Raw genomic sequence first — 144,179 nt, 5'->3', positions numbered from 1 at the left:
TTCTTTGCCGAGTACCGCTACAGGCAAGACCGTTTAACGCCATGCATTCAGCAATAATGAGGATTCCACGGACGTTCTACTTTAATCGTTATAATAGCCTAAATGGACATAACTGGTAGGAGGTTTCTTTGAACAACCAAAAATTAAGAAAAATATAAAAAAATGGAGATAATGGCGAACCGTGTAACGCTCTGCATTTCCGCAGAAATGCAGAGTTTGATAAACTACCCGTGTTATTATTTTCAATGGCCTAAATGGAGATAACTGTTAGGACCAAATTTTGAAAAACCAAACAATAACAAAACCATAAAAAACGGCGAGAATTGCCAGCCGTGTAGCGCGCTGCAATTCCACAATATTGCAGAAGCCGCGGTGGTTCCGCCTTTACTCTTTTATGAAAGCGTAAAAGGAGCTAGTTGGTTGAACAGAATTGTGAAAAACCAAAATAAAGGCAAATATTAAAAAAATATATCGAAGCTGCTAAAACGGGTAACGCCGTGCATTTCCCCAATAATTCAGAATTCGCGGTAATTCCGCCTTTCATCGTCAAGTACGAGTAAATGTAGATAATTGGTTGAACACAAATGTGAAAAACCAAAAGACAAGAAAATGATAAAAAAGACACTCACAGTGGCAAACCGTGTAACGCCCTGCATTTCCACTATAATGCAGAATTCCCAGAAATTCCACCTGTAGTCGTTATAATAGCGCAAATAAAGATAATTGATAGAACATATTTGTGAAAAACGAAAACATAAGAAAAATACACAGAGACAGCGAAAATGGCGAACCATGTAACGCCCTGCATTTCCACAATAAAGCAGTTTCGAGGAAGTCCCACGTTTAGACATTACAATATTGTAAATAGAGGCCATTGGTCGAACAGAATTATGAAAAAGCAAAAAAAAAAATAAGAAAAATACCAAAAGCGAAAGTGGGGGACCATGTACCGCCCTTCATGTAGACAAAAATGCAGATTTCGAGGAACCCGCCGCAGTGGCTCAGTGGCTAAGGCGTTGCGCTACTGAGCATGAGGTCGCGGGTTCGATTCCCGGCCACGGCGGCCGCTTTTCTGATGGAGGCGAAAAGCAAAAACGCCCGTGTGTACGAGATTTCGGCACACGATAAAGATCCCCAGGTGGTCAAAATTAATCCGGAGCCCTCCACTACGGCGCGCCTCATCGCCTGCGTTGCGTCGGCGCGTTAAACGCACACAATCAATCAATCAGATTTCGAGGAAGTAATACTCTAATAGTATTATTAGCGTTACTGGGGATAATTGGTCGTACAAAATTTAGAAAAACTAAATATTTGGCTACAAACAACCACACTATAGCCAAGCGACATAAGTATGCTACGCATTAGCAAACAATTCTCAGAATTCCTGCCGATTTAATTCTTCTCCACGAGATTTGAAACAGGGCGAGAAATACAATATGGCACAGCACATCAGGGCGGAATTTAAATTTTATTAGTTGCTTTTGACCGTGGATTTGTCTTGAAAAAATAAATTTAGTCTCGTGGACAAGCTTGGAAATTTTCGTTGTTAGGATTTACAGTAAAAACCGCCTCCCTAATGAAAACCCACTTTCCGCATAAAAGGCAGCTTTAAGCTGCAGGGTCTACAGATATAAATAAAAGACATTCCTGGAGAACTGTCTGTGGACTTTTCTTTCCACAGTTCCACACACCAAGTTGAACACGCGTAACTTTTTTCGCCTTTCAAAGTGAAGACAAAGCCGACTACTGGAAAAGGGAGAACACCCGAATTGTCATGTTTCGTGAAAGATAACGCCTGATTTTCACTCTTAGCTTTCACTGTACTGTCATCATGATTTTTTTTAGTTAGGTCTCACAGTCGACAAACTCAACACGCACAGTGTTGAGTTTAATTCATTTTGCTCACTACACAAATTTTTCACATATTGAAAGTCGTTGGATATGTTAAATCCGAATACTAGCGCTTGTCATAGGAGGGGAAAGGCAGCTTGGTTTTTTGCTGTGTTGCTTTTTAAACAGCAGAGCCGTTTAAGCTTGAGCTTTCTCCGTCGGCTCTAGCAAGAAAAATACAAAGAAAAAACTCCTCCGGCCCCAGGAGCCCAGCAGGACCTTCGCACTGTGGCTTCAGCAAAAACAGAGTACCGAGTGCACGTGAGCATGCGCCTCCTGAGAAGCGCCCGGCGTCGCCCAGGCTTGCATGTGGGCTTGTGCCACGTAAGAAGCGTCCGCTTTCGTCATCGAAAGCGGCCGCTTTCGTTGCTACAAGGCTCCTCCCAGAGAGCCGGAGGACTGTGTGTTGCCCACGTGATTTTTTGGTCGGTTGAGCTTAGGAACACAGGGCGGGGTCGTTGAGACGGGCGAGCCCTTGGTGGGTGGCTGGAGGGAGGCGATGTAAGCGGGCTTGACTGGGACAGAGGGACGACGTCTCGGCGAACGCGAAGGTCGAGGGTGACAGTCTTGGACTGCCGCTCGCCGTGCGAGGAACGTGCATATGCTTGCTCTTTCTCCTCCCTCTCTCCTGGGATCCGCTGTCAGTGAGGGGAGAAGCTAGGTCGACCCCAGCCTTGCCGTTTCTCCAGCCTTGCCCCACTAGTGCAAGCTGCGGGAATTTTTCTCTAAATAACTTAGCCACTACTGGGTCTAAAGCAGCACACGCTGAGCTTGGAGTCGTTTACGCTGTTAAGCTCCTCTGGTACGACGATTAATCGTTCCAAGTACCCGGCTGGTCCATTCTGTAGAAGTGCTGCAAGATGCTAGAGGGGGTAGAATTAAGAAAGAGCCGGTCATGAGGGACCGTAAATCAGAGCCCTGCTATACGTACGCTATCCTCATATTCATACAGTCGTCCTATGTGCACCTTGTTCAGTTACCGCGTTCTTTGGCTACATGCCATAGCCGCTGTGCTTAGCATTCCAAATGCAACTGGGAGCTGCGTGGCAACGTTCTTTGTGGTTCCCGAGGCATTTTTTTCCTCATGACCTTGAGCAATACGCTTCACGCACCGGGAGAAGAAAAGACGGGATTTTATGATGGGTATAAAGATCCCCAGGTTGTCAAAATTAATCCGGAGCCCTCCACTACGGTGTAACGTAGTATTTTGGCTACATACTGCCGCTACTGTAGCATGAAGATCGGAAGGGAAAAGTCGAGACGTCGAAGAGGTTTTAAAGGATAACTTGTTTACTTTACAGATGACATTGGTGACATTTAGCACATATGAATTAGAATGAATACACTTGTTACATAGATTAGAAAGACAGTCAAAGATTCAGAGTACTTAGCGGGACATAGTTGGCGGGCGAATGGCTCCCGGCGGGAGGGCACGACGACGAGCGGCAGAGTGCGGCTCTCCTGGTGTTGCTCGCTCTCCCCCCCAGAGGGGCCGCATTATATTTGCTTTGGGGGGACGCATTGGGGGAAAAAGCGCATCCTAGCGTGTGCGGACGCGCGGGAACAAGTCTAAGGCACACCCGCAGCCAATCAGGAAGACGCTTCTTAGCTCCAATCAGACATGTCCCCGCCAAAGTGAAAAGGACCAAAAACACAGACACAAGGTTTCGACTCGAAAACGCGCGCTTGGAGAATTACGGGAGTAGAGCAAGTAGTTAGACAAAACACACTAAAGTAAACAGGGGAAAAGGGAAGGTCGTCTGAAGAACACGGAGCCCGAAGGCGAGCAGCGCACACGCCACAGGGGGAATGGAACGCCGCGGCCGCGGTAATACAAGCCGAGGCGAGGGTTCGCTTCCCCCAACAGCCGTCGTCTCCCGGTCGGCCGACGGGCAGACACACGCGCCGAAGCCGTTTCTCAGAAAAAAGGGCCAGGGCCCAGCCGCGTCCGAAGCGCTTTTACACACACACTTGGGAGGAAGAGCCCCGGCGGGCGCACAGAACTAAAAAACAACCAGAAAACATCAAGGGATCTCCTCTTCGCGACAACGGCGTGCCTCATCGCCTGCGTTGCGTTGGCGCGTTAGACTGTACAGTCAATCAATCAATGCGGTTTTATGAGGTGGAACACCAGCGCTCTAACGCTAGATTTTTGCAGTAATACCTCCTAGAAGAGATGGGGAGAAGCATACTTAATGTGAGCTGACGATCTCAGCAAAACAATGCCGCCTAGGTTGGTACACCAAATATATGCGACGATAATGCAATTACGATGATGATGATGTGCGTTTAAGCTTTCATTTATTTACCACTTGTGGTCAAGACCTGTTGTGTACATCCTCCAAAAAGCTTTTCTCACAGTAGAAGCACGCTTAAGACATGACTATATACCTAATACGGCCGTCTGATGTAGTTTCACGAAAAGTGGCCGGTACATAGATGCTGTGAGGGCCCGTTTGCGCGCTGTGAAACGAGCGCAATCATGAAGGAGGGTCTGCAGCTCTTCGCATACATAGCAATCTTGGGCCAGAGGCAAAGTGTACTGGTGTAGCTTGAAGCAGAAGGGAAGTATTTAGGCAACATTCAGTCGCTCACGATGTTGTTGTGCTGTGTGTTTACGCCGAGACGCAAGGGAAACCCGAGCCGACGGCGCGCAGCCAGCGGCTCGGCCCGCCCGACGAAGGAATTACGAGGGCGCGACCCGGGGAGGGGAACCGAAAAATAAAGGCACTCTCAGACTGAACGCCAGACGTGTCAGTTGTACGTTTCTCGCGCTCCGCGAACACTACATGGTGGCACCGTACGTTCGAACCTGCTACGAAGGCACCGATGGAGGGGTCGCAAGCCCAGGAAGGAAAAATGGTTAGCCCCAGTCCCTGAAGTTGAGGTTCCAGACTCATCGAATGAATCAACGCCTGGGAGAAACCCGCCAGCTTCGCAAGATGCAAGAAGACGTGAGGTGGGAGAAGCGCCGGTTTACGACGACCAAAAGCCGCCAGAAACAAATGAACCCCAGGAGTGCTCATCCGCCCCACAAGGCTACAAGACACGGAGTGGACGCGTAGTCAAGCCTGTCCAACGCTTGTAAAAGGGAAGGCTGAGAGGGGAAGATGTGCTGTGTGTTTACGCCGAGACGCAAGGGAAACCCGAGCCGACGGCGCGCAGCCGGCGGCTCGGCCCGCCCGACGAACGAATTACGAGGGCGCGACCCGGGAAGGGGAACCGAAAAATAAAGGCACTCTCAGACTGAACGCCAGACGTGTCGGTTGTACGTTTCTCGCGCTCCGCGAACACTACAGTTGTGATGCTTCGTCGCACTTGGAGAGTACCGGTGACCCCTCGAGGCTGCAACGTGGTGTACATAATGAAAGGGTGTCTTTTTTGTTTATTTGTAATCTTTCTTATGAGCGCCGTGCGGTTATGGAACCGCACTAACCTGCCTATCGGTAGGCAGTGCATCTGTCTCTAAGTAGCCGAAAACATGCGTGCCAACGACGTGCGTCAATCACTTGTAAAAACCCATTTACAATACCTACGCCAAGAATGAATCTAGTAATAAGTCGATGTATTTGGTTTGACTTCTGCTGTCAGAATTTAAAACAGCAGAATGTATTGCCCCATTTCCACGAATGGAACTCTTTGCAGAAATTTATTTAGTATTTGTCAGCACCCTTACGGAACTATTTGCACATTACGTATATCTTTCTTCGCGTTGGGAGCTCGCCCATGGTTGAAAACTCATCGAAATAATGCGCGGCCAAATATTGGACAATTTTATTTGGCACGTTGCACTTCCTCTCTTTATAGCGACGCCATAGGTATGTTTCCACAGATAAGCATTTTGTTACGTGCACATAATGGCTCAGTACACGTTTACACACTCTTTAAAAACCTGGTCATGCGTCAAAAAATACCTCCAATTTATTGCACGATGCACCCACACAGTTTTGAGCACGGAGAAGGGCAGTGCAAGTGCCAACGCCTTCTCTACCTTTTTCCCTCCCGCAGATGCAAAATCACATTGTGGTAAACAATGAATCTGACAAGCGTGGTTATTTTCGCGTGCATTGGTTCTCTTTCAGGGACCGGAAAGCCGAAGTTTGGAGAGGCGATGGATTTTAATTCAGTTCAATGCTTTTCGCCGTCGCGTCGTGACTAGTCAAGGCTGTGTTTAAACAGATCCGTGACAGCGGTTGTTGGGAATACCACAATGCGGTTGTTCTGTCGATGAAACCGAAGCAGTTTGTGGCAGGCGCATCTCAAAATTAAGTATAAAATGGGGCCGGGAAAGAGGGAGGGGATTTCATCGGTTCGCACAGTGAAGGAGCCGAACGAAGCGAGGATTATGCGTATTTGTGTTGCCGTATGGCATCCGGATATTATGAACTGGCTGTGTCCGCGGATGAGGTCGGTGCGTTATAACGGAGGTTTTTCTACCTACATATCTCACGCGGACACATGTTATTCCGGGAAACCGAATTGTAAATATATGGCGCGAAACCAGTGCGACCTATTCTGCGCGACCTACCAAGCTGCAACCATAAAAATCCACTTTGCACGTAACACGCGTAGCGTAGGTGACGCGGGCACCGAGCACCGGAGTACAGCGCTAACGCCAAGGCCCCCCTTGACGCTGGCGCTGTACTATAATTTGTACCGTCCGGTACTTTGTACATGGTACTGCCCTTTGTACTGGTGCTGTACTGTACTAACAAAAACCAGAGTACAACAAAAGCAGGACGACTATGTTAGCAGTTGGCTTGCGCGTGAGTTGTGCGTGTATGCGTGTTTGTGTGTACGCGTATGTGTGTGTGCATGCGTACAAGGTTTGCACAAAAATTTGTGCTTTGCACCTGTATCCCCCACTGCCCAACTCCCATTGAGCCATCCAGCCGTTCGCGCGGCGCCACGTATCGCGATACCCGAATAATTTGTGTGTTCGTATGCGCACGGCCCTCATGATGAGCAAAGTGCCGTGATGGACCTTATCGCGAAGATTGTGGCCAAAGGATGCTTAGAGGCCGGGTGGAAAAACAAGAAACAAGAACTTGAAGGTCGGTTTGTCCAGCATGCTGATGGCATGAGTTATCCTAAAAAAACGTCTTTATTTCACTTGTTATAGCACTCGACGTGTGCGTTCACGGTTACATAAGTGGTACGGGTGCTCTTTGCTTCGTCACATGTGGCGCGTGCAGTGCGTACGGAATACTATCATTAAGCAGCCCCCTGAGTAAGAAGGGTGAGGGCAAGTATAGGGGCCAGCCAATAAAGCGCATCCCGCAGGTTGCAAAACTGGCTCAGTAGTTTTGTATTTCTTAGCACCGTGTGTCTATCTTTAATGACACATTTCTCTGTTTGGCTAGAAGAATCTTTTCCTACTGTTATTTCCGTTTATGCACTCGAATTACCCGCTAGTGTCTGTACCATCGACTCTTCAGGTTACGCAAGTACGCGGAATGAAACACAACTTCAAAATTCCCTTTAAAAGTACGTTGTGTGCGGTAGTTGATTTCTCCGATTAATAATGCATTGTTAAGTTATAGTTTTTTGGAAGGAAAATATACCGAACAATACCATAAGGGCAATTGTTCTGTCTGCCTCAGTAAGAAAATATTCCCCAACAAAATATATTTCGAAGTCCAATTTCTTCAGTTTCGCTGGATATGTGACAACCGCTGTTCTCCCAGGAAGCCGCCATTCACTTGCCTCGGTCATGAAAAAAAACTGTCACGAGTAAAAAAATGAATCGGCATGTTTGAGGAATGGCAGCCAAGATTTGTGTCTTTTGATGGGAAGCACAAGTGGGGCGGCGCCCTTCTTACGAACGCGACCCTGTCCTTGAGCTTCTTTTGCGGGCGCGATGGACTAGATAAAGAAAGGAAAGGAGGGTCAATGCGGTTGTTGGACATATATCTTTTTACTATACAAAAAAAGTCCGCCAGCAACATTGCGCCTCCAGACATGAGTTATGTCCGGGTTAAGCATGGGGTACCTACATAGCCATAGCGCCAGTACATCATAAATTGTTATCAAAGCAGTGAATTGATGCCGGATTCAGTTAATAAGAACACAAGCCAGCCCTGTATTAGCAGTGCTGCGTTTTTGCTCATAGCAAGTGTGTTTTGTAAGTCATGTACTTTGCTTACAGCTCCTCATTCGGGTCAGACGAGTGGTATTGATGCCCAGCAAACATGATAATTTGTAATTTTTTGTCTTGACGCAAATATCTGCTTAAATATGCTAGCATACTCATGCCGCTTTCTCTTTCCTTTGAAGTTATTTTATTTGAGTTTTTTTGGCGAAATAATTTTTTGTGAAAGCAAAAAATTAGCAAATGCTGCGGAAGCATCCGAAACGTGCATTTTTTGGCACAAATATATGAACCCAGCCACCGTGTTTTCAGAGGAAAAACAACAACAACTTCATGACCGTGAATCAGCCTGTACAGCAACCCACTGAGAAGTCTAGATATGAATAAATGGGCATAGCGCGTGTATGCATCTTTCTCCATTTGTATTCAGGTTTCCTGAGCAGTACGCACAACAATAGGATAAAAACGAATAAACTCCCCCCCGTTTGACGAAGGACGACTTGGATCTGAAAGATGCTGACGTCCCGAACGTAGAGCACAACTGGAAAGCACGGTTTATTGAGCGTGAGGTTTCGAAGAACAAGTGCAGATTCACCCCAACCACCAGGGAAAAATTCGAGAAAACGTGGAGGAATTCCTCGGTGCAGAGAAAACTAACACAAGAAAAGGTTTCTCTGCAGATTTAAGTTTATACTTGGTCCTCAGAAGGTGCATAATGTATACACGCCACCTTCTGTCATGCGTAAAGAACAGAAAAAGGGCTTTGTTGATCGAAGAGCGCCAAGTGTAAACAGTCCGCCTGTGTTGTAGGCGCATTCGAGCGAATCGGAGAAAAAACCCAGCTAAGTACATTTACCAGGGTTCACTGGGAAGCGAGGGAAATTTACCGGCTGAGCGAATAAACTTCACCAACAGAATATATTTAAAGTTTAGTTCATGAGGTTGGAAGAAGTAAATAAGGCGGAAGAAGTTTTTGCGTAGAAAATCTTCAAAGTTGCACAATAGAAAGACTACCCAACATGCTGAATACACTGCAGGGTGATGTCAAATTTTCTTTCGCAGAAACTTACCCCACCTTGGATGGTCTCCTAATCTGGTCGACTAGATTTTGTTCTTCAATTCGAGATCTCAATAAATGCATCTAATACGGCAACCACGTTACACTTTGGTGAGCTTAGTAATTAGAGCGACTTATCACACGTGGTGGTGGCGTCAGTTCAAATCGTAGACCAGGACATATTTTTTTTCAGGACGTTACCGAGAAACATGTGAGTTATAGTTTGTAGTCGCATTCCTGGCTTTAAAGTTGGTGTAAAATTTGACATTGCAAATATTTATATAATAGTGTGCTCCGTATTTCTTTATGTTCTTGGATACTAGCAGCACACTTTAGATTTGGCTGTTGAGCACCCAATGTACGCTACACTGAAATGCATCCTTTAAAACAATTGACCACGTAAAGCAAGAACAAAACCAATTAGGTGGACGCTTTCCCTTATGTGGACGCTGGAAAGGCCAACATATCAATGAATTTGCACGGATGCCCGCCTCTACCATAAGAGGGCGATTGCTTCGGATGATTGTGGCATTAACATAACAGGGCGAAACACGAAAGACGATTGGAAATGATCCAAGGCAGGAACTGTTATCTGAGAAAGCGAATAATAATTAACACACGTTATATGCTCGGTACGAGCTGGCACTGTGGAAAGCATTTATTTTTCTTAACCTACAAAACGGCAAACTTAAACCAAGACTTAGGCTGGCACGTATTTTTTGCACGACATCAGAACGTCTTCGGTATTTTGTGAAGTTATAATGCTCGACAACGTACGCCAACTACAGCAACTATCTGTATTTATGAAGTATCTAATAAAGCAAAAAAACCGTCTGTGCTCGCGTGTTCTGATCAGTGAATGGCCTCACATTAATACTCGCCTTCACCTGCAAAAGAAACCGCAGCACTAGAGTGAACAGAATCCAGAAAAACGCGGTTTCAAGTAAGGGAACTAATTACTAACCTTTGACTGAAAGGCAGGTGGCTGACAATGTTGTACGTCCTGCCGACTACACTGTTTCTGTCGGTAGCCATATGACCGGACCTCGAAGCTTTTTATATGGGGGCACCAAATACTTAAGAGCGGGGCCCACGCTGCTGATGCCGAGTGAAATTTTTGGAGCGGTTAAGAGGCGATCACACTTTGCCGCGGGATGTTCTTTAGGGAATTTGGCACATTTTGCGTAACATCAACATTTGCGCAAAGCTGCGGTCCCGAAAAGTGGGACCATCGTCTTTCAACTCTCAGCATTTTGATCCCATGCTTTGGCAACTCGAGACGTTGTAGCCGCAAGTCTTTTTTCCTTTGTAGAAGAAAAACTGATCAGCCCTGGCTGCTTGCACCAGCAGGCTGGGCTGACATCTGATTTCCTCCTGTGTTCTCCTTTGAACCACCTTTTTTTTCGGTTCTTCGACCATGCAGCTGGTGCCTTGCGTAGACATTTTCTTCTGTGCCCATATGTCCACGACCCAGCAGTCGTATTCGAAGAACAGCAGGCAGACGTGACAGCGATGGCACCGCAACTGTCACTAGTGGCACTCGTCTTTGTTTTCGCGCGCTTCTTGCTTCTTTCGAACAGCAACATTCCCCCATCCGTGAGCCCGCCTGCACCAAAGTTTCTGAGGCGTGCTGTTTTGCAGTTGCTTTGCTGAAGTCCTGTTATATTTACACTTGCAGTGAGCCCCGGACCAGGGGGGAAAGCAGGCCAACGTGCCCTGCTTTGGGGTAAAATGCTGCCAACTTTAGAGATTGGACAGAAGGCTATGTATAACCAGCAAGGGTTCTTCAAAACTACCACGCTTCACGCCAGACCAAGTTAAACCCTCTCAGACCTGTAATTTTGCTGCTAGCAAAAATTTTTTCTTTGCGTGTTTTCGAACACATTTGGACCTCAGAATGTTTGGTGGCTTGCGGCTATGTGTTCTTGTTGGTAACATAATTTGCAGTGTTTTAGCATCGACTTTTCTTGTGAGAATTCTAGCTTGAAGAGGCTTCTTGAAAAGTTCAATAGACTCGGTGTGCTTTGCAATTGAGGAGCTACAGAAATAAAGGCTATTGGCTTTTTATTTTGCTTTACTTTACTCCTATCACCACTCTTCGGCAGGCTGCGCTTGATTTGTTAGTTTTTGATCTGCTTTAAACTAAAAAGTGCTTTGTCAAGAAACCTTTTTTTTAGATGGGCTTCAAAGATAAGTTTCGTCGTGACATCTATAATCACTGCTTTACAATAACAAAACGTACATAGAAATGAAAGAAGCACCCACATCGCATCAATTTCGCAGTTCTTTCTGCGTGGACAGACACCAAAAACACCCTTTCAAAAGAGAAGCTCTGCTCTGTGGTTGTGTGCGTAGCGAACTGCACCGAACGTTTCGTCTTCCTTTAAGTCAAGTTACTCGACAATCTTCTACGGAGAAACCATTGAGCGAATTCCTATACAATATCTACACTTCGTAAGCTTGAAAGGAACGCGCAGAACGCCGCAGGCGTGAATATTACCCGACATGCAATGATGCAAACCTACGTTCACAGCCACAAGGAGGCAAAAGAGACAGTAAACAGGAACTCTGTGGGCACGAGAATCTACAACATAGCTTTATCAACAAGCCACAGATTAAAGTATACTGTTTGTGCAATCTGTGATGGCACGGTTGACACTCCAGCGGGCAGTCGCCTGCCAATAGACCATGCATGTCACCGTTGCACGAATGGTTGTCGGGGCTATGCACGTCTCTGATATTTGAGACGGACGTACCCCTAACAAAGGGGCCTTGGATAGGCACTGGCTGCCTACTTTACGCTTAAGGTCAGTCGTACCACGTGCCAGAAAATGGGAAAGGGTGGAACCGCCTGTAGGTTCAAAAGTAGAGTATCAAGCACATTTTCACAAGGCAGCCTGTTCAGATTCAAGCTTGCGTATACTGTGCTTAATTATTCCTGCATGCCGAGCATCGTGTGCTACATAGTCTGACAATTGAAACTTCACCAGCATATGGGATACTCCCGAATTTAAAATTTGAGCGCTGCTGTTAGGTGTTCTGATTTTGCACTATTGTGAGGGGAAGAATTAGGCAGACAAGCACATCTACACATTTAGGTACCAAGTAAACCTTATTTTTTAGGTGCCGCACACAGGCCTTCGCTCATCCATGCAGTGTGCCCCCGATTATGGTATCGGTGCGAGTGTTCAGCGCCCACCTAACAATTTGAAGCCGAAGCCATTTAACGCACAAACATGCGTCTAAAAGCTGCCTTGTGAACTTTTTCGCGGTATCACGCACTTTTTTAAGGCCGCCTAAAATGACGTGTTTGTGCCATTGTCTGTCCTTTCACAAGCATTTGTTCATTAATAAAGTTAGTCAACTCAGTACAGTCTACCCAACAAAGTAATACTGTATATATATTTTTTAGTTTTGCAGCTTCAGGTTGCATAAGCATAGACTCGGGGTGAACACGTGTGGTAGGCTATTACCTTCAATCACAAACATCGTTTGACCACACTTTCATAACAAAGAGAAACATTTCAGTGTAATGAAAGCTGATAGAATGCCTTCCGCCTATACGAAGGCCTAATATTTCATTTCGTAGATGAGTTTCTTGTCTTTTTTTTAAAAGATGAGGTGGTAAGAATTTCCCGCATGCGTTATTTTACACTTTCATGCCTCTAACTCAGTTTGTGTGCCAGGTCACTCGGGGATCGCCGGAAACGAGACAGCACATCGAATGGCCGCTGCTGTTGCACTTACAACTACAGATGACATAACAATACCTTACACTGAGCTTAAGTCACACATCAGACAAAACCTTCGCAAAACATGGCAAGCACACTGGAATGAACAGACAACAAACTACACGTTATAAAGCCACTCTTGGGAGCATACACCATTGACACACACACACACCAGTCACAATGAAGTTACACTGGCTCGATTACGGATAGGCCACACGCATGCAACGCACTTACCCTGGCTCGAATACGGATAGGCCACACGCATGCAACACACTCCTACCTGCTCACGTGATCTCCAAGACCCCTGTGTAGCAGGTGTGAGACGGCCCATCCGTGATCCATGTGCCACTTCAATGCAAAGAACTCCACACAACACGACACAAACACTCGCCGACCTCTACAGACAACACATTCCACTACATCCAGCATTGTTTTTAGTGGATGATACCATGACTCCTGCACAACGCACTTATAAGTTTCTTAGCGACATGAAGTGTTTACACCTCATTTCCTATCACGCGTAGTTTTCAAACCTTATTTTATGCCACGAACCATCATAACCTGACCTTTTAAACTAGACATCCTCATTGTCTTTTCCTGATATTACTTCTCTTTTTGTTGAACGATTTCAGAGTTTACATTTACATCCTTCATACCTAACCACCATTTTGGCGCCTTTTGCCCTAGTCGGCCTTGCGCCATAAAAATCCAACAATCATCATCATCACCTAACTCTTCTTGTTCTTATGGACAACATTGACACAAGCTTCAAATTATCCGTTTCACCATCGTAATGTGCGATTTCCTAAATCGCAGTGTTGCGAAATTCAGGAGGCGGTGGTACGAGTCTTTATGCCTTTGCCATTTTCTGCACTAGAAAGCTACTGCTACTCCTGCTGCTGTTGCCGGAGGTGGTATATTTGTCCTCACGAAAATGTAAGCCTCTGATTTACACCAACTTGCTTGTACATTCTTGTGTCTCTTTAAAAATGCAGGATGAAACTGAAAGCCCAACACCGACAAGGAACATTTGTTCAAGGCGTATGATCAAATGTGTTAACTGAAAGTGATATGCGTCAGCAACTCCTGTTTCTGTAAGTCGTAGTTCTTGCTTTTTTCAGTCAGGTTTGAACCTCGAGGAACCTGAATAAATGAGCAGCCATGCTGAAAATTGCGGGATCCGCGCCACGTTCGTGAGATGTATAAAAATGGGGCAACTTCCAAGTATTATTTGGGTTATATAGGGCGCGTTTTGTATATGGCATGCATGTTTTTTTAAGGCCATCGATGGCCGGGTATTTCTCAAGAACTTTTTTCCCGGCGTTTTTGACCGACTGCTTGTGGCTGAAGGCAAAAGAGCGTAATCTTACGGGATCCAGCAGAACCTTCAAAAGAGTCTAGCTTTGGAAGCCAAAGCAACTGGTGAAAAGCTAAAATGCGAGACTGAGCATGGCATTGTAACGTGCGAACTGAGATGATGTATCCTCAAAATAAGCGAAATGAAAAACATCGATTTTAAATTATAGAATCAAATACCACTTTGATACTGACCCAAAAGACAAATCGTTTGAATTCTGTATGATCCTTCTTTCTCAGTGACTAAGTTCTTTCTACCCTCTGTTGTCCCGATAGAACAGTGCTATCTTTGGTGTAGTAGTCTCCAAAAATATTAGCCCTGTTTATGCGGTTGCTGCTTCACGGTTGCCGAGCGATTGTTTTAGCCTCCCTTTTATTTCGTTATATTTTTGTATTTGTTTCTACATAAATCTATTTCTTGACATTCTCTGTTGAGCAACAGGTGCAGTCCTCAAGTAAGAGAATTAGTGAGAACTTGGTCTGTTGCGTAGGCAAGCAATAGGTAGTATTGCCTATGATGTGTACATTTTGTGCAAGTTTTACATATTTGTTTAGACTGGTCACCAAAGGCATTTTGCTAAGACGACATAGAAATAGTTACGTATACAGAACATCAATTTTGGGCGATCAGTTTTGACATAATTGTGCCACGAAGTTTTCGTCATTCTACTAAGACGAGAACAAACTTACGCTTCCAAGCATTCGGCAATGAGAATGCGCCATGAAACATTTACTCTTCGCCGTAATCTCCGTGGTGTTCCGGTTGTAAGCGCCTTGTCAGACCCTTTGCATACAACAATATGCACGAAGGAGATTTTGTTAATTTGAATGAGGAGTGCAAGACATTGTTGCAGAGGTCTACTTATATATCCTTTATAGAAAAGCGTTCCCAAAAACTCATCTCTGTATAGTAGTGTAGCCGAATTCAAAGCACCCCGGGTACAACCCCCTGCGAAATACACGTGGTCTTATGCAGTTATATAATGATAGCCCGTGGGGCTTTTTAGTTGATATTAGACTGCCTTTATTTATACCTATAAAGCGAAGTGCCCGAATGACTGACTGACTCATCAACGCCCATCCAAATTTATTTAGAGACTAGAGACTTGAAATTTCGCCAGTAAATTTGCTTAGCGTAGGGGCTCACTAAGGCGGGGTTTAAGGAAATTGCACTCGTAAACGAGAAAAAGGGCGAAATTTGTTTTTGTAAATTTGTGATTATCTCGGTGACCCGTTCACACATCGAAGTGCTTTTTTCTGATATGTCTAGCCTTTGAGAACATCTAAAAAGCGGTTTTAGGATTCCGCCCTAAACATCACTATCGAGGTGATTTCGCATTTCGGGATAAAATGGGTGCTCCTAAAGATTTTGCAATAACTATCTCTCTGATTCATTTATCCGATTGATTTTTGCTAACCCGTGCAACTCAGAGAAATGCAAGAAACAAATTTTAAAGATTTCGCCCTGCGATGCCGCTAAAAGGGCCAATTTTTTTACAAATGAAACGCCCGACGAGCGGAAAAGGCCTAACTTGGGATGTCCACGCCAAGCGATACTGTTGGATCAAACGGCTTCACATGTCATGAGCACATCGTGCTTACGGTGTAAAGCTCAAGATTGCTGAGAATTTTAAAAATTACACCACGGAGAGAGTGAAAAGCGGTGAACTACTTTTTCAGATACTGATTTTTTATCGCTCGCCTTTTTCCATATTCAACTGGTTTTTGTTGATATAGTTAACTTGGTCAGGTATCTAAACATTTTTGTACAAATTTTTCAATGACACCCACCTAATCGAGGCATTCAGAATTTCGGGAAAAGAGTGTGTTTTTACACATTCCTCAGTAACCACACAGCGCGTTGATATGTCCAATTCGTTTTTGCTTGCAAATGGTGCTAATTCAGTCGCCCGAAAATCGATTTGAGGATTTTGTCCTAACATGCGGATAAAAAGGCGAGCGATATTTTTTAATTTACATCTCTTTGGACATGGAATTCAGTTGAATTTTTCCGCGTTCGCATAGCGCTCGCTATCTGTTGACATTTTCTGCAACCACGCTCCACCCGCAGTAGCCCGTGTTATCTGTATACCTATAGAGAGAAGTGCCCGACTGACTGACTGACTGACTGACTGACTCATTAACGCCCAGCGTTAACTAGTAGGTCTAAAGACTTAAAAGTTCGCGAGTATACTTTCGTAATAGCGTAGGAGCTCACTGAGGCGGGGTTTTCGGAAATTGCACTCGTAACCGAGGAAAAAAGGAAATTGGGTTTTTGTAAATTCGTGATTATCTCGGTGACGCGTTCACATATCTAAGTGCTTTTCGCTGATATGTCTAGCCTTTAATAATATCTGAAAATTTGGATTTCGCCCTAAACAACACTATCGAGGTGATTCCGAATTTCGGGATAAAATGGGTGCTCCTGAAAATTCTCCAATAAATCTTGCACTGATTCATTTATCCAATTGATTTGTAGCAACATATGTTACTCATACAAATGCAGAAAACCAATTTTAGGGGTTTCACCCTGCGACACCTGTAAAAAGACATTGTTTTTAGAAATGTCTCACATTTTACAAACGGCTGACGAACGGAAAAGGCCTAACGGGTGATGTCCACGCCAAGACAACTGCTGGTTCAAACGGCTGCAAATTTCGTGAGCACATTGTGCTTACGGCATTAGAGCTCGACATTGCTGTAAATTTAAAAAAATTACACCGCGGGGAGAGTAAAAAGAGTGAAATAATTTTTCGGATAATTTTTTTATCGCTCGCCATTTGAGATATTGAACTGGTTTTTGTTGAAATAGGTAACTCACTCAGGTATCTTAACACTGTCATACAACATTTTTTTATGACACCCACCTAACAGAGGCATTCAGAATTTCGGGAAGACTGTGTGTTCTTACATATTCTCAGTAGCCGTACACAGCCCGTTGTTATATCCGATTTTTTTTTTTGCTTGCAAATGGTGCCAATCCAGTTGCCCAAAAATTGATTTGAGGATTTTGTCCCAACATGAGGATAAAAAGGCCAACGAGAGTTTTTACCTTTGGACGTAAAATTCAGTTGAATTTTCCCACGTTCGCATAGCGCTCGCCATCTGTTGGTACTTTCCGCAATCACGCTCCCCCCGTACGAGACCGTGTCATTTATCATCAAACGGTGACCGATGAGCACCGTTTATACCTGCATAAATAACACTTCCCATGGGTAAGGATACCATACCTCACCCAGACCGCCTCCATCGTATGTTCCTAACGCTGCCTCCTGCCGAATGCAAGTTCCATTTACAACCTGGCACTCTTACTCATATCGTATTAGAGTGCAAGCAAAACCCCAATCTCGCCCCTCTTCCATCCCCCCTTTCCAAACCCGAGTTGTGGAAGAACATTGTGACTAACAGTGATCTGGTTCTCTGGACAATTTTGGCCTTCAACGCGAGGGCTGCCCGTTCGTCACATGCCTGTCTGGAATTGGGAACCACTCCCACTTCACCGACTCAATAAAACATTTTTCACTCATTCACTCACTCCCTTGAGCGGTGCAATTTGTTTAGTGAGAGTTGTAGGGAAACACGAGCTCCAGACGTTACCATTAGCACGACACGCCTCCAGTTGGAGCACATGTATTTACAGCAGTCAGGCATTCCTAACTGTGTGCAACTTCACGAAGAACTAGCCAGTCATGACAACTAACAAATAATTGAACAGGTGTGATCCCATTAGTGTCATTAGTATAATGGCCCGCCCGGGAGTCACCTGGTACTACCACTATTTTATCATAAAATAGTGACCGATGAGCATCGTTAACACCTGCATCGATAACACTTCCCATAGGTAAGGATACCATACCTCACCCAGACCGCCTCCATCGGATGTTCCTAACGCAGCCTCCTGCCGAATGCTAGTTCTGTTTACAACATGGCACTCTTCCTCATATCATATTAGAGTGCAAACAAAAGCCCAATCTCCCCGCTCTTCCATCCCCCTTCCCAAACCTGAGTTGTGGAAGAACATTGTGACTAGCAGCGATGTGGATGTCCAGACAATTTCGGCCTTCAAAGCAAATACTGCCTTTTCATCACACGGCTGCCTCGAATAGGGAACCACTCCCACTTCAACGGCTCAATAAGACGTTTTTCACTCATTCACTCACTCACTTGAGCGCACCATCTTGGTGCAATTTGTTTAGTTAAAGTTTTAGTAAAACACGAGATCAAGACGTTCACATTAGCATGACACGCCTCCGGTTGGAGCCCATGTATTCACAGCCGGCAGGAGTTTTTGATTGTGTACCACTTCACGATGAACTATCCAATTATGACAAATACCTGAACACGGTTGTCATTCTTAGTGTCATTAGTAGTGTCATTAGTAACTCTTAGTGTCATTAGTATAATGGCCCGTCCGGGAATTGCCTGGTACTACCGAAAATTACTCATAAAAATGTATTCCTTTAATAAATTTAGACATAACTGTGAATCCGAATTTAAAAGTAATAAGGAATTAGCCGTCCTGCTCACGCAGTTATTATGATAGTTGTACTACTGAGCCCCAGGACGCGGGTTCGATTCCCAGCCGCGGCGGCCGCTTTTCTAATGGAGGCGAAAACCAAGAACACCCGGGTGTTCGAGATTTCGGCGCAAGTGAAAGGTCCCCAGGTGGTCAAATTAATCTGGAACCCTCTACTACAGAGCGACTGATTGCCTGAGTAACGCCGACGTGTTATACGCCACAATCAATCAATCAATCAATCAATCAATCAATCAATCAATCAATCAATCAATCAATCAATCAATCAATCAATCAATCAATCAATCAATCAATCAATCAATATATCAATCAATCAACCAATCAATCAATCGATCAACCAATCAATCAATCAAATCATCTATAATTCTCCAGGTATAACCAGTAGGGAGGAGGGTAACAGCACGATCTTTTGCCCGAGGCAGAAGAAAACCTCGACACAGGCAGCTCGGTTCGACTTTGCCCGCTACTCTTCGCCTCCCGTTTGCTTCTTGTGTAGTTCAGCTGTCTCCTCAACTCTCCTACACGTGATTGTTTGCTAGCGCAATCGTTTACTAAGGTGAAGGACTAATATCTCATGCTAGAATAGGGATTTGAGTCATTTCAGCATCGACACGAACGGTGCAAAAACACTCTTGCTATGCAACTGATCACAGTATTTAACATTGAAGACACCCAAATAAACTTTTAGCCGCTACTTTAGGAGGGCACGGGATTTCACTTCGTTTTGTAATTTACTATCTACCATTTTTAGACTACTGATAATGTTTTCATGCCTTACTCTTTTTCCTGTTGCTACAACGTTATCCTTAAAGAAAAACTAGAATTAACAGTGGCAAAAGTAGGCCATTCTTTCGTGATAGCTAAATGTAGCTACAAAAATTGAAGTTCAAACAGACTCTATCAAACAGCGTCATTCAAAGAGAAATCTACCTAATATTGTGAGCGCAGTGACGCGAGTAACAGAACCTAACAGAAGTGTAAACCAAATTTGATTGTGGTAAAATGGGCGAAAAGCATGAATTATTAACGCATTAGTAGACATTTACCCGTATCTCTGTGTAATATTTGTAAATAATATTTTTTCTTTGGTTAAAAAACACGGTAAGTTGATGCTGTCCTTGAAACGTTAAAATGTCTCCGTACACAAAAAAAAACTTGTTTTTGTAACGCTGTAAACCCCTGCTCTAACATGTTTTGTAGCGAAATTTTTTTATTGACGTAAATAATAAAATATTAATCCGGTAAAAAGCACTCGAAATAGAAAAATTTTATTTAAACCAATGTTTCAACCAAAGGGGTTCAAGCAGTTTCTCCTGGAGATCATTGCTCTTGTTTGTGCGAGGTTCTTCCCACTGGGGCAAAAACTCAAGATGAGTATTTATTTTTCCACCCTCATTCTTTCCAGGTCAAACCGCGTAAGCTTAATTCTTTCTTATGTTTTCTGAACGCCCATTCAAAGCACAGTGCTGATCTTGATTTATGTCTGTTGGGTATTTTATTCTATTGTGTCTTGAACTGAACGGCTTTCTTTCGGGGACAGTTGCTATTGTTTATTTTTCGTCTGTATTGTGCCCTAATACAAGTGCTACCTAAGAGCTACCCAACCGTGCCAACTTCTGTTTCCGGGAAAAACTTTTAAGTCGATAATCCAGGGGCGATCATTTGGACAAGCCCTTTCTGCCGAGGACACAGAAAAATACAATGTATTTTTAGTACTGGGGTCCCAAAAAGGAGGCGAACGCTTCTCCTGCCTTTTGTAACCGACTTACAGAAACGTGCTGTCCCCGGCGAAAACAATGGTAAAGCAGCGTGTCCTCACAACCGGAATCAGCCCAAAGACGGCAAGGTGAGTCTGTCTGTTCTCTGTTTGGTGTTCGATGGTCTCAGATGACCAAAATATAGGATCGAAGATGTAGAGGTCAATGCAATTCGGTCCCCATTTGGCCTCAAATAAACCACATGACAAAATGATGAGGACATGATCCATCAAGCAGGTACCGGCGCGAGACTTATGCGGACTAAGCATATATATTCATATATACACAATATTAAAGATTCAACGTCGGAGCCACGGAAATAATTCAGTGACATTCAATATGGAATGGGACAAAAAAGAAGTGGTGAGCGAATTCTGCCTCTTTTTGTCCAAGGCAGTGAAGGGCAAGGCAGTATCGAATCGTGCCACTGTTCACAGTGGTGACTTGTCAGCGAAGCCATTACGGTTGCTGCAGGGCTTCGCCTAAGGCAACCGCACCCCATCAGCGAAGGCAACTGACGTCTTGAGAATGGTCTGTGAGATCTCAGGAAAAACAAACCGACCCCGCAGCTGTTCGTTCATGAGTTGCCAATGAGCTTATTGTTGCACGGAATGTTTATGAGCAAAGCTCTTAATCAGTGAAGCAGTCGCTGTAGAGTTTAGTGCAGCAACTTCAGCCAGTTATGCATGTCAGTATAGACCTATAGGAAAAACCAGATTCATTCTGGCTCTAACATGAGCTGTTTGTAACCGACAGTATTTGGTCGTTTGTATGCCACCGCATAAGCAAGGCTTTGTTTATGGTGCCTTTTTTTCTGATATTGAAATTTTGTTTTGTCGGCACAGATGTTTATTATTACCTTTTTCCTATAGTCACTACCACTGCCGGCGACCAAATTTTCTGTTGCCAGTGCTTTGTGAACTTTGCCCCTAGCCCCTTCCGCAGCATTCGATTTTATTGCTTTTGGGATGGCAAGGGGTACATTTTTAAACAGCGGAGCTCTGGTACGTGCCGCAAGTTCGGTGTTACAGGGGAAAATACCAAGAAAATGTGGAGCGCTCGTGAGCGCGTGCATCTTGTCGACCGCCGATCCTGCCCGGCATGGTGCAGTGGTTTTAGCAAAAAAAAAACTGGAAAAAACCACGAGGAGCAAAAAAATGCCGAGCGCTCGTGAGCGCGTGACTCGTGGCTCGTTCAGAGTCCCTACCCGGCTCGCGCAGTAGGTTTAGAAAAAAAAACTTTAGCTCTGTCATCAACCGCCACGTCGAATGTAATGCTTGGCATGAGGAACACGGCGATATCGATGCTTATGGAGATGACTACTAATACCACAGTGGAAAGCAACGGCGTAACATCTAAATAAACAATTTCAAACTTGTAGAAATTCGGGGTGATGTGTCTTTCAGTGCTCACGTATAAAGAAATCCTGCAGCTTCGCTATGGTTCAAGCCTTGCCCGACCTAATAGACGTTTCACCAGTTGAGCTGGTGGTAGTCTGCAATGCTAAGGATGAGTTATCTACCACTCGCCGCGAAGAAGACGATGACCTCTTTGATGCAAATGACCATGATTACTAGCACCATAACTATGAAAATAAACAATGATACTAAAACTTAACTATGTGTCCAGCAATGCTCACCTGCAACAGCTTCGCCATTCAAGTCTTGCACGTGAATGAAAGCTTCCCTGAATTTTTAATGCACGGAAAATGATGTCTCCCAAGGGATAGAGTTTGACCGAAACCCCCATTTCATCGAAGGGGTGATGTCTTTTTTATAAAATACACCAGTAATGCCACAACATACATCAACGAACATTTATACATAAGATTGAACTTCTCTGTTGAGATACTAAATTGGCGGTCCAGCCTAAACGACCGCTCCACCCATGCAGATCGCCTGAAGCGTAACTAAATTATATTTTGGAATATCGTTTTAGTAGCATCTACAGTTTTTCATTGGCACAGCAGCATACCTGCCCTTGGATGAAGATGGAAAAGCTTCGTCGAATGTTATTCTGCGAACACGTTTTCGTGTATCCGACTCCTCTTTCAACGAACATGATGTGTTTCGTATTGAAATTCACAGTTCAAGTAATTATAATTACACAGCGATAGCCCCCAAAATTGCCGCAATAACAGTTATTTATGTCACTTAAATATTAGAGTCACGGCTCCAACATCCGTAAAAAATACATTGCTTCTATTCTTTTGATGGAATGAACCGTTTTACTCGGTTGATTTCAGTAAATATTAGCTGAAACTTATTTTATATAGTGTTATTGAAGTGGTTTGTATAGTATTTACTGACATGGTCACTCATACAATTTTTTCTTAATTGTATAAGTGAGAATAAAACGAAAGACTGTGACATTGTACACTGCAAAGCGGCAGTGCTCACGGCACAACAAACCAGAGGTAATATAGAATGTTTTTGAAAATGTGGCCGAAAAGGGCCCTTGCTGCTCCAATAACGACGGAGAATACGTCGCTGACCCAATCCCCTCGGCTGTGAGCAATCAAATTTATTCTGTCTGTCTAAGTAATGTCGAAAAGACAATGTAAGACTTGCTGCACCCTTAAACGTTATCAAGGTTAGTTTCATAAATGTCTGTTCTCTTTCAAGGAATGTAATGGGCAGTGGCAGCAGCTGTAATTCAGGGCGTAGCTGTTTTAACTTGTTACAGAGTTACAGGTCGGACATTTTGTAAAACATGACTCAAGCTCGAAATTTTGGTGACCGCTTTTAAACACCGGCTTCTGGGCGGCACTGAGAAGCCATTACATGGACGGGAAGAAGAATGCCACTGAATGAATCCTGAAAGTGTCACGATGTTATCTGGAAGTCTGACGTTACACACAATGCTCAAGAAGTATGCTATAAGTAAGAAGATAATCGACGTAACTATAGACGAGCTCTAACATTGATGCCAAGACGTCCTTGTTGAAGCAATTTGGCTGACGATTACTATAACGCCTAATGCGAAGTTGGAGTGCAGTGCGAACTGCAGAGTCGTCTCGGTTACTGCGCATAGCTGCTGCTTTGGTGGCGCGCACCTCCGGATCCTTGCCTCGGTGGCCATGAGCATCTGCTCGGTCAGCCATTGCTTCGTGTGAGGAAGTAATGCCGCCATATCCGACCCCATGGGGGTGCTCGCTACTCTGGCGTTATCTCGTATCGCGTGACAGTCGCGGAGCATGTCTTCCAAGGCACCCTTGGCATACCGCACTCCCCTCTAGAATTCGTCATACTGTCATCTTCCGCTTTGTTGCTCGCTCTATATTCGTTGTCCTCTTCGTTCTCTCGATTGCGAGGCCGACGGTGACGGAGGACGCAAAATCACAGGACGGGGCACTTCAGAGCTTCGCTAAAAAAATTGCGTGTGCTTAGGGCTTAAATCAGACCCAGAAATCTAAGCACATCACTCGGTACCTTTCCCAAAAGTAAGTACATCACCTTCGGTACGTGACGAAAAGTGAATGAATGAATGAATGAATTGCGCCTCATCTAAGCGCTGCAGTCTGCGAGAGGGGAGACTTCTAGGGCGAGGAGCCTCTGAACCCCCTGGTAAGTCAAACCGTCGCGCCTGAAAGTTCAAGGGGCGTGGTGGAACGTTCCTTCGGCGGCTGTTTTTCGTAGATTTGGCATACTTATAGATCCATTCGGCGCCTTAAAACGAGAATTTAGCCTTGACAACATTTATATTCGTGCGTGACCCTAATACTTGCAATTTTCATTTCTGGCTTCGCAATTTTATTGAATAATGATTGTTTTTCCTGAATGGTGGAGCTCCGAAAGTATTGTACCCATCTTCTTTTTCCATGACTGCAGCAAAACGTATTCCGTTAGATGCGAATAAAGCCAAGATGTCTAAATTTTAAACACTTTTTGACCGTTCAGCATAAATCGATCCACCTTGCCTTCAGAGAAGAAAGTAAACTTCCAACTATTTTGACGTTCCACTATTTTGCGATAATTTTTTTCTTACCTTACTTATTTGCGATAATTTATTTCCTATTTTCCGTGTCATACCGTCCTCACCCCTGGTTCAGCGTTCATTCTGCTACGTCTTTGGCGTCGTCTTACGCGAAATGAGGAGACGTCCGTTAAAAATCCTTTGTAACTATAACTTGACACTTACCGTACGAGTTCCTGCTTTAAGATGGCTATACAAAACACAATTATTTTGCAGGGAGCTTTATATTTCCAATTTTTGAAGATGTGTCATCAAAGCATGCAGCTGCTGCCTCTGTTTCTCATTTAGAAAATTAATATTAAGTACCATCTTGCACGCTTTGTTTTCGCAGCCGAGACGCGTGTTTTCTGTGTTTTAACAGCCAGTGGTTTCGCTTTTTTTTTTAACTTTTATAACGAAGGTCTCATGCTTTGTTCCTTCCTAATCAGACAGCAAGCCTCTTTAACTTCGCAGTATAAGGTATTATGTGTTGCAGAACAAACAGACGAACGCATGCGGGCAGATTTAGTTTTCTTCCATCCAATCTTTGCTTTTTCTTTTGAACTTTCGTCAAATTTATAGCTGTTCATACCATACTTCTTCACATCCCACAAAAGTTGAATTTGGAATGGGAAAATGGCACCTATTATTACAAGCACGCCCTGGCGTGAAGAGTATATCTTCAATGTTTTAATACCGCGAGCGGCTGAGCATTCTCGTTTATTTGATAGCCTTCTTCGGTGTTGCCCGTCCTGAGGTAATGATATGCAATATTCGAAATATATATGCATTTGATATGCATACGTGCTTACACAGGATCGCGGGTATAGTTTTTATGACGTTAAGAATTCCTAATAATTTTATTTTTTAGGTTTTAACGTATTACCTTTACTACCAGCTGGCATTGGACATCCTTTGCGCCACTCTTGCTGTGTAATTAGAAAGGGTCCTCTTCGGCTTTAATGGGGGTCTGATTCCAAACAGTTGCGCCATTGGCAGCTTTAAAAAAAAGTCATGTGAACGTTGTGAGGGCATGGGTAGTGATTAGCATATTTTTGCCCCTTGTTTATCGTCTTTGCTGGAACGCATCTTTTAGCGGGAAATATTTGAGCGCTAAATCAGCTGGAAACTTGCTTTGCTTGGGAAAGCACGCGGGGAAATTTTTATGATATCAGCCTTTCCACTTCGGCCAGTATTCAAGAGACTTCGCGTTAGCATAGTTGAGTTAAGCTATGTCCTTGCCATTGTATCAATATCATAGCTTCTGGGGAAGCTGTCCACGAACAAAGTTGGGGGGATCGAGTTATGTTTAACCCTGTAATGCCCAGAAAGTATTGAGCCGTAGTAAAAATTTTTTCTTCAATTTCAGCTTAAAGCACTCACAAATCATCATCCCAGTCATTGTTATTTTTTTGCAACTTTAGTTCAAAAGAATAAATCATGTAGCATATATGCTACATTGGGCATTAGTGCTTAGGCGAGACACAGCTGTCTGCAAACAGTCACTGGTGGTACGCGGCAAAGCAGTTTCGGTCTTTGTTGAAGCAAAGATGCACTTTGCACTTTACGCAGTAGGCGAACGAAAAATTGCACTTCTGCCAGGGACAGGACTTGCAGCGAAGCCGGCTGCTGCTCCACATTGGCAATGTGACCTACACCGTCAAGACGCACTTCTTCGTCTGCTGGCTTCACAGATGCTTTGCGCTTTTTCGTGGCTGGCTGTGTTGAAAGTGATGGCCTGCCAACTGGTCATTTCCCCACTGCCATCAGTCCCTCTGCTACGCTAGCTAGGAAGCGGCGAAGGTTGACGGGCTTTTCGTTCAAGCGGAAGCAGTGCCTTCTGTAGAGAAGCCAGGCATTGATCGTTGCAATCATGATGCTATGGTAAAATATGTACAAATACCACCTGCGGGATTTGATTGCAAATTTGTACAATCCGGTCAGGTAGTTGAAAAGGTCTACGCCCCCCATGAAGGAGTTGTACGTTGCTACGGTGGCTGGCTGTTCAACTTGGACAAATTTTTTTTCTTTGTTATTCCATCTGCGGACTGTACGAACAGGTTCAGTTGAGGCATAGTTGGAAAGAAATGTCACTGACCGGTTGTCGTACCATCTCACCACCACAAGATTTTTCACAACGTCTACCGCATAATCAAAGGCACCGCGCCCTTCTTGTTTCAGATCCCTCTCCGTCTTGAGGCGACAGTCCCGGAGTCTATTATTCCTGAGGGTTCCAATAAATCCCACGCCGTTCTTTGACAGTTCTTCTGCGAGGTCCAACGAACTGAAAAAGTTATTTGCAGCTACCTTGTAGCCTTTGTGCTGGGGTAAAAATTCACACATTCTGATGACAACGTCGCCACCCAATCTGAACTTGTACTGCTTGTTTTCTTTGCCTTGGTAGACATCAAACTGGTAAAGGAAACCGGAGGCCCCCGCACGACCCCACAGCTTGATGCCCCACGGGTGAGGTTTAGCAGGCATATACTGTTTCACGGGGCATCTTCCCGTGAATGATATCATGATCTCATCCACGCTATTAAGCTCCTGAGGGGCAACTGAACGGAGATTCTCCTCGAGAGCATTCAACCACTTTCGTAGTTTCTAAATTTTGTCACGCTTTACATCTTCTGAGACCGAGGAATTGTCCTCGAAATGGAGAAACCTAATGAGTTTCTTAAATCAGTTCCGTGGCATTACGTCAGCCACGACGGGAAACCAAGTCCCATCATCAAATGCATACCAATGTAACTTTCCATTTCGTGTTTAGTCACATTGATCGAACATCCAGTTTCCTGTGCGCTGTACAAGTTTGTCTGTTCAACCACGGACGCTATCATCGAAGAAGTCAGAAATTTACAAAAAATAGCTCAGTGGAGTCTCTACTATATTTGGCATTGTAGTCGTTTCCGAGAACACTAGAAGCGAGCAGTCCAGGAGGCGCTTCCTCCAATGTCCTCTATCGACAGATCCTGTGCCGCCGTGGGAGTTGAAACCTTCTTCTGCTTCGTCTTCTGAGCTCTCACTGGTCTCGTGCGGAACAGTTACGTCGGTCATGGCTTGCGTCCCGGCACGAGGCAGGTATTCGTCATCGCTGTCACTTAGGTCTCCATAATCACTATCGTCCCCAGTGGGCATCTCGTCCAGCAGGTTCCGGATGTTTTGAGCTGCGATATGTACAATTCTTGTACAGGGTTTAGCGGCAGCACCATCAATAATGGCAACACTTCATAGAGGCGGAAAAACACATGAGCCAGACACCATGGTGATGGCTCATGGAATAAAAAGTACAAAAAGTTGCTCACAGAAAAGAACCAAACGAACCCATACCATCGCATCTGAGAAATAAACAAACGACTTCGACGTCTGCCGTGCATGCACTATACATAATACACTGCCCAAAACATTTTTCGTATTGACGGGTGGGCTAGAGGAAGAAAACAATGCTCAAAAACGACGCACGCTCTCAAGCGCGCGGGCACCACGCACTAATGCCCACTAGAGCATATATGGTACACTGAAAACATGCGCCTGTAAAACACATAATATGTGGTGTCCAAGAGCGCTAAGCACTTCTTAAGTTATCACGAAGTCTTTCTCTGACCAAACCGAACAAGATAATATAATTCTCACCGTTGTTTTTTGATGAACGGCCGTAATATGTTCGCGCCCCGATGGCAACACCGCTGGTGCACCTGACGTTCAGGAACGGTGGACGAGCACTACTGCGCATGCGCCAACTAGACATCAAAAAACAAAGAAAGCGACTTTTTTTTTGCCGGATGTGACGTCATGGTTAAAAAAAAATGGCAGCTGTTGCGCGGTCATTTCGCTGCGCTCTTCTCGTCGTGATTTTTGCCTGCCGTTGCAGCGGTGCATAGGTGTTCGGCTTACGATTGTGACGAAGGTGCTCTCGAAGAACTTCTGGAGAGCACTTACGGTGGTGTGCAGCGTGTGATCGGGACGCTGAGTGTGTGCGACTGCCTAATTTTCGCGTAGTACGTTGCGACGGTGACGACGGGCGCTCTGCATCAGTTCTGTCGCCTCGATTTACGACAGTGATGAGTGCGTTCCCGTCGAACTTCTGCACTGTGTTTTATTAGAGCGCCGTGTTGAGGCCGCTGGGCGTTTCGCCGCCTACGTACCGTGGCGAGAGGCAGCAACGCCGGTCAGACGAGGGCACTGGGATGGCGCATGACCACTCCCATCGTAACCAAGCTAGCCACTGCAAACGTAGACCACTTCTACGTAGACCACAGGGCTGTGTTTTTGTCCCAGTACAACGGAGTTAACCTGTGCGAAGGTATAATTGTGTGTTCGGAGTCGTGAGGCAGGCAGGTAATGTTCACCATTGCGAAGGTGTAGTAACTCCCATAATCTGTCTGCTAATCACTTTGTTGGTCTGAAACCTTAAGCCAGCTGATAATAGGACATGCAGCCCGGTGGGAGGTAGGGCTGCGCACAGGACAAAATTTTTTTTTTATTGTTGTTACCGGCTGTAGGAACCAAGCCTTAATCCACATCCAGGCCTCAAGTAGTGAATGAGAAAATATTAACTAGTTGCACTTAGCCCTGGTGCTAAGCATTTTTTTTTTCGTGGGCCCTCTCAAGTTACCGCTTTTAAAATTATCCCTTCTAAGGCACGTTCAAGCTGGTATAATGCAATGCATTCAACAGATGCTGGACAGTTCACCCAATATGCCCTTGATGTGTGCTGTCACATGCCGAAGAACAATATTGTACTTCAGTTGGTACTTTTAGGAACAGATCTTATGATGTGCAATGCTTTCAAGTTCATTTCTTCTGTGTTTAGCGTGACTGAGGACTTGCCTGCAGCAATCTTACCGCAAATAAGTGATTGCTTGTCGAACAGCACAAAAGTACCACTACAACTTAAAACTGAAATTAGTCAGGGATGAGGTTTTGCTTGTCAGTTTTCTCTCTCCAGCAGTGATGGCAATGGCAGCTGAGCAGTGGCGTTGCTGGGTAAACTTGCACCCGAGGCCCAGAAAATTTGTCTCCCCCTCACATATACAAAACAATGATTAATAATAAAACTAGTGTTATTGTTATTATTGATAATATTAATGTCTTCTCTTGTTAGCATATGAACGCTGGTTCACACTTGCGACTAAAGCTACCAAAAGCGATTTCTGTCACTATTGTCACTTGGCATTGCTCTCATCGCGCGACAAGAGCGATTGGTCTCGACAAATTTTGTCTTTCATTTGGATACCAATGTAAAAAAAAAAATTTACAGCTACTGAATGCATGGGCTTCGAAACGTCAATGCAAGCATGCATAATATGCGACATGCGATGCGAAATGAAGCCACAGGATACTTGATGTGTAGTTATTTATAAGAACTGGCAATATATTAGAAAAGTAAGCAGCAAGATAAGAAGCCGTGTGTTATTTAGGCAATAATAGCTACACGAGCTTGGTTTAGAGAACCCCAGACGACGACTCTGGTGCAGATCTTGATACACAACACTGACCTTTTCAGTGAATTAGGCATCGATAAAAATCCTACCAGTAAGGAGCATTATGGTGTGTCACTCGTGAGCACGAAAACACCATTAGCAGCCGAGAAAGGAGTGGCCAAGAGCTACTTGCGGCAGCAAAGGGTGTAATGTGCCAAACCAAAGTAGGTTAGGGGAAAAGTGAAGGCTGATATGCGGCAGTGTGAGAGTACCACATCTTACAGCCGATACCAAGCGAATGGATGCCTGCAAGAGCAATGGAGGTGTGAGAGAGTCTCGGGCCTCGTCAGACAACGACACTTATTATAAGGTGGTCGCCAGAGGCGTTTGGAAAGCTTTGCAGCCCGCTGTGTTGACTAAATCATGCAGACGTCCCGCGGGCCTGGAGGAGGGTGGCCAGCAATGATAGGGCTGTTTAAAGGCAACACATGCAAGACAAATAGTCGCTTCATTCGCATCAATTTTCCTGTGTCTAGGAACACACCTTGAACAAATTATGCTTGAAGGACCACAGGCGGAGCCTGGTGAAAGAAGGCTGGGGGAGAAATAGAAGTTGTCCCAGCAAATAAACAACAGCCGGACTTAAAAAAAAGCTATTTCCAAGTATTGTGCAGGACAAGTGGTATAAAATGTGAAGGAAACGGCCGCCCCATAAATTAGGAAAAACCGCCTGCGCCTGCCCGTTTGTCACTAAAGGCAGCCTCTGTGGCAGCATGCGACTGCTGGAAATTTCTCTAAGTGAGAATTTCAGTACGTTTGAAATAGATACATTGTCGGGTCTCTATTTCTATGGTTATGTGATTACTGAGAATGGAAGCAGATAGAAAGGGAGCATTTAGCGGGGAAAGAGATGACTGGCCGTACATGAGTCGTCTAAGCGGCCAGTGCACGGCTAGTCGTGTGGATGTTTGTCTGCGACAATGTTGTCGTTTCCTTTCGTACGTTGTAAAAAGATTCCACCACACATTTGCAAATAAGTTAATTGACATTGGCGTCTTGGGAAAACGAACACAGTATAAAGTATAAAATGTGAGGTTCGGGCTTACCAGTGAAGCAGCCACTAGACAATGAAGGAAATCTGAATCGAAGGAGGTTACGAAGCGATAAAGAAAGAACTCTTGAGTAAAATATCAGATTCGTACGGGCCCGAGTGTATCAGCGCCACACGCTGGGTCACAACCGTTCGGTCGCGCCCATCCCGATTTGTTGGTGACAATTTCATTGACGTCGTTGTACAGTCGACTAGCTCAAGACAGATCCTAGATGAAACAACCTTTTCCCAGTAGCTGAGGAAATAATATCGCCCTCTCCAACCAAAAGTAATAACCAAGAACAAGACGTTTGGGACCCATCTCGATTCCCTCTTCCTTCAGGGGTGACTGGGGTCGCGTTGTAGCGCCAGTCACTCACAAAGTGCTTCGCTGTGGAGCGCGGTGCCTGCATGTACACAAGTGGAGGGTTCGTAGGGAAGGATTTATGTTCTTTGCAACTTTTCCTCCAGTTGGTCACGCTTCTGGAGTGTTTCACCGAAGTCTCTTTTGCGGTCTGATGTTTTGGAGCCAGACGTCGTCGTTGTGCTGCCTGAGTTGTTCCAGTAGATTTTTCCTCCCCACTGCATGCGGAGGGGCACTCAGCTCAAAAATCTTGTATACGACACCGGGCGTCCTGTCCTTTGTCGCACAGTCTTCAAACTTTTTTTTCTAGTAATGTTCACAAAGCACTCAGCAGAACGCTTTCACTAACACAGAAACTGCCCCTCACTCCCACCTCAATTATCGTGTGGTCTCCCGACCATGTTCCGGGATGGGAGCACTCAGCGGATCGAATGCCTAATGATAGAAAGTGGGTGACGTACCTGGTGTTTAACTTTATGTTATGCACTTAATTTCGTTGTCCTGTCCTTTTTTTTCTCACCCTCCACCTAGATGATGAACCTACCAGAGCAAAATATTTAGGTCATCAGCTTCAACTATTTCTTCACTTAGAACTCCTTGGGACGGTCACTCGGAAACCATGGTAAAATGGAAAGAACATGAACACACGGCTATCCGCTTTATTTATGTGCGCAACGCAGATACTCATTTATATTGCTCTTAACTTACAGGGGAATGAAATAAAAAAACGTAGATTTACCTGATTAAAAGTTTGGTAAATAAAATTAATGCCTACATAACTGTTCTATTTCTTGCATAATTTGTTCAACAAGCTACTCGTCCGTTCTTTTAGTTTACATACACGGGGCCGCATGGGATACGCCCCTTCCATATAATGCCATCTTCGTACAATTGCCATGTGCTGGCTGCGTCACTGGGCACGATGAAGGAAAGTCAACGACATAAAAAATGAGCTATCAACACCCGATATCAGATCCTTTGCAATTGCTTAAATTGCGAATTGGTTGGTTAGTGCAAGCACTGAAGGAATCGGGTGCAACCAAGGGGAAATCGCGACAACCCATTTGTCTCACCTAATGTTGGACACCTGAGCTCCCACCCCTCCTCCCAACACAGGCTTAATTTGTACAGTTAGCTCCCCCGCACCAACCTTCATTGCATGTTTCACACTTACTTTCATTTCGTTTTAATTATCAGTCCCCGCTTCCTCAAGATTCAATCTTCCCCATATTTTTTTTTCAGGTCATTTTCACCTTTGTTTCCTTCTGAAAATATGACAACCGTACCGGGGTACATGGTCTCCAACGCGTCACTGCGAAGACTCCAGAAAATGCTAAACATTCACCATGACCCGTACACAACATCTGATGTGCGTAAAAAAAGTCACATAAATAACCGCCGAGGACACATGACCAAAGTCTCGTAGGCTTGGATGCCTCCCCCTTCACTCCTCCCCCCTACTGATCTCGTCCGCCGCCCCAACAGTGGTCCTGGACGTGATGAAGGGGCTTTGTTAGGCCCCTGTTGTCCCATTGGAAAGCAAGCTCGCTCGCTACACCCCTCCGAGCGTCGCAGTCGTATACTGACGCACCCCCTCTCCAGGAATCGTTCCTTGTTTGCCTCCGCTCACCCTGCAGCCAATTAACTCCTAAGCCGCACCCATCCTCGACTACCGCGACATTCCTGGATGCCAAAATTCTCCTCGCTTTCTTCCATTGTACCAGGAAACAAATTTGAATAGACTGGTGGGGACGTAAATTGAACAGGCCAAAGCTTTGGTCTCGTTACAGTTGTCTTCCAGTTTTCGACGTCAGCATTGCACATTGTAGGGGCACAAGTGGCACCTCCCCCCCTTCACCGAGGGGCTGGTACCCGGGGCCCAGGGACCCCCGGCCCCCCCTTAGCGACGCCACTGCAGCTGAGTGTTTCTTGTCACTACAAACGACAACTTACCTTTTGTATATATATTTAGAGGTGTGTGATTATCAACTTTGCGTCTGTGAATTGAACACAAGTTAAACTTGGCTGTGAATTCAATAAAATATTTTTGAATACGAATAGTAAAAGCTGGCTGCGAATTGAATATTTTCAAACCACACTATCTTTGTTTTGGTGTTTCTAGAGTGTATAAAACATAACTACACCAAAAAAGACAGCTTAGGCAGTCAGAACTAGACACATCTCTGTTCAGGTACTTGCGCTTGACATACAAAAAATTTAATGTAACAGAGAAAATAAAACATAGACATGCAAACCAGTGCAACAAGAATTTTGCATATATTGAGATAAAGAAATATGGGCTCCTCAAAATGCTGTGAACACAGTAAGCATATTAGGCATATTTAATATGATAGGCAGCAGTCCCCCCCCTCTCCTCAATGATTGAAAGGAAGCTGCGCATGCTAGTTGCCGGTGGGACCTCACCAACAAGCCAGCAATAACGTTTTATTTCTCACTTCTGCTATTATATTTATAGGAAAGCTATTTTAGATTATAAATTGTGCTTTTGTAGTGTGGCACTTGACCTAACATACAGCACAGTTAGTGAACACTTGCTTGGTGCAAGGCTTCTGCATTAGGCTTTTGGCACGGCTTCGGTGTCATGCAGAAAAACCAACCCGCAAGGTCTTACCATGTAGTGAAGCTTGAAAGTTTGCACATCTTCAGATAGAGCAAACATTCGTTCATCTACTATTTGTAAATTTCAAATATTTGAAACAGAGCTGCAAATCGAATATCAAAAAGTACTCGCACAGTATTCTAAGTTGCGAATGTTCACACACCTTCAAATATACTGCCTGGTCACTTGAGTATAAGTGTATAATTTACACAAATATTTTCATGAACGATAGTTAAAAATGCTGTAAGGTGTTTCATGCAAGTTTGCCGCATTTCTTTGAAATCACTGATAAGCATTGGGTGCAGTTGATTGGATGCTTAACCGCTCTGTCTTCCCTTTACTATCTCCTACATACCCTCAAACTCAATGGGCATGGCTTCATTTCTCTTACTCCCTTCTTTAAACACTGCTATGCTTTCCTTTCTTCCTCCACCGGATTCGACCTCCCTCGAAGAATACGCCATTGCCCTTGCAATAGAGCATGCTACTCTTAATGTTCCTACCACCACGCCAGTATATATCTTCTCCGACTGTCAGTCAGCACTTCGTAATTTCGCTAACCATGAGACCCACCCACACACCACTGATTTCGTCACTTCGATACTTGCATCGAATCCTTGGCCACGCTTCACACTGGTTTGGGTTCCTGGCCACGCTGGCATGTGCGGAAACGCCTTAGCAGACGCGCTCACCCGAGTACCTTTCCCAGGTCCGCCCATGTCCTGGCCAACCTTGTACCACCCGCCGACGATTCGTACTCAACACCGCGCTTCCCACCATTACCAATTAAACGCCCAATGCCTATCACGCACCCTGTACCCACCCCCCAGTTCCTGTCTAACTCGTGAGGCTGCGTGCCTCATTCGACAGGCTTAAACCTCTTCACTCCCCTCCCATCACATTCTTCACCGCATCTATCGGCGCCCTGGCCATCCTTCCTGCCCCAGGTGTTCTTTCTACCCATCCGTCCCTCATTCTAATTGGGACTTCACCCCACCATCTCTTACCCAATCCCTCACTTTCATCACTTCCTGGGAGCTCTGGCTGTCTCCCCCGCCGACAGTGAACATTTAGGCTGCCCAGGAAGCTCTCTACAAACACGTGCACCGGATCCGCACGGACATTCTGGAGTACTACGTGGATCCGGTGAATTGAACTTTCAAATTAGGACCAGGCATTCAGGAGTACTACGGGGATCCGGTAAATTGAACTTTCAAATTAGGACCTGGACTTAGAAATAAGTGTTTGTTCTCTCTCTCTCTCCTTCCTTCCTTTGCAGGGTGGGCATTCATAGGGGCACGTGTTGGGTAATATGTTGTGTTGTAGTATGTGTGGGTTTGTAGGCATCTGTAAAACGGCTTTGCACTTAGAGGTTCGCGAGGGAATCTGGCAGGTCTTTTCTGCTTTCTATGAATCCCTGGCTAGTAAATTTTGTGTGCCGCCTCATTCCCTTGTAGAAAGGCGTGATGTCCAGATGAGGTAGATGATCACTAGCTTTTGTATGCGTCGTAGTGTACTTGAGGTGTGATGCATCCTTCTTGATAAAGGGACATGCTTACTGGGAAGCACGGTGGAATCTGTCATGGCTGTGCTTGCATCTGTTTTTTGCAAAGTTGTGGAAGTGGTAGTGGTGAGTGTGGCGGGCATCAAGGGTTTTTTATGAGTGATTAATGGCAGACGTCCCAGGGTTTTGTGCTTAAATATGCATCAAAACAGTGAACTGAATGAAGGTGGCTATGCAGGTTAGTTGAGACTTCATCTTGGAAATTTTGGTCAAATGTCAGGCATGACTCAAGGAAAGGATAGAGGAAAGCTTCATCAACGAAGCTTCATTTCCCTCTGAGAGTGATTACAAAGTAAACAAAACCCTCATGTGACACTGCTTTAACACCACATGTATAAAAAGCAATTACAGCTGCTGCACACTTCACACTAATTATTCAGTATTCTATAGTGCATCTGTCTCCCACCTTTATCACATAGGCCTCAAAGATTTCTCGTTCCTGTTTTGTGCCATACAACTTCAGCACTCTCGTCGTATCAAATTCTGGCATGCAGCCACCTGGCGTGCATTGAGTCTTGGAGTGGAGCACCAAATCGGTTTCTGTTCAAGTCGTCACCAATGCGGCATGCTCCCACCACCGCCTGTTAGGGCCTTGTCTGCCGTATGTACCATCAAGATACATTGAAATAGGAACAACAAACTACGTGACTTTCAGTATATGCTGTGCGTCATGGTGACGGGCTGTGTAGCCACAGGAGGAACAAAGTTACAAGAATTCGTGTCCAACAGTGTTATGGAAATAGCATTTGAGAATGTTAATTTGGCCCACTGCCGCATGTCGTGCGGGGTCCCGCTACGGTTATCAAACTTTGTCACTGTGTACGCTCAAGCAGAACACGACGAAGGCTGATCGCAGAAGCACAAACGGGCACCAAATATGGTGGTGGGCGAAATAAATATTTTCACGGACCGAACAGTGCCCTCTCGACACCCACGTGCAAGTTGGTCGAACTGGAAGTACATAATACCTTAGATAAACTGCACGAAGCTTACCATCACTCCCAAACCTCCCGCCTCAACCATGTGCACCTACCAGACGAGACACCCTTGAACTCCTCGTATATCCAGCGCCCCAAGAACAGCTACAAAGTGTGCCCGTCCACATCCGTCAACACATTTGTACAGCTCCCATACCGCGATATACGCATCAATACGCTCGTCAGGAAAGCAACCCTCTGGAGACCAACGAAACTAACGTGGATAATTACAAACTTTTCATTTCTGCGCGCCAAGAGTCCTCTGCAATGATTTAAGAATATGCAGCAGGACCATGACCTCCTGAATATAATGTCAAGAGCTTATGACAGCACGCAGCGATTACAAGACACGGGGTTCGACGAACCAAAGCGACGCGCAGGAATCACCTTTGTAGCCTGTAGGTCGGAATAGTCTTGTTATTTCTTAGTCAACGACCGTGTGGTGAGCGACAATAGTTTCGTGCGAACGATCGCTCGTGGCTGGCCGGTCGCAATAGTCTTGTCTAGTCAATGACCGTGTGGTGAGCGACAAGAGTTTCGTGCGAACGATCGTTCGCGGCTGGCCATGATAGCACCGCCGTTTGATGTTGAAGGCATACGCGCACTCGCACATCGGAGACGAAACGCCCAGCGGCCTCAACACGGTGCTCTAATAAAATGCAGCGCAGAAGCTTGTCGCGAGCGCACTCATCACTCTCGCAAATCGAGGCGGCACAACTTATGCAGAACGCCCGTCTTCACCGTCGTAACGCACTACGCGCAAATAAGGCGGCCGCACACACTCAGCGTCTCAATCACACGCTGCACACCACCGTGAGCGCTCTCCAGAAGTTCTTTGAGAGCGCCCTTATCACAATCGCAAGCCGAACACCCATGCACCGCTGCAACGGCAGACAAAAATCACGCCGAGAAGATCGCAGCAAAGTTAACGTACAACAGCTGCCATTTTTTTTAATTATGACGTCTCATCCGGCAAAAAAAAAAAAGTCGCTTTCTTTGTTTTTTGATGTCTAGTTGGCGCATGCGCAGTAGGGCTCGTCCACCGTTCCTGAACGTCAGGTCGCTGGTGCCGGGCGCATCCATCTTTGAAAACACTGTAGTGTAGTGCCCCCTGCTGTGCGATAGCCGCACTACTCAGACGCAGAAATGTTCGCGAAATCTGGCGGGAACGTTTCAGTACGTTTTTGAGGGTTCATTGCAGAAAAAAACACTGTTTTTGATATTCGAATTCCGTGTATCATATATGATACACCGGGATTACAAGGTTAATGTTAAACGCTCTTGACACGCTAACAACTCCGGCTCGTCTTTTTTCTTTTTTCGTTTACAGTGAGCTGATGTCACATTTTGAACATCCAGCCGGTCGCTTTTGAAAGCTTGCGTCTTTTTTTTTTTTGCTGCTTGTGGTGATGGTTATGATTCCGCAAGTGTAAATGTGCGTGAATGTCGTTTTACAATGTGTAATAACAGGCAAACACAAGATGTGTTTTATTGCTGCACACGAATATACAAGAAGCATCAGTGCTGAAAACTTAATAAAAACTATGTTACATGCGAACATATGATGTGTCATCAGAAGCATTATGACGTCGAGATAACACGAGTTGAACACTGTACACTCCATAGGTTGCGACGCAGGCGGGGCGCATTTCTTATATTGGCTAACGCGTTTTTATTTATCAATTTTTTCCGGTCAGTTTAGTAAAATCAGTCACGACGTCTTCTCCTATTTGACGATTACATTGTTAACCATAAAGTCATCAATTTTCAAGCTACCGATTCATTATAAGGATTCTGTGTGTTAGCATGACGAATTATGTAACGCTTTCTCGGATATGTGCTGGCGCAGTAAGGAGAAAAGTTTCGCTTTGGTACTCGTTGAAGGATGCTTTCTCATAAGTAAAAAAAATGACGTTGGAAAATATGAAGCAGTAAGTGAGCAAAGAAGCAGAAGAGCACGTTTAACTTGTCACGCAGCATGCCCGGAGCTCCCGCTATGTTTTCGATGGCTTCCTTATCTTTCATGAGATTGCGAGAAAACCATTGCTCGAGTATAACGCTATTCGGGTGAAACAGCAGCGGTGGGGCCCGAATGATACTGACTTTGCAATTCGCGTGCAGCCTGTATATGTCCACACGTTTCCGCCCAGTCCTACCCTCCTGAACGGGTAGTACTCAATTTAGGACCGAAATCTGGTCGCAATAAACTTTAAAAAATTCATTACCCTAATGTATAGTTTCCCCGCCAAACCAGGGGGAGGAATAACTGTTTATTTGACCAGTGTTAAGGCTGCTGGGGTATCCACCCGTTGGGGGGCGTCCCTAGTCTCGGGAAAGAAAACAAAACTTTCGTGGCATGTTATCGACGAGATTTTGGTGTATACAATTTTTTCTTGCAGCGCGACGCTGATAAATTGCTAAAAAACTACAACTTTTAGTGTGTCGTTTCTGAGTGTTCAGTACCATAGTATAAATTATTCAAAGGAAATGTAGAAAGTGAATGTAACGCAAAATTTGTTCTACTAAACCGGCCCTTGAGGTTACATATGATAACGTAACCAGTGGGAAGCTAGCAAAAACCATCGGGATAAATTATAAACCTAAATAGTTCTGATTAAAAATCCAATCGATGTGGTTTTACGTCTTTTTGCTAAGGTTCGTAGTACCCGCTGTTAACTACACATGGTTATGTGAGACAAAACATGAGTCATCCATCGCAAACGTGTAATCAAAATCATGCGCCCCTTCGTATAGCGACGACGATGACTGAACGCGAAGCTTTCTCGTGAGGAATTCTTTTGTTAGTCAATCCCACACTGCATTGGCCAATCCCACACTCTGGAGGTACGCACCACTTTTCTAGAATACCCACTGCAACTGTGGGGCTTGCACTCCGTAGTCCTAAGGTACGGGATTGGGGTGTGCGGCGCGGATCGGTACCTGCTGCTTGGCGTTCGCTTCGACTACATCGAAACGGAGCAATCGGATAGACGCCGGTTCATAACGCAATAAACCTAGGTTCCATTACGGCCACGGGAAACGTTTTACAGCGAAGCTGTTAGCCTCTCGATGGTCAGAAAGTTTCGTGTCGTAAACAAAAAACCCAGGCACGACCCAGAAGTTCTCACCCAGGACGCCGAGCGCATGCGTCCGGCTAATCAGGCGTGCAGCGTAGAATTCAGTATTCGTGTAAAGAAAGAAACCACAAAACAAGCATCGAATCCGCATATTGCATGATAAGGCGCTGGTAAACAATAGAACCACCTTTCCCACTCCACAATGTGTTCTGGTAAAGATTAGTTTTGCAGCTGCTTTCGAAACGGTTGCGGGTTGACATCATTCGAGGGTAGCTCGAGGCGTGAATCAGCAGCTGTTGCCCAAAATGCTGAGCGCATGCGTCAGAACCCAGCATTTGCCGCCAGAGAAGTCGAGTGCAAGCGACAAGCCCGCCAGCACAACGAGGAACATTTCATACTCTCCCCCATCAGCATGTGTAGTGGTTCACAACAGCTTCGCTGGACATACTCTTCCGCAGGGCGGGAGGGCGTCCATTTTTTTTCTTTAGCCTCACCAACGATGAATAATCATCATCGTCACAGAAATTTGGCTTTCGTGCAGGGCTTATTGGCATACAATGACATCTTTGCGGACAATAAAGCTTCGCTTTGAAAGCATATCGGAAACCCAATGGGAACTGGTGGGGCTGTGAGGAAGTTGTAGGGGGGGGGGGGATAGTTGCAATCGTGAAAAATGTGTATATTACAAAATGATGCCCCCTTTCCCCCGTAGGAGTGTAGATTTGAATCATTCCTTCTTTCCGTAACATTGTTCTGCTTGTCGCACCAACCTACAGTCCGCCATGTTCCTCTCCTTTTTAAAGTAAAGGAAGCGGGGTATCTGTCGAAACATGTTGACACCCTCGTATAGCCCCCGCATTAAATAAATTGTTGGTTTATAATTAGCTCAACAAACTCGTTGACTTAATGAAGTGGTTATGTTCATTAGCCGTGGAATAAACCTGTGGGGTAGCATATCTCTTAATTTGTGGGAATGTAGCACTTTTCTGGACTATAGAAAACACTTCCAAATTGCCTGCGGTCCACGCGTTTAGTCTTGCGCTATCGTTATTTACTCATCGGGCGATTGATTGATTGATTGATTGATTGATTGATTGATTGATTGATTGATTGATTGATTGATTGATTGATTGATTGATTGATTGATTGATTGATTGATCGATCGATCGATCGATTGATCTGAAAGATTAAGTTCTTTTGCGTTTATAAAGCCTAAAATACATTTTTTACAGATATGTGTTTTGTCGGAAAGTCGTCGCTGAGAGGCTTAGTTGTTACTCTGCTTAACTGATAAACGTTTGTGACACAAGGCGTTAACAGATAAGAATCATTACAGTTCCGCTTCAAAGACTCGCATTAACGGCATAACTCGGAATTTCACGTGGTGGCAATTTACTTGAGGCCTCACTGAATATAAGCAGGCATTTCAGCAGACAAACCAAAGAATGCTACACATCGAAAAGAGCAATCGGTCCTACTCCTTCACTTTTTGCGGAAATGCCACTTTGCCTTCTACACATGGGTGCATGGATAATAAGTTATTATTCATGCCTCTTTGCTGCTTCGCCTTTCATCAATATTCAAGTTGTCGGACGGGCGCACAAGCCTTTTTGTCCGACGTTCTTTTTGCCTAGAGCCGCCAGGACAGCTTAGTAATTGCCAATCGCTAATAGAAGTCCAAGGAACACATACTATGTGTCTGCAGTACAGCATTACATTTTGCTCTGGCCCTGCCATTCTTGTACGCATACATTACTGCCCTGCAAACTGGTCGTTCCTACGTGCCCTGCCTCGGGTGTCGGTCACGCTTCGTAAGCACGTTTCGGTATTCTTGGGTGCAGCTAGGTGGTAATTATGGCATGAACGCGACGACAATCAGAATAATGCAAACAGAAAGGACACACTGGCTGCTAATGAGCACGAAGCGGTCACCAGAAGTTACCCATGCAGAACGCGGGCCACGGGGCGTGGTTTTGTGGGGTCTTTTTTGTCTGCGCTGTTATTTGGTGTTTATTTATGTAGGCACAAGGTTAAAAAAGAGATATGCTACTACGGTTTGTGTTTACAGCTACGGTGAAGAAAGATCGTTCCACATTTCAGGCAACAATGATCACCCAAAAGAAGACATTTAAAAGGCCAGTAAAGATGTGTCGTGATAGGCCTGTTTCAGATGTTCTCTATATAGGTTTACACGACACGAAATATTAAATTATATCAACCCAAACGCACTAATGTTACAACTAATGGCGCAAGAGTTTTGTTTTTGACTCCACATTGATGGTCATACTAGGGTGGGCATAAGCACATTCAAGCTGTAAAATAAGCAGGAACACGACTATTGAGCATTTGCCTCAATTATTTGTACTTCTTTGGAAGCAATAAATAGAGCAAAATGGTTGATGTTTGGATCAGAAATTTTTATATGAGAAATATCGAAGTCAAGTGATACGACGAAGGAAGTAATCCTGCGTGTACAAATCATGCAAGAGATTTGCGCTTTTTCATTTTAAGTTTTGTAACTTCCTGAGGATACCAAGTGTAAAAAGCAAGTTGAGTGCCCACCCTACTTAGGTAGAGCAAGGAATGTAGAATAAATGCACCAGATGTTCTGTTGAAATAACAGTTGGTGTGATGATGGTTTTCGCCGCAAAATACGAACCATATGTGTAGAACAGAAATCCTCCCCCCGCAACGGGGTGCTGGACTTTTGCAATGGCAGCAAAGCAGACTTAAAATACCTCGCAAAGTTTTCTGTCATTTCTTTAAAGTCACGTTGCACTGTAAATATAAAATATTTGGAGATGTTGGAGATTTAATCCCCCTATTCAATTCCCACCAACTATGCGGGGAACATACATGTTATTAAAAGGTATCTTATTAACCAACTTCAGTTTCACTTTAAAAGGTGGCGACTTGCGTTTTTTTGCAAAGAACAGCGTAACCCCTACAAAAAATTTGTAAAGTTTTAACGTACTAGCTACCATAGCTAGAGTAGTTACGCGATAGCGAAATGGTATGTGTTCAATATTGACTCAACAAAACATGAGTATTGAGGCAGGATTTTGCCTCGACCTGAATATCGTGAGACAAAATCAAAGTTCTACCATTCCGCTACGCGCACAGCACAACGCAGTGCGATGTCGGCGCCTCAACGCCGAAGTTTCTTAACAGAGGAGCTGTTGTATATGCCGTAAGTTTGCCGTTGCAGAAAAAAGAATACCACCAAAAGGCCGAGCGCTTCTGAGCGCTTGCGTCGCAACGCCGACCGTCAGTGGCACGTGCAGTGACTTTATCCAAAAAAATCACGCGAAAGCACCGACCTGTGGGAAAATGCCCAGCGCGCGTGATCGCTTGCTTCGTGGTGGCCGCCGAGTCCCTTTCTGGCACATGGGCTTAGCAAAAAACAAAAAAAAACCCTACCGCTGTCGTGAAGTGCTACCGCGAATTCAAAAAAAAAACTCCAGCGCTAATCCTAAGGATGAAAAGACACCATGCTTGGAGAGGTAACTACGGCCGTCGCATACCCTTGAAACTATCATGAATAGTTGCAGACATGCCTACAGTGTGCCACTCCTTCCCAAGGCGACATGCCGATCACGCCACCAGCGGAGACGGGATAGTGCATGTCCCGTCTCTTTCCTTCTGTACTGTGTTTTTTTTTTGCGCTAAACATATTTTTAGAATCGATAACGAAGCGCTGGGGTTAGCCTACAATGCCGAGGATGACTTCGCATCTACAACTCGCCGCGAAGAAGACGACGGCCTCTTCGATGCATATGGGGACGATTACTGGCACCGCAGGTATCCAAATAAACAATGGCACTGAAACTTAACTACGTGTCACGCAATACTCAACTACAACAGCTGCGCCATTCGAGTCTTGCGCGTGAGTGCGAGCTACCCTGAATTTGTTTATTTGTTTAGGCTGTGATGTTCAAGCAGTGCAGAAAGCTATTAAAGAATTAGTCCTTGTTTGTGTGTTTGTTGCGTGTACATCATATTTACGCCAGTTGGCGGTGCTCTTACTTATTGTCCATTCTCGTCGCCTGTCATGGGCAGGCTACATGGTGCACGCTTTTTATTTCGTGTCATTTCCGACAATAAACGTTTCTAGGAACCGTTGCTAGAGACAATGCATTAAACTAAAACTGGATGTAAAATGCCAATGGCAATAATGCAGTGCAGGAAACAGCCGGACGTTATTATGATCTACCCTTTTAGGTGTTATCGTTTCATTGGGCTCCTATTCCTATCCGCTGAAACAACAATAACCCAAAAAGCCAACAAAATTTTGTTGGTACTTAGCATTGCCTGCGTGGTTCGAAGGCGGAAGCATTATGGCTTCTGCTGGCATTGTATGCTTCCTCAGCTTCGGCGTTCTTAGAGTACTTCCGGGATAGATTACAGTTAGCCGTGGGATGAACTGGCAGTGCACCCGACGTTGAAGCATCTACTCATTCCGAGAAAGGGCGCGAGTCAGTCCCACAGCTCCGAGGAACCCCGAGTTCATTGACGGCGGGCTACGCCACGCGCTATAACCCCACAAGTGGCGCGATCTTGCAACCACAACGTGTTCGCGCTTGTTTAAGTTGGGAGCACTTTAGGGGCCCGGCTTGTCGTTGAAGCTTGTCAGCGGTCACCGTATCTAGCCACCGCAGTCACGAGGTGTCAAGCACCCAAACAGAGGCTTCAAAAAGATGCCCGCTAGCTCGTCCCTCCATTCAGCCTTCCGGCCAATTAAGATGTTTATATAGACACAACCGTTCGAAAGTCCTGGAACCACTGGCACTGGTCATATATGTGACCATTATTTAGCGCAAAGAAACCGCAGATACATTTGACGCAAATTATAGGTAAATAACCGAGAGTCCCCGCGTCAGTAAGCAATGCTCATTCGGTTGGTTTTTTCCGATAGTGAGCGTTATAAACTGGACCGCAGAAGAAAAAAACAACACGTTCAAAATGGCGCAGAAATGCTCTTGCACATGTTAGATGAAAGCAAGCGCCATTAGAACGGAAGTGCTATTCCAGAAGGCCAGAGGCTGAGCGGAACTCGGGAGACACGAGCTCTAGCGACGCCCACGTAACATGATGATAATATTTCGAGGCGGAGTTCAAGCACTCTAAAAACGCGATTCCTTCTAGTTGCTGATTATTGAGATGATGTAACCGGTCCAGGGTCGGCACTCCAAGGAGGCGCTGCTGAGGCGCGGCTAATTTTTCACTGCGTTCTCTTGCTCTAATTTTGCACTGGTGGCTACTTGGGGCAAGTGAATCCAACTACTTTACTTTATTGCGCTTTTATTTGAAGAACTGGTATTTAACTACACAGTCCATTTATTGTTTATTTGAGGCAGTAGTAGTAGTAGAAAACTTTATTATAAAGTCAGGCTATCTAGCTCTCAGAGGGTGGTACCCTTAGTCCAGGGCCCCATTTGCTGCTGCGATCCGTCTTGCCCGGTCGATCAGTCCGCGCTGGTCGTCCAAGGCTGAGCTGGAAAGAACGGCTTCCCATCCGGAAGGTGAGGGGCTGGGTATAGTCAATTGGGTTGGGGGTTTGGGGCATTCCCATGTGGAATGGTACAGGTGTCCTCCACAGGCTGGGCATCTGTCTGGGTACATGGTAGGGTAGAATTTGTGCCGGAGCGAGAGGATAGAAAACGTGTTAGTTTGTAGCTGGCGCCATACAGCGGCTTCCTCACGGGTGAGTTGCGCGTGTGGCGGAGGAAGTGTCTTACGGGAGAGTCTGAGTGTTGTAGTCTATGTGTGTATGTGAGTGGGATACTTTCTGTCTTGTCTGGTTTGGGTTGGTCTTCCACTGGCGCCCGTAGAGTGAGGCACGAGCTCTAGCGACGCCCACGTAACATGATGCTAATATTTCGAGGCGGAGTTCAAGCAATTTAAAAACGCGATTCCTTCTAGTTGCTGATTATTTAGATGATGTAACCGGTCCAGGGTCGGCACTCCAAGGAGGCGCTGCTGAGGCGCAGCTAATTTTTCACTGCGTTCTCTCGCTCTAATTTTGCACTGGTGGCTACTTGGGGCAAGAGAATCCAACTACTTTACTTTATTTCGCTTTTATTTGAAGAACTGGTATTTACCTACACAGTCCATTTATTGTTTATTTGAGGCAGGAATAAGAGTTTCTTGTTTGAAATTTGTTGCCCTAAGAAGCCGTTCCTGTAATTTCTGTCGGCAGTGGCAGACAACGCAATCACGTGACTAACCGCAACTGGGAAAAAAGAAAGCGGGTGATGGAAACGCGCCACATTCAAATTATTGCTGCTCGGTGTTACGTTATCGAAACCTTCCGTCGCTCATCGATAAAAAAATTTCCTCAGGGCACTTAAGTCTGCTTACGGGCTTCTAAGGTGAAAACCTGGCTATACTTATTACCTTCTTTAGGGATATATTGTACTTGCATCTTTTTCTTAGCTTTTACTTCTCTGTCTTTTCGCACGAAAACTTCAACCAGCTCCTTTTTTTCTCTACCGTGTTTGCGACAGTTTCTTGTTTTTTATTTCGTAGCGATCTACGTCAGCAAGAAGACTGACACGCACCACACTATCCCTAAAATCGAGGTTGTGCGCGGTTGATGGGCACCAGTCCCTCTAACGTGCAATCGCGCTTACGTGTCACGCACAATTCTACAACTTTTCTTGAAAACCACCCCAATGAGCTGTTCAAAGCTCCCACTCGCGAGCAAATCATCCAAGGGGGCATGCGGTATGAAGAAAGGAATAGCAACCACCACAAGTTTTGAAATTTGTTTCTTTATTTCGCTTTGCTCTTCACAGCTCTTGTTCGACGAAGCTCTCTACAGTGGTTGGTTTTCCTTTTTTTATTGAGCCCAATACCCTCACACCCTTCCCTTCCTTCGCCCTCGTTTTGTTCTCGCTCAACCTCGTTCTGCCATCAATTACTTTCAGTATCAACTCTCCCCTTTACAAGCTTTGCATGCCTGCTTCCTGCAAGGTGACGAAGACGCTGGATAAAACACGTTCAATTAAGATATCGCCTTTGATAATACATACATGCCGTTTATTTGTAATATTCTGCCAATAACGTTTTCCCAAGAATGGTGTCATACGCAGCGCCTCAAGCGAAATAGTCTGCCCCGCTGACGATAAATGAAACTCTCGGTCATACAACGCCTTGTTTGCATAGGTCGGCGTACTCACTCGTGAGTACACTCCTTTGTACTCATTTGTACTCAAACTCACGAGTCAGTACGATGATGAGTGATCACACATCCAGAAAAAAACAGCGAGTACGATGACGAGTGAGTGCAAGGGTACGTCCACTACTCGTGAGTACAGTACCCATGAGTACACTACTCATTAGTATGAGTACTCATGAGTACAGTATTCATGAGTATGAGTACTCACGAGTTTCAGTAATCATGAGTATGAGTACTCATGAGTACACAGTACTCATGAGTACACAGTACTCATGAGTACATAGCACTCATGAGTACAATACTCATGAATACTGTTTTTGCGAGCGCTTGCACTATTGAGTATATGCACTCCTGAGTACAGTAGTGCAAACAGTAGTGCAAACAAGAAAACGGACGACAAAAGCTGCCACGCGAAGACAGGCAGAAAAACGCAGTTTACGGCCACGGCTGCACAGTTAAGCCCCGAGCTCCCCTGAGCCCGACCCGGCCTGAGAACAAGAGGAGACGCGAGACGCAACGCGAGTGCTTACGTTCCGTTTCGCTTTCTCACATGTACTTGCCTTCGCGCAGTAAGTCGCCCAACGACAGTGCTCCGCGTCAGACGTTATCTACCTCTGTCCTGATTTATATGTAATCTGTGTTTTTCTAATCAATTAAACAATTTATTTTTTTCTTCTTAGTTTTTCATTCGAGCTACGACCTAGCTAACAGTGCAGATGAGTTGATTATTCGTGAGTAATACAAATTGAGTACTCATGAGTACAGATTGAGTACTCATGAGTGCAGAATGAGTAGTACTCTTGAGTGCAGAATGAGCAGTACTCATGAGTAGTACTCATGAGCAGCAGTACTTATTTAGTACTCATGAGTACAGATTGAGTACTCATGAGTACAGAGTGAGTACTCATGAGTACAGATTCTGTACTCATGACTACAGATTGATTACGAATACTCGTGAGGACAAATGAGTTTGAATACAAGTGAGTACGATTACAAATGAGTATTTGATGAGTGAGTACGAGTGATTTTGTGAGCAGACGAACTTTTTGAGTCTGAGTTTGATTGAGTACAGCGTGAATGAAAAAAATTGTGATTGAGTTTGAGTGAGTTCTTTCTGCTTTGCCGACCTATGCGTGTTTGAAACAGTTTTGCGAACAGACGATAACGGATGCGCACGCTTCGGTTGCAGGTGCATATCCGCATGGTGGGACCTGCAAAATCCACGTCAGGCGAACCACCTAAAAAAGGGTGACCAGCAGGCCTGGTGGCGGTCGCTGGTGAGGTTGCTGCCAACGCTTCCGTTGAAGGTGCCTGTGGCATAAAACTTCAGCGCACACGAAACTTGCGCCTCGGCGGTCATGGAGCGAAAGCCGACTCGAAGTCAACAAAATTGGGGTCGGTCGCCAGATAACTGCACATTTCATTAACAGTACTTTTCAAGAGGCGAAAGCTAGGTCGAAATTCCTCCTTCGATAAGGAAAAAGATTTGTCGGTTTAGATATATGCCTACTACGGCGATGAATGCACAATGAACCACGCCGCAGCAACGGACATCACGAGGCTCACTAGTTCAACACGGCCGTGACATATCAATCCCAAGTTTCCTCCTAGTTCTCGGGTCGATCAAACACATGCAGTCCTTTTATGGGGTCGGCGTGGCAACCGCAGCCCAACCAAACCATGGCGTCGACATCGCCGGTGTGTAGCGCTGCAGCTATGAAGTCACTTGCGGCTGATGCTGCAGTAGCAAACTTTAGCAACAAACAATGAACTAAGGAAGTCCCCAGGACACCGTCGGTCCGTGCTGCCACAGTCGCGGGGATGTTGGGTCCGAACGAAGCGTTCCCTCCAGACGGAACGGTAGGAGTGGCCAAGAGGACAAGATTTTCCCACAACAGCCATCCTCATACACAGTGCAAACACAACCGACGACAGATGACACGACTTGAACGTGTAAAACCCACTCGTGATGTTTCAAACACGCTCATGACATGCTGAATTGGGGGCAAATTTTGTTACAACGCCCGCCGTCCACCCGTAAACAGTCGACCAAAGTCGAGAAGGCTGCGTTCCCTTCGCTACAGTAAACTCTAGCTCGTTTGGGCTAGGGCTGAGCTGCACTCGAGCCGCCCTCAAAACGCGTAGCGAACACAAATTAGTAGAACAACGGAACACCGAGAAAATTGGAGCCGCCCCGCGCCGCTTTTTGGGGGCGGATATTTGAAAGAAGGCTAGTGTCAGGCTGGAGTTTTAAACGAAATAGTGGGGTTATCTACTTAACGCAGTGGAGTACATATTGAACTCGGTTCTAGACGGCGCTACACGCGGATGTTTGCACAAGTAGTGCTTTTTCAACATGAATGGCCTCAAATGGAAGCACTGATATTGTCAAGCGGGCTTCGCGCAATTGCGCCGGTTTCGCTCAGTGTTTATCGGATGCTCCACCTTCACTACTTTGTTAACTCGAGTAGCAGGAAACTCCGAAACAACCTAGTTCGGGCCTTCTGGAATAGGGCCCCGGAACTCCCGACGGTACTCTTTCAGGCAGAACAAGAAAAAAAAAAAAATACGCAGAACAGGATGCCAGCTCTCCCAAGAAAAGGCACGGGAGCCCTGCGACGGTGGGAAAATTCAATTGAATTGAAAAAGTTCTGTTTAATTCGTCAAGAGTGGAGAGACAGGGAGAGGAGGAGGGTGAGGGGTAGCAGCAAAGACAGGAGAATGGCGCCACAGCCCCTCCGGAAAATTGCAGCTCCACACTTTAGAGCTATTACGTTATGTGGAACTGCTTTGACGTTTTTATTCCTCCGAGTAGCGACGCCAAACACAAGGTAGAACGGCGGGTTTTCATGCAGTTGTGCAGGGTATGTTGTATGCGTGTGCGGGAAATTGTGGAAGAGCGTGATGCTTAGAACGCGTGGTTCTTTAGTGCATGGGGTTCATTAAGCTTCCGTCTGGACAGGAAAACAATCAACTGATGAGGATCATTTTTGGTTAGAATTCCTGACGGTGCTTTAGATTATGCTCTTACTTGTGCCAAAATTGAAGTTTTGCAATTTTTTAGACACATTTCGTAACTTCCACAGCAAATGCAATAGAAGCTGTACGCAACGACAACGTTTATGCAGGTGAGGTTCATTTTTATTTGACCACCTTGCAAAATGTCGTTTATGTAAATACCTACGGCTTTGTAACACCCCAAGTCAGCCAGGCAAAATGTTTCGCGCTGGTGATTGCTGTGACGTTTTAGTTGCTGAACCTTTATTTATTTATTTCGTGAGCACAGCGGGAAATTTCGTACACTACCATAATCTACTAAGGAAGCCAGTAAATACTACAGTGCAGAAAACAACAGTGTTGAGGGAATAAATAAAAACAAGTCATTTTTAGGTTGTTAAAATATTGGGTTCAAGTTGTCAGAAAAATTTATTTTTATTTACTCCTCAATTTGAAAAATTGACCGGTGGTATTTTTGCTTCGCTGTAATATATTTTAGACACGTTAGTCTTCTGCCTTACAGGCCATAACTCTCCCTTTCCAACCTCACCCTCTAAACTCTCACGTTGTTATACTTCCCTTTTTCCTCCCAGAATGTTTGAAATAAAATTTTGTTTATTTCAATTTATTTCCTCGCCTTCACACTGATCGTGCCCCTTAGGTTGGTGCAGCACGCGTCTTGCTTTCCTTTTTGTTCTGTTTGGAGCAGCGCTATCCGACATGTTTTGTTTTAGTGTTTCCTTGTACCTCGCCCCTTCATCACTGTCCTTACGCGTTGTTTGTGGATCAACAACTGTCTTAAAAATCAGTCCAATGCGTCACAATACATAAACGCCAGTACTCACGTTGTACACAAATTTTGCATGAAATCGGCCAGGGGTTTTCTTTGCGATTAATAATGCGGACGTGAGAGACATAAAAGCTTAAAGTATCAGCAAATCAAGTAGATGTGCTGTAAATTTTTGGTCTGACCGCAAGCGGTTAAATCGAGTGACAGACCGACAGACACACAGTCAGACCAAATGTGTACGTTTGCTCTACTGAGAAAGTTTACTGATAATAAATTTCGTCACCGACTCTACTCGTCGTGGTTTACATGATGTGTCGTTCGTTTGGCTTTTCATAGTCAGACATTTAACGCTAGCCATGGGTTTCCACGAAAGGAGCTGTAAATATCCTATCGCCTTATTAGGTGCGTTGCGACACTGAACTTTCTAGTTTCTTCGGAGGACTGATCGTGGACGCTCCGTCGACTTTTTGTTTTGCCCACGTTCTTGGCCTCTACCCTCTTCCCCAGAGAATGTCATGCTCCAGCCTCGGCTCTGCATTACCTGCCGATAGCGTTCGCCAATTTCCCAATGCGGGCACATATCCTTGTCATCGGTAACTTTCTTAAAACGCTGGCGATGTGAACGCCCCTTCTGGCTTTCTCCTGTATATCTCAGTCATGCCTTTCTTCTGGTCTCCAATAGAGAACGGTGCCAAATGTTTTTATTTTCTGCACCAAGCACAAGAACTATTTATCGGAGCCTACTTTACCGCTTCGTTTCATTCGATTACCTTATTGTGCTTGTAGGCCAACTAGTTTTTGTCCTCTACTGCGCACACATCGATAACAAAATTCACCAAGCACGTATCTGTATTATAGAAGACAAATCCAGGTTTATACGTCCTTACTTTTTCCACACCTTTTTTTGGTACGCTGTTCGTTATTCCGACAGCGATTAGGAAAGTATTGGTCGCGGACCATTTCGTCCTGCACAAGTTAAAGGCGTTCTCTTTAGCTCGGTAGTAACCACCAGTGCTGCCGGTTGTTTTTTTTTTAATCCGTACTTTTTGCATTGCGGTGATACTTTTCCACATAATCTTTGCATATGCAACCAAAAGGATGAGATGAGCTGTCTCTGCATAGAGAGTGTGGTGCCACAAAGCTTGGCTACCTTTTCCTCTGCGCAATTTTATGCCCGTATTCAGTCGCCACTGAGAAGGTTTGGTTAAAGAGCCAATCGACCAGCTCAAAGTCTGAAATATTCGAGGGACAACCTCCACGAAAATATACATCCAGTGACTGAACCATGCGTTCCAAAAACTCATCAAACATTTTTGCAGCCGATTGCAAGTGTATTCTTGGTAGCGACATTTTAATTCAGAGTGTCCCCTCAAACGACTTATTCCTATAATGAAATCTGTAGCATCCTGAATTAGCTGCACATAATTCCAGCTGACCAAGACGAAGCTAACAACGTTTCAATTTCCAGTGAATTTGCAGGCGCGTACAATGACTGAAGAGGCAAAAAACAGCCACATTAGTCGCGGCTTGACGGTTCTGCCTCTTGTGGCGTCATATACACGGGGATGAGCGAGCCAAAAAAAGCAAAACTGACAAACAAAATCTAATAAAGTCAAGCATATGCACACTAGAGCATTTAGTTAGAGCAGCTATATGAAATGGGGCCCACATGTAGAGTTGTAGATGCAATTCAGCAGTATGCAAGTAAGACATACTGCACATTGATACGTTTTTCAAGTTGTATATGTTAGGTGCTAAGGGACAAATTAATGCACGCCAGTTTTGTATCCTGTGTTCATAGTTTCGCGTCTCATGACAAACTAACTTCTTCTGTAACTTAACAGAGTTTGGGTTTGGGCTAGTTGATAGCGGTAATCTATGACTTTGTGTAGAGCAAAAAAACAATAGAAGACACAGGGAGGCCGCGGGCACATGTGCCCTTCGCCTCCGTGTGTCCTTTGTCGTTTCTATTTGCGCAACACGAAGTCATGGATTTTTAGGTAAGGTTGTGGAAACAAAAACGCAACTTCGTGAAGTATTCGACATTTCTGTATCGGAAAAAGGTTAAAGTATAAAGCGAATTGAGTTTAAAGCGAGCGATGTGAAAAACAAGGCACTAGAAGAGGATGAGCGTACATGGCGTACTGAGAATTGCCCGAGAAGCTTGTTTCTCCAATCTTGAAAGTTTACGCATATTGTAATTGTAATGGCCCCAAACCTGAGTGCAAGCAGTTGAGAGGGGCTTAAATGGTGTGCCATTAAACAGCGACCTCCATGACCTTTGCCCTGGAACCTTGGTTTCTCTGCCGGGGAAGGCGAACAGGCATCATCTACTCCAGCATTTAGCTATCCCTATACTTGACAATTTTCCTTTGGGTTACACCACCTGCCTCACTGACCACGTGAACCTGTCGTTTCTGAGAGTAGCGAATACGAACAGGCGATGTTCGTCGTTACCACACGAACACATCTTCGCGAGGCGAGCACCAGGTACAGCAAAGTCAGTCACGCTTCCCGTTCAATTTTTGCTAACGTATCAGTATGCTGAGAACGGCTATGCGGGGAAAGGCTACCCCTTTTCTGTGAAAAAATTGTTTTTATGTGAAATAAACCCTGCTTTGCTTTTTTATGAGTTCAACGACAAACTTTGTTATCCCAGGAAAACTAACCTTTGTTTGAGAAAACATTTACCCGTTCTTGTAAGGTGATACGTAAAAAACAGCCTGATTTCGCGCCACGTCCCCTTATAATTTGGCACAAGCTTTTAGTTTTATTTTCAACTTTCTCGCTCTCATTCATTTAAAACAATGAAATGTCGACGCGCTTGCGCAAACAACTCCAGATAGCGGAGCCCAATCAGACTGCCCCAAAAAATTAGACATAATCTGACGACATCTTCTTCAGGGTCTTGCGTCACCTTCCACACTACATCCAACATTGAACATTGATAACAGTTTTGCAACTGCGGCTGTCCGTTTATTCTAAAAAAATTATATGCGGGCAGCGGCAACGCATTGTCCAGCTTGGGATAGCTTGGGAAAATAGAAGCAACGAAACAAGTTTCAAATTTGCAAAAAGCAGAACGCCCACTTACTACGGTGGACGTTCAATGCCGAGTGTAGCAGTTGTCACGAGGAGTGGAGGAACTATGGTTCAAGCAGCCGCAAGACTAACTGTAACGACAGCTGTTTGTCTAGTCTATTGTGGCAGTGCCCGTTCTGAGCACATTCAACGAATTTTTAATGGCATCCATCCTGTCTTCTCTACTGTCTTTCTTGGGCCTTCACCCTTTCTACCACGGCGGTTCGCACTGTCGAGATGGTTCAAGGAATCCCAAGCGGCTGCAAGCGTTCACTACGGCAACTATCATTCTCCTTTTTTCTGTTCTTATCTCATGACACGCTTGAACCAAAGAACACCCCAAAAGATACCGGGAAGGAACCCGACACACAATTTGACGTTTTTTCCTGGTCTGGAGCGTACTTCGTTCTGTAGCACGCCGGGCGCACACGCGCATATTTTTCCTTCGGCTGGAGAAAAACGCAGACGGGCGACTTCTTTGAATTGGTTGTTCAGGCTGGGTTCATTAGGATTAATTTCTTTTACAAATGGCGTCCTCCATTTTTCGTCAGCTCTTTTTTGTTTATTTATTTCCGTCTTTTGTTTGGCTTCTCATTGCTCTACAGCTTAATTAGAGCTTAAAACTTAAAACCGTTCCACCTAATAGGAAAGCTGTCGGAAGTGCAGAGCAGCGATTTGCCATAATTGGCTGTAGCGCCGTTATCCGCTCACTGCTACCACCCAATGCAAATCAAACTTCCCGCCTTCGCAGTGCTAACGCGCGCCCCCTGCCTGAAACTGCGCCAGCGAAAGTGCTGTTCTTTTCGTACTTGCTTTTAGTCCCGCACAAATGAGCGTTGCAGTGCCACTTTTTTTTTTTGTTAAAACCAACCCAACGAGCGCTCCTAACTGAATGAACGCGGGCGCTGCCAGTTAATTACGCATATATTGCCTCAAATGTACCTACATGTTTTTGCGTAAAACAATGGGGAGATGTATGGCAAGCGCCAGGGGTCACGTCTTTCGAAAATTTATGGCTATATAAACCGCTTGGCCTTCGAAGCCTCAGGGTTACTCCGCGATGACAGCGGCCACGACGGAACGCCATGCACGTGGCGGTCCATCGAGCGAGCGATGATGACAAGGTGCGGCCCTAAAGTGACCTGCACTTAAAAGCGCTTAGCATACAGATAGGGCCCTTTGTCAATGCTGAACTGTTGAATCCGGTTCTTACAGAACTTCCGTTTGCTAACCAAGCCGTGTCTGTAGATCAGTGGTTGTTCCCTCAATGAAGACCAGTGCTGTTAGGTGGGCGCTGAATTTATGATGCCTCCAATTTAGCTTTATATCGGGAGATTTTGTTGTGAATTTTTATTGCGCTAGAATGATGCGAAATAAAGGTTCACCGTTGCTCAAAATGAATTAGGAATATACCCTTAACACCACTCTATGGTAGGACGTAAAGTGAATAGTTTCTAAGTTGTCTTTTATTGTCGCTACCTTGCACATACCAAAAAATTATCAGACGTCCTAAAAGACATTGAAATCCCTTATTGATATCACCTAATAACCTTCCAACATTGGAGAATACATTGCGGAAGATGTTTTGCATTTTTAGGCATATTTACTCTGTATTTGTTTTAACATTACATGTTCGCTTGAAACCCGTGCTTTCTTCGGACCCTCCTTAGCTCTATTTATAGAATATATGAACCAAACTCGGGGTGGGGGATTTTTAAATCTCCACAGGACGTTTTCGTACCATTTGATGACGTTTTTTGAGCTTTGCATTTTGCCTACATAAGTGTGTTTTAAGGATGGCCTCTTTATACCCCGTCCATGCATAGGGATCAGCCGGTGTGTAACCCCATTTTCACTATCATAATTTTCCCGGCATTGATCGAGGTATTCTTGAAACTATGACACAGAACTAAAAGCTTTATGCAGCAATAAATATTTTCTTGTATTTAAAAATCCCAATTGCAAGCGATGTTTTGAAAATTGAGAATCAAACTTTTCGGCAAGGAAGGCTTATTCGTTATTTATGATTTACCTAAACACGATCACTTAGAGTTTTCAGACATAACATCATCTATTGCCCTACCATGTCTGCTAGTCGCATGAGCCAAGAGAAGGAGGTATCCAATGAATCGGCCTACTAGAGATTATTTTGGGGCGATTGCCGCGTCATCCGGACAGTCCTCACATGATAAGTCTTGTTTGACCTTGCCAACAGTCTCCTCACACCACCGCCTTTAACGCAGAGTGAAAAGAAGGCACAACCAAATGCCATCACTGGCCACGGCCAACTGAATCGTGTGATAATGGACCTCGTGGGGAAAGAAAGTGTTGAACCCGCAGCCCCTAAAAAAAACAAGTAGCGGAGTTAGGTTTCCTCTAAAATGTGCTCCCTCGCTTTTGTCACCACTCTTTTCGAGGTACACTCTTTTGTCCAAGCATAAAAGGGTAATCCACGAAGCTCTCAACTTTTTTATCGTTCCAACTGCAGCTAACATACCCACAACATTGCAACCATAAAGGGGATGTAGTGATGAAACGCCCCACATGCTATACCAGAACGAACAATACACTAAGCCAGCAGTTCGTGAGAATGGTTTCGGCCAAAGAAAAACACTAGGCCATGCTCCCTTATCTTGCGCGGATTCCATGCGTGCCCCCCTTTTTTTTTCTCGGCGTTCACGTCCACAGGCGGGTACTTTAACGGAACAAACGTCCCCCTGCACGACCCAAACGGTCTTCCTCAACGGCTTTATTCAGTGGTCCCTCAGCGCACAGGCTGCCGGCGTGGGGCCGTTATTTTTCACCGCGCACTCTTCACGTGGCTTGGGGCTTTTCACCGGCACTTTTTTTCTTTGCCGCAGCGTCTGTTGGTTGTTCCTTTTGCACAGACGTGTCGCATTATGGTAGGGTTTAACGTAAACGGTGGTGTAAATTGCAAAAAAAAAAAAAAAACGTGAGCATAAAAGGCGCCAAAGGTGTTCAAATATAAATGCAACTAAACAGTTAAGCGTTTTAAAACCGAAGTGGGAGGTTAAATTTTAACAAAGTCTCTTGCTGAAATGCATGGGTCTGGATAAACATGTTTGTATGGTTGTGTTGAAATTAATGCTGCGTACGTGTGCTGTCATCATGACGACCAGCAATTTCCTGTTCGTCGCTGAGGGAAGGTCTCTGCCAGTGACTGCGAACCTTTTCTGTTGTGTGTCTGGTGAATCATGTATCTTACGACGCTTTATCTAGTTCGTTGCCTTCTTGGGACACTATAAAATGCTGCAGTTTCCACTGCTATGACTGCGGAAGCCTATTTAATGTGTGTTTTCCTCTAGAGTCTGCAACGAACACGTAAATTGGGCTAGCTTGTTTCCTGGTGCCTTCCACACATCACATTGTTGTGTGTATATGTTTGTGCGTGTGTAAAGGGGGTATTCCCGATGCGAGCGCTGTACGGTGAGATTCATGAAGCAGATGCAGCAGTGTCTTCTCAATATGTACAGCTTCCAAGCGGCGGTGTGCTTGCCAACCATTCGTAGTTCAATGCGGAAATAATGAATCTTCCATTGCTTTATTCAGTTTCCTCACATGTCCTGCACCCATGAGAGGGATACAGTAGCCAGCACCTCCAACACAAGAAAGACATCGCAATAACGGTTGTCGAGGAGTGTGGCTACACAATCCTCATTTCAGGATGGTTCTGTTCTGTTTACGAGCATTAGAAGTGTAATAAAAAAGCGTACACAACTTTCCGCGGCAATCAATTTATGTTCGGCAAACGTCGTTGCTTTAACAGAAACGTGGCTTCACTGGAATATACGTGACTGTGAAATCTTCGAAACACCCAGCACGTTTCACATTTATCGCTGCGATAGAGAAGCGAGGCAAGGTGTGGGCGTGCTTGTGGCCATAAGTAAACAGTTTGAGTACTTTGCCCTCAATATTCCGACAAATCTAGGAATAGTCTGGGAATCCGTAAAACTATCCCATTGCCGCATTATCTTGGCCGTATGCTATCGACCGCCAAATGCCTTGTCCACTTTTGCCGCAGAGCTTCACTGCACCATAAACTCTGTAATGACCCGTTACCCCTCTCGCCATTGGCCGATTATAACTTCCCTGGGATTACATGCAGAAAACCGACGCCACATTCAAATCAATTCTCTTCAATTTGTGAGGAATTTAAAAATTTTTCCTCCACGTTTAACCTAACACAAATAGTAGACCAACATACTCGGACAACCCCCACAAGCGTAAATTTATTATATCTAGTTCTTACAGCTTGCCCAGACTTGTGCTCACCGATAACGACCATGCCTAAGTTGAGTGATCATTCATTGCTGAATTTTTCTATTTCAATACCGCTAAAAAAAAGCTTACTAGAACAACCAACATCTTAAGTAATTACCGGAACGTGGATTTCACCAAAATCAATGACGAGCTACACACTTTCCTGACGTCGTATTTGACAGGTCTTGAGGACCACTGTGCAGAATATAATTGGTGTTTGGCAAAAATAAAATCCTTGAGCTGACCCACCGTTTCGTTCCTGCACGCGTAATCTTGTACAACCCTAAAGCGCCCTGGTACAACGCCCATATTCGACGGCTTTCAAAGAGAAAAAAACGCTTCTATCCCCTGGCGAAAAAATGCGGAAACCAACACCGCTGGACTCTGTACAGCACAGCTGCAGAAGCGTATGTTTCAGCTGTTCAAACCGCAAAAAAGGATTTCCTTAAAACAAATTGCAAAGCAGGTTGCTTAATAACTCCCAAAAATTTTGGAATGTTCTCAACCCCTCTGAAGGCAATAAAATAGTTCGTACAAGCCCTAAAGGTGAACAATTGGTGACAAAGAATGCTAAACCGTATTAAGCAGTGTGTTTCATGATTAGTTTCCAAAACCGTCATTGCGTGGAAACTACCAGAGTTTCCCCGCAATACCTATGTGCCTATGTATCCAATAATAATTGGCAATGGTGGTATTTCTACGATTATTAATTCTATAAAAACATCGGGAGCGTTTGGCATTGATGACACGTCTTAAATTTCTAAAAAACGCCAAAGTACGTCGTTCCATTCTATTAGCTAAAATCTTTGAGCTGTCATTGGAGACCGGCAACTTACCAGATGATTTCAAAATCGGGAAGGTGGTACCTGCATTCAAATCTAGACATAAACATTCACCCTTACATTACAGACCCATTTTCATCATTAGAGTGCCGAGCAATATTCTTGAGCATATAATATGTTCGCACATCTCCAACTACCTCCAATTAATTTTCCACCCATCCCAGCATGGATTCCGCAACACATTCTCTTGTAAGACGCGCATGTATTCACTCCCAAATTTCATGCTATTCCTGACCGTCGTTCTTCCGCTGACTGCATTTTTTTTATTTCGCTGGGTCTTTGATAAGGTCTCTCACTGGTTACTTCTACTAAACTCCGAAATATTGGAATTGAAGCTAACGTATTAAAGTGGCTTGAAAGTTTAGTTCGGGCCGGAGTCACCGAGAAATAACACCAAGGTCTGTGTACTCCGTGTTGCCGCGGCAGTTGAGTGCCATGGACCAATGGTGTCGGAAAACTTCAGTGGTGCATCAGCACGTAGTCCTAAAGCTATCTTCAAGGTATCATAACGGGGAGACGCACACTGTACATGTTCTATGTCCTCGAACACTGCATACGTGACAGTGAGGGGAGGCAACTCGGCGTGTCTTGTGCAAGTAGTGTCTGGCAAAAGCGACGCTGAGGCGAATGCGGTGAACGACTGCTTCGTCGCGCTTTCCCAGGGCACACGGCATTCGAAAAGTTCAGGCGGGATCAATTCTGTATGATGGCTGATAATTTTTTTGGTCTGTCCGTTCATATTGACAGTGGTAACTACCGCGCCACGAAGTACGCAAGTGTCGCGGTGTCACGTTGAGAGAAAGGAATCGGGATGATGACACTAGATTAGGTGTGGGCCGTGCAAGCTGTTTCGTCGGCCACCACATTCCCATTCACCCCACAATGTCCAGGAAGCCACTGTAACACTACTTCGTGAGGTATACTGGCAGCCTGTGTATGCAGGGTGCGTATTTCGTGGGCCAGTTGTTCGCGTGGCAATGATGCTAGTTGTTGAAGCGCCGCCCATGAATCTGTGAAAATCACCCACACAGAAGCTTCTTGCCCAAGAATGTACTGCAAAGCGGAGCGCAAGGCACCACGTTCTGAGGTCGTCGACATTGCTTTTTGGCTTAACCTGGCCGCAATTGTGGTCCGCGTCGATAAAACCCAGATTCCAACAGCACATGATGTGGTCATCACTGATGCATCAGTGTAGATATGCCTGTGGTTAGGGTTGCAATTCCACATGTGCTTTAGAGTGAAGTATTTTAAGGCTGGAAGTGGCAACCTTGATTCACTGCTGATGCCCTGTATTGTGGTGACAATTCGTCAGGGGGAGTACAACCAGGGCGGGAGATGAAGCGGCGCAGGGCACTTCTGACACAAGGTTGGTGGGTGTCCTGCACCTCTAACGCGGAGCTAGAACTCAACGAATGTCGATGGGCCCTAGTCGCCAGTCGCAGATGTAGGCGAAGCTGCTCCTCTTTCACCAGTACACTGGGTAAGAAGCGCCTAGATTCTCGTATGGTCCCCTGCGTAGAAGTTATCTTCGGGAGATCCAGACAAAACCGCAGAGCTCGGGACTGCATACTTTCTAACAGCCTTGTGTTGGTCTTGGAAAGAGGGCCGAGTACTGGGAGGCTGTATCGGAGCAGTCCTTCGCAGAGTGCTGTGTAGAGACGTAGGAGGGGCCCAACAGAACAGCCTCCGAGCCGCTGGTCAGCATGCGTAACACCTGACCAAAGAATTCCAGTTTCTCCTTCAGGAGACGAACGTGAGGGGACCACGCCATCGAACTGTCAAGTGTTGTTCCCAGGAATCGCTGTGAGTCCACAAAGGGCATGGGGACCCAAGCCGCTCAAAAGATGATAGCGGGAGGCATCACGCCTGGTGAAGGCTATTGCCGCAAATTTCCTAGCTGAGATTTCCAGGCCATGTCTTGTCAAAAAGTCCGCTATGAAATTGATGGCTTTTTGTAGGCGAGCTCGTAAAACTCGGCTGTTGCGGCAAGCGCTCCAGAAGCAGATATTATAAGCATAGAGTGATATTTAAACAGTGTGTGGCACGCACTTCTCAAATCGAATGAGGCTGATATTAAATAGGGTTGGGCTTAAAATGCCGCCCTTGCCACACTCGCATGACATTGTAAGAGGCTTTTTCGCCGTCCTTCGTGGACATAAAGACACATCTGCCATACAGATAATCGGATATACACGCATACATGCGACCTCTGATGCCGACCGACTCCAATGCAGATCCTTTTGTCTCATGTGCCACGCAGTCAAAGGCTGCTTTAATGTCAATGAACACTGCCAGAGGGATGCGACGCTAGGCTTTCACACTCTTTAAGTCATTGACAAGGGCAAGCACGTTGTCGATGCTGCTGCAAGACTGCCTGAAACCAGTCATCTGTGGGGCATACACGTTCCGCTTTTTCAAGTCCTAGTCTAGGCGAGCAAGGACGATCTTCTTCATCAGCTTCCACACGCAGATCAGGAGTGGGACGGGGCGGTAAGGCTCAGTTTCGTAGGGATATTGCCGGTTTTGAGCACAGGAACAAGGCGACCACTCTTCCAGCCCGGTTCGAGGCAGACCGTTTCCCTGCTGTGGTTGTATGTGCCGAGAAGGAAGCGCGTACCTTTGTCTCCAAGGTGCGACAAAGCTGCATAGCTTATGCCATCTGGGCCCGGGACAGAAGCATTGTTTACAGATCACGAAAAGAAATATCGGTGCTCTTGAAATAATGCAACGCAAAGTGGTCCGTTTTATTTACTCCAAGAAAAAACAGTGATCTGTATCTAAAGCCGCTCACGACAAGGCAAACCCGGCATCGGCAGACTCATTCATTAACACCGTATTTCGCCAGAACTAACATTTTCTCGTACTTTCCTCGAACCATAAACGACTGGAACTGCCTACCTCAGTCGTTAACCGGCTCTGTAGAGTCTTTTGATCGTGTTGAACCATTACCCACGATGTATCGTTTTGCATCTTTTGTATCTGATGTATCTTTTTATTGTTCTTGCTGGTTTACAGCTGTGCACAGTAATATATTCTTGCCCCTCCTGCTGGCGCCGTTACATGGGCCTTCAGTATTCTGTAAATCAATCAATAAATAAATAATAAATAAGACAAGGCCGCAAATAGTCCTGCCATTTTGAATGGCTTGTCCATCACGGTAACATTTGCAGAGGGCAAAGAGACAGCTGTCAAGCTGGAAGGTAAGACTCGAGCCAACAACGCTGTGACCTTGGCGCAGAAATCTTCAGCGACGTCTATATCACGGCGGTTCTGTTGCAAAGCGATAGAGTAGAAAGGGTGCAGAGCAGTAGGCGGTGCCCGTAGGTGGCGTACTAAGTTCTAAATCCTCGTGAGAGGTTTTCGGGGGTCTAATTTTGAGCAGAATGACGGCCATTACCCCTGAGCCGATTTCTTCATATGTCGCTGTACGTGCCTCTGTACGCGTCCAGCGGCTTGTATATTTTCGGATGTTCCTGTTTTGCGAGCACGCCTTTCAATCCTACGACGCACAGCGCGGAGCCTTTGGTACTCCGCATCGGCCACAGAGATCCTCGACGGTAGACAGAAAAAAATCCCGCCATCTCCACGACGTGAATGATGATGAGAGGGGCGAAGCTAAAATGCTTATCGGTGAAACCGTTCAACAATGTTGTAGGTCTTCTTGACGGTGCGTACCATCTGAATGAGCGAATGACATAAGGCGCGTTCGTAGCCATGCTCGCTTCTCGATTTATAGCGCAGTGGGAATTGCGCCACGTACCTCCCGTCGCAGCCAGAGAGTCGTGGGATCGAAACCGGGCGCCGCCGCGTCAAGACCACCACTCCTCGCTCACAAAGCTTGAGACTTCCCACCGCTCCGCTGACAAGCCCGTCGATGACGTCGATGTTTGTGGTGATTATGTAGGGCTTGTTTGGGACGATGATTATCTCCATGGGTAAGTTGGCGAATTCGGTGTGTGACATTTTAGCCACCTTGGCCGTCGCCTTCTGCAGAGCGTCTTGTGTCGCGTACCCCCGGCACGTGTCTTGAGCTCGCAGGCGACGAACGAAAACCTCTGCTTCCAACCTCTGTAACCGGAGCATGGAAGGGGCCTTTAATGCGAACTGGTCTGCTGACCGAGGGAACTTGATGAGCCCTTGTAACCTTCAGTCTTGGGGGCGAGTGTGCAGAGCCACAGGGAGTTCCTCAGAGGATCCCTTGTATCCCGAAAGATGGTATTTGTGGAGCAACTATGACTCTCTTGGCTAGGGGAAGTAGCGAGCCCCTGTAATCCAGTGTGGGAGGAGGCCAAAGGCTGGGGGTGGTAACGCGCCCTTGTAATCCAGCGTGAGAGGAAGCCAGCGGGTCAATGTTGCAACGTAATCACTGCGCTCAAGCGGTACAGTTCGCACGTAGTGTTGACGTACCATTGCTGAAGCAATGGGTAGACCACTACCGAGCCGGGGGCGTGCACACCCCTGTAACCATAGCTTGGGGCTCGTTCTGTTGAACTTGCGAACTGGTCTGCAGGCCGGGGGTTGTGACAAACCCTTGTAACCTAATGTCATAGAGGCCAGAGCATGGAAGTACGGTAATTCCACGAGACCTCCTCGAGGAATCGGGGAGGCCGCACAATCCCTGCCCTGGGAGCGTGCAAAACGGCCGCCACTGCGGAGGTTCCTGGTACAACTGGAATCAGGTCCTACGCGGAGGTCGGGTGGTCCCGGTGTCAAACCGGCACTTGGTGATGCGATTGAAGCAGGAAAGCGGATCGAGATCGATCAACTATGACTTTCTATGGCTGGGGGAAAATGGCGAACCCCTGTAATCCAGCGTGGGAGGAGGCCGGTGAGTCAAGTTGCGAAAGTAGCAAGTGCCGCAAGCGTACAGTCGTTGCATTGGGAATACCGAGTAAATTGGGGAAACCGTTGCAGGCCGGGGGACTGGCGACGCTTGTAACCGCAAGCTTTGGCGGGGCCAGCGACCTGATCGCTATAAGTCGGGGGGAGTGACATACCCCTGTAACCAAATGTCATGGGGCCAGATGTTGTACAGTCCGTATGAGGCCGGGGGGGGGGGGGTCGCGCCCCCCTGTAACCTTGCTGTGAGGGGCCTATAGATTGATCTTCTCTGGCTACCACGGGACGTGCTACCACGAGCTACTGGGTGTTCCGCACGGGGAAAACGAGGAAAGGTGCGGTTAGTACACCGACCGGGGAAACTCTCCTGGCTTAGTAACGGCTAGTAGGCCCGGACCGATCTCCTCTGCAGAGCCGCTACACCACGGCAATGCCAAAAGACTCTTGTTCCATTGAGCGAAAGAGTAGGCACAGAGGAGGACATAAGAAAAGGGCTCGCAGACCCAGTGGGACCCTTGCGAACGTGTGTTGGCTTGCCAACATGGGTTTCAGTTCACGTTCGCATACAAACTTCCGGTGTCCGGAGACCGTGAAAAGCAGGTGTTGCAAGTGTATAGTGGAAAGCTTCACTGGTGATTCATGAGTACCTTGTGCGGGACAGTTGATCGAGGACGTTAGTACGCAACGGCCGCAGAGCTGGGGGTCGGGGGGGGGGGGGACCTGGCCGTCGCCACTAAATAGGGTACTTCCTGTCTCCGACAGTTGGGGCCCAGTTATCGGACCCTATGGGCGAGCGGTAACCCGTGGCAGGGACCGCACATTTGGCAATAGGCACTGTCTGATGCCCTCGCTGAGCAATCAGTCTTAGAAGAGAGTCAGACAAAAGGATTGGAGCAAACTTGCTTCCCTCATTCCCACCCTTTTTCCCATAACACATCCCGATGTCCAAGTTCCCGTTCCCAGCAACCCACCCTATCCGGCTTTTTCCTAGGGGGGACCGGAGGGGTCCCCCCGGGCTCGTCCCCCTGGCGGTGGGTCGCAAGAAAGTCTTTCCCGTTAATTTCTCTCCACCTTCGTGTGGACAAAATTCTCTTTGCCGGTTGGCCCTATTTTTGTACTGTTGCAATTGGGTATAACCGGTTATACTTCGTGTGGTACCGGGGAGCTATTGAAAGCTCCATTTACTCGATTTCCCTTTAGGTTTATGTACTCCTGGTTGGGTAGCAACGAACGGGTTGAACGTTTTGACCTCTTCGGCCAATTTTTGGTTGGCCAATACCTAGGAGGATCCTGCCACAATCATCATCCTGGTGCCGTGTGCAGCAGCAACGAAGGACGGGACAGGGCCCGAGCAAGAGGATCTTCGCCCCTAAAACTTCGTACAGGAACCTCTCGCCCGTGTCATGGCATCTATTAGGTCGCCGTACGATTCAAAATTCCCATCGAGCTCCCCAATAAGAGCAGAATATAGAGACCAATCCCGGCAACGAATTTCTCGATTGAAGGGCCCTCCACAGATATAATCCAGCAAAATATGTGCAGGCAGGTGGTCGCTCCCATGTGACTCGATGTCGACGTACCACTGGGCCCTACGTGACAGTCAGAGGGAGACCATGGTGACATCGAGTGTGCTCGATACTGCGCCCCGGCTAAACGTGGGTTCACCGGTGTTAATGACAGTCAAGCGGTTACGGCAAGTCGCATCGAAGAGAAGCCTGCCTGTAACTGTGGTTTCAATGCTGGCCCAGGATGGATGGTGGGCGTTCAAATCTCCAGTTCTGAGGTTCGGGCTTAAAGGAGCCATGAAGAGAAAATACAACTTCGTTTATTTTAAAGAACTAAGATTCAGTATCTCACTCAGCTTCATTACAGCCACAAAAGATGTTTTTAAACGAGAAAAAAGCAAGAAGTATTTTAAAATTTTCAAATTTGGTGCCACAGTGACGTGTTATGAGCAAGAATGACTGCATGCGGGCCAAAAATAAAACATAATTGTAAGTGCGTTAACGGCACGTTAGCATTCAAGTGATGCGGTCAAATGGAACTAGAGGCCCCATTACAGACCTCCAGTCATGTGTCGTCGCGACAGGTCAGTTAGGCGGCCGCCAATCGCACAAACAATGTTCCGTGGCGTCATAAAAAAGTTGCGGGAAATGGGTTAGGGGGTCGCGACGGCTTCACACATTTTCTTTAATGTCATTGTTTCTGGGACTAAGCAGTCCTTCTAATAAACCCAACTTGTATTTTGTATTCATGGCTCCTTTAAAGTTGGAGAGGATGGTATTGGGTTGTCGATGTCGGGGCAGTGCTGCCGGCTGCCGCTGGCCAATGAAGCAAATCCGCATTGAAGGAACCTAATTTCAAATCAATGTGGGAGAAACTGGTAGAGTACCATATTGCATTTGTGAGGGTCCAAAGGGACCGTTGTCTCACGCTAACTGGCAGCCGTAAGACATGCAGCTCGATATATGATGAAGGAAGAACGAACTCTCGGTCGCGCCCATCCCGATATCTTGTGGCCGTGATTTCCTTCCCGTCGTTGTGCAAGCCCCTAGCGTAAGACGGCCCCTAGGTAAACCGGATTTTCCCCATAAGCCTAGAAAATAACATGTAATCTCCAACGAAAAGAGCCTGGTGTTTTCAGACGCCACTTGTTTCCTTTCGTTGTAGCGGTGGCCACTTACTGAGCCCCTTGCTGTGGAGCGAAGTCCGTGCATGTACACAAGCGGATGGGTTCGGAGAGAACGATTTATGTTTTTTGCAGCTCTTTGAATAAGTACGGCCGAAGTAGCAGTTTTCTCTACAGTTAGTCACGCTCTCTGAGGTGGATGTTCCACCGAAGTCCGTTTGCCGCTCTGATGTTTCGCAGCACTGGCCGGACGACGGCGCCCCACTCTTAGTTTGGTATTTCCACATTGATCTTGGGCTGTTCGATTTCTTCCGGTAAGTTTTTTGTCTGTCAATACATAGCGAAGGGTTTTCAGATGAGAGAATCGTGTGCACTTGGGCTTTTCGCGCAGCCTTCGGCATTTTACTGGCTTCGGTCAAGCGTTCTTCTCATAACGCAAAAAGGCACTCTGCAGCCCGCTCCGCCTGGAAGAGAAACTACCACTTTAACCCACCTCAGTTATCTTATGATCCCATGAACATCTTGAAATGTGGGCAGCCGCCAGCTTTCCAAATGGCTAATGAAAGAAAATGGGGTAGCGAGGGGAGCGGTACCAGGTGTTGTTTTTGTTATGCGGTTATCTTTTTCTTGGTTTCGTTGTGTTTTTACATATCCTCTACCTTTTAAAGGTGAACCTACGAAAAAAAAGTTATGCCATCAGCTTGTAATACTTCTTCTCATAAAACAGCGTGCGACCTCCAGACGAAGGAAAAAGTCGCAAATTTCTTATTAGCAGTCAGGTAAATACAATAAATGCCTACATAATTATTCACTTTCCTGCATACTTTAATTGCTGTACAGGCTACACCTCCCTTGGTTTTGTGTTTTATTACATGAGGCCTGCACGTGATACGCCCCTCCAGAATATCTTTATCTTCTCATGCAACCGCCATGAACAGCGACACTCGGCACGATAAAAAGCAACCCCCCTTAGCGACGCCACTGCGACTCCGTTTTCTTAATTCGCGAATACCGATCCGATTACGTTTTAACAGGTATTATAACGTTTTAACAGGTATTATAAAAGGCGGAAGGAGCAACTGGTTCTTATTATTAGCGTTTGTAAAAGTTCCCTCAGCTTTCTCGCAATTATCAAACTTGCTAAACTAACTAGTTTAAATCGTTATAAATGCGAATCACGAAGCTCACATGCCGTATTGTTTCGCTGTCTGCGCTTGTGACGCACGGTGGTGTAGCCCCGCGCTAGCACATCAGGAGCAGTTGGTTCGAATGTTCCACCCTTCGAAAGACGATTCTCTCGGTTTACTTTGCGGGGACGCACAGCTGGGCACAGTGGCAGCGTACTCCGCTCTTTCCCGGCCGTTGCCGAAGCTGCTGCGTTCGGGACGCCGACCCCGTGAATTCCAGGCAACGGCTGGCAGAATCTCTGGTTCCTCTCTTTGTAGAGCCACGTGTGTGAACTCAAGTGGCGTCGCATGGAAAATTGTTGTAGGTGTCGTTTACAGCTTTGCTTTCCAACCACCTTCACAGCGTAGATTGGAGCCAATTTTATTTTCAGCCGAGGCTAACTGCTACTCTTGACTTTTAAAAGAGCCGACGAAGAGTAATAACTGTTTATCGCGCTGAGGAAATATGAAGAAAAGAGAAGAAGATGTTTAGCACGCAAAACTCTTTTCGCAACAAAATAGCCATTCTCTTGTGATTGATGACAAAGATATGTGCGTGGCTACTACTTTTGCCATAGCAATAGTTGCCAGAGCCCCTTCGTCGTTTTTGTGAAGCTCACAAAAATTTCAGAGTCATTTTGTCCGTATTCGTCACCGCTTTTAGGCAAATCATGTGATTCGCTTGCTTACTGGCAGCCCTACGCAGGCCCGGATCGCTCATCATTGTCGTGATTGCTGGTTGGTTGGTCAAAGAATCATGCTCCCAGGCACTAGACACGTCGATGAACGAACAAAAGACACTCAGCCTGTTGCAGCCCCAGTTTGTACGTAGGTCGCACACGTACCGATACGTACCGATTGCACAAGGAGAACGAAGCACTTGGCTTAAGAGGTGTAAGGTAAGGCTTTTTTTTTGCACCGCTTATGTACGAACCACTTTGCTTACCGCATATCAAGCTAAGTTTATTTAGCGGTCCTAACTGCAATGTGTTCGATTCCTTTTGGCGGCCACTTGGTTGCTTGGAATACGCTCGTAAATTATACCAAGACTGAGTCAGGAAATATTATTTGATAGGTTGACTTTTATCAAGTAAATTTCTAGCATGACCGTTTGGCGACCTTGGCGGTTTACGCGAGGAAGCTTTAATTTGTCTAAGAGGTTTGCGCCAGTGGAAGGTTGATATTATTTTATTCATGCCTTGCATCTGACGTGTGCAAGAGCTCGTACACACCGACGAGTTTGTTTCCCGCTTCTATCAGCAAAACAGCGCGGTAGACATTGAACGCGTGCCGTCATGATCAGCTGAGGTTGCCGTAGACCGCGGCAGCTACAGGGGGGCTTTTATTCAGTGCCGATACCATTAAGGGCCCGCTTGTCATCGTAGCTAACCCGTGATATGTAATGCGGTGACACGCACACAAATAGAGGATTCGAAAAGGTACCCGCTTCTGCCTCGGTTCAGCCTTCCCGCCAGAAGCTAAAAGAATACTTGAAAAACAGTTTTATTAGCCAGAACCGTTATAAACTCCTAGAACCACTGGCTCTGGTCATACATGTTGTCATTGTTTGGCGCAAAGAAAACTGCAGGTACAGTCGGTAAAAGGCTTGTCTATAACACAGCTTTCGTACTCTCAGCCCTATCCTGCCCCGCCAGAGCAGGATTTGAATAAAACTACTGCGGAATTCTGAAGTCTTAGCCCTTCGCTTTTGCCTCCGACATGTTTGGAATGAGTATGTTCCGGCAGTTTTCGGATGTAGCTGGTTGAAGTCGACATCGCTGTTATAGACAAGCGTTTTACCGTCTGTACATTTGAGACTAAATGTATGTACTTAATCTGCAGTCCCCGCGTTGTTTTAGTAAAGAACGCTAATTGGGTTTGTTTTTACGATAGTAAGCGAAAAAAGTGGCCGCGGAAGAAGAAAAAGAACGCCTCCAAAATGGCGCAGAAATTCCGTAGCACGTTCGAGATGAACGCAAGCCTAAAAGTAACAGAACTCGAAGTCGTCCTGTTCCAGGCAGAATAAGAAACAAACGATAAAGAAAAGTATGCGAGCTGTCCCAAGGATAATGTGTGCGAGCACTGCGAAGGCGGGAAAATTGAATGTCATTGATCACACCTCCATTCAAACGATCAAAATGGGAGTGATACAGGGAAAGGAAGAGCGGGTGTGGAATATCGTGAGGGGTGGCGGCAAAGAGCGGAGAACGGGTTACGTGCCAGAGGCGGCACACGACTATCATCTTTCGACTAGGCTTGCAGCGAAGGAAGCCCAAGCGGCAAACAGAGGCTTCGCCGCTTCCTCAAGTCGGGATCGAACGTCGGTCACTCGCGTTACGAAGCCGATGCCAATCCCATTGCGCCGCAAAGGTACACGTTCCTTATAAGCAAAGGGTTGGGGTAGTCTTTGCGCTGCGCCTTTGCCGTGGAGGCTGCGATTGCTAGGCCGGCAATGAGTACACAAAAGTATAAAATAGGAAAATAATCATGAATTAACGCAAAATAAAACCAGTGTATTTTTATACGCATTTTCAGCGGATGCAGCGCCCTCTCCTGACTTTTTTCGGTATCAAGGCCAGGCTGGTGCTGAAACTAGGGAAGAGAGGGCACCACAGCCCCTATAGCGAATCACTGTTCCGCACTTGACAGCTTTCACGTTTAGTAAAACAGGTTAAATTTTTTCTAAAGAATTCAATGACAGGAGCTTACTTATAATCTTTTTAAGTACCCAGCACTTTAGGGGCCCGGCGTGTCATCATAGCTCGTCCGCGGTCACGGTATCTAGCCTTTGCACTGACGCGGCGTCACGCACCCAAACAGACGCTTCAGAAAAAAATACCAGCCTTCCCCTCGATTTGACCTCCCGGCCAAAATTTTAGAGCATACCTGAAAAAGATGTTTTTATGCGCAGAACTGTCAGAAACTCCTGGAAGCGCTGGCAGTGGTCATACATAACTCCATTATTTCGCGCAAAGAAAACGGCACGTATATTTGAAGCAAAAAAAAATTCCCCCGCATTTCCCCGAGGGGGAGAATGTGAAAGTGCGAATGCACGGTTGTCGGCCCGCTTGCGGCGCTTGCGCTCGGCCCCCGCAGCCCACCGCCTCGCCGCCTTCTCTTCCATCTCTTCCATCGGGTTTGTAGTATCACGTGTACACCACGCAGTTATCAAGCCGCTATAACGCCGCTGAGTCGCCAACGCACGCCGCTGACGACGTAGTTTGAATGCGTTAAAGATATAAGGCGCGTTACTAACACTGATATCAGCGTCGCGTCCGTGGCTTAGTCGGTAGAGCGTCGCGCTGCGGCCGCAAAGTCCTCGGATCGACACCTGGCGCCGGATGCTGTTTTTTTTTTATATAGAGAGGAGGACTGCGGACGCCGCCAACGCCGCCGGCGGTGGAAGGTTTGGGGTCGCTTATAAAGTGCATTCGCACTTAATCAATGTATTTAACCCGCAGTCGCCGCGTTCATTTACCTAAGAATGCTCGTTGGAATGGTTTTTACGATAGTAACGAAAAGAAGTTGCCGCGGAAACAAAACAACGCTTCCGAAATAGCGCCGAAATTTTCTAGCCCGTGCGAGGTGAAAGCAAGCACAAAAAGAACAACACTCCCGCAGACCAACTGCTGTTCCAGAAAGAACAAGGTGGAAAATACAAAGAAAATGATGCGAACTGTCCCAGGAGAATACGCGTGAGCCCTTCGTATCAAAAAGGGAGCGATAAAAGGGAGGAGAAGAGCGTGACTGGTGGTAGCAAGGAGCACAAAACGGTGCCACAGCACCTCTGGCGAATCACTGCTCCGCTCCTGACATTTCCCGTTCAGTGGAAATGCTTTAACTTTTTAGCTCGGCTGTCTTTCTTTTCACGTGCCCACTTCCGCTCGCGAAAAGGTAGGCATCACCGAACTGTGAAAAAGATTGGCGTTCTACCGAGCACGACGTGAACGTGATCGAGAGAGTAACTTCTCGCCTAATCCTCGATATAGGGTATGGTCATGGTTTCTCTAACTGCCAGAGCTTCGACGGTATTTATTTCGCATGCTAGAGTATCCTAAAGAGAAAAAAAGAAGCAGCAAAACGGCTATACAGCATTGGGGGTATCACTTTCAACGATTTCTGAACATTTTAACAGCAAGCAATGCGGGCTGCGCCACAAGCCAGTGGCTACCAGAAAGAGCACAGGGGTGGTGACAGCTGTTTGAGCTGTATGAGAGGTTTCCGGGAAATGTGAGCTACTATTGTGTTCCACTTCAGATGCGGGTTTTACCTTGTCAGCGACGTTACGGCTCACGCTTCTTGTTCGTTACTTCTTTCTTCTGCCTTTTCCGCACCACAACTTTTCTTCTAGCCTTCTACCACCTTGCTAACACCAGTCGCTGTCTTCTTTCATACAGGCCCGTAGCTCCCAAAAAATACGCTGTGCCCACGTATCGAAGTCATTTAGAGCACAAGTTGCGAATATTTATTTACAATACTGCCAGTCTCCACAGGGACCATAGAAGGTGGGCAATACAATATACAGTTACAAAGAACACTCAACACTTTAAGGATCGAGAAACACGCAAAAAGGAGAATGAGCAACTTTGAACTTTACAAACAAAAGCAATTGTGCACGCCATACACAAAGTGCAACAAGTACATAGTAATTTTTATGAAAACAATAATAGTAATTTAACAATATGCACTACATGCACAACTATCTACGCAAACAAGTGCATGCTGGTTTGCGTGCCACAAAAAGGCACGACTTTTCAAAGATGCTACGGGACGTTCATTTCAATTATTCATGAAAAATCACATAATGACTCGGCGTTTATGGTGAAGGGCGTTAACGAATTCCATTCGTGGATAGCAACTGCAAAAAATACATCACTTCTTACCGAGAATAAGGGTGAACAGAATAAAAAATGTGAAGTGGACCACTCAACTACAGAGACAAAGTCAGGCTAAAATTAAAGGTTACAATGCAAAGTAACCAAACAGTTTGTAACAGGAGGGCCAGAGATAAAAATGACTAGAGAGGAGGGTTCGGAACAAAAAAAGCTGCAAGATTTGCTTCTAAAATTGAGCGAACGAAATGCAGGCTGTTGCATGTGCTTATGCTCTTCTTTTTTACATTCCTAGCCAGACGCGTATATTTGGGTTACTCTTCTCGCACTGTTTCACGTCTTTTCAGTTTTTTTACGTGACATTACTGCCTTTTGCTTTTCATCATTTTTATTGTGTACTTCTAAACGAGCACCTTTGTGTGTACTCACGTTTAACTGCTGATAATTAAGGAATATAGCATGGGGAGGACATCCTCCGCAAATTAGGGCAGAGACAAAAGAGGAAAAGAAGATGGGTAGTAAAAGAAGCAGATCGTCCAAGAATAACATCAAAAACCGGTGCACAATAACAAAGCATAATAAAGATAAATATAACGGCGCGATTTCGACATGCGGATACCGAACAGCAGATAAATTTTCCCAACGAGACATTTTCATTTGTTACTTCCGCCATCACTGCCAATATTCACTAGTTTTTCTCGCTTTTTTTTTTTGCTTCTCCATCCTATCCCTGGGGAGACCCAAATTAGGGAGATCAAAAAGTCACCAGAGTGAGAAGGAAGCGGAAGGGTGTTGCGGAACCCGTCGTTCTGATAGCTGGGCGCCCGACTGCACTGGCTGCCATCATCGTTCGCTTTTTTTACTAGTGGTTGACGACGGTTCGCCAGCGTGATGACCTATGGTGGTTCCGTTGGTGTCCTCATACCTTCACACACGCCCCATCTCAGGTCACTTTTCTTATCTTGAGCTTCTTGTCACGCAGTTCCGGACCAGACCGGCTACCCATCCGCTTTTTCTGCGGTGTACGAAGTCTGTTTTTTCCTCAGGCGTCCCAAATGTATGTTTACCGCATTATTCACCATTTTTTGCGTGACTTCCTGGAAACATTTCTTCGGCAGCGCGGTCATTTCGCAATTGTAATTTTTTGTTTGCCGTAGCAACTGCTTGGCTTCGATCATTTGGTTGTAAACAGGTGTTGTCTTTGTATTTTATTCATTCCCGTTTACAATAGGAGGGGCCTTTCATGCAAAGAAAGCAGCTATTAGAACGCGCTTTTTGTTAGCGTACAGATTTCTGGTAGTTTTTTGTACATTTGCAGAAAGAATCGAAGGCCTAAGGGAAAGTGCCTGTTGTATAGGTTGAGCATCAAAACGGCGAAAAAAGAGGCCCCAGCATCCTCACAGCTCAATGTAGTCACTTTCCAAACCTCACTTAGGTGGAAGCGTGCGGCGCAAGTTATCAGGAAAATGTCAACAAGGGTAACGCATTAAAACAATTTGAACACTTTAAGGAACCTAATGTGCCAATCATTAGTTCTCCCGTGGCAGCCCAACTAATAAGTATTTCGGACGATCCTAAACAACATAACGCCACTCACACAAGCACACGTAGTTAAAGTGTATAGCTTTTCAAATTCCACAAGCGAAGAGCTGACAAACGATGATCTTGATTGGAATGACGACAGTATCCCCATTTCCCCCAGAGCACAGGCATGCACTACCCGAACAGGTGATAGGAAAGGTGTACACGGTGTTTTACAGTACTACTAGCATGACGTAATCACCATGCAAAATAAATTTCATTATGACGATTGCTGTAGCCGTGTGATGCCATCATATCTCCTTCTATTTGGACCAGATGCTGTTCACTCAGTCACCTCATTCACAGTTACCTGTGCTAAAACCGTAGCACTGGACGCAAGATGGTTCTTCAATTGCCCATTAAAAAAAACATCTTCTGTCTCTCGACTGTCGATGTCTCGTAATTGGTTTCTTAGTGTATTAGAGATATTGAATATCTCATGTCTTTAGCGCGTAAAGATGTTTTCAGGCGCTTTCATTTGAGTTACCTAAAAAGTGATTCCATCTGAACTGAGATGCTCGCAAATTGATGTATCCAGCGCATTCGACCGTTGAGAAGCGGCTGGGTTCTAACTACAAGCTCGCACAGCTTGCATCTATAATAAACGGGAACTCCTGGAAGTGAATCGCTAAAGAATACGCCTTCCCAAATTGCAAAGCAGAAAATCGCATGGAGGGCTTGCGTTTCCTTTTGATGCAGACGCCAAACACAAGAAACCACGAGAGAAATAAAAATAAAGAGAACCGAAATAGGAAAGAGAGGAAAAGTAATAAGAAAATAAGATTGAAGGCTCATTGGGTATCCCTCACCAACAGTTTCTGCACCGCGGTTCACCATGCAAGTTAACGAACGAAGCCGAAGCGTACAATGGAGCCAGAAAAGTTATATGCGAGGAATTTGGTGCTATTGTAATGGTGTCGACTCTGGACACTCTGATGCGAACACGATGTTTCACTGCTTCCGTCACGAAGTCATAATGCTGTCGCATGCAAGCCATGTAGGCAAAATTAAAGGGGCCATGAAGACGAAATACAAGTATTGATCATTTAAACTACTGCCTGGTTCCATCAATGGTGGCAAATTATTGCGAGCGCCAAAAACAATGGAGATGAGAAAAAAAGTTGCTGACACAGCAGGAACTTTCTAGCCACTTTCCGGAGATTACCCGTAGACGTCACGGAATCTTGTTTCTGGGATTGGTGGACGTCGACAGCCAAGAAACGACTGGGAAATTGTAATGGGGCTTCTTGTTTCGTTTATTCGCATTACTTGAAGGGTAGAGTTCACTTAACACACTGATAAATATGTTTGTATTGCTGGCCCACATAACGTCACTCGATCTCACATTACATTATTATTGCACAAAACTTGAAAGATGCACAATATCGTCTGTTTTTTTTAATGCACAGGTTCAAGGAGATGGCTGGTACAGTAAATGCACCCACGTGTAGGCGGTAACGGGCAGCGTCTCCACTCCGCGTCCACTACAACCACTATTGTGCATGAATTGTGTTTTTTTTAAATGTGTTAGAAAAACCATAACACCTTAATCTTTATATGGTGTCCGAAACATGTTGCCAATGTCCACTTCTCGTCCGCTAAGCTAGCTGCCTCACGTTCATTCGAAGATCATGAGGCTATGTCGGCCCATTTTACGTGTAGTGTAAAAACTTAAGGCCGTATTCTTTTGATGTCATCCATCCCATGTGTTTCATCGACTCGAGTGAGTGGATGATACCGCAATTGATTTAAGTCCGACAATCGCTTTCATAGATTTCCTTGACTGGAGGTTCGAGTGGAGAAGGGATTCAGAATACGGGGATTAGCGTTGCTGACGGTGACGCTAGAGGTTACCGGATGAGTGAGCCCAATCTGGATCAGAGTAGCCCTCAACAGGGTTGTAGAAGATCGATCGAGCGAGTGGTTGACTTATCGATGTATTTATTTATTTATTTATTTATTTATTTATTTATTTATTTATTTATTTATTTATTTATTTATTGACAGTCTGATTGATGGATTGATTGATTGAGTGAGTGAGTGGGTGATTGATTGAATGCTTTCTTATCCCGATGGATATACCATTCTTAATGCAGGGCGTTTTTCGGTTCGAGAGTGCTCCGCTTTACATTTCTCGAGAGCCCGCCGCTTTACAGCCACCAAAGCAAGCTTATGTGGCGAGGTTGCCGCGTGAGGCCGGCGGGGCCGCGACGCATGAACTACTTCTTGAGGGGGACTAGTCGGGGACGTGGCTTAATTGTCGGACATTCCAGGCCCGTTGGAACCTCCACCGCTATTATAACAGTTTGGAGGTGGTTCTGAGGAGTAGGAACTCAAGCGAAAAGCTTTTTGGGGTGTCAGCAAGGTCATTTCGCGCCTGACAGAGCAGAACCTCTTTTTCTCTGGTGAGAGCAGGGTGTGCGACACGGTTTTCTTGGCATTTCAGCTGCGCTTGCTTGAAGAGACGTTTCGAATGCAGCATGGCCCCTACTGACACTCGTAAAGCGTACACGAATAAATTCTTTTAAAACAACATATGCTTGTTGTAGGCTGACATTATGTTTCAGTTTTTAACAACGGAGCTGTTTGTACTAGCCGAAAGTTTGATGTTCAAGAAAATTACTCGAGACCAACGCTATCGCCCGGCTGAAGGGCAGCTGTCGCGGTACATGGTAGAGAACGGAAAGACACAAACGCCACGTCATAGCGTACGCTCCTCGGTTCGTTGGCAGAAAGAGCCACGTCATAATCGTTGCAACACCTTCTGGAACGATCAGCCACGTAATAGCGTGCGCCTCTTAGTTCGTTTTCTATAAGAGCCAGCCTTCTTGTCGTCGTGCGCATGCGCTCAGTATCGTAGAAGAGCCCTGCGCATGGCAGCGTCTGCGCAGTGGTTTTGAACCCACCAATCGCGAAGGCGGTGACTTCTTCAGCGCATACGACGACGACGACTACCACTACGGAATAAAGAAACAAACTGAGGTATGTGTCCGTCAGTGCTCACCTACAGCTTCGCCATTCAAGTCTTGCGTGTAAGTGCAAGCTTCCCCGAATTTTTTTAAATGCAGAGCATTTCTTAGCCTCGCCTGTTCCTTCGTCGGACGGTGTCAACAGTTCCGCGTCCGCAGCAGGTGCGGACGCGGAACTTCCCTCCTTCCCTCCTCTCTCTCAACATCAGCTGGCGCGCGCATGCATCGTAGTCAGCCCGTTCGCTCCGTCGCGGTCTCGGCGTAACAGGTGCGTGATAGCAGCGCGGTGGGGCATGAAAGGGCGCGCGCTGCTTGCGCATGCGCGCTCTCCCCCCCCCCCCCCCCCCCCTTGTACTGCTCTCCCTCTACTGCGCGGGCTGCAAATATAGCGGCTAGCGGTCGCTCGTGTTTCAGTCACTGCGTTGCTCCTTCCTTCCTTGGTTGACGCTCGTGCCCACGTTTACTCGTGTCTGCTACTCCAGCATCACGGAAGAAGCGATGGAAGCAACGCTGCCTTCAATCAGTACTGAGGCCCCAATGCTCTGCATTTACTCGTGTTCCCCTCACGGGAAGGCGCGGGAATTTTTTTTTTTACTCGCCGCCGTGGCTCACTGAGTAAGGCGTTGTCCGACAGAACGCAATAACGCGAGCTCGATCCTGGCCACAGAGGCCGCTTTTCAGATGTAGGCGTGAAGCGAAAACGCAAAGCATCGAGGTTTCGCCGCATCTTAAATCCACACTTAATCAAAATCACTCTGTAACCCTTCACTACTGCGCTTACCAAAGCGCAAGTGTATCTTCGGGGCGTAAAAACCCCATAATAGCTCCATTTTTATTTTCAGCTTCTTGTACGTCTCATCAGTCAACCGTAAAGGGGTCGTAACTTCAAGAGATACTAGCCGGAGAAGCGCCATGTAATGCCTCGTTTTCGGGTGAATGATTACCACCACACAAGCAGGTCTCACCTTCCCTGAAATAGAAGAAAATTGGGGAAATTACAAAACGTTTTCACTCATTTTTAAGAGCGACGCTTTTAAATTCGCTTTGGTTACGATGAACTCATTACTGGATTTCGCACTGCGTACGATACTGGCCGTTGCCTCCTTACTGCAAAACTATAGGTAGTTCACAAGGAATAAGTAGGCTTCGGTAAAGCAGCTGTCGCGTGGATTATGCTGCACCCAGCCCTGAAGAAACCAGGCCTCTTTGGGCTTTGAATACTTAGCATTCTAGGCATATGGGGCATTCAAACGTACATGATAGAATGTGCGGCAACCTTAAACGTTTGCTTATGGCCAGGTTATTCATAATTGTAAAAACCATGGATTTCCAATTTACAAGAAATAAACTGACGCTAACGGTTTCACTGTGGTTCCGCTTTACTCAAAAGAATCATTGTAAGCCGAGATGCAACAGAAATCTTTCGAAGTAGTGCATGCTTGCTCGTTAGGCTAAAAACAAAGAAGGAAAGTTTTAATATTGGTATGAATTAAAAAATATCCTAATTGCCATTATAAAGCGACGAAATGTTCTGTATATTTTTTATTTATTAGCACTTATATATCTGTTCCACACTTAACAGTGCACGCGTTTACTCCCTTTCTTTTTGCGGGAGTTAGATGTCGTTCCGGCACATATCCCTAGAGTACGCGACAAACGTCAGCGACATTGTGCCGTTTGTACCAACGAAAGAAACGTTTACAATTGGTTTACAAAAGTTTAAAACGCTGAGTGAATTTTTTTTTTCTTCCACTGGCAATAACTTTGGGGAATATTTTCTGCTGGTCGATGCCCACCACAAAAAGGGGCAATAAAGTTTGGAGTGGCAGGGGCCGGTAATTTTGTTTTCAGTTTAAAGGAATAATGTTTCTATACCTACAGCTTCGGGGAAGATAAAAAGCTAGGTTACTTCAAGTATACTTTATTCTGGAAGTATTTGAAGCTAGAAATAAAGATCAGCTTCCTCTGCGTGTTTTTTATTTGCTTCTGGAGGAGGCTTATTGGTGACAAAGTGCCTTCCCTTGTGCACTCACATAGAAGAGAAGAAACAATTCACAACAGTGTTCACCCTTTCCTTGTGGTTCTTTCATTTATTTCGTTCATTTTTAAGCGTTATTTTCAGTTTAGGCCATCTTGCTCCACCTGTAAATGGGGCGATTGAATTAGGAGTTCGATGAAATCAGGAAGTGAAGCCTGAGGGCTGCTGTTCTAATGTTTGACTTTCAGCTCTCTATTATGTTAGCTGACGTTTGCGTTTCGTTTATCTGCTGTTCTTTTCTTTGAGCTGGGGAAGTCACGCAGTTTCACCATTCCGTTTTCTAATTTAGGGTTTGAAGAGATACTGTGAAAAGGTCGCGAAACTTTTTCCTCTTTAGTCAGTTCGTCCGACCTCATTAGGCGCTCACTGCCTAAAGAGAAAACAGAAAATTGGGAAGACCAGTTTGGTTGGTTGTTTTTATACTTGGCAGAACATTTTAAAAGTTTCTGTTTTCTGTTTATTTTCAACTGCGAGAAAAGTTAAGGGATCTTTCTGGAAACGTCATTGCTAATTAAAGAGACGGAGTGTGCAGTTAATGAGGCGTCACTGCTAATTTTGTCCTAAGAAGCATAAAACGGGCCAGCTATTTTTTGTTTCGAGAACATTCGCACAGCCGAAACTGTCCTTTCGTTCCGCAACTGCGCAAACCAAACAGTAAGTATGCGTAAAAAAATAGCGTAGTTCTATTTCGTGTGAACGACAAAGAAAACTACAGTCGTGAAATCAATGTTGGCTCTAGCTGAAGAGGGTGGAGCGCTTTTCTTCGCATTAGTCTTCTGGGGGCACACTTAGGCGATTTGCACAAATTTGGTATTTGCTTTCTTTTTTGCTCTCAGTTCTTGTCCGCACATCTTTTGAAAAGATGTCATGAGCTTTGGCTGGAAACCCAGCACAAATATTTTATATTGATAAGAGTGTTAGTAATAATTTTATTTCTTTGTTTTAACAATCAAAAAACTATTTTATCGAGACGTTGGCACACGAACTAGTCATCTCAAGTAACAATAGCGGTGTTAATAAGGTCTGTGACAGGGCCAAGGAGACTATACGAAGAGGTAATTAAAGCTCACGGCTCAAAATTACTTTTGTTGATTCCGTTTAACGGCATTTTTACAATTACCTGGGCAAAACTCGTCATTTTGGGAAGTCACGGGTATACGATACACTTAGAATCGATTTGAAACAAAATAAATTCTATCCTACATGTATTAGTTGATATTTGAATGCGGTTGTTTAATTTCCTGCATGGTGTGTTGTAAAATCCGGATTTAAACCGCTGATAATACAGTCCGATACGCTGTAGTTTCCCCGGGTACCAAGATGGCAGGTAAATTGGAATGATACTTTTTTGTGATAATATTAATTATTATATTATACATTTAATATATATACATATATATATATATATATATATATATATATATATATATATATATATATATATATATATACATAAAATATTTTATATTATAATATAAATCGTAATATAAATGTCAACAAAAGAGTTCCTTTAAGAAGGCTGCTACAGTGTATCGACGCAGTCTCCGGAAGGTCCAAATATAGCCACAGAGACTTTGGATATTGCATTCTAACTGATCATAAGAAAGGCAAACCAAAGACTCTCAGAGGTGCAGTGGAGAGAAAATATTTTTAGACGGAGCTCCTTTCACTCCCCGGGAAGCACACCCGCTCACACCCACAAGCACACCCCAGTTGCAGTTGTCCTTGCTATAAAAATGCCCAGGTGCCCTCAGGAAAGTCATATAGGAACATAAGTGCAAAGCGGTAATGCACCATCTAAATATGCAGTGAGGCTGTATGTTGGAAAGCTAACGAGATTGTTTTTTGTTCGTTTGTGAACAAAAAACAGCATCCGCCCATGTCCAGTTATGAAAGATACATGCGCACTCGTGCGAGATTGCCAAAAAATAAATAAGAACATCCCACTCACCATTCTGTTAATGCTGTCCTCTCTATTCCCAACTGTTCCAAATGCGAATGCATCAACCTTATTCTGTCTGCTTCAAGGTCACCTGAAGTTAAGCCACCTTAAGAACAGCTTGCCTTCGAAGAGTGGGGAATAAAACAGCAATGGTAATTTCAACAGTGGCGTCACGCCACTAAAAACATAACTTTTTCTGGTGTACATGTCATACAAAACGATCTAAAAAGATTTGAAGAACTTTTCGATCACATACTCCCATGGTTCAAATGTAAATGGTACCGTTCAGTGACATTGGGTGGCTACTACAGCGTCGATATCTCTTAACAAGAAAAATTGCTCAAGTTCATGCTGGAAGAGTCAACTGCATACTTCTGGATTATGTCAACGTCCAATAATTACTATGCATAGGTTGTGTATGAACTAAACTTTCTCCAAACAGCTCTCTGAAGCTATAACAAAACAACCGAGTGTATACCACAGTGACGACAAAGGCGTGATCACATGGATTTGGAAACCAATCATTTTACAAGTTGGTTTGCGGTCATTTAATGCATCCTTAGTCAATCAATGGGTGTGTTTCTGTACATCTTTACTGGCCATCTACCATCATGGAGTGGTATGTATCCTCAATATTTCGTGGTAATTTCTTAATAGAAGAGCAAATATGCAGCATCTGAATGATAATAGCGAAAAAATGCCTTCCAATACGTCCAACGCTTTGGATTTTACAGTTCTGGAGTTAAGACGTTTTGTTTGAGTCACAGAAAGAAACAACAATAAAAAGAGGTCAACAGCCAGTTCACCTTATTCCCTGTAGGGTTTTACAAAATCACTTCCTGATGGGTTCATAAACTTTTGTCAGAATCCATAGTAGCAAATGTACAGGAAGCATCGAAAAGAAAAGTGAACCTTTCCTCTTTTTTATGAAATTGAAGCTTTGTCATTTGGCACGTCTGGAGTAACGCTTACTTCAGAGCTGTACCCGGCGGACGCTTTTATCAGCAACTATCTTAAAATTAGCACCGCAGGTCCCATGCAGTAGATGTAGGGGGAGCGACATGCGACAATCGCTCTCATGCCGTGTTCTAAGCGTTCATATCCATTCATCACATCGCCACCAGTGGTTATTTCCCGCACTTTTTTAACAGCGAAGCTGTTGTAGCTGGCCGTAATGTGTGGAGCGTAAAGCGTAACGCGTTAATGATGCCTAGAAAATGCCGCGCGCTCGTGAGCGTGTGCCTCGTGGCTACCGCCCAGCGTCCGCAGCTTCCGCAGTGGCTTTAGCAGTAAAAACTGGCGATAACTTCAAGGAGCGCTTTGCGTTGCCAACAACCGACAACGCCACAGCAGCTGGCGACACACCTGACCTGCTCCACGGAACCTCGGCGCGACTCCCAGAACGCTGCGCATGCGTCGTGCACATATGCGCCACCGCTGCGCCCCAGATGTCGTCAACCGCTACCGCGCATGAAATACTTGCCACCAGGAAGACAACGATATCGATGCATATGGCGATAACTACTTCTAGCACAGTGAAAGCGACGATATAACAAGTATATGAAAAATTTAAAATTACTACAAATGCGTGCTGATGTGCCCTTCAGTACCCACGTAGAAATAAATCCCGCATCTTCGCTATGCTCAAGCCTTATGCGACTTAGTGCAAGCTTCGCCATTTTCTTGTCTCTTTCTTTGCCTACCCACATCCACCGTTAACGATTTGGGGCTGTCATTACTAGGTAGTGCAACTTCCTCACAGCCTTTTTTGCCGGAAACAAATTTCGGGCATATCTTTTTTCTTTACTTTTTCTGTGGTAATATGCAAGCTGTGGTCAATAAATACAACCAAAACGCAGCCTAGTGCAGCCAACAAGAATTGTGCCGTGGCGAGCGGAATTGTTGCTTTCAACCAGGGTCCATCAGGAAAAAATACCAGTAAGCCAAATATTATATCAAATTAACGCAAATGAATGCTAAGAAGCATCTTGGTGCATAACGAAGAAACAATGAAGACGACAATCAACTAAGAGAGTTTTCAGTGCCCCTGTGTTTGTAGTTTTGGGTTTGTTATCGAGATTGCACATCAGGATGCCCGCTCCCGCTTACCAGTCTTCCTACGTTTGACCTTCACGCATTAACAGCTACCGCACATGCACAGGACAGGGAGAGGTTGATACCGAAGAACATCGGCAGGTTGTCTATCGTAAATGCATATCACAACCCACCTTAAATGAGGACCATGCGAAGATGTACGGCTATTGTTATTCTTGCTATGTCATACGGGCTTTACGCGAAGAGCCTAAAAATAAGTTTTGGTACAGTAAGAATAACTTGATGGACATGAATATCAGGACACGTTAGTTTGAGTGCTGCTGAGTGGATAACACAAGGTTGAAGTGCCGAGGTAATATCGATTTATGTCGGAGGCACAAAGTAGTCAAACTGTAGAGAAGCCAAAACGGCGTTGCTATTAGCGAACAGTGACGGGGAGACAACGGAGTGTTAGCTTTTGAGAATCCCTAGTAGCGCCGAAAAATTGAGTTAGTGTGTGATGAACGAGCGGTGGAGGCGAACGGGACAGACAGCGCGTTCAAATGAGCGGCACCATGAAGCCCGCGGGAGTTACAGCGTGCTGCTCTGCCTGATTGCTTACGGCATGAACCACGTTGAGGAGGGACATCAGGCCTCGCTCAGCGTAATTAGCACTTGTTGCCTAGTGAGCCAGCACGCGGACCAGACCGCAAGTTTTTCTGTCAGCTGCTGTATTGTGTAAAACTCTATTTTGTCGGCTATGGAGAACATAGGGCACATAATAAGCAGAGCAGGAAGGAGAATTTTCCTTTTCTTGGCTTCAGCGGCTAACTTGGCAAGCAAAAAGTCTCGAGAATAGGAGTAGACTAAAGAAGTAGGTCCTATTTGAATTACATGCCAATAACATTTCGTGGCTCTGCTGTTCAAGAAGCATATGCAGCCACTTTAACGGATACAGATTTAGTTCCTAACTTGCGGGAGTAATAGAATTGACGAAAATAAAGATTTTTGATTTGCAATACCATGAAAGTTAAACCAAGCAGTCTTGTCGGAACCACAATCTCGTCATCTAGGTACCTTCTTCTGAATTAATTTTGTTCATTCTTCTATATGTGAGGAAGCAGATTTGATGAGCATTTAAATCGCGTCTAGCCATATTTCTTTACTCCACTATTTGATTCTGATAGTTGTTTGATTTTAAAAACAATCAGTGGAGATGGATTTGCCAATAGGATACAAAAGCCGCTAACAGAACTGTGCTGCTGGAATCGTTTTTCGTTAGTAGCCGAAAAAAGCGTCTATCATTGTTCCATTGAATAAATAATCAGTGCAGAGGAATTTGCCAAGTGGCAAAAATAGCAGCTTACAGCAATGTGATGCTGAAGTAGTTGTTTCTCGTTAGTAGCCGAAAACAAAAGTGTCTCTCTCCACATGAATTCAGTACACGTAAAATGTTTTTGAGTTGTTTAAATAACCCGTCCCGTCACAGGGAGTGCCTTACAGCTACGGGTGCTGTGATAGCAAGAAACCCCCTCTTTATTGTCTTAAAATAGTAATTTATTATAATAACAAGAAGGTTATAAGGGGCGAGTAGGTTTGAATACGTCCTTATAAATTTAATGTGTTGACTGCTACAGCACACAAAATATGCATTATTTATGGACAGGCGTAGCCTACGCTTGGTGTATTTGTCTATTTTGAATCTCTCCCACTTTTCTCCTAATATTGTCTACACAATGCCGGGGTGAACGACCTTGCATAACTGTAAAACAGAAAGAAGGGAGTTACATATTCGGATATAGATTTAAACTATCACCAGCTATCCACTCACGTTATTTATTTCAGATTTGCCAGTGCACTATCTCGCGGAATCACATGATGATGATGTAGATCAAATTCCAGAACAAAAATGGCTGCAATATTTCAGTTTAGTGCCTGGTCCTCGCGGACGTCTTTTTCTATTTTGCTGTCCCTACCGCATCACTCTTTGTGATCTCCTAGCTTCCCTTATATCATCATGTTAGTGCTTGCGTACCTGCGTCTTTCTAATCACACTTTGATGCATTGACCAGCATACAAACTTATATTCCACCCCGTTAGCCACATTGTCTACGTAGCATTTCCTCATTGTTTTCACTCTAACGCCTCATACGGTTACGTACCATTTTGTATCTTTCCTTATGCACACCACTGAAACTTAGTGTCTCTGGCGCGGAGAATATGGAGTCGTATTTCGGCATCTAAACCCCTTTGCATTGAATGAAGACTACAAAAAACAGTTCACTAAGCGAGCACAGCCGCAGTGCTGGGAACATTAAAATACCAGGCGATAAAGGAGACCTACATAGGAATCGTAGGCGACATATATATAGAAATTTCGGGCAGAATAATCCTTCACAAGCCAAGCGACAAATTTCCTATCTATACGGGCGTACGACAGGGCGATCCCACATCGCCAAAGCTATTCTGGAGGGAGTATTCAGGACGCTTCACTAAGAAAACGTGAATTAAGGGCAAACTAAGTATAGTTAAGCCATTTGTAGTTTGCAGACGACATAGTTTTGCTAAGTGAGTGTGCAGAGCACCTGCAAAATGCTTGAGAACTAACTTCAGAAAGCAATGCCTTGGGGCTACAAATTATTTTTAAAGTATAAAGTTATGATGAATAGATATGCCTGAGACGCCCTGTTTAGCATATGTAACGAAACGCTTCAACAAGTAGAAAATTATACCACGTCAGTCGGGTCGTCTGTGCTGATCCCAAGCAAAATGAAGAAATCCGGAACAGAACACGTACAGCTTAGGGTGCACTCGGCAAAGACCACAAATTATGAAAAGTAAACTACCTCTATCATAACTCCAGTGAATCCTGTCGGTGATGAGCTATGGAGCGGAAACTTGGCACCGTACTCAACAACTTGAAAGCAACTATAGGTCGGCTCAGGGGGCCATGGAACGAAGCACGATAAAGGAGGCTACCAGTGGTAAAATAACTGATAAAAGTTTGCTCCATCGTTATGTCTTTCTTCCTTAGTGTTTTCATGTACCGGCCTCTACACGTGATATTTGCTTTGCTGTTTTGGACACTATCATACGGAAGGACTGACGGGCGAAAAAGACCAGTGTTCGAATGCACCTGTCGTGGTTTGTGGACGAAAACAGAAGTCGTTTGTCCTTAACAAACAGTGCCTTAAAAACTTAAATATGCATTAGCACGATCTCCGAAACAGCCCTAAATAGGCCCCGCGCTCCAATTGTTAACTCCGGCGTGAAGTGAATTACCGTAATGTCCACCCTTTGATTCGGTCGTCGCTGCCTCATTAGTCTAAAGAGACAGCGAGTGACAATGCAATTTGCCCTGACCGGAGCAGCTACCGAAAGTGCCTTGGAAAGCCATTACTCTTCCCAGCATTCAACGACACACGTCGTTACAATAGGCGCTATCCATGGGTCACCGCCACTCACTTGTCTCCAGTCATTAGTAGACCACGCCTCGTTTTTGTTTCAGTTTATCTAATTGTCCCTACCTCAAAATGCCATTAGACCCCCGGCAATGCATGCGGGCATAGCGGAACCATTCAAAATAATCGTAAGTTTTCAATACCAGGGCCTAGTCGGTCACGGAATCGTTGCGCTGTACTGCCTCTTGAGGTAATTTTTCAGGTTAGCTGAAACTTTGGCGCGAACTCTTGCCGATGTTTTCCTGGACGGTGATTTGGAATTCCGTCTCGCTGAAAAACATCTGGTTTTAGCGTAGAGGACGTTTGAATGGCAAAAGTGGATCTGTTGCTGGACGCACAAGGGCCGCCTCTTGCTTTTTGAGGGGCAGGTTCCCTAAGCGGGTGGCTTTGAAACGAACACAACAGAGTTCTTCCCCTGCTTTCAGATTGCCTGCGTTGGGAGAAGATTTATCTCTGTCACCGACGGAAGTGCACGCTTTGGTAAAGACTGAGTCCGACTCACAGCTCTAAATTTACGTAAATTGAGAGATATAAAATAAACGTTATCAATACATTTGCACAGACGAGAAGGGTATGTGTTGGGATGTGAAGTAAATAGTGTGGCAGTGAGAGTACCTCTATTTTCGACTTTGTACACGTGTTAGGAGCTATTAAGGACGGCAAATTTGAACATCAGTAATAGAACTGGCACAACTGGTAAAGCATGCGAGCTGGAAGTTGACCAATCATGACGGTACTACAAGACGCAAGTTTTTACTTGAGGATGATATGGGGAAAGAGTAAGTACACCTTGTGTGCCTAAAATAGAAGTTTTCCTACAATATTCCAGCTTTCTTTGGGGAAGCTGGATCGGGACCACAGTTTGACTTTATATTTGAATCGCATATGCTGGAGCAGGCGTGTGGTGCAGCTCGATCTGACGTGGAGTAACACCCAGCTCGATAAAATTATTCCGAGTAAGCGCGCTAGAAAGAGAGGGCAAGAAGATAATGATGAAAGTTTGGGCATACGACAAAAACTGGCCATTCTCCCTGCGTTGCCTCGATCGTAAATCCCCGCCGTTCTTCAACCAGCGAGCTGCGATTGGGAACCACCATATCAAAATCGTGAGGGAAATCATAAAAGTCCCCCACTACAAAAACAAAGTCGCTTCTTCGATCAGAAAACGTTCGCGGTAATCTGAAATGCTGTGGTATATGCTAAATTTTCCTTAACTGCGCCAGTTGTGTTATCAGAAGTTCTGGCAAATTTTATATCGACTTGAAATTTTAATGTTCGCTGCACCACCCTCTGTCCTATCTTGAGCCGGGAATAAGTTTACTCAAGTGTTAAAAAATGTTTGTTGTATCCACGCAATGTTTTTTATCTCATTTACCTCCCATTTTCCGCATGTTTATTTTTTTCTTTTCTCCTTCTTGTTGTCGAGGTATGTATATAAACCTCTAGAAAAGATAAAAATGAGAGGTTAGCAAACAGCGCCGGTCTGGGCCCTCTCTTTTTTGGTGCACCGCTTTTAGCGCGGTTTGCAAGCATAATAGTGCACTAACTCGCACAGTCGTCCCTTCTGGCGCCCATAAATTTGATAATTGGAACCTCTTGCACAAATTTGTCAACCAAGATGACCGCTAAGATGCAACGCTGCTACAACGCTCTATGGGCAGAAGAGTCCCCTAAGAGTAATGTTACCTCGGAAGAACAGTTCAAAAGAAATATATTATTCAGTCCTTGATTGCTTAAAGGGGCACTGACACAAAATTTTGAAGGCGAGATAACTTCGGAGATAGATTGGTGGGAACACATATACATCGTCTGCAAAATATCAGCGGCGAATACAGCCTAGAACATATTTAAAATCAATTTTGAAGTGTGCGAAACGCAACCGAGCAGCCAGCAGAGGACCACGCGCAATTGTAAATAAACAACATCCAAACACGTCACGAGTTTGTGTTTGCCGCTTCCGCACTACCGGCGTTTTACGCGGGCTCGCCCGGCTCGCCGCTCCAATCGGAGGGCCGGAGGGCGGAGCTTCTGCTCTCGAGAACGAACGACCCGATCGTTGGCGGCGGAGGCGCCGTGATTTCGTCAGCTCATCGGGCAGCTGGCCGCGACCAAAGTTCTACAGCGATTCCGGGCACTCTGTTTCTATTACTGTTTATTACCATTGGATGCGAAAACGCGCCGGAGGCACAGCTCACTGAGCTAGCCGCACGGTCGCTGTGCAGGCGGCGGCCACGGCCGCGAAGTGGCCCAGGCCGGCGCAGGTAGCTCGAGTGATAGCTTGTTACCGCTGCACGAAATTGTCCCCAAGTCCCGACCATGGTGGCTTACATGAGAAAGGAGTTAATGATGCGATGGCGGGTTGCATTAAAAATTGTCATCTGCACCGCTTACGAGAGCGGCACTCGAATATCCGCCGCAGTGCTGAGCCGAACACATCTGTAGGCGGACCCTGTAGGCAGACCGGCCGGCAGCTCCCAGCGCGCGTCTTGCCACCCACCGTCTCGAGCGTCGCGCGTCGTTCTTTAGCCGCGGTAGCATTTGCACTCGCAGCGCCTGCGTCACATCCACGGTCGCTTTTTAATTAAGCGCCTCACGAGATCAGTACGTGGGGGCATTCGCAGAAACTGCCGTCGATGCGGATTCGACAGTGCTACGGCGGCTCTCCTCTGTGATATCCCTCCGACGGTCACGTGGTCAGCTTTGTTCACACAAAATCCATCGTTTCGCGGCACTCGCTGAAACCGAAACTGCGACTGGCCGCATTGAAAATGCCTCTAATTAAACAACCGTCGCACGCTGAAGCAAATGAGGTTTCTACGGGTTATAAGTAGGTCACTAGCTACTTATCGCAACAAAAAAAACAAGATCCAAAATTTTTGTGTCAGTGCCCCTTTAATAGTGCCGTCATATTGTCTACTGTTATTTTGTTACAATGTTCATACACCCTAACCACCCTTCTTCGAACTATCGGAAAACATAGCATGATGTGCTTGAGTACAGAGCCGGTAGGGAAATATGCCACCGAATTCCCTCCAACTAGTTTTGAGCAGATAATTAAAGACAAAGAAGGCCTGTGGCGTGATTGCTGTATAGTTTATATATACTGCTTTGCATGTCAGTGTGACTGTGCAGTTGGTCTCTAGCATATGCTGCCGTGAATTTGATAGAGTTTTTCGGGTCGAAACACTTCCGCCGCAGGTTGTACCACCCATGTTTTCAAAAATGCTTTGCTCATAGCCTAAATTTCCTTGAAGAACAGTTAACTGCAAAAGTGTTTTGCTCTGCTTCCAGAAATTTCCTGGGCTTAAACAAAACTTCAGAAACTTTAGAGTGAGCAATTGTAGTTTGGTTAAATTAACTCAAAAAGACATGTCTACATTCCTTCCTGCTTAGCTTTTGATAGGGAAGTACTTTTTAAGCCAGGTATTTCTTATATGAGGCCATGTTAGGAGCAGGAAAGCAGAAATGAGCATATTTGATTGATTGCGCAGAGCAAATCAAATTCCTATTTTCAACCAACTACGTTGAATGAAAAGATTACTGCAGCAATTTGTACATGTGTGGAAACATTTGTTAATTCTCTCCGCACGGGGCACCTTGAGTATTCATGGTGACGGTGAGCAGCGACACCGCGGACCCCGAGCTCCCAACATAAGCCGTGTCCAACCGTGGCGAGGTGTTTAAAGGTGAAGGGTACAAGCCGTAAACGGTGGCCGTCGGAGCCTTGGTCAAGCTCCGGCCGATGGGCTCCCTGCCTGTCTACCAGGCAGGGAGCTCCGGGACCTCTTTGACTACCAGGGAAAGGTCAAAGGAGAAAGTACCCCCGTCTCCCTGCTTTTATACTATGCTATATGGCATTTTCAAAACACCCCTCCAAACGTGATCGGCCTCCGAAAAGGGGACACACCGAAGTTTCATTTCCACCTCTTTCAACAACTGTCTTTCCAACAACCGTAAACAACTATTCCCGTTTTCTTGTAGTTGAGTCAACTGACACAGAGAGATCTGTCTCTTCATTGTCTGTCTTCTTGGTATCGAAGTTCCTGACGAGTATAATTGGTGAGGCGTACAAAGCCAAGAAACAAAGAACTGGGCAATTGCTGGTCGAAGTCACCAAGCAGCAGCAGGCAGAAAAACTCTTGAGCCAGACCCGAATCGGTGATCTTGACATCAGGGTCACGCCCCACCGCAGCTTAAACAGCTCTCAGGGCGTGATCTCCGATCCCGATGTACTGAGCGAAACTAAAGCCGACCTGCTGGAGGGCCTTCGAGGTCAGGGCGTAACAGGGGTCAGGCGCATAAACGTACGTAGAGAGGACAAACAAATACCTACAAAGCATCTTATCCTAACTTTTGACAGGTCGAGCCTTCCAGAATACATCAATGCAGGTTTTGTTCGATGTCCGGTCCGGCCTTACATCCCTAACCCGCGGCGCTGTTTTAAGTGCCAACGGTTTGGGCATGGCACCAACTCCTGCCGCGGCCGCCTTACCTGTGCAAAATGCGGCCAACATGACCACCCGTCCGAAAACTGCAACACCCAGAGTTTCCCCTGTGCCAACTGCCAGGGGCCCCACGCAGCGTGGTCCCGCACTTGTGAGATATTTTAAGCAAGAAAAACAAATCATAAATGCAAAGGTCACTGAGAACATCACCTTTCCAGAGGCGAGAAAGAGGTTCGCCTCTTTCCCTCTGGGGAGGTACGCCGACGCAGCTCGCCGGGGGGCGGAGCGGCGTCTGGTGTCCACGGGGACCCAGTTCAGCGAGTCTGACCTGGTCCCTCTCCCGCCCCCCCCCCCCCCCCCTGGGTTGCCTCTGGCAGCCCAATCCGTTGCCACGCCGCTTGCTGAGGCAGCAGCGGTTCTGGTGACAACCTCTGCTGTAGGGACCGGTGCCGCTCCCACCACTGCCTCCCCGTCTTCCAGTGCGTTGGAGGGTGCCGACTGGATGGACACCGGGGGCCCCGCATCGGCTCCCACCGCCACCGCCCCTCCCGTGCCACCTCTGGTGCCCCGGACGCCCTCGGCGGTGGCGGCTCAAACGAAGGGCTCCCGAAAGGGGGCCAAGTCCGGGGGGCCTGGTCCGCCGGGCACCCTTCTGTCATCTGACGAGGAGATGGATGTCACGCCGTTCCTGCCTGCAACGCAGCGCAAGGAGCGGCCTTCGACTTCCAAGCCGACAGAAAAGCCTAAAATCCAAGAGTAACAGCCCCGAAAGACGACACATGAACACACACGAGCACACACACTCCAGTTATTCTTAAATTTAAATAATGGGAGCAGAAAACATCATCCAATGGAACTGCAGAGGCCTCATTAAAAATCTTGATAATGTGTATGAGATTCTGCATGCCAGTCAGCCAAGTATCATGTGTCTCCAGGAAACCCACCTCAATTCTAAACAAACAAATTTCTTAAATAGGTACATGGTATTCAGAAAGGACAGGGTTGGCTGCACACACTCTTCAGGAGGTGTGGCAATTCTCGCCCGGAAATCCTTAGCCTGCCACCCTGTCACTTTGAACACTGTCCTTGAGGCTGTAGCAATCCGTACGATAATATTTAATAGGTTGATAACGGTATGCTACATTGACATTCCTCCTGATTTTGCACTTCTGAGCTCTGATTTCGAGGCACTGGTTGACCAGCTGCCCGAACCATACATACTAACAGGCGACCTTAATGCGCACAACTCTGTTTGGGGCTCCTCCAGAACGGATGCCCGAGGTCGCCTGATAGAGAAGTTTCTTACGTTCTCCGGAGCAGTTATCTTTCCATGTCTTGAGTGGGGTGTGGGCACAGACCCGTATGGTAGTGACCATTTCCCCACTTCCCTAACGTACATAGGTAAAGGCCCATGCAGTCCATCTTCCCATAACAGGTTTAATGAATCAAAAGCAAACTGGAGTACATTCACAGAAACATCTAAACTGCACCACACAACCATAAAACACCTACACGTAGAGGAAGCAGCCCAACTCGTCACGGCACACATACTCGACGCCGCCGAAAAGTCTATGCCCCAGGCCTCAGTGCGTCCCACAACCCAAGGAGGCCCTGGTGGAACGAAGACTGTAGGCGGGCGCGAGAGGCCCAGAACAAGGGGTGGCCTTCGCCAGTACCCCACGCCAGATAATCTCATTTCCTTTAAACGGGCAAAGGCTCTTGGGAAGCGTGTGCATCGTGTAGCGACAAGGGTGAGTTGGCGCGCCTTCCTCACTTCCATCAACTCATACACCGACACTCACAAAGTCTGGACACGAATACGTAACCTTAAATGGACAACAGACACACAGCCTGCCCCTGGTCAGTACAACAGAGGACACACTATAATACCAGGCTAACACCCTTGCACAACATTTCCAACACGTTTCCAGCTCTGCACACTACACAAACACTTTCCTAAAACATAAAAATACTTGTGAAAAGAAGTCCCTACATGACAATACCAGGTCAAAATCTGGTTACAATTCTGAATTTACACTCTATGAGTTGAGGGTTGCCCTGAGCACATGTAAACCTTCAGCTCCAGGGGCAGATAAGATTACATACACCATGATACAACACCTACACCCAGACACTCTTGAAACACTCCTACACCTATACAATAAAATATGGCTTTCGGGGCAGATTCCACACTCTTGGAGGGAGGCCATAGTAGTGGCGTTCCTGAAGGAAGGGAAGGACCCTTCCTCTCCCGCCAGTTATCGTCCCATCGCTCTGACAAGCTGCCTGTGCAAGCTGCTCGAGAAGATAAATCGCAGGCTCGTGTACTTCCTTGTGTACAACGGTCTTCTCGAGAGCTGCCAGGCAAGCTTTAGGGTGGGGCGATCTACCAACGATCAACTTGTTGCGTTGGAATCCTTCATAAAAGATGCATTTGCTCATAAGCAGTTCTGCCTTACGGTATTCTTCGATCTTGAAAAGGCTTACAACACAGCCTGGTGATATGGCATCCTTAGCGACCTGAAGTCCTTTGGTGTGTCAGGTAACATGTTAAATACCATTTCTAGCTACATGTCCACGAGGACATTTCTTGTTAAGGTTGGGTCATCCCTGTCCGGGATACATGTGCAGGAAAATAGTGTGTCTCAAGGTGGAGTTCTAAGCTGCACATTATTTATAGTTAAGATGAACTCCCTCCGAAAGGCATTGCCACCAACCATTTCCTGTTCCATCTATGTAGACGATGTTCAAATATCTTTTAAATCCTGTAACCTGTCAATTTGCGAACGTCAAGTACAGCTCGGTGTTAAGAAGCTTGCTGGATGGGCGGACCTTAACGGTTTTAAACTGAACCCGGGCAAAAGTACTTGTGTTCTGTTCTCCCGCAAGCGCGGGCTTAGTGCGGACCCTGAGATTGCTCTTGGCCCTGCATATATTCCTGTTAAAAGGGAGCACAAGTTTTTAGGTGTCATATTTGATAACAAGCTCACGTTCATACCTCATGTCAAAGCACTTAAACATAAATGCCTCAAAACACTAAACATTCTCAAGGTCCTCTCCCACCAATCCTATGGGGCAGACAAAGAACTACTTCTGCGGGTCTTTACCGCCTTAATCGGGTCCCGGTTAGACTACGGCAGCGTCGTGTATGGGTCGGCATCAAAAACCGCACTAAAAATGCTTGACCCAGTACTCCACTTGGGCCTCCGCCTTGCGTCCGGTGCGTTCCGCACTAGCCCGGCAAAGAGCCTATACGTTGAATGTAACAAATGGTGCCTTGAGGACCAACGAACGTACATGGACTTGCTCTACGCTTTCAAAATTTCATCGATGAATAACCATCCTTTTAAACCTGTTTTTAATGATGCATCCACATCACTAGTGTTTGTAAATTGCCCGTTCGTTCCTTTGCCATTCTCACTTAGAGTGAGACAGGAAGCTTCGGATTTCAACATCTTTTCAGACATTTACACATCTTCTTTTACTGACGTTTTACCATCCTGGCAGCTTCAACCTGTGTGTTGTGACTTGTCTTTAATATTGATAAAACCAGGGTACCACAAACTGCAATTTTGCAGCACTTCTTCTCCCTGCAGTACAAGTATCAATGTGCAGAGTTTTATAGTGACGCATCAAAAACTGCAACCATAGTGTCTTGCTCTGCTCATGGACCAAACTTTGATGCATGCAGAACCATGAGCACATACACCACAATTTACTCAGCTGAAGCAAATGGCATCTTACTCATTTCACAACACATTCTTGAACACAAAATCTCGAAGTCCATCATATATACAGATTCCTTGAGCGTTTTGCGCGCATTGGCATCATACAAGCCATGCAAAAACAGAATTGTCCATATGGTTTTCAACACTATCATGTCTATATATGCCCAAAAAGTTGTTCTGGTGTTGTGCTGGTTTCCAGGCCATGCTGGAATTGCTGGCAATGAGGTTGCGGATCAGAAGGCCGCAGTTGCTGCACTAAGGAACACAGTAGATATAACCATACTACCACAGAGTGACCTTAAGCCACAGATTCGGCAATACCTTCGTAGGAAATGGAAAGCACAGTGAACAGAAAACACACGGAAGTCGCCTTGAGTAGGCTACGGATAGGGCACACGCATGCAACTCACTCGTATCTGCTGACGGGATCTCCTAGACCCCAGTGCAGCAGGTGCGGAGAGGCCCTATCCGTAGTGCACATACTAATAACATGCAAGGCACTTCACACAACACGACACAAACACTTCAGAGAACTCTACAGACAACATATCCCCCTACATCCATCGCTGTTTCTTGGTGACGATGCCATGGTTTCTGTGAAACGTGTCTTTGAGTATTTGTCAGACATTAAGTTTTTAAACCTCATTTCTTATCACGCATACCGTATTTACCCGATTGTAACGCGCCCCCGATTCTAACGCGCACCCGAATTTCCTGGCAAAAATACCGAAAAAACTTGCACCTCCGATTATAACCCGCACTGGACTTTGTGACCCAGACAAACGAATGCGAGAGAAACGGGCGATTTAGTTCCCGAAGTTCTCTCACTCATCTCGCTCCTCGTCGCTTGAACGCGTGGGAGCTGCTGCTGCCATTGCTGTTATCAAGTGCGTAAGTGAAACGATTTGACGATTTGTGTGAACGCCGATAGAAAAGCCTAGGCGCCTAGGCTTGCTGCGTCCGAAAAATCCTTGCTAAAAGCTTTGGCGCCATCTTGAGATGGCGATGGCGATGGTTGGGACGAAATTTCCGTTGTTTCGGCAGTTTCGGTTTTGTATCCGATTCTAACGCGCATGCAATTTTTCAGCGTATTTTTTCGGAAAAAAAGTGCGCGTTAGAATCGGTTAAATACGGTAATCAAAACTGGCCCTATACACCAGCCATGCTCATTCTCGTTTTGTGATTTTACTTTTCTTTTTGCTGACTTTACATAGTGTTTAAGGTTTCACCCCTCACGTATGACTATTGTTTTGGCGCTCTTTGCCCCAGTTGGCCTTGCGCCATAAACATCCAACCATCATCATCATCATTTGTTAATTCTGAGATATAAACAAGCACCTTCACCAGGATACAAAACGGAAGGTAATAAATAAGATGGACAGAAAGTAACGAGAAAACGCTATATTGCTTTTTCACAAAGAGGGTAAGTTCGAAACCAATGTTGCAAAGAAATACATTAAAGATCTCTATGTGCGCTAAGGGAATTATCGGAAAAAATACCGAGTTTTACGAGAATTAGCGTCGGGGTTCATGGCAGAACGGATAGACATTCTAAGATTACCCACCACAGCGCTTCTGAAATTGCCTTCACTCAGCACTTCTTGAAGACATCAATTTAAGTCTTTGAGACACACTGAACTGCCGATCACGTTGCTGGAGTACGGGCTCTTCAATTGTTTCGGATACAATATGACCTGGCTGCTACAAGAGCTTTCGTAATACGGTACCTCTAATAGGCCACCTCTTCCCACCACCCATGCAGTCGACTCGAGCGACAAGCTGGAGGGATATAAAGGGTCTGAATGGACCGCCTTTACAGGGATTTTGACTGGACTTAACGAATAAGCTGTTATATTTGGTGAAGCTTTTAAAGCAAGCTTCAGCCGTTTGTAATGTGTGTATAGAAACAGTTCCACACAAATTAAAGCGCTCGTGGAAGTTGTGAACGATATGTTTTCAGTTGTGTTTCTATTGAGGTCATCTGCAAAGTTTAACCAATATATATTTTTCCCGGTATTTATTACTGCAGACATGTTCTCTGAGTACATGAACAATGCAGTGTTTAGCGTTCTTGTTAATCAATGTTTAAAAGCATTGATTTTTTGAAGCAAAAGAAAACACATCAGTTAGCCATTAAATTTACGTTTCACTGTTTACACACATACATAGCGGTGTGGATTTGACAACTTGTGTATAGATGCCAACTTTATTATATTAGTCTCCCGTAGTGGATGCCTTTCTACAAGGCGTAATAATTCGGTTATTTGTGCATGACCGAGATGGAGACTGCAGCTAGCGGCTTTAATGCGTGGTTTGCTATTTTTTGCACCAATGGAACTGTCTCATTCTTGGCACGAACAGAGGCTCCTATATTGGTTTACACATACTTGTTGGTTCCCTGCTATACACATGTGGTGCAGGCCGGGAACCTCTTTCCCTCTCACAGTCACCTCACATACTTGTTGGTAACTCTTGGGCAAGACCAGACAGACATGCTGCTCACACCAGCTAAGCTTCACCTTTACGAATCAATAAAATCGCTTCCTTCGCTAACACGGCAGACTTCGCAGTTCCGCAGTATACAACCCACAACCTGTGCGCTTACGGGAACAACAAGCCACTTTGAGCACACCACACTATAGAGTGGTTGACTGCCGCAAGCAAACTGGCGGAGAAGAGGAGCCTGTCGGGCGTCCCCAAGAAGGCCGCCAGGAGCTGCCTTAAAGGCCAACTGCACTCAAAATTTCGACTTCTTGAAAACCCTATTTCCTTATAGTCTGCTTAAAAAGAAAGCAACATGCAAAATACAACAGCTGAAATACGCACGTGGACGCCGCAAGCGGCCAGCAAAAATCGGCGATTTTGAAACCGAAACCGAGGAGAGCGCGGCCATTGCAGTGACGTTGCAGCCGTCCAGCGAGCGGCCGGACGGTCACCAGTTCGGGAGAATGTCTGCGCGCAAGCTCTACGCGCGCACGGGGCAGCAGAGCTCGACCGGTTCTCCCGCTGCGTGGCTGGCCAGAGGAAAAAGCCACCGTCGGCTGGAACGTCACAGGCGCGTCATGGCTGTTTACGCGATCCGCCGGCAGGTGCAGAGTGGTCTGCGGCGGAGCCTTTTTAAACGCTTCTGACTGATTAACGAGGCGTTTCACGGGGCTACCACTTGTGTCTCAGCTTATTTGGGGGTACTTACTACGCATTAAAAACAAATTTGGCCGAGGTGAAATTTGAGTGCAGTTGGCCTTTAAATGAGATGCCTTTTAGTCATCTCTGCCACACCCTTCTCCTCTTTTCTTCCAATTGAAATAAAGTATTCCCTCTTCTTTCCCAGAACCGGTCTCCGGCATCAACACATCTACAGCAGCATGTCCACCTTCATAGCTGCGTAACGTTCAACGCGATGCGAATCCTGGTTTACACTGTTTTGATATGTATGCTCATCCTTCTAGTTATCTCTGCCTCATGGTTGGGATCCGGGGTCACATCTTGGCCTACGTAGATATATTCACTTACCACTTTCACTCCCTCGCCACCTATCTGAGATCCCTGTGCTGTCCCGAGGTTATTGATCATAATTTTAGTTTTCTGCATATAGTTGTGGCGTATTTAAACATGCGTCCATAGTTTTTGCCGCCACTGTACAAGCACAAAAACAGACTGTAGCTGTACAAAACTCACACTCTATATTTTGGGTGACCTCTCCACAGGAAGCGTTGAATTATCATAAATTTGTATTTTGCTACATGTTTACTATATAAATATACCTGCAATAGATGCTACCTGAGCTCACAGATGCAGACAAAGGAGGTCGGTGGTATTAAAGGAGTACTGACCCTAAATTTGTCGCTTTTGGTTTTTATGTTGTAAAGAATACCTAGTGGTCTAATATTTACAAAATACAAAAATCGAACCAAAAGCGGTCAGTCGCCAGCGTAGAATTAATTATAACGCATTTATTCCAATCAGTTTAAATTTGGTCGTCGGGCGTCAAACGGCAGTTCAAATGCAGGACGGCGAATCTTACGGCACAGTTTCCGTGACGTCAGGGACGTTTACCGCATCGTCTGCTGCGATTGCACATGGTCCGCACTCGCCCACGCAGTCGACATGTCATCTGAATAGTTAGACTCAGGTAAGTCGCTGCCACCCGACAGACAGACAGAACAACTTTATTTGGCCAGACGATTACACCGGCGACGGCTTCGCTGTCGTCCGTTTTTGAATATCACTGCGGCTCGAACCGGTGGAGACCGTGATAGCAACAGCTTGTCACCACTCTTCTAATGAATCTAATGGCGATGAAGAAGTTTTACATGCGACAAAAATGTTAGTGAGGTAAAAAATTGTGCTAGGGGTTTTTATTAGCACTGAATTTAAAAGTGGCGTTCAGATATTTGCCGCGATGGTAAGCCTACGCTGACGGGCAGCGGAGGTTCGCCGCTCCAACTCAGTACTGCTGGCACTGCGGTACGGCGAGCGGCCGAAAGAGGGCACCACCTGCGCGGTAGAATCAAAACAGGCCACTGCAGATGTCTTGGTCACCGATCGCTCAAACGCCAAGTATTACCATAATTAAGCTCCACATGCGAAAAAGTGGATGATAGTGTGGTGAAAAGTTGTTTAAGGGATGGTCATTCACAGTTGTACAGATACCGGCGATCAAATATTCGCCACGATACTAAGCCTAAAGTTCCCAACACCCTAGCTGACCCAAACAACACCGAGCCCGCTGGCCTGGGCGACCGTTCTTGCGGCCGGTGCCGCGCACGAACTCAGTACACGTTTCGCGGTTCATGTCGTCGCGTAGAAAATAATGCATCTTGGCGTCGTCGTCGATCTGCTCGGACAGGCTTCCACTGAGAAGTACTTCGCATTCCGCGAGCTTGCAATAGGTCAACTTGGGCGAGCTTCGGCGACGCGCGTCGACACCGCGAAGTTTTCTGCACCAGTGCAATGGCTCACCATGCGCCGGCCACGAACTGAAGAGCAAAGACGTCGAACACGCAAAGTGCGCAAGGTTTACAAGCATTGCTCACAGAGGTACACCCGCGTCGCCTGCTCAAACGAATACCACCGACAACAGCAGCGCAGGCTATCGTTTCCGGTTCTGAAAACGACTATACGACGTCACCCTCAACCGGCGGGAAACGCCGGCCAATGTGTCGTCACGGCGAACGCGATTTGGCTAGTGCTGCCGATTTGTGGAAGCTCGGGGCCGGGATAATCAGAATCAATGGTCGATGTGATTCCGACTTTAGATCGCTGCTAAAATTTCTGTGAGCATCTGTATAAACTACTGAAGCCAATTATATAATTTTTAGGCGCCAAAAGTTGGTGTCAGCGCTCCTTTAACGCTCAGAAATAGATAAGCGAGCGTTCTGTTGATTAATGAAGATCTAAATTTCACAGCGGGCGTGTAAAAGACATGCCCGCTCAGGTACGCAGAAATGAGTATAGTTTGCTGGTACATGTAAAACCAGGCACGGACAAACATCGGAACTTCTAAGAAAAAGGACGCCTTAAGAGACGATAATACCGGTAAGGAAGCACAGAAAACTTTGTGCAGGGCTCATATAGGACTATTCGGAAGGAAAGGAAGGATTCGGATGTGCCAATACAGTCGGGTTTTGGAATGCACCACCGAGGCGTGCGACCTGCTGCCTCAAATAGAAACGACTGGTGAATAAACGAAGCAGCTCATCGTGATGTAATTTACTTCAGCGTATTCATACCAAAACAAGTCACAGCCGCTTTTCTGATGGAGGCGAAAAGCCAAAACACCTATGTGTGCGAGATTTCGGCGCACGCTAAAAATCCCCTGGGGGTCAAAATTAATCCGGAGCCCTCCACTATGGTGCGCCTCATCACCTGCGTTGGGTCGGCGTATTAAACCCTACATTCAATCAATCAACAGTCACAGCTGCGTTCCTCAACCATAATAACCCCTTGGGCTCAATACAGCTAAAAAAATGTCGAATTTAGTTATCTCCGATATAGCGTGCGCGAAGTTTGACAAACATACGTGGATATTTGTGAGCATCTAAGAACAGCCGCAGCTTCTCAAGCACGCCCCCTGCTGCACAAGACAAAGAAGTCGTGCTTCAAAGAAGGCACGTTGCTGCCAGGCAGAACACGCGCGACCACCCTAGGGGAAAAAGGAATTTCCATCGGCCCATTTCGAAACCAAACTTTGTGCTTATGACTTCCCTAGAAATCCTGATGCTGACAGGCACGTTCCGCGAAAAATGAATCCACTTAGCCTGTACGCCCTTGACAGACGTCAGATCACTGCTCCAATGCGCAAAGAGCTTTGGGCCTTATTAAAAGTGTCTGAAAAGAGTAGCGAAACTTTGAAGCGCCCTCAAGGCGGACGCCCTGTCAGCATCACCGAGAGACCTCGGAGAATCCCAAAACCTCGGTAAAACCGGAAAAGAAAACGCGACCTTGTGTAGGGGGTTGTTCAGTTCTCAGCAATTGTTTTACTGCGGGAATTTTTTCAACTCGCGCTTTCCTCGCACTTCCTGCTGACTTGGTTTGTCTCCTAAAATTTACCATCCTTTCATAAAGAGAGTTGAGAAAATGGCGGATGGCAACAGTGCATTCATCCTTCGCTGAAAGTGAGTTCAACCGACCGACCGTAAAACTTGCAAATACCCGAATAGAAAACAAAGAATGAACCTTTGTGACCATTTATCGCGCACTAAGTAAGCCCATCTAAGAACGATCTAAATGTATACCGATACGGGGTTTATGATATAAACGCATACTATTGTGCTCTTCCTTTATGATCGATGCGTGTATTGTCTTATCCAGAACCATTCCTCTTTTTAGCGATTTTCAGTAACCGTTTTGACACAATGGAGGCCTGTTCCACGAACGCGCCATGTGTCCAAAAATCTCATCAGAGCTTTTCCGTTGACCATCCGGTCTTCGGAGAGACGCATTAGTTTTTGGGGGGTCTTGTTGCAGAACGCCATCAGTCCCACTAAAAAAATTTTCGCTTTAAAAATAATTATCAAATCTTTTTCTTGTTTATGAGCTCTTGATGATGTTCTTGACACTATGAAAGGCGCTGGTGTGTCCAGCGTCCACCTTTGTGGACGCCAAGCACCAGACGGGAAATATGGCCATTCGCAGGTATACAAGGCCTCCGGCTAAACCCCTTTAAAATTTGCAACTGATTTTTGTGTAGTACTACCTTAGGTTTCCGTGTTACATGGTCTGGAGTAAACTATCGAGTACTTCTCCTGGAGGGCTATATTAGGTGCCAGTAAGGTTCGTGTGAAATAGAGACAAAAAATATGAAGAACACTTACAGAAAAACATCTGACCATCGGTCCTAACCAAAGAAAACGTATTACTTTCACCCGTGCTTTAAAGTACGGCCACAAGACATAGAGCCATTTACCTGTATTCATTTCATATATGTAAATTGTAAAAAAACTCTGCACATTGTATAATTCCTCACCCGGTATATGCTACGCCCGTAACGAGTTAAGTACTGTAAAATAAGTTCCAGTAAAGTCCTCTGCTTTTTATTTAGGCCCACCACCTATATCATTTAACAGCCACACATTTACAGCGCGTAAATATTGTCAAATATCTCTCCTTGCCTGAACTCACTGTATCGCGAAATTGTTGCGTGCGCCAAAACAAATCCGAAAAGGAGGAGGTTTGAGGCGGGTGTGGTAAAAGCTCTATTGACAAAGATTGCGCTGAGAGTACTCAGAAGAAAAATTTTCATGTCAAATATTATTTTAAATAAAAGTATAACTCCTGTAACCCTCAGACTGCGCGCAAGTATTCCGATCGCCTCCATTAAACTTACTGCATGTTCATTTATGTGTGAAGTTTCACTGCACTACTGTACAAGTAGGAAAGCCAACTCTACGTTGATGAGTTCATTGAATGTAGGCATCATGAGCGTGCGAACGTACTCTGAGGGCTCTAGGTCGGGCTCGGGTTATGGTTTGTCCCGAAATACGGTTTTGCTATTCAACACGCACGGAATGCTTGCAGGAATTGTTTTGGGGAGAACGTAAATAGTTCTTTTACAAAATTTGAAGGCTCTCAGGTTTTTAAAGAACAATTTCCTAACACGCAAATCCTTTTAAACAAGATTCGTTAAAGTCTTGATCACTACACTACAAAAACGCATTGCTGGAAAATATTTTTCTGGGGACACTGTCGGCAGCTTCGCGCATAAACGTAAAGGTCGTATGACCTATAATCAAATACTCCTACGACCACATGTTTACTTACGAAGTGAATCGTGTGCTACGTTGCAGACGGGTCTGTTTTTGGGAAAGTAGCACAAGACCGCATGCTCGTATAACGTATATATCGTCGTCATTTTCGAAGAAAAAAATGGTGTGGCTATGTGTGCATTAGTAAATTATAATTGGAGAACCTTATTTCGGGGGTAATATACGAGCGCCAAACCGAATTGAGTATAAAGGTAACCAGTTTGAAAAAAATGCACTGCTGTACCATCTCTACTGTTTGTGCCATTATAAAAACAAAGGTCAGAATTGGTAATTACTTGTTTTAAAGGAGTTCTTCCCACTTTGAAGTAATCTGGCACTTCTGAAAACTCAATTTTATCGGCAGGAGAACCAGGGAAGATTTATACTAAGCGTATTTTTTTAAAATGCACAGCCCGCCGGTGTTCATTCGATAACGACAAGTTTCATTTACTTGTCATAACTAGTTGCTAAGAAGTTGTACACGCACAGAATGCCGCTCTTCTACCAATACACGGCCGTCAACGGAGGGAGTGCTGCTACAGAAACCGGCTGTAACCCTCGTTTTATTGTAACTATCCCGAAATAAATCATGCAATAATTCATCTCAAACCATTTCTAGCGAAGTTATGTGTATGTGTCTTAATTTCATCGGCAGGGCAACTCACCATACCTACCTCAATATTGTTATCCGCCCAACGTGCTTTGTTGGTCTTACATTTTCGCAGTACTGGACGGACTCTAACGTTTTTCTTCGGTGTCTGTTCTTGGCTTAAGAGGCGGCATCGCCGTTGGCGTAAATGCTTTATGCTTGATCCAAGAATGCTGTTGTGTATTTTTTGTGTGTGTGTTTATTGTTCTGCATGTAATATTGTTGATGGGTGGCCAAAATGTAACTACCTTTCCATTAGTGCTACTAGTCTTAAGACATCTTGCCAGACAGACAGTCAGGCTGCTACGTTCTTCGCAGATAGAAATTATCAAATTTTTGTGGCGAATTTACGAACGGGATAATCCGAGAAAAAAAACAGTATACAACGCCTTGGAAATGCAACCCCGTTTTTTTTTTTTTTTTTTTTTGCGGCTGCAACGTAAAATGGCAAGAGCACTTTCATTTTTATTTTATTGCCAGTTTACCAAAGGCCCGTTTACGGTCCTGGGAGAGGGCAGCTTATGTAAGGGAACCACGTCAGCCTGTCCGCGCGCAGTTCGACGACCCTTTTGATGTTGCTGAAACGCAATTTCAGGTTGAACAAAAGAGCCCATGGTTAGGGGATGTCTCCATGAGGATAATATATTCCGTTTTAGAAGCAATATCTTTCTCGAAAAGGCGTCCAAGCAAGACGATACGCAGCATTTCTATAGAGAAATTAAACGCTAAAATGTTATCTAGTACACCTGCTCTTAGATTGCGTTTTGATGCCTCAGGAAATCAAGCTACCTTATTGTGTGCTCGGGTGACCTCAGCCCCCCCCCCCCTTTTTACAGCCGTCCATTCTCTATTTCTTATTGTAATGGACCTCGAGGTACTCCGGCTGCCAAGCCGTCGACAGAGAGCGGAGAGCGCACGTCAGATGATAATGAGGGCTTTAATCGAACTGGGTCCGCGTGGAGCGCGAGCGCGTGCCACCGCCTCTTTGTCACATGAAACTGATGATGTTGCAGCGTCGTCTGCTACAGCGCAGAAGAGGAAGAAGTTCCAACACTCTCCCCCGCCGACTGATAACGCAGGTGCCCTACATTTGAATGGTCTTTGCAGAGCGGGTGTATTCCTTGCTTGAGCGAATGTGGCTTCCCTGAAAACTTCGGCCGACGAAGCATCGCCGAATGTCGTCTCTTTTTTAGTCGGTGAGTGGTACCCAGCACCTCTTGCGAGCTTTGGTCAGAATGTCTCGTACTCCCCCATGGAGGACCTCTGCGTGGGTGTGCTCGATCACGAGAGATGTTCAGTTCTTTCTTTGTTCCTTCTTTCAGGTGGGCACCGGTCGTTGTGTCATACCTCCTCCCGAGATCGACACCTTTTCGTAGTTTTTTCGTTGAACTGTGGAGCCGCACCGTCGCAGCATCAAGGTTATACCCTAGGTCAAGGCTTGGTTTCCACGGGAAATTCCCTTCTCGCTCGTTCGTCTGTTCGAATGCTTTTTCAAACTTTGTCCTCACCAGTTCAGTCTCTGAGTTTTGTGCGGCCTTGCCTTTTACGCCGATGTTTTCAAAGGTCGAGTAACGGTTCAGAGACTTCGAATTCTTGTTGTCTTCCACGCCCGCTCGGAGCACGATAGCGTTGGCACAGTGGGTAACGCTTTCGCCTAATGGCAAAGGTCCCTGAACAGTCCAGCCTAGCAAGGTTTCGACGGCTTTGAGCGTAGTGTTCACTGCCTTTACGTTGCCTGTCACAAGATCCCAGTAGTGATCGGATCCAATCATTATCGATATTTTGGTTTCGCAGTATTGTTGTGCGCAGATTGCCCGGGCGTCCAAGTGCATTCCTTCCATTGTCTTGATGACTTGGTAGTCTGGTGTGGGAATATGGTCGTTGCATATTTCGTCTATTTCAAGCGCTTCAATCGGCACAGGCTTTTCTGTAATGGCGGCAACGACGAAGGCCGGCACTTTTCTGATGGTTCTTTTCGTTTTAAGCCCTGCGAAGACCTCCACAGTGGCAGTTTCCTCTCCTAAAAACTCGCATCCTAGTTTCTTGGACGCTTCTGCAGTGATGAAACTGCGTTGGCTTCCGCCATCGAAAATAATTCGATGGCGTACCGAGGATGCGGAGCCCCCGGCTGTTGCTGTCAAAGTTTGTAGGAGGACCGTGGGGCCAGTTTGCCGAGAAACCAGGCTGACCGGTGTAAAGGCAACGTTGCGGCTGCTCTGGGCGTCTGCCATGCACATGGTGGTTGCATGCTTTCGAGCACACTTGCCGCACCGTGGTCGACCCTGGCAGTCCTCGGACAAGTGGCCTTTCTTCAGACATCTGAAGCAGCGACCTTTCTTGGCGAGCAGCTGCTTTTTCCGTGTGATGTTCCATTCATCAAAGTCGCAGACCTCTGAACGATGCTTTGTGGACTGGCAGAACAGGCACCGCTGAGTGTTCTTCGCTGAAGTGTGTAGAATCGACACGGTGTGTACGTGACAGTGTTGCTGCTGTCTAGGTTGCTCTTCTAGGTTCACAGCGATGTCTGAGGTGCTTACTCCCGTAACGTTCTCCACGGCTTCTCGACACTGGACTTGATAATCGATGAATTCGAGAAGCTGCTGAAGCTCTTGTTCGGGCTGTACCGTCTGGTTCTGTCGGTCCCTTATGGCTTGAGTTGAGGTGAATGTCGTTGTTGAAGGTGTCGGTGGGCTGAAGCGCTCGTGAAACTTCAGAACCATGTCGCATGGCAGTACTCTCAGGAGAATGTCCCGTAGCATTAGGCAGTAATTACCAGTACTGATGCCAAGTGCCTTCAAGCTTCGTACGTGTACTTGAACCTCTTCGTATAGCCGTCGAAGTTGATGCACGTTAGAAGACGGCGAAACTGATTTTTAGTCCAGAAGGCCTCTGAGGTGATCTTAAATGATGAGCTTTTCGTCACCGAAGCGCTTCTTTAGGATGTCGATGGCGTCTTTGTAACACTCCTCGCTGGCCTGGAGTCCAGAGATGGCCGATGCGGCAGCTCCGGTCAGGAGGGTGTTCAAATAGTTAAATTTGTCTGCAGTGCTCAGGTCATGATCGTTATGCACCGCCGACGCGAACTGCACCCAAAAGCGCTGCCAGTTTTTCGTGTTTCCGTCAAACTTGATGAGGTCAAGCTGAGGCAACTTAACCTTGCTGGGGATCGGTGTCTGGTAATTCGGCGGTCGCGTAGGTCTGGATGCCAGCGCATCTTGCAACCTGAAGCGCAGGGCCGCTGCCGTGTTCACGACCTTGTCCCCATATTTGCCCGCATCCGACGTCTCGCTTTCGAGCAGGCTGTCTGGTGCCTCGTCAAATATGAGGTCGTCCTGTTTCTTTATCTGGTGGTGGAGCGCTTCGATTCGTTCTAGCACAACGCTCACCTCGGACGCCGAAAGTCCAGGTTGCCCTCGCAGTGCCTCTTCCGCTTCGGTTATTATGCCGCCCAGTTGTGAGCGGAGGCTCTGGCGACGTCGGAGTAGCCGTTGCATAGCGGTCAGCTGGCGGCCGGGGATTCTGGGGCCAAGGTCGCAGGTGTCGCGTAAGTTCATTGGCTTGCGCGGCTCCGTGCCTCGATGAGGTTGGCCTTGTCTTGAGATCCCGGGTTTCCGGCACCATGTAATGAACCTCGAGGTCCTCCGGCAGCCAAGCCGTCGATAGAGAGTGGAGAGTGCACGTCAGATAATAATGAGGGCTTTAATCGAACTGGGTCCGCGTGGAGCGCGAACGCGTGCTACCGCTTCTTTGTCACATGAAACTGATGATGATGCAGCGTCGTCTGCTACAGCGCAGAAGAGGAAGAAGTTCCATCACTTATCACATCAGGCAGGCTCCGGAGGTCCTTTTAATTAGGATCAAGCGCTGCAGCTTCTAATTCGCTTTCAATAAACGTTCCGTGCATTTTTTGAGCTCAGTGTATTATAAAAAAACATGATTATCTGATTTTTTGCTTTCTGCGTGCGACCGAACTATGCTAGGTTTACCCCACCTTTTTTTTATAACCCTGCACGTGGACTCAGCAAGTTTATTAGCATAAAAGTAACCCTCTAAAATAAGGATATACCTTCTTTTCCAGGGCATTCACTTATGGTTTTATGCAGCTGTCAGCATTTATGGCCCATGTGAGCACCGTAATAAAATTGATTCCTCTCGCTAGTATACAGCGGCTAGGTCACTTTACATCTTGCGATTGTCTGCAAAAGCTTTTAGACGGTGTAATTTATAGAAATCAAAGAATATTTAAGCAATAAAGAAACTCAATAAAACTCATTACTTTTAAGGACAAAAACTTGATCGTATTTTGTAAACCGGATCTCAGATAACGCCACTCTCGGATCAATATTTGCGTGTGTGCATGTGTGTTTGTGTGTGTGTTTGTGTTACATATTCCTGTACTCTACGTGAAGCAGCAAGAACAACTATCTATGTAAAAAGTTGGCGCTATAAAGTTTTATCTTGCGCTAACTTCCCATCAAACATCGTTCAGACAATAGAAGTGTTCCCGCATTGGGAACGCACAACTCTTTGTAATTTATCTGGCGGGCAGTGGCACTTATTTAAACATTGGTCAATTACCGCACCTCAGGCATTCCTATCCTGATGAGAAAGAAATGTACGTACTACAATACGCAATCCTGTCATTTCTTTAACTGAGAGGGTGCTCAGGTTCATCATAAGGCATAATTATTAACATCCGCCTCTTAGTTTGCTTTGCTTTTTTGAAGTGAGCACTGAGTAAAGGTGTATTTCGAGTTTTACTTGTCAACCAATCGGAAGGTTTATAATATAACTCTCTCCCATGCTTTGCAAATGAAACCACTTCCCTCCTTGCGTGGCCTTGTGAGATTTAAAACCAGTACTTGCCGAGTGACGGCACATCCGGCGCTAAACACAAGTCGAACAAATGGCTGCTATGCAACTTCCACCGAGCTCTTAAATACATCAACCGTCTCCGCAGAATGACAAGACACACTACTCTTTGGACTCCCGCCCATGAACCCGGTATATCAGTTACGAATCATTCAGTCTGCCGTCGCATCCCGACATATACCAACTGCAGGCTGTGAGCAAACGAGCTTCAGAGGCTTTTTTCCTCACCCATCTCAGTTCAATTTTTCTTCATCAGTTGCTGCGGCAGACGGAATCTGGAGGCTGCGCGCCAGTGAAATTATTCGGAGACTATGTCTTTCATGCAGGCGGCGACCTGACGCTAGGCATAAGTTTGTGGCCGGAGATGATGGATGTGCTTCACTACTGTGTTGAAGCTGCTGGGAAATACGCTAAAGCTACAAAAAATTCCTGCCTGAAAGTTCGGGGTGTTGGTACACCTCCTTGTTTTTTTCTTCTTTAGTAAAAGCCACTCTCAAGTAAAACCTTGGCCTCTGCGTTTTGTTTATTTTTGTTTTCTTTTTGGCTCACTCGAACCCGTTTTTTAAAACCAGTGCTATATTCCAAATTCTGTAACTCAGTTCTCACCTTCTCGGTGCCAGCGACCTCGCCACCAGCGCTCAATATTTCCAATAGTGGAAAGTTGTACAACAGTCGTGTACTTTCGCTTCACAATACTTGGGCCACGAGAAGTTTGTTTGATCTTTGCTCATATGCTGTCAGGCTTCGTGCAAGTCATATTTTTTCATGTGCGCTAACTCCAACCCCCATCTACGGAGCATAAAATACAGTTGAGCCACTTGGCCGCTAACTTTTTAGATGCGAACGCATCTCATTCACTCGCCTCCTTGTCCCTGCATCCATCCGGCGTTGTCGGCGTCCACCCCTCCCCCATTCTCCTCGACGCGCCAGCTGCGCTCTCCGCCGCTCACCCCCTCTCCTCTTCGATAGCGAACACTCTCTCGCGAGGGGCATTGGATTGGATTCGATTGGCTTGGCTTGGCTTGAATTGGATTGGATTGGATTTGGATTGGATTGGATTAAAGTGGATTGCGTTGGATTGCGTTGCGTCATAGCCGCGGTAGAAGCACTGGTGCCGGCGCGTCCCCTCACCGTTATGCGCGCGATAAAACGCGGTGCCTGCGCCGCTCCACTCCACACACAGAACACAAATAAGCCGGAATGGGAGTAAATGGCTTGTGTCATAACTCAGTACCAATTCGGAGTTTTCAAAACTCCTTCCAATGGGAGTTTCGCCTTACTCCCATTATTTCGGCAGTTTTTTCAGTAGCATATGGGAGTTTCATTTTACTGCCACTACAATGGGAGTTTCCAGGGGTACCATTGGGAGTGTATTGTTTCCTCCAACTGGGAGTTTTCAGGCGGCGCATTGGGAGCAGTGCTGACCTGCATTCGAGGTTTTTTTTGTGTGTTTTTGTGCGCTTCATATATATGCGCTGCAGTGGAATTTATTACTGCATTTGGGAGTTCTTAATAAGGGCACAGGCCGCATTTTTATTTTTCGTTGGGGATCACGTAATTTCTAGTCTTTTTCCGCTTCAAACGTTGAATGGCGAAACGTGAAAAGTATGTTTTCTGCACAGTCAATTTATTGCATAAAAATTACATGAATACGATATACGTGTGAACACGTTAATAAGACAATAAAACACTGAATCAACAAAACACCTACATCGAGAACACAAGGTATCTTGGTAAGAACTTTAACTACTACAACACTCCTCAACTTAAGCCATTTGCAAACAATGAGGTCAGCATGTCGTCGGTGCGCTGTTTGCTTGCACCTGCCTCCCAAACGCTGACGTTGCCGCACCCCCTGGCACGTTCCACTGGAAGCCACAGCAGCACATTCATTAGAGGGATAGCAGAACGCTTTAAATCTGCGGTAACAAATACATAAGCATTTTGGGCATCTGACCTGAAAAAAAAAAGGTACGGCACTGTAAAGACGCTGAACTTGTCACTCTTGTGTCCAACTTTCCGTAATGTCTAAATGTTTGTTTAAAGCTACGCAAAATTGCACTTCTGTCCGAGACACCTGCGCTCACTAGTTCGTCAAAACGAAGTGTTCTGCTGTTCAAAAAGGTGCGCGACCCTTGTGGCGACCAACTTCTCAAAATGCTTCCTTTCCTTCTTTTCCTTGCGTGTAGTGTTCTGGGAACGAGCTTCAGGTTTTACCCCCTGCACTGCCCCTCTCTCCCCTCACCGAAAGTTAAGGAAAAATTTCGATTGGTGTGACGCCTGCGCCTGCCCCCTTCAAAAAAAATAAAATAAGCAGTCGTCTGTCGACTCTACAGAATGCTCACTCGAATGGCGTTTGCTGGTTATAGTTACACGCGCCTAGCGTACGGAGAGCTCCCACGGGGCCCCGACCTTCTCCCTTTCCAGTGAAAGCAACTAATCGCCGGCGGCACGCGGCAGTCACCCTCCTCATAGCAGGCGCGGCTGGCACCACACCTACTTCTCAAGAAAAGCGGCCGCCCTGCGACGTTTGACCGGCCAACTTCACCCTCGCCTGCCAGTAAGCCACAGACACAGCCTAACAAAAACACCTAACAGCCGTCCAGAGTTCGGACAGTTTTTATTCTGCTTGCGAGTGTGAATGAGTGAGTGTTCTGCTCGAGACCAATGCAAATGCGAGATCAATGCAATGCGAGACCAATGCAAATACGCATTGCTTTCACACCGTTCGGCCTCCCCAATGACGTTCCGGGCATGGTGCCGTCTTTCACGCACAACGCTCACCTTCAGTGGTGGAGAATCGCCCGTGCAGTGGCGCGGGAAACACGTTGAGTTTATTTGACGCAAGTCTCCCAAAATGTTGCGTACAATAAAAAAACGTGAAAATCTTACCTTCAACCACCTCGCAGAGGCACAACCGCGTTGTTTTTAACGAGCCACTCTCAGCGATCACTGCATTTAGGCCTCGCGTCGGCTCGCTGGCGTATTCCGTCGGCTCGAAGGTCGGTGACACGGAGGCGACGTTGCAGTCCTTCGCACGTCAGTCCAGGCTGGTTCCACCATGTTTGCAACGAGCTTCGGTTGTTGGGAAGCACTTCACATCCGTTCGTGCGGCCGCAAGTTCACACTGGCAATAAATTTTCGGGGACGCTGGAGCTCAGACGACACACGACACCAACTGGCAGCCATTTTGTAAGGACGCGTAGAGGAGGAAGGGGTGAAGGAGGAGGAGAAGGAAATGGAGGTGGCGTGGGAGTTTATAATACTCCCATTAGGACAAACGCAGTAATCACAGCCAGATACTGCGTTTTGTGAAGAGGTACAACCGTGGTAAATGCGCTTATTTACGACGGCTTGTGGCCCCCGCTGTAAACTGGCAGTTTTTCCACCATCATACTACCACACGTGGGAGCAGGCCGCCTGTCGTAAGGAGTTTAAAAGACGTATTCCAGCCAAGAAACTCCCATTCAGACTAACTTGTGTTTTGTGTGCATCGTTCCAGCGCCGTTCCTCCGCTGTCCAACGCTGCAACGTGAACCCCCGATGCGTCGCATCTACACAGGGGTTCCCGCGAGGGGAGGTGGGAGTTTTTAACTCCGTCCTCTCAGCAGTTATTTACTATTCATTTTATACTCTTTAGTACCCGCAGCAGTACTCAGTTAAAGGTTATATATACCATTTTAAGGCAAAGCTTGCTATGTCTCACTGATGGCGCCGGTCGTCCGCGTGAAAAGCACTGCAGGAAAGCTAACTTTACACAAGAGGATGCAGAAAACGATGATGATGATGGTAAGTAAAGGCACATCAAGCGCTTCCTGAAAAAAAAATGCTTCCCATAATCGGAATTAAACCTGGGTCACTCGCGTCATGAAGTAGACGTCTACCCGTTTTCGCCATTCCGACATGGCCGAAGCAGTTGGGATTTTGGTCTTTAACTTTTACTTAGATTGCATGTGAGAAAGCTTCACGTTTTAACCCTCTTTTCCTTAAGAAAGCGGCTTTGGTTTTTGCGGTTTTCGCAGTTCAAAAAAATGCCGATGCATTTCTTATGTTAGCCACAAAAACGAAAGTTTCGGTAAGGGCTCCCTCACAATAATTTTGATGGGGGTCAGGGATAGCTGGAGCCACTTTTCGTGCTAGATCAGCACTTGGTTCTCTGCAGGTATCACGCAAAGTGATAGCGTATTTCGACACATGTGGTGCTTGCACTTGATTTCTTCGAAGCCTTCGTGTAGCACGACGCTAATACTTAACAAAAGCCGAACGCACTGCCAGCGGGCACCATACTGAAACTGTGCAGTCTGCGGATACGCAACGTTAAAACCGATTTATATCTGTTCCTCTGTGATGCAAATAACTACAGGCAAAAATTCCAGGAATGTAAGGACCATAAGTAGCATTGCTATCGACCTTCTGCGGTCCTCAAGAGCTTGACAGAATTATTTCCCAGCCCCACGAGAACATTCGTCAAGGTTTGCCAAACATCATTTTGTTTTGTTTGCCTTCCTATACTACTTACGCCAGCGCCCATATACTGAAACAAATCGACCCAATCGCCTCCCCCCCCCCTTATTATAAAACGCACGCACAAAAGAAAACAATCTCGTATAACTGCACATTACCCCAAGACGGCAAAATCAAGAACTCTACATTAGCCCTTTCTTACGCCGGCAAGCTGGGTTGTGTGTGCAACTGCCACTGGCAAACGAGACCACTGTACCGGGCCTTACTTAACACTCTCGACGCCAGTGTACTTTATTTAGGGCATTAACCAAATTCTTCTGGCACATTGGGAACATAACCAAGACAGCAAGTTTTCTGCAAAATAGTTCCTCAAAGATGCCTCTTGTGCTAGATATTACCATTGTTTTTTTTTTTCTAAAGCTCAACGCTCGACAAAGGCAGGCGTTGCAGACTACGCCCGCCCGACGTCAGGATGACCCCAAGGACTGAAGTCCTATTTTGATGACATGGATATAAACCAAAAATTACATGACCCACCAGCCTAATTTTGTACGTGTATTCTCTGCTTTTTAAAATTTCGGAAAAGAAGTTGAATTTGTTGCCAGAAATTAAAGTTGTAATTTCTTTATGACTGTATTAGATGCCATGCCGGTGAGCCGCTCATTACTCGTTCCACACGCTCAATTTGGGTTTGTAAGCTCGCATTCTCGTAAATTTACAGTAAACACAAAGAAAAAGTTTGTTCTTCGAAATAAAAAACTGAGGGCTGAAGTTAACCAACATTACTTGCCTTTTGCTCTTTCACTACTCCGTTGGAATTATTTGCGTGAGATGCGAGTGGTGACTGGGTAGTGCTACTATGTTCTCTCAGACTAAGGGACCAAGCATTCATTATGGAAAGAACAGCGAGAAAAGCAAACGTATGTTAGGCTCAATCTTTTCGAACTAACACCACTTCCTTGACTGTGTGGCAAGATGAACTTGCACTATATTCAGCAAATCCAAAATGGGATGAAGCGAACACGAAGAATATTGAACGGCAAGTTAACAAACCAAGGCACAGATTGATAAACATGCCTTGGGTAGAGCGGGAGGCCATTTTGGGGGAACAAAGCCTGCAGAACTGAGTAAATGTATGAGAAGGCTGGAGGGAACTGAAAACTGGCGTTCTACCACAAGACGTCGGCCTCGCAAAATTTAAGGTAATGCGAACTCCAAGCAGAAAACATTTCTTGCCGACAAAGCTGTTTTTCGTGCTTCGAAGCTTCCCAACAACATCTTCCCTATTGGTTCGCTTAAAAATGTATGTTATCTGGCTGTGTGAAATAATTAAGTTGTTTGTAACTATTTCAAGCGCAGCAGTAATGGCTGCGCCACCAATTCTCAGTTAAAAAACAAAACAAGAAATGTCAACCGGAACAGACAAAGTATTTCGTTTGCAAACCTAAAGGCGAGAAAGAGCAGTGTAAAATAAAAGCGGCAGATCGCGTTAAGGTTTAGATATCCGAAGCAATTTTTTTTCCAATTTTCAACAAGAAATCTCCAGCTGAGATCTACGTCTAGGACTCAAAGAGGCCCTAAAGAGGGTTGCGAAGGCCTGGAGCTTTCGCCCTGTCCTCGAACCCCAAAGCACTGTCGATGCTACGAGCTGATAAGTTCGCTTCAAAACTACCTAGAGACACTTGTCAGGGCCCTTGTGCTCCGAGGTACGTGCAGCCATTGACTCGGATAGACGGTTCATTCTTCTTTTCCATTTTACCCGCCGGCGCGCATGCTCCGCCTACTACTGGTTGCGTGTCACGGCTTTTCGGGTACACTCTTAGCCCAAATGGGAGAAAATTAGACTAACTGCAACATTTACGCCTCGCGAAGAAGATTTAGTCACCTTAAGACCAAACGCGCCAGGATTAGGGCCGTGTGCAAAATGAAGGGACCAAACGTTGGACCCTCGAAGCGAATGGGGCCAACGGCTAACAGCGCCCTTTGCTTCCGCAACGTTGCGAATGCTCCCCTTGGCAGCGGTCTCCGACTTGTTTCTACTTGTTGGGTGGCCGGCGGAGACAGACATGTGAATGGAGAGCTGCGGCGGCAGCGGATTTTCCACATTTACTCTGTTTTTGTTTTACGTTCGTGAGGTTGTAACTTAGCGTCAGAGTGTCATAATTTGTTCGAACAAGCGCCAGTCGATTTTCTGCACGTTAATGCCAACGACGACCCAATGTTTTTTTTTTTTTGGGGGGGGGGGGGATATTTACTTATTTACCTGCCATAGATAGCCCCCTGGCCAACCTTTGGAACAGAGCTAGACACCTAACTCGTAAATACAGGCGAGTAGGGAAACGCCACTTCGACCTAGTGAAACAAAGGCACCAACACAAACTGACTTAAGAACTTCAGAAACAATTAGCTAATGAACACTGGCAAGAGCTATGCTCAACTTTAGGCAAAGAGCGAAAACTCTGCAAGCTTTGCCGAATCTACAGAGGCATGGCAGGAAAGGGCAAACAACGTCTTCCCCTCGTCTGGCACCTACAATCCACAACACCCCGGAGGTGTTCGAGCGCGAGATTATAGCAACACTTTTCCTTCCAGCAAGTACGCAACGCCGCACTTACTTTCGCACCTTCATCCGACTTCGCACCGCCATCCGAGAAAGCAAGGTGAAACCATCTCCAGGACATGATGGAGTCACGTGGCAACAGATCCGTAACCTCGACGAGCCTCAGCGAGAACAACGCCCTGGCCTTATAATCCTTTCCTGGAACACAGGTGATATTCATGACACCCTGAAACGTTCCCTGGCTAACCTAATTCCGAAGCCTGCAAAAGACCCTTCTGTTATATCCGACCTTCAACCCATATCTCTTTCACGCGAGTTATGTAAACTGTTCGAATGCCTTATTATCAACCGGCAACAATACCATTTGGGAAATCTGAACCCGTGGTTTCACGCGGCCCGAACTGGCTTCCACCTGTACTTTGAAACACAGGATTGCCTCTGGCTCTTATGACGGGTAATCAACAAATCCCAGTACGACCGCGGACTTCCTGACGACGTACTTACTGTACACCTCCGTAAAGCATTCGACAGAGTGGTCAAACGACAATTTTGACTGAACTAGACCAAGCCTTCCCCAGAAAAAAAACACAAGTTTTGATTCGTAATTTTCTCCAAAACCTGCCCGTACAACTCAGCAGCACGCTCCCTGGATGGACGCCCAATACTTACTACAACGACAAAGGTGTTCCGCAGGGATCTATACTCAGGCCAGTACTCTTCAACATCGTCAAGGCAAAGTTAAACAAAACTCTAAAACAACCAACGTCAGCCCGTTTCTCAATCTATGCTGACAATATTTTGATATGAACAGAAGCTAGGTAGAGTCTATTCGTCAACATCCGACATGCTTGTTAAGCTACACGCGGCAGAGAACAGCGTCGAAGCATGCATACCAAAACTTGGCCCAGAACTCGCCCCAGAAAAGACGGAACTTCTAATGTTGTCAAGTGACAACAAAGCGCACCCTATGTACCCTGCGCTGCTGTACATTGGAGACACAACTATCCAAGCGACATGTGGCCACGCAGGCCTCCTCAGTCTCACACTTCGCAGTAATAATAGTCCTAAAGTATGGTTAAAGCAACTAAGACAGGAATGGAAACCCACGCTCAAATTAATCGCGAGGGTGTTCAAGAAATACTGTGGCGCAAGTCAACAGGCATCCCCCTCCATGGCCCGGACAGTTACAATTAGCACCCTCGCATATAGAGCTCCAGTATACAACCTCAACAAAACTCACACCACACCCCCTCAGGTGCTCCATACAGCCGCATTCCGCACCATCACAGGCCTCCAAAAACATACATAGACGGAAGCTCTTCTGCGAGAAGTTGCACTCCCTCCTGTAGACATAATCAAAAGAAATTCGTGATCAGGCAAACACCAAGCGCGTGCTCCCCCTACAAGGGCTCCTTCTCCCAGAATGGAACGAGCAGAAGCCTATCCCAGTCATCGACGTTCTCATCCCTTTAGCACCCTAGACAATCTCTGAAAACATCAACAGCAATCTCACCAAACCTATTCCACGTTCATGAACGGCAACAAGATCTAAACGTATCCATCACTTGCTGAAGTCCAAACTTCCCAATGAGATCGACATCTATACCGACGGCAGCGTGGCAACCTCGCATATTCGCGTAGCATGGACCTGTCCTGAACACCCATCTCTTGGAGGTCCACTCTCGCTCAGACACGATAGTGCAAGTGTGCTGGAAGGCGAACTACATGCTGTCATAGGTGCCCTTAATCATATTTGCTACGAGCTCAATACCCGACCACCAGCCAAAATACGGATTCTAACAGACTCGTTCGAAGCAATTCAAGAATTTGGGAAGTTACTCTCCCTGAACCCGCTCGGCAACTCTATACTCTTACAGAAAGAGCTCCTCAAAAGCCCACAACGTGCACATCAGAATTGACTGGATTCCAGGCCTCAAGGAGACCAGTCCAAGGAACCAGTCCGGCCACGAGGCGGCACAGGAATCTTTGAACATTACGGCTCCACTGGTTCACCTTTCAGCTTCGTCACCCACTCCTCCAGCCTTCTTACTTCTCCGACTAAAGAAAACTAAAAAAACAACGTTACTAACAGATTACACCCCCTGGTTATCTCCCCAACATTGTCTCCTGCAGCGGATCCGAAGTAGTCTTCATCAACAAGCTATGCGCAGATGCCGCCTACACTCCTCACATTACCCAGAAATGGACAAAATGCCCCAACACACGCCCAGGATGCCCTTACTGCAACACTGACGGCAAATTATATCTCCACCACCTAGTGTGGACATTCCCGCACTTTACCAAACATCGCCCAGATAGCCGAACAAACATTAATCACAACACCCTACAACATGAATCACATACTGGATTAAACGAATTTCATTACGAACAATTGCCGCTTTTGCAATTAAGAGTGGTCAGGCACGAGTAGTCTAACTGGGGCTGACCCCGGTGAAGACTTTCAGGCCCCCATAACACGAATACGGTCCTTTATTTGTAATCCCCTTCCTTCCATCCCTCTCCCCACCGTACGGCACACGCCCTCCTTGCTCCAATAAAAGATTCAATGAATCAATCACTGAACCCTTAAAAAGCAAAAACGCAATTTTTTCCAAGCGACTGGGCCAAACGCATAAATAACCGCCCGATCAGGACTAGCTTACAAAGAGGAACCTAACCGGCAACTTTTTTCATTTGAAATTACGGTTTTATTAAATTTATAGCCGGGAATCTCATAAAACGGGGTTAACGCGTAGTCGAGGCTCTTGAAGGCCTCTAAGTTTTTAGGCAAACGTATGAACACTAGAACAACAACACCTTGTTGGTAGATACAAGAATTACTCTGAGGGATTACTAAATTTTAAATGAAAAGATGACATTTTAAGCGGAAAACTTAGAACAAACTGGCAAAACACGGGATCTGGAACGTACGTTTACACTATGAGGCTGAGTAGGGGGAAAATAATTGTACCCTCGTAACCGCAACCATGTCCAGAAAAAAATTAGACAAAAACTGCTGAAATCTAAAGTAAATTGCCCGAATACGGCATTTTTCTCGATATTTTGCCGAACCTCAACATGTACTCTGCCGGACCACAACAGAACTGCAAAATTCTCGAACGCGCGGTCTTACCGCGGTAATAAAACACTTCTAAAAGAATCATACTATCTTTCTGCAACTCATGTCTTGTTTTCTTTAGAATACAGTGTTATTTAATTTCAAGCGGAAAAAGCGAAAGGCGTGTTTAACTCCTAGTCAAGACCTTGCAGCGCTATAGCTGACTCGGCAAACGTGAATGGCCGGAAATAACAGTGCCCGACTCAAACGCTTTGAAGGAGCCATGAAGAAAAACTAAAAATTTATTTTATTCGAAAGATTTCGTGTTTTATAGTGTCCGCGGCGCTTGTACGGATGCAATCGATGCTTTATTCACTGATAAATAATTCAATTGAAGTTAAAAATTTTATTTTCCCGCTAAATCGTTGGGTTTTCCTGGTCTGCAATGACATCACAGGGACCGACCGCTCTGCAGCCGATTGCGGAGGCTCGTTTACTATTTCTCAACCTAGATGGCGCCACCATGCCATAGCAAGCCGTTTTCTGCCATTGGTTTGTTTTTTACCTTATTTAGACATGGCTTGTTTTTGTTCAGGGAGAAAATACTCGTTTCGTGAAATATGGTGCTCGCTCGACAAATATGGTAACGTAAGACGGCGTTGCTTGCGTAAATCGGCCAGTGTCGTCTGAGACAACTCCAGAGCCCCGCAGTCCTGTGCAGCTAAATCAAGCATAGTGCGTGCAGTACCAACCACAGTGCGCATCGGTACTTCTATGTTTACGTGTGATTTTGTAACTTCCACGGTTTTTCCCACGATTGTTACTGCTTTAAAAAGAATGTGCCCTAAATTTAAGCGCAAATGCCTCGTTCGACAAGCTTATAAGCGCTGTCTCATATGCGTTTGCTTTTGCCGGCTTCCGCCAATCGCAAAGCTCGCTGGTAGGACATCATAGGTTCTGCTGAGGGAAATGAGCTAGTGTATTGCCTAATCGTTCCCTTTCTTCTTAATTATATAGCTTATTTTAGCCAATTCTACCTAAAAAGTGCTGTCAGTATGATTCAAAGGAGGCAATCTTTTGAATGAACCAAACTTGTGTTTTCTCTTCATGGGTTCTTTAAGAGCGGCGTGCAGTGATACCAAATTCAAATAGAAATTATGATAATGTAGGCAGAAAATTACGGCAAAATTACGTTAGACTTGGGTCATCGCTGTGTACTAACTTTACTCTGAGCCCGAATATTCGAAAACTTGCCTTATCCTTGTAACGGAAAACATGTACCCTATAAAAATGCGGACGCCTAAAAGTTGTTAAATTTGGCACCTATAGCATTTTGGAAATACAATCTTCGACACCACAGCCAGAAATCAATAATGAACTTTTTCTACAAACACAGCATGCTCGCTCGCGGCAATATTTGAAGATTTCCACCTACGACTACCGGCCCGCTTGAGTGCCTTGCATGCGGCACTGTCTCGGCGAACTGGTGCCTCTGAGGCCCGGTAGCGCCGAAAAGGCTTAGCATCGCCGCAGTTATTCGGTCACCGCTTTATAAAGCCGCTCCGACGACGAGCCCCAGCCGAATATTTCAACGCACTTTCTTCCCGGTTCACGCATTTGTAAACTGATTCTCGGCAATTATCCTGATCTGGCGGGCGGCGACGAGTTTTAGCTGCTACGGGAGAGAGAGAGAGAAAAGACTTTATTTCCGGTCAGACTAAGACCTATTGGTGTTCTTCAGCCAGAAGAACCATGCTGAGCAGGTCGTCGAGGGCCACCGACGCCAACCACACCCGCCAGTTGGGAAGAGGAGGGTTAGGGTAGTGAGGGGACTGCTGGGCGACTGGACAGGAGAAGATGATGTGCTCAACATTTGCGTACGTACAGGCGTAGTTGGGACAGGATGGGTCTGAGCGACGACGATAGAGGTAAAGGCGTGCCGGAGTGATTAGAGTGTTCAGCTGAATTGCCCGAAGGGTGTGTACTTGTGCAGTAGATAAGGAAGTGTGGGGTGACGGAAGGGTCTGAAGTGCGTGTCGGAGATGCTTGTAGTGTTGCTTGAGGGTTTTCTTGTAGAAATAATATGCCTCGTCCGCTAAGGGCGGGGAAGGCCAAGGGATCACCGGCGCCCGGCTAGTAATCTCGCGGGCCAGCTGGTGAGCCAACTGATTGCCGGTGATCCCTGAATGGCCTGGCACCTACACCTCAGCAACCGAGGCAGGGGAGAGGAGCGAAAGAGATTCAGATATGTCGTCATGAAGATCTTCGGGAAGTCGGTTGTCGCGAAGAGCTCGAATCGCCGCCATAGAGTCAGAGCAAATGCGATAGCGGGGAGAACGGGGTTGCAAAGTGAGTTCTCTAGCTGCGTGGACGATCGCCGCCAGTTCGAGGGCTAAGGGTAAAGTAGGATGGGAGAAAGGGCCTGCTGTGGAGGTGATTGGGGGGCCAGCGGGGCTAGCCATAATGACACAAGCAGTGGAGCCCCGAGTAGGGTTATATGCGGCGTCAACATGGCATGTGACAGTGTCCGGAGAGAAGGGTTCGTGGTGGAGGGCACGAGCTTGTTGTCTTCCCTCGTGAAGGCGTGGGGTCACGTTGGACGGAATGGGGGCACAGCGGAGGTTACCGGGAAGTTGGGGGTTGTGCAGAGGAAACTCAATTGGCGAATGCCCGCCTGCTGCAACAGCCAATGGCCCTGCTTAGAACCAGACAGACGGCCCAGCTGTCGATCCCTGTGGAGGCGCAAAAGATCGGGAAGAGGAAGGAAGAGACCTGTGGCGTATAATTTCTCTGTAGATGCGTGCATTGGGAGATGCAGGGCAGCTTTGTAAAGTGTGTTAAGGGCAGACTGTACACTTCGCAATTGTGTCTGGGCTAATGTGCAATATGGGAGACAGTACAAGATTTTGTTGAGGGCGAAGGCTGTTACCAGTTGACTGGCTCTGCGTTCATCGAGACCACCACGCCGCTTGACAACCCGTCGGACCAAGTGTGTGCATGCCAGTTCGTGCGCGCTCCTTGCCACCGTGCGGGTAATGCTTGCCGCGGTCACGCACCGAGCGCTTGTGTCTGCAGAAGTCGCTGTGTGTTTTTCAGTGTTATTTTTATCGTGTAAACGAGGCGCTATGTCCGCCAACTTCCCTGAGCTCGTGTGACGGCTGGCGACGACCGATGTTCCACACTACAAAGATGCCCCGTGCCGGAGCTCCGCTTCGTACATGCATCCCGAACTGCCAAAACCACCGGCGGCTTCCCACAGAGCGAGAAAAAGCGCTGATTGGAAGCATCATTTGATATAACCCGCCAATAGCGGCACTGTAGTACTCAGTACCAGCTTCGTCATGGAAGTTACGTAAGAGGAAAGAAGCTACCTCAAAGCTCTCTTTAATGGCGACGAGAACCCGCCGCGGTGGCTCAATGGCTAAAGCGTTGTGCTGCTGAGCCCGAGGACGCGGGTTCGTGAGGCGAAAAACCAAAACGCCCGTTTGTGTGACATTGTGGCGCACGTTAGCGATCCCCAGATGGTCAAAATTAATCCGGAGCCCTCCACTATATACGGCGCACCACATCGCCTGCATTGCGTCGGCGGTTAAAGCCTACAATCAATCAATCAATGGTGACGAGAATTCACATGTAAACAAGAAAAGAAAAATGGCAGCATCTCCACTCCGTGGATGCTGGCGAGGTTGCGGAGTACGGGGACTCGGAATGACATCTAAGTTCCGCCCCGAGTGACATCCGCTTTGCGCCCCGACCGTTATTCGATTTGAGCTGTGAGTCGCACCTTGATTATTCCCTAAATGAAACTGCAACTCACGGCTCAAATCAAATTTCACTTGATTTTAGCTTGACGGTGGTGTGCGCACGGATGGACGCGGGCGGACACTGGGAGGTCCTAAGGTGTATGCTCCGCATCGTGACAAGCGAGGGAGTAAGCCGTTTGAATCTCGGGTACTAACTCACAGTCGTAGCCCAATGGGTGAGACGACTGACACTAACTCTGTCTGTTCTATCAGACATGGGCTCGAATCCTGCCGGTGCCTGCGTGGTCTTTTGCGATTGTAAATGGTATGCGCACGGACGAGGACGGACATTGTACGGTCCTAAGGTACTCCGCACCTAAAACAACACGTATGTAGCGATAGCGCTCTTCGAATCGCGACCTATTTAGGGCCCCTTTAACATGTACAACGCAATTGCACTACGTCGACCCGGAGGGACAGTTTCGGAACTCTGTTGCTGCATTTACCATTCATGTTTTCCGAACGTTCAAGCTCAGTGAAGAGGGAAACAATAGCGGCAACAATTTTTATGCTCCGCGGCACAGGAAAGATAGACCGTCGCTTGTCGGTGGGTCCATGCCGATGATATTTTTTGGGCCCTTTCTCTGGGATTACATCTGGCGCTACTGCTAGAGGGATTTTTAAAAGGCTGCTTCGCACCATCTGTAGTCGGCGGACAGAGCTTTTGGTGACCCGATCACGTAAAATTTGAATATTAATTCAAAATTTGTGTAATTCACGGAATATGCTTGGTTTCACTTCTTATCGAGACCCAGTTTACTTGGTTTTCGGCCTAATATAAGTCTTTCTTTGTTTTTGAGAGCCTGGGATTACTCTCTTTCTCCTTTTTAGTGTGCACCGCTTCTTTCCGAGTACCCCCACAGCCAGGACCATGTGGTGCCAGCATTACACGAAAAATGCAGATTTGGAGGAAGTTATATCTGTAATCTTTATAGTGGTATACGTCGAGATAATTCGTGAAACAGAATTTTGAAAAACCAGAAAATGAAAAAAAAATAGAAAAAATGCTGACATGTGGCGAACTGTGTAACGCTCTGCATTTCCACAAAACAGCATATTTAGGGGAAGTTCCAGATGTAATAGTCATAATAGCTTGAGTTGACATAATTGGTTGAACTTAATTCAAAAAACCAAAAAAATTGAGTATAAAAAACTCATAATCTAGACAAGCGGTATATGAATACTACGCATTCACCGACAGCTAAGCATTCATCGACAATTCTCTGAATTTCTGCAGACTTTTTGTTTACGTGACACAACGTCAATGCCGGCGTAAGTTCCGCACTGTAAAAAAAAATTGCCAATTTCCCGGAGAAAGCTGCCTGTGAAATGTTGCCCGACACATTTCCGTAATTTAGACAACGGAAAGAATTTTAAGAACGGACATTCCGTAGTACGGAAAGGCCGTAACAAAACCAACACCCCGATTCAAAACGCAAGTCTTTCCGTTATTGATAGAACCTTCAGAAAAGAAAAAAATACTTCGACGAGGAATCGAACCCCCGACGTTGATCGAATGGGCACGACGCTCGAGTCCACTGCTCCACCGCACTTTTTTTTCTTTATTGCAATATTTCAGTACAAAACAAACACCATCAAACAAAACACTACAACGATAAAACTGCTAGTCATCACCTTGCCAGCAGAAAAACGCTTAAAATTGTTTGAGGTTGGTCAGTGTTTCCATCACAGGCAACCACTCTGGAGGCTCAGGCTGAGCCCTCCACACTTTAATAATCATACGCATTGAATCACCGAAACATTGTCTTGACCATTTAGCGTCAACGTCCCTATGGCATGCGGCCATGCGGGATTTTCAAATTGCATGTAGGGCCAGGACCATCACGAGGTCGTAAGGTACTTCGTCACTCTCCATCGGTAAAAACCTAATGCCGTGAGCGTCCAGGGGGAAATCTTTTTTGAGTGTCCGCTGAAGCACGTCCCAAAAGAAGACCCCGTCCGAGCAGTCCAAAAACACGTGTTCTACAGTGAGGTTTTCTGCACGGGTAGCAGCCAATCCCACCCGGCAAAAACATTCCCTTTTCCTTCTGCCACGTTTTCACATCAAAGACGCCCGAGTGAAGTTTAAAGAAAAACGTCTTAACCCATGGGCAAATCGCCATACGTTTCACGCGCTTAAGCGCATCCTGTCCTGGCCCTACACGGTACCGCGATCTATATACAAAGGAATGGGAAGTACGGAATAAACGAGGTCATTATACAATCTTGTACGCGTCACACTAGATAAGTGCTCTAGCGTGAAGCGTGCACGCAAAAACTTGGTGGCTTGTACCACCTCACGGAAGTAGCCTTTCAGTGCGCTAAAAGAAAAAAGAAGCTGACGTTACAGCAAAATCAGGAAGCGCTCTGGCCAATTTCACCTGACACACAGTGAGCAAAAGGGGGTCCTTCCCATCCCGAAGAAACAAAAAACGATTTACCACTTGACGCAAAAACAGTTGCGATAATGACAGACCACCAAGACGCACGCGCCGAAACAGGTTCGTGCGGCTGGTTCTCTCCCATCACGACTCCCAAATCAACACAGCAAAAACTGCGAAGCCTGTACATGTGCCCGGGAACAATGCAACACCTGTAGAACGTATCACAGTTTGCTAATTAAAAACACATTACACACTGAGGCCCTCGCAAATATTGAAAGTCCGCTACCCTTCCATTTCTCGGCCTTTTCACGCAGTTCGACTGTTTGACTGCGCCAATAAGGGTCGCTGTCTACATAGTTCTCGAGGGGCACTCCCAAGTACTTCACCGGCGTCGTCTGCCAGCTGATACACTCGAAAACACTAGGCGTACTGTCCCAATGGCCATGCCAGAAGCCTAGACATTCCTACCAATTAACACCACTGGCACTGTACTTACAAAACATTTTCGAGGTGTTTACAGCAATGCTTATGCTTCTCCTATCCACAATAAAAAGAGCAATGTCGTCAGCGTAAGCTAACACCCACCCTTCACACGGCTGAAGTTTAAACCGTTTGACGTCTTCGATCCGGATTACACTTAAACAAAAGGCTTCAATGTACAAACAAAAACACAACGGAGACAATGGGCAACCCTGACGAACGGCACGTTGAACAGGAACGGGTGTGCCGATTGTTTTGTTAATAACAAGCCTAGTAGAACACCCAGTGTACGCCATGCGCACACCATTAAGAATGACAGAACCAACATTCGCGTGTTCCAACGTATTTACGCAAGTTCGTGGGACACCTGATCGAAGGCTTTAGCCACGTCTACCTGGATCGTTGCAAAGGTCCCTTCCATGGCGTCACAACACTCGAGAACACTTCGGGCAATGTGAATATTGGTAACTATCGAGCGCCCTTATCCCGCACGTTTGATGCGGCCCTACCACGTCCTTTATGACAGTCTGTAAGCGGCTAGCCAATATTTTCAATAAAACCTTATAATGGACATTTGTCAGACTATCAGGACGATACCTAGGGATCTGCCTGAGTTTCCCAACCTCCTCCGATTTCGGTATAAACGCAGTGTGCGACACGAGAAAAGAAGGTGGCAGCACACTTTTGTGGTGCGCCTCAGAGTAAACTTTACATAAAACCGGGCTGATGTCACCTTTAAACGCCTTGTAGAAAGCGGCGCTTAGGCCAACAGGGCCCGGCGTCTCCCCTGGGCTCCACTCGTCGATAGCTCTGCGTATCTCTTCTACCGTAATATCTCTTTCGAGATGCGCCATAACTTCCACGTCTAAGCACGGTAACAAAGACGACTACTCTTCTCTATACTTGACAGTATCGACAGGACGACGAGAAAACATTTTTTTATAAAAGTCACAAAAACAACGCTCGACATTAGCCTGGTCCATGTAAACCACGCCTTCGGCTTCAATTTCCACTACCGTATTTCTGCGAGCATACTTTTTTCCGCGCTAAGCGCTCTTTTAGTCGGCGCTTCCCCATGCAAGAATCGTTCAGCTCTTGCGCGCACAAGCGCACCTTGATACTTCTCTTTATCTATTACATCGAGTTGCGCTTTGAATCCTCTAATGTGATCCTTCAACGCCCCGGGCGATTCACACTCTTCCTTAACGAAAACGTCCAGGGTACTTCGTAACCAGGCTTCTCTTCGTTTCTCGTCGTATTTGATTGCGGATGATCTTTCGAGGGCCTTACTCTTAACTTTTTGTTTGAAGAGCTCCCAATTTAGGGTAAAGTTAACGTTCTCTTCTCCACCGAAAAACGTCCGTGCGCATGCGTTAACGGCCTCAGTGAATTGTTCATCCTGCAGCAGCTCGTTATTAAGCTTCCAAAGCCCCCAACCGAACGCGTTGCCTCGTTTTGCAATCCTACCAACGGTCACGGTCACAAGGCAGTGATCGCTGAAAGAAACGGGGGAGACTCGGTACCTATCACACTCCTGCAGAATCTCTGCTGAAACATACACTCTGTCGAGGCGCGCATGACTGCTGCTCTGGAAGTGTTTATAGCGAATAGTACCGCTACTGCCAAGGCTATCGCCCACATCTTCCAGCGCAAAGTCAGCGACGATTTCAGTTAAAACTCTCGTACTTGAAACGCGAAAACTTATCTGACAACTTTTGTCTTGCGCGGAACACACGCAAGTGATGTCGCCAAGTAAAATGACGAGACTCTCCGTATCGCAAAATCCGCGAACATCCTCAAAAAAATCCTTCCTTTCCGCTGCCTTTGTGGGCACGTACACACAAATCAAGCGCCATTCGCTTGACGAAAAAACAAAGTCATACACAACAAAACGCCCACACTCGCACGCGGTCACGGTCTCTAGGGTTGCCCCCAAACTCCGTCGTACCAGCAGGGCAACGCCCGCAGACATCCCGACCGCGTGAGCGACGCACACGTCGTACAGACGCGTGCGATTTGAAGGTAATCGCCCGAGCTTCGACAGATAAAGACGAAAACGCCCCCGCGCGCCGTTTTTGGTGCGCCTGGGACCTAGATTATGCATTCTCCTCTATTTCGGTCGCTGTTCCTTCAAGCAGCCACCACTCCCTCGGCTAGTAAAACACTCTTTCCGATTTGTCGTTAGTTTGTGTGGTTCTAATAACGTCTGTGCTTTATTCTTGGTTGTCGTTAACAGCGATTGCCCCCATTGTTATAAATGCCTAGTATTTACGAGGATGTGTTTGTGCGCACCTTTGCGTGAACTGCTGTCACTTGTAACGCCTCTGTGGTAGCTTGCGCAGCATCAGATAAAAATTTTTACCGTATTGTTTTGGTATATTTATTCACCAATCAAAACTTTGGGCTTGTTGATGCGTAAAGGTATAAATACTGCACTACAAATACCAGAACAATTCAAGCTGAAAAAATGCCACGACGAATATCCTTGGAAGAGCGACGAGAAATAATTACGCTTAGCCATGTTTTGTCTCAGCGAGAAATTGCCAGGATGATTAACCGCTCAGAAAAGACAGTTAACCGAATCTTACAGGCGTTCTACCAGGACACTCGTTTGGAAAATGCGCCGCATCAAAGGAGACTGAGGAAGACAACTCAAGCAGAGGATGCCCTAATCATTGCTGCCGCCGTCGAGGATGCGTTTACAACAGCGACGAAAATCAAAGAGGAGTTCGGGCTGTGCATCAGCGTTTCTGCCACCAGGCGTCGTCTTAACGCGTCCGGGCCAAAAAGCGATGTGGCAGCAAGAAAGCCGTCCTTGACATCAGCGCATCGGCAGAAGCGGCTACAGTTTGCAAGCGACCACGAAAACTGGACCACGGATGAGTGGCAACAGGTCATCTTGAGCGATGAATCTACGTTCACATCATGCTGGGACCAGCGACTTCGTGTTTGGAGAGTCCGCTTTTCACGGTAAGGACATTGCATCGGTGCGTAGATTATTACTTAATAACTGCGTTTCGTCGGTTCTGTTGCAGCTTCGAGGCGGGCAACATTCGCAACGTAGCAGCAAGCGGTCGAGTCTCCGTGAACGTCTGGGGCGCCATAACCTACGATGGTCTGGGTCCCCTCCATCGGATTCCTAGACGCCTAACGGCAGACGTTTACAATGACATCATTAATACCATGTTGCTTCCTTTCGCTGTAAACGGCCCATTCCGGGACGGCTGTTTTTATTTTCAACACGATGGTTGCCCTGTCCACACATCATCATCAGTGCAGGATAACCTAAATAACAGTGCTGTTGCGCAGCTTAAGTGGCCCCCAAAAAGCCCCGACATGAACATAATAGAGAATGTTTGGGGAATAATGAAGGCTAACTTGGCTAAATGCCACGTTGACAACGTTAATGCAGACGCATTTTGGGCGGCAGTGGAAGCAGAATGGAATCGGCCCCGACAGGACCCCGACTTGGTGCCTTCATTATACGCTTCTCTGCCGCGCAGAGTTGAGCAGCTGAAGGGAAACATGGCTGGTCCGACCAAGTTTTAAGAGTTAAACCGTAATGTTCTATATTGTTATTCCTTAATTCGAGTCCAATTCCTTATCGTATCAGTATTATGCTGGAGATACAAATGTTTGTTTTTGTTTTGTTCGTTTTTTCCGCTTGTATTTCCCGGACATGCTCGCCAATAAATGGAATGACAAGTAAACAGTTGTGCCTTTTTATCTCCCCTTCCTGCTGGCCCGCCGTGCGGTAGGCCACATGCGTGCACGATTCTGATTGTCTGTTGTAAGATACGACAATATAGATGTCGTGGCTGCGTGCGCTATAAGAAAAGAGGAAGGGAGGACGAGTTTTGCCGCGGGAGTGGTAGCTGCTTGAATGAACAGTGACCGAGGGAGAGAAGAATGATTAACTAGGAACCAGGCGCAGTAAAACAAGCCGCACGGGGGCGTTATCGCCGTGATCGGTCGACGCTCGCGTGATTACCTTCAAATCGCACACGACTGCACCTCGACGCAAACGAGTGCCCCATGCCATCTGCTTACTCCTCTCTCTCAACCTTCGTTTCTTGTACCGCCACTATATCAAGGCCTTGTTCGGTCAATAAACGATACAACCGATTCTGCCGTCTCCTGTCGGCAAGCCCCCTGACGTTAAGCGTGGCAATACGAATAGGTGCGTTTAAATACACCAGGTTGAGAGAGAAAACAAACAGACCCCAAAACAGTTACGCTGGTACTTTTGAAAAAAAAACACAATACCGTAAAACTAAGAAAAACAATCCCCCCCCCCCCTTCCATAAAAAAAACGAGCCCGTCGAGAGAGCTTCGCGTGAAGCTCGTACATACAAAACACCCCAAACCCCCGCCCTGGCACGAAGAAAAAAACCCTTCGACACCCAACACACCACAAAAACCGCGCCATGACCGTAAGAAAACCCTTCGACACCCGACACAGAACCAAAAACCCACGAAATACAAATAATGAGCTTAAGCCCATCGCTAGAACACGCCCTACACTTTTCTTGCTCTTCCACGGCACACTAAGACAATTTAAAAATACTTTTAGCAGTCGGAAAGCGAAGGCAAGGATGGCGCTCTTACGAATTCTTTGATGCCGTAGGTCCTCTGTCGTAGGGCGTGGCTTCGGCTTGAAGCTCGAGCGCCGCAACGTATGTCGCACACTCACCGACACCCCCGTTGCGGAGCCGTCTCCCCCTCCTCATTGCCCGACACTGTCTTGACGCGGCCGCTTCGCCACAGACTGGTCCTGGTCGCCAGTTTCCAAGTCGACGCCCTGTTGGGGGGCGGGGGTTTCCAACGCCGGAAACTGACCCGCCACGCTCACCGGGTTCTCACCATCGCCGCCGTACGTCAGCTGGTCTACGTCGTTGGCACTTTGCACAGGTTGCACTACGACGGCGTCCGGCTCCTTCACATCAGCGCTCTTTTCAGGCGGCGCGTCTTCCATCACCGGATCTCCACTGCCCCCTGCTGCAGCCGCCTCCGCCTCCTCCTCGTCCATGATGTGCTCCATTCGGTCCAGATCCCCCACCGGTCCGGCCACCTTCGCGTACGTCCGCACGCACTCATTCGCTTCGTGACCGAAGCGGCGGCAGAGAGTGCAGCGCGGCACCTTGCAGTCGCGCCTCATATGCCCCGTGCCGGAGCAGCGAAGGCACTGCGGGGCCCTGCCGGGCACGACCACGAGCGCCTGCTCGCCTGCGACACGGATCTGGTGGGGCAGGACCTCAGCCCTCACGCCCGCATTGACCTTGAGGGTCACGGACCGCGTCGTCGAACCCTTGTCCGTAACTCCCTGCACTCAACAACGTTCCCTGGAGATGTCGGTGACCCTCCCGAAAGGGGCCAGAGCGACGCGCACATCCTCTTCAGTCACATTGTACAGCAGCCAGTGTAGCTTCAGGCGCACGTCTTGGCTGGGCGGATCAATGTCAAGGCACCGGCGGCTTTTCACTTTGACATCCTTCGCTTCTAAAATTTTCTTCACGCCTTGCTACGAATTGAATGTCACCGCCCATGCATGACTCATCGGGAACGACCTCAAGGCGAGCACTTCGGGGAGCAATCCCAAACCAGCCAAAGTATCGCGGAAATCCTCGACGCGATATGGGCGGGCACGCATATCGCAGTGGAAAAAACAGTATTAAAAACGATCCGACCTGTAGGCAGTGTGGCAGCGATACTTGGTATTCCTTGTCGTCTTCAGCAAACATCCTGTTTCCGCGGCCAGCATTAGCCGCATTAACCGCTCCTGAGGAGCCCTGCATCAAGGTAAATGTAACTGGTAGCGAAGCTTCTATAGAAGCCTATACGTTCAGAAAATGGCGGCTCTTAAGCTGCTCATGGGGCTAAGCGCCATCTGTGTGAGGAGGGAACACTTCCGGCGGAACAAAAAATAAACAGGATGTGACGCAAGGTCCGGTCAGAAAGTGACGTCATTTCGGTGGCATTAGCGCGAAAATTTGAGTTCAAAATAGCTTTAGCAGGCCTCTGATCGCTGAGGGCTCATATCATTGCCATCTGACGCAAGTTGGCGAGCCCTTGGAATGTGTGCTTCAAGTCAACGCCAGCTTAACTAGTACTGACTTGTGACTAGAGAAACGTACTTAAGCATACTGTCGTATGATTCGCCTCGGTGTTTATAAAAACATCTTGCATTTTCTCTGAACCTTTATTCTGTATTCATGCCTTCCATTGCTGTATAAAGCAATCAGTTGTTTATTTTGATTGCAGTTGGTGGAAAACCGGGAACCGGGCACGTACCCCCCGCCCTCCACCCCGCTTCCTCCCCCCCGACCGGAATTTTTTTTTTCTGCCTTGGGATACAGAGCGCAAAATGACACTTGACCACTCTCCCCGGCCCGCCTTTCATATCAAAAACGTTCCCACACCTTACCCCGATACAAATTTCTAGCAACGCCACTGCTGGGTTTAATTGCGTCGCACATACGCAGGTTGCGTGCGTGCCTTAAGTATAGATCAAGGTTATATATATATAATGCTTGCTCAGTCTTTGTACTTCTGTTCTAAGAGAAGAAATAACGCATAGTCATGCTATAATCAAGACATTTGAATTTTATTCCAGGATAAACATAAAACAACTTTACCACACTGCACAAAATCAGCACGTATACAATTAGTACAAAATGTTCGTGGGCACTACATGCATTATGATTCCTCACGCGCCGAAAAACTGACTTTACCCGTAACACATAGCATTATGAGCAATGAAAGCGTCAACAGCAGAACTACTTCGAAACAAGAGAAAAGAACTAGGCACTGACGCAGGAAACCGGGCCGCAGGAATACCGATTCACGAATGTGCAGCGAGCACACCGCAGCTGTCCCGGCGTCTTATCAAGTAGACATGGGTTTCAATAGTAAATTCACTCAGCATTCACACCTGCAATTTCCTGGTTGCATTGTTGGGCAAGTGTCTCAACAGATAAGTAAAAAGATGAAAAATGGATCAATGCAAAAGAAAGCGACGGCAGTATGTAAAAGCACATAGCACGAAAGATCTGACAGCAGCGCAGCACGGAGCAGCACAACACCGTACTGCGATTGAAATAATGATTTAGCATAAAAGTGCGGGAAGCTAGCAACGATCCCTAAAAGCGTTGTAATGCAATAGAGGAGGCACTGATGTACACAATTAAAGCGACTCGTTTAAATTCGAGTGGTACTACGCTGCGAAGTCCTAGAGTAATTGACACCACTTGCTCCGAGCCAGCCTGAGGTGAAATCAAGAGATAACTGCGATATAACAAAGCTGTAGACCCATTATTTTTCGATGCACCACCACGTCTCCTTACACAACCCCCGTGCACGTATTAACAGTACTATAGTTTCGCGTTACCTGTGGAAATGAGAGGAAAATGGTGCAGTAAAACGCCAGGCGTACGGGAGTTGCTATTGCAACCTTGTACAGCACATAGCTTGCGTAGGTCCGAGGAAAGCGCTCCGCTCCAACCGTTAGCAGCATCGTCCCGTAGTTCACCGTGCCCGCCGGGCACAGTGCTAAACGTGTTCACCGACGATACAACGCACCTCGCAACTCCACGCACAGCAAAAATTAAGTGCACACCAAATTAACAAGGAAAAACGAATGCAAATGCGCACCACCAAAACACGCGACGGGCGTTTCCTAGCAGACGAACTTTAGGAGCGCCTTTCCGAGCACTACAAGGTCTGCATCACAGAGAAATGACATGTTCCATTCTTCAGAGGGCGCTACAAAAAAGGTTTTTGAGAATGAACAACATTTTCATAAATTATTTGCACATTGTGCCTAAATAAATGTGATTCAAAAATAAATATCGTTCGTAAAATATAATAATGTTTTATTGTTGAACAAAACCTGGTTTATCGTTACTAGTGTTTGTTCCCTCCTCACCTAGTCGCGCTTCAATCGCCACTCCCATAAGCCCCCCATGCTGATGTGGCTAGCAATAGGTTCTGAACCGCTTTCCACCCGAAGCTTCACTACCATTTATATTTACCTTGCCTGCATCCTGCGTCCGTTCACGGTAGTGGCAGGAAGCAGAATCCACCACTGCACTACCGCATAGAGAAAGAAACACTGGTAAGAGTGGACACTCCCATAGAGCCCTGCGGCTGAATAATTGTACTGTAGTGTAGCGCACCGATCGGGTAGCCTAAATAATAACCATAATTTCGTTCACTTTCGTCGTTCACTTTCGGTTTCGGTTTCGCGGACACCGATTTTGGCGGGTAGTTTGAATGACTGGAAAGCGCTGCTCACGGCGACGGGCATCGGTACGGTATTCGGACGCTTTCATGCAATAATTAGTGTTTATCTCAATATATGATTCTCAGGCTTAGTGCCCGCATGCTTTTACAAAAAAAAAACTTTTTCTGAAAATTTGAAATTGCAATTTACAGTAGCATTCACACCTGGTTAAGCATTCTGTCGTGTGTTCACACCTTGCCAAACCACGCAAAACAGACATCATAAATGAAGAAATATTTATTGCATGGCACTAAACGGAACAACAAGTTCAAATTGTCATCATTCTTTGCAACACACATATAATAATAAACAGCGGGTAATACACAAAAGAGACAATACACAGTAGTGAGAGGAAAATACGTTTCGAGGAATAAAAAAATGCACAAGTGAAGGTATCACAACCACACAAAGGATTTTTTCTCCACGGTAATTGAAAAGGCAGAAAACCCAGAAGACTCAGCCATCCACAGGTTTACTTGTATCTACGACACCCTCAGACTCTGTGCGCTGTTGCAGTTATACAGAAATATCAACCATAACATAATCTAGACTCTGGGATACTTGCAACTGTTTACAACCACTATCTCCGCAGATAATGTTTTGGTCTGGCAATTTCTTTAGTTAGGATGTGAAAGAAGGGAAAAACTTAGGCTTTCATGGCCTCGCTTATTTGATAAACTCTAATGAGGTCTATTGCCTCGGCGCAACTTCAAATCAGTAGCAGTAATTCAACATAAATCACATTTGTGTGGAGATGCACACGCAAAAGGTTAAGAGGAAAAAAATCAACTTCCTATTGGTTCCTTGCAAGGGTGCATTTTCCCAAGAAGCCAGGTTACCTTCCGAAAGCGTCGCCTTCCCAGTAAAGGCAAAGGGCCAGGCGGGGATATTTTAGGTACGTGCACGTAGTCAACCGACAGGTTCCAGGCTCGATTAGGGCACACAAATTCATGCTTCCGCTGTCAATACGAACAGTCTAATATAAGAAACAGAGAAGCAGTATATGCTTCTCGTGTATGAGACAATGGTGGCACATTACAGAGTCCCATAAGCATTTGACAACGTAGGTCTCAACATGGTTGTCTTCATCTAGGCCAGTCCGACAACACGCAGCACGTACGGTGTCAAACGACATTTAGCATGACCTCTTACCCTGGCAGTCTTCATAATGTAAAAGGGTTTTTGTGGATGTACTGTTTTCATAATATTACAACTAGCAGCAACAATAATTTGCGAGTGGACTTTGGAGACTGTATACGCTATTGTTATTGGTTTTAATGAGATGAGGCATGTCAGTGATAAAAACAGTTTGTTCCTTGAGTCAACGATGGTCTTTTCAGTGGTCACGCCTTACTGAGTGCCGAGACTTGCGTTAGATTTTAGGTGCTAATGGCAAGGTTCAATAGATGGAATACAGTTGCGGTATCCATCAGAAGCATCAATAAGGCAGCAAGAAGCATTGCAGTCAGTCATCAATACAACTGAATAACTCTGGGAGATTAGTTGGCCCAGCCACTTTTGTGAGTCCTGTGAGGGCAGGATCCATGAAGTGCTTACTCCATGTTTGGTATGACGAATGCAGCTGGCTGGTTGGCTCTGTCTTGAGGGCACCTCTAGACCTTCACAGGTGATAGGTGATATAGTACACAAACTGCTTGCAATGACAGATGACCTGCGAACAGTCTGTAAATTTCACTGCAACTAGTACTCAAGTATTGCCTCCAGAGCATGCCACCTATTTAAAACACAAGTTCTCTTATTCTATTCAGCAATCATGCGGTCAAGCTATTAGCAAGACTAAAAATATGGGTCTCTGTAATTTCGCAACACTGGTTAGGCACATCCTTAATGCAATTCAGCTATTGTTTGGGTTACAAGAATGATAACGCTGCTTTTCTTTTTTGCCTTTCTTTTTTTGTAAAATCAGGACGAAGAGCGAGAGCGAGCTGAACGTAATACAAAGGTTAAACAAACCTGCTGCCCCACGGGCTCGCGAAAGAAACGCATCCCGAGAACGGGCACCTGGCGAAAGTATATTTGGGTGCTGTGTGGGCACCATGGCAAGCAGCAGTGAGCGTCGTACTGAGTACTACTGACCGCCAAAGGCCACGCCTTAAAAAGATATATCAAGAACACACACAGCTATGACTGAATAGGTGCAATCTGCGCAATACGTGTTTAATGAAACTAGCCAAAATATGACTTGAGAAAAGAGAGCAAACGCTTGCAAAAACGACAAGTGTGGAACAGTTCTATGCAATGGCTGCGATACCGGAATTGATATACGATGTAGAACGAAGACCAAATCTGAAGGTTTCATGCACTGCGCACTCACCCCGCCTCGAGCAAAGCTGTTATCTGCCGACGAAAGACGCGTTTTTACCGTACCTGACGCGCCAAAGCGAAGCGACGAGCCCGCGTTATCGGCGTCGGCGAGCGGGTTGGCGTTGTACGCAGGCAGCTTGGTATGCACCCATGTGTAAAACTTACGATGAGTGTACAGGGGGGGATTAAAAGAAATGCGAACAACGGAGCGCACAGCCTCCGACGCATGCTGCACCGTCTGGCTGCAAAGACAGTAAACTGCGCGCATGCGCACTCCTTAGAGAGCGTTTGAGAGTGTGGCCTAGATTATTTGGAAATGCTTGATCGAGAGACGCCGCCGGTCGTTTATTTTGAGGTGGCTTTTCACGCTGCGTCGCCACTGAGCAGGATGATCGTTGAAGAGCATCATGCTAGCTGCAATCAGCCTCCTGCGCGCTTGGCTCCCAAATGAGTAGATAACAGGATGCTCAGTGGCGACAGAGCATAACAAGACGCGTTAAAATAAATGGCTGGCGTCGCTTCTTTATCAAGCATTTCCTATAACAGTAGGCCACACTCTCAAACGCTCTGAAAAAACTACGCATGCGCGCAGTTTACTGACAGTGCAGCCAGACGGTGCGGCATGCGGCGGAGGCTGTGTGCTCCGTTATTCGTATTTCTTTTAATCCCCCCTGTACGGCTGCTGATTATGCCCAGATAAGCCAAATTAATGCAGATACGGCTACTTCGCCGTGTAAGTTAGCCCGGACGGCTTTGCAGTGCATCACGGCCATAATACATAATAGCAGTAACAGTTGGCCAAGCTATCAATGGCTAGCTAGTATAATACAACGCAGCCTGCGGCTCACGTAATTTAGTGCAGCGACAGCGCACAACGACTGCTTCGCCTACGGACCGCCGGCCGGCCGGCCACTTCCGCAACTCACCGCCGTCGTTTGCGGCGCGTAAACGCTACGTGGGACGACGGGCGCCTACCGCTGGCATCCCTCAGCGCTAGATAAAACGGCACAACCAGCCTTAAAGGGGTCCTGAAATGCCTTCCGCCGTTGCGTGGATGTACATGTAACCAAATAAAGCAATGTATTAGCAATCTCCTCCTGCAAGAATTTTGTTAAAGCGATGAGTATTAGCTGAGAAATCGTAAATCAAAAACCGCGAATTATCGTCGCGCCGTATTTCCTCCTCCTTTCAACTGTTTCTTCGCTGTTGGCCTCCCCTCCCATGATGCTCCGCTCCTCAGCGGTGACGTACTTCCGCTATTGCGCTCCCACAGACTGCCGTCTGCTACGGGCCAGCTCTTTCGGCTTTTTCATCTCTGTAGACACCATGGACACAGGCTGGAAAAGCGAACGAATGACCTGGCCGCATGTGTGCGGCCTGGCCTTGCCCTTTCGCGGTGTACGTAGCTGCAGGGCTGCAGTTGGTATCGGCGGCGAACTCGCAGCCGCGTGGGGAGAATCGTGCGCTCGTTCCCTTTGGTGCACCGCGCACTGTTTATCCAAAAAGCGCGGTCTCAGATGTGGCCCCGCTGGTGCCGGGTGTTATTTTGCGGTGGTTGTAATTCCTACTACCGGCGGCATGTGAAAAAAGACATTTTCAACCGACACAGAACCCGTGCACAAAACGCGCCGGATCGGATCGCTTTATCAGCGGCGATGAACGCGAAGGCGAAGAGCAAACCAACGCTGCACTCGATCAGCGAGAACCCGTGTTCTGACAAGCTGCACCCATGTGTTGCATTCAACACTGACGGGAAAGCGTTTGTTTGCACTTGTTTGGATAGTCGTAAAATGTCCAAACACTACGGCACTCCGCTAGCAGATCAGCCGGCGAGACATTTCGAAAAACATTTGACAGATGGCGCCGTATGCATTAGTGTGTCGCTACGCAAAACTGATGAGACGCTCTACTAAAACTCCCATCGCGGTGTCACGTAGCGGGACGCAAAAATTTAGCGTTTAGCGTATGCAAAGGCCACAAACGCTGTACTAAAACTCTATTAGCAGCAAAATAGCGTGCGTATGTGAAACCGATTGCGTTTACAAAGCTGCACGCCGAGTGCGTACGTTTCAAACCTAGTGACATCGTTTAAATACACTGGCAAGCACAGTGTAACGTAGTCAGATATCAACCGTATGCTCAGGCGACAAGCAAGAGCTTGTTTTTATGTGGGGCGGAGATTGCGCATAAATGCCCGTTCGCACTTGCGACGAAAGCGAGTGAGAGCGGCAGGAATTCCGTCGCTTTGTCGGGCTACGATCGTTTTTGTCGAATGGTCGGGACAGATTTTGGTTGCGCGACAGAATTCCCGTCGCTTTCGCTCGCTTTCGTCGCAAGCGGGAATGGAAAGTTCTGCCGCTGCCGTCTGCTACGCAGCTCGGAGGTAACCGCGCGATCTGCTCGGGCCGGATGAACGCGCACACTCCCGCACGGCAGCGCCCCAAGCGGCAGACGGCCGCGTACATCGCTCCCGGCGCCCGCCTGGAGCCCGCCCTCGGCACACTAGCCAGTATATTTCAGGCACTATAATGGAGGAAAGATTTTTTGCTTCCGATGAACCTAGTTCTTTGCCCCTGTGTTTTTAAATACGTGAAGTGGTTAGCACGTCGTCCTCACGCAGCTCTGTATCGTCGTAGCATCGCTGATTGTCCGAACGAAGCTTGCAGCTAAGCCAATGCAGCGACCGAAGCTGTGTGTGTGTGTGTGCATCGCCTCCTGTGTGTTGTGGACGCGTTCGTTTCGCGATGAAATGCGACATTGTACTTCTGCGGGTGGATAGTGCTTCCCATGGTCTGGATTATCTTTCTCGAACGACGTACCACTCAACCTCGCATGGGGTATGTGCAGTGTGCCTGGCTAAAAGCCTTCTCGCTTGCGGGCCAGAGTTGTGACTTGCTGCTCGTCCCCGCAAACCGGGTGTGAGGTGAGTGCCGTATTTACGACGGGCAGGAGGAGGCAACTCATCGTCTGTCAATCGCGGTTCAGACTTGCAACGCATGTTGTGACGTTGCGTTCGTTCGAAACGCATCTCTGGATTGTTTTGAAGTTGAATAAAATGTACGCGTCAAACCCGGGCATTCGGCTCAGGGCGTTCTCTGCGATTGCACCAAAGAAGTGCCACGGGACTTTCTTTATGGTACGTACTCACGTAAGATAAAATCCACGTCGTGTTATGGCCGTGTTGCATTCAATACAAACGGTTAAGCGTTTGTTTACACTTGTTTCGTTTGTCGTAAAATGTCAAAGCACTCCGGCACTCCGCTGGCAGATCAGCCGGCGAGCCGACGCTGAGCAGACGACTCATCTCTTTGCCGGAAGTGCGTGAAAACGCCGCCCAATAGCAGGATGTCTAGCTCATGACGAACATCTGGGAATCGATGATGTAGACATGTGAAGATCGCGGCGTCCAAAAACACGAAGGAAAGGGTGAGAAAAAAGCGACAAACTTTGCAACAAAAGTGTGAGCTTTCCGCTGCGCGTAAAAGAGTAATACTTGGCACAGGTGACGTTGGCGACCCAATCTAGCGATTGCGCTAGTTCATTTAGTGTGCTCAAAATGCCTTTCAGGGCCCCTTTAAATACCATTACGTCGGGCTAAAAAATGGTGTCTTACGCCTTTCCGGGGCGTTTCCAAAGCGCTTATCCTAAAGACGCAGCACTAGCTATGCCTGATTCCATGAGGTTACGCAGTGCACGCAGCGTTTGCAGTACAAGGAAACGTAAATATGATACGCCACACCAGCACTTTAAAAAAGAAAGTCTCACCTTTCGTTCAGGATGCAAAACCGATGTCGCAAAGAAAGCGCTAGGCGTTTCCTTCTCAACAACAGAGGTTAGCACGAGGCCACGAGGCTGCAGAAACGCACGTGCAAACGCTGCCGAAAGAGCCAAATGCGGCTTGCGCTTGCGGCTTGGCCAGGCTTGGCGCAAAGAAGCCACAAAAATTTACATTCACAGTCATTCAACTTATTACACAAATAAAAGTGTGTAGACTAATGTGTAACAAAATTTTAAAAGTATAATATTGTGTGTTAGCTTAATTTTAAATATATCGTTTTTTACCGCTTGCGCCGACTGCCGGATGGTGCGGGAGTGATGCCACTCGGCCGCGATAAGCCCGTGTGTCCACTCTTCTAATTTTTATTTCTCTATGACTACCGCACGAACGCTGCACTTGTGCCGAACAAACTTGTATAATACATCATGTCCACCCTGCGTGTGCCATACATCGGTGTTTACTAGCTGGCTTACAGATTTCCTGGCTGATAAAGGGCGATTTCTTAAATTGCGCTTGCGCAGTAAGGTTCCGCGAAGCCCCCACAATAGTTGATCGCCATCAACTCCGCTGTTTCGAGAAAGCGCTCGCAAAAATGTGTGACTGGCTGCGACTGCGATTTCGCACTGCATGAATGGTGCTTGCTGTGCTTTGGTTTTAAGCGTTAGGCTAAATACTTCGGCCGATGTGGATTCCTTAAGAACTAAAGTACCTTCCGCAACTCTGCTTCTGCACGCAAATGACCTTATATTTTCTACAAGTGTGCCGGTCACACACGCATGTGGAGTATGCAGGTCCGGAGCGGCGACTTCGCCGGAGCGTCGTAAAGACAAGATACAGCGCTCGTGCTGAGTGGTATGGTCGTCATGGTCCTCACTAAGTTTACTACACTTTAGACGCTAACGAAACACAGCCGCATTCATTACGCCACGAATGTTGTCGGGGCGCAGTTTTCGCTTCACGATCGATTCCCGACGATCGACAGGACAATATATTTCTTGCAGTTATTAATAAACTGATGTGTTTCTGTTGTGCATCATGCAGATAAAATGCCCGATTTTGCAAAGCAGAAAAAGATTCCATTTGACGTGTAACGGAGAGAGCATCCGTATAATGAGGGACGGAGCACACTTCCGTTAAATTACGGGTGTTTTCTTTGTTCTGCATCAAACGGAACACGGCTCTGTTTTATTACGGCCATCTGGTCCGTAATTCGTTCGTAAAATTATGGATTGTTTTTACAGTGCGGTGGCCCAGGCGCTTTCGTAGGACGCCGCAAATTGCCGACGTGGTTGGTGACCGTGTATTCTAAGCATGACGCTACTACTAGTGGTACGCACAACAAACTTCACTGCTTAGGCACGGCGCAAGCTAAAATCCAGAATGATTTCTTAAGTCTCAGTCGTAGTATTGTTGTCATCTTTTCCATATTCGAATTTCCGCTGCGCCATATTTGGTATTCAGGCTAGCCCTTGCATTTGACTGCATCCGCAGTAGGTTGTGGTTGGCAGTGATAATGTACAGAGGGCAACACACTTGTCTATAACACAGGCTTCGTACTTATAGCCTTATCTTGCCTCGGCCGAAAAGCATTTGAAGAAAACTGTTGTGTCATTATGAAGCCTTAACCATGTATTTTGACCTCAACGTTTTCTGTGACAAGTTTGAGTCCGCTGTTTTGAGAGGTAACTAGTTGAAGTCGAACTCGGTGTTATAGACAAGGGTGTTGCGCACTGTACTTCTGCAGAAGCCTGAAGCGCATGGCTTATAGCATACCGCTAGTACGCGCGGAAAAATCAGTAAATCACCCTAATAACCCTGTGGTGTTACAAATTACGTTTTCGTACTGAGAGTGAGCGCACACCTACTCGCCGACACCCGCCTTTCGCAGGAATCGAACGCCTTCCTTTTCACAGTATACACTGACACAGGAGATAAATCTTGTTTCTAACTTGAAATGGGCAATTGTTACTTGTCAATTTTGCCAATTACGTTCGTAGAAGCAATGGCTGTACTTTCATATACGAAGCGTGTTTATATCACCCAGCCACCCGCCCTGGTGGCTCAGTGGCTAAGGCGTTGTGCTGCTGAGCACGAGGTCGCGGGCTCGATTCCCGGCCGCGGCGGCCGCTTTTCTGATGGAGGCGAAAAGCAAAAATGCCCGTGTGTGCGAGATTTCGGCGCACGATAAAGATCCCCACCCAGGTGGTCAAAATTAATCCGGAGCCCTCCACTACGGCGCGCCTCATCGCCTGCGTTGCGTCGGCGCGTAAAACCCCCACAATCAAATCAAATATCACCAAGCCAATCTCCTGTACAGAATGTTGATTAGCACATACTTAAGCGTCATTTCCTTCGGTTTGCAAACTTTAACAAATAGCCCTAACACAGCGACGGCACTTCGCAAGCCTCCTCGCGGAGCGTTTTCGATAGAGCCCGTTTGTGGACGCTCTCAGGTCTTGCATAGGCCTGCAAATTTCTCTTTGTGCAAAGGCTTCCTCGTGTCAGACGGCAGGTGTTCGCATTAGGCCTAGACAAAAGGCTCTTTCATAGAAGCCCGCCATCACACAAAAGCGCCCACCTTGTGGAAGACACCGCCTTTGTTTAAGCGCATGGATGTTATGCACTCCTCGGAAAAATATTTACACTTTCCTTAATTACAATGTGAAAATCAAGGATTTGGGGTACTAAGCTACTGTATTATGGTACGTTGTTTTACTGAAGCCAAAGTTAATGGTTTTAAATTATCGCCAAATATGTTTTACAAGTCTGTTTCTCCTGTAAAGATGCTTTTAATTGGAAAAGGTGGGAAAATGGTATAATTTGAAGGGATGTTATTACTTTAAATGTGCCACTTTTACGCTGAAGCAACAGGTTCTCAACCCTTACGTTACACCAGGGCACGTGATGAGGTATGAAAGGAAGTTGGTGTAGCGGAGTTATCAAAGCGGGCAGTTTTAGAGCGGAGCTCTTTATAGCTCGGCGAAAGAAAATACGGTGGTCTCGTATAGGCAGAAATATCTTCGTGGCAACCTCATACGCATGCGCTAGGAAAACAGGTTCGAGAGGAGTGACAGGTAAAAGGGAGAGGGATTGGTTGGGTGTACAGATGACGTAACTACACTCTTGGATCTACCGACCCTTGTAAGTGGGAAGGGCGCATCGTAGGGAGTTTAAAAGAGTATCTCGCAGCGGAGCGCGCGCGCAGCAAGCTGCCGAGGGAAGCGCAGCTCAAGCAACAATGGCGGGCGAGGGCGGCGGCGGTGCGGACGGAGCACCGTCAACATGGCACCGGCAAACACCGATCGCACGTTACTGCGATATGTACGGGCGGTCCGAAGAGCAGGCATGTGACGATACGCGACGCCGCGTTGCAGAAACGGGTACGAAAGGAAAAACCACAAGCACAAAACGTACATAGAAAAAGGTTTCAATTACCCTCAAGGAGTAACATGCGAATAAACACCGGCCGCACGTCGTAGCTTCGCTAATTCACCACAGTGCGGACTGCATGGATGCAAATTTTATACATTTTGGTGGCGAATATAGGCTATAAATGGTGTAACTGTACGAGGAGGTCAATAGCACGCGCATTAGGATGAAAGCAGTTGGAACCATAGAGTTTCATACAAATAACTAGAGGGGAAACTGGCGCTAGTGTCAACGCGAACATGGCAGCGGCGCTTACGCATCAATGGGAATGATGGGTAGTTTTGGAACCGGATTACGTAGGATCAAAACGGGCTTATGGCTGTGCAAATTGTGTTTTTTGACAAGAAAGCTCTTATTGCCCGGTTCTCCGTTTACAAATTACATGGCGAACAAAAAAGTTAGTGACGAAAAACCAGTTTTGTACGAAATAAAACGGCGCGTTTAAATAAAAAGCAGACGCGGAGTCGAGAAGGTTTGTCGAGCAGGTTTGCCATTTTCCGCCAACTACAGCAGGACGCGGACTTCTGTAAAAACTACTTGTAAAAGTTTCGGTGCTGGTGGTTTGTAATAGTAACAGAAGTTTTGTGCTCATAAGAAAAAAGAAACCGATTACCTTTGGAGAAGTTATTCTTGCGTGAATTAGTGACATCCATCAAGCTGCGTTCCTGTCAGCAGCCGGTGCTGCTATTCTACGCCGTAGGAGCCGGCGTTCGCACGAAAGGTGTGGCTGTTCCAAGCGATTCGCAACCGTCGTCAGCTTTGACAATACATTGCTCTGCCGAATGAGCAGCGCCGCAGCCCCTAATTAGCAGACAACTTCGCCGCACAGAGCGTCTTCATTTGTGTTTTCATGCTCGCTGTGCGGAAATGCATTGATAACCCACCCAATTCGCAACGCTGGTTGTAGAACATTCCACTCAGGGCGGCGTCAGTGCACGCGAGGCATGCAGTTCAAGGAGAAACGTATTTTTGATCACTCCTCCCAACACCCCGCCTAGGCAAATGCGTTTATGCAAATCCAAAACGAAAACGAAACTGCCTGCAATCCATAGTAAGTTCCACGAGCCATCAAGCGCCAATCCGAATCCACAACTACCCATCACGCCCATTGAGGCGTACGATCGCAGCGCCAGTTTCCCCTCTAGTTATTTGTAAGAAACTCTATGGTTGGAACATATTGGGCATTGTACAACAGACTACTGAGTACGCCGGCTGGTTTTGGCTCATCTAACAAAACCAACCGGCTCAGAACGGCCAATCAAAATAAAAACACTGCGTATGACCTACTTCGGAATCGAAAGAGGAAGTGCGAAATTGAAGCCATACAAACGTAAAAAATATACTTATGGATGTCTCGAACTTTAAAAAAATGTAGACGCTGAAGCTCAGTTGATGTGCTCTTGAACTCTCTGTTAGACGTTGCGACCGCGCGCGTCACCATTTGACCAGCCCCAGGTAGTTCTATTTGTGGTTTGATCCTATCTAGCAACCAGCCGTAGATCTCGCATTTTAAACAGCTACTTGCAG

General features: G+C 46.3%; 1 pseudogene; it reads right to left on the bottom strand.

The window, feature by feature from the left end:
- Positions 1-26,156: 26,156 nt before the first annotated feature.
- On the bottom strand, positions 26,157-105,938 carry LOC144175387 (uncharacterized; annotated as a pseudogene).
- Between the last annotated feature and the right edge of the window lie 38,241 nt (positions 105,939-144,179).

Source organism: Haemaphysalis longicornis, unplaced genomic scaffold, assembly GCF_048455015.1.
Source record: "Haemaphysalis longicornis isolate Haplotype H1 unplaced genomic scaffold, Haemaphysalis longicornis Haplotype H1 scaffold_3, whole genome shotgun sequence".
NCBI lineage: Eukaryota > Metazoa > Arthropoda > Arachnida > Ixodida > Ixodidae > Haemaphysalis > Haemaphysalis longicornis.
This window is presented reverse-complemented; position numbering and strand designations above follow the sequence as displayed.